The sequence below is a fragment of the Hyperolius riggenbachi genome, chromosome 6 (genome assembly GCF_040937935.1).
Source record: "Hyperolius riggenbachi isolate aHypRig1 chromosome 6, aHypRig1.pri, whole genome shotgun sequence".
NCBI lineage: Eukaryota > Metazoa > Chordata > Amphibia > Anura > Hyperoliidae > Hyperolius > Hyperolius riggenbachi.
Window position 1 is genome coordinate 317,889,838 of NC_090651.1, and position 144,179 is coordinate 318,034,016.

At 46.4% G+C, this 144,179-nt stretch overlaps 2 protein-coding genes across 5 annotated transcripts in view; both read left to right on the forward strand.

The window, feature by feature from the left end:
• The first annotated feature begins 21,400 nt into the window (after positions 1 to 21,400).
• Positions 21,401 to 100,927, forward strand: LOC137522868 (galactoside alpha-(1,2)-fucosyltransferase 2-like). 2 transcript variants are annotated; one of them, XM_068243009.1, is made up of 2 exons: positions 21,401 to 21,475; positions 99,467 to 100,927. In XM_068243009.1, the coding sequence occupies exon 2, from the start codon at positions 99,493 to 99,495 to the stop codon at positions 100,555 to 100,557; it is 1,065 nt and encodes a 354-aa protein (XP_068099110.1). In that variant the 5' UTR covers positions 21,401 to 21,475; positions 99,467 to 99,492; the 3' UTR covers positions 100,558 to 100,927. The 2 variants fall into 2 exon arrangements, with proteins under 2 accessions (XP_068099110.1, XP_068099111.1); XM_068243010.1 differs by lacking the exon at positions 21,401 to 21,475 and adding an exon at positions 71,661 to 71,919.
• Positions 100,928 to 125,726: 24,799 nt separating this feature from the next.
• LOC137521709 (galactoside alpha-(1,2)-fucosyltransferase 2-like) overlaps positions 125,727 to 144,179 on the forward strand; it is a 169,231-nt gene continuing 150,778 nt past the window's right edge. For all 3 annotated transcript variants that reach the window (XM_068241351.1, XM_068241349.1, XM_068241350.1), the window contains exon 1: positions 125,727 to 125,851. The gene's annotated coding sequence lies outside the window, so the exon portion shown is untranslated. The remainder of the gene's footprint in view (positions 125,852 to 144,179) is intronic.

Consider the following 144,179-nt stretch of genomic DNA (forward strand, 5'->3'; position numbering starts at 1 on the left):
TCTGGTGCTGTCATTCTCCCTCGCTGCGGCTGCCTTCTCTGCTGGACTATCGTATTCACTGGGATGGAGGCTGCATGGTGGCTGTCTAGTTTGGGAGGAAATCGGTTGTTCAGTGGTGGGGGTGGTTATGTAATTCTGTCTGGGGAACGGCTTCCGGTTTGGCGGTGTCCAGAGCTTTCTGCTATTGCCAGGTTGGAGATGCAGGGGGAAAGTACTGCTGCTGTGATATCTGGCGCCCTCTTCACAGGGGTACCCCAGCCCCTGAGTGCAAATGTTCCAGCCATTCATCTCACTCTGCATTTTGCCGCTGCTATTCCCTGCATTGTGCACCCACAGAGGAAAGCGGGCTGTTGCCCATAGCTACCAGTAGCTTGGCTGCCCCGGTGTGTGCGGCATGTTGCTGTGCAGCTGCATCTTCTGATTCTATTGCGACATGATGGGGGGCCCAAATCAGTTACTTTGCTTAGGGCCCCATTTAGCCTTAATCCGGCTCTGCATGGCTCCAGCAAAGGTGCAGTAGCTGCTCTCTGCTAGAGAGACCCGATCAGATCCGCTCTACTGCACAGGCGCGAATTACCTGCATCTGCGCAGTAGAACGGACCCTATCAGGCTCGGTTATTTCCACCAGAGCCTGAGCAGAGAGCCACAACTGCGCCTGAGCTGGATCGTGTTAGGTAAATATTTACTTCACGAATGTTCAGGGGCTACCAGCACTTGATCCCTGAGGCTTATGAAAGAGTACAGAGCCCGAGCAGAGAGCCCGCCAGAGCCCGAGCAGAGAGCCACTACTGCGCCTGAGCTGGATCGTGTTAGGTAAATATTTACTTCACGAATGTTCGGGGGCTACCAGCACTTGATGCCAGCACATTCAAAACAGGCGCAGAGAAAAAATGGCGCACGTTGTTCATCTTTTAACGCTATTTAGCGTTAATAACAAATTGTTAAATACTGTTATTAAAGTAAAGCATTGTGTTTGTTTGCTTCCAGCAGTGTTGCAGAAGGCTGTGAGGGTGGAGTGCAGGGAGGGGGACCCGACTTCTAGCCTCCCTCTCTCACCTCGGGGCCCCCTTCCATTCATGTCCTTAGCTACGGAAGATATAGCGACAGTCTCCCCAGCTCCGGCAGACGCTAAAGCTCCAGGTCTACTCTGTCCACTCCTCTGTAATGCCGCTCACACTACTTCCTGATTCAGTGTGAGTGGCACTGCAGAGAGAAGAGACAGCGTGGACCTGGAGCTCTAGTGTCTGCTGAAGAGCGGAGCCTGGGGAGGTGAGTGTTCAGCTTTATCTTCCACTGCGCTGACTGTCAGTGAAAGGAGGGGGCTCCCAAGGTTAGGGACAGAGGATAGGAGATGGCCCCCACTCCCTGCGCCCTTATGCAGCACTTTGCCCCCGGCAGCTTTTCCCCAAGTGACACTAGCCCTTCTCCCACCCCACTACAGGCAGCCGGTCAACTCACGTTCCCAACCCCACCACAGGCAGCCGGCAATTAAAATGACAATTAAAAATAACAGATGTAACAAAACTATAAATAGCCCTGCATGTCTGTGCGCCATAATATTAGGCTTGACAACGGTAAATTACGTTTTAGATGCATTTGAATGGCGCGTCAGAAAATGGGAAAGCCTTATTAGGATCCAGAGTCCTCTCCCCCTCGAGGTAAGATTTCACCAGAGGGGGGTTCTTACAGGTTTTGATTAAAGTAAAAATCACAAAATATATTTGTTGGGGAAAAAAATTACCTATTCCCTGTCTAAATTGAGAGGAACACTTTGATTAGATCTGGTCTCCTTGGTCCATCAGACATCTCTTTCGGTAGGGATATTATGTATTACATAAGCTTGATGTTGATATCATCCTTTTTTGCCTTCACCCTTCAATACTTGAATCACATACATGTATTATAATGTCGATTGTTGTTCAATTTTATGGCAGACCTGTAATAATGTTTTGTAATTTGATGATGCTTTTCAATAAAACATTGTTGAAAAAAAAATATTCATGGCCATAATTCTGGACTCTGTCAGTGTCTCCTCCCCAACACTCACAAAGGGCCTGATGCATAAACCTTCAAAAACAGTATCTGTATTTAAAAATTTCCATCAGGTCAATTAACCTTTTACCTGCCACTTTTTTCTTTTTCATGCTCTGTAGTGCCACTAAAGGCCTGTACCCACCACACGATTTTCCTAATGATTTTCCCAAAGACCGGCAATACTTTGAGCGACAAGTGATCATTTCCACGATCTCGCAACCTGGGTACAGGCGTGCGATCGTGCACACATCATTGAGCGTCATGCGACAATAACGACTGTCACGACGGATCAGGTCTTTAAGATGCAAACGCTTAATTTCCCATTCGCGCCCGTCGTGTGCTGTCATGTGACGTTGCATGTACCCGTTGGATGGAAGATGGATCGTGGCGCGCTCATCACCAGGCAGACATCACTGTATCCATTTTCCTCCATCTAGAAGTGAGTATTAAGCTTTATTTTTTTTTTGCCTCCCCCAGCCTTATTAAAGAGTGGGGCAGGGAACACTTCATATTTACCTGATCCAGATGCAGGACTGGCTCTCTTCTTCTTCTAGAATAGGCTCTTATCTTTCTTCTTTAGGATCGTCTCTCCAATCCTCTTCCACCTCTGAGCGGTGATGTAATGCTGACATCCTCCTTCGGGTCCCGATCACACGACGCGTTATAGTACATAACCAAAAGGTGTGAAACAACTGAAAATATGTCATATTCTAGGTTCTTCAAAGTAGCCACCTTTTGCTTTGATTACTGCTTTGCACGCTTTTGGCATTCTCTTGATGAGCTTCAAGAGGTAGTCACCTGAAATGGTTTTCACTTCACAGATGTGCCCTGTCAGGTTTAATAAGTGGGATTTCTTGCCTTATAAATGGGGTTGGGGCCATCAGTTGCGTTGTGGAGAAGTCAGGTGGATACAAAAGTGATAGTCCTACTGAATAGACTGTTAGCATTTGTATTATGGCAAGAAAAAAGCAGCTAAGTAAAGAAAAACGAGTGGCCATCATTACTTTAAGAAATGAATTTTCCCCTGTGAGCATGCATAACTAAGTCCATCTCTAGCACAGTTAAGCATAGAAATGAGTGGAGCTCATAGAGTTCAGTCAGTAGCTAGAATGAAGGTGAGGGGTTTTTAATTTCCTTCTTTCCATTTAGTTGACTCGTGGACTTTTGGAAAGGTTCCCACTAGAACGTAAATAATAACTAGTACTTTGCATGGTTAGAGTAAGACTCACCAGATTGGGGACACTTTGGCGCAGTTGGTGAGCTTAAAGTGCATTAAAGTGTGCACTGCAGCCCCTATGTATATATATGTATATATATATATATATATATATATATATATATATATATATATATATATATATATATATATATATATATACACACACACACATGTACACACGCACAAGCACCTGGGGCTTCCTTCAGCCCCCTTCAGGCTCATTGATCCCTCGTTGTCCTGCCAGGTCACCTGGATCCGCCACTGGGCTGCCTGGTAATTCATGCCAGTTGAGGCCAATCAGCGCAGTCGCAATCCGGCCGCTTGCGTTTCTGACACCGGGAGCGCTCTGCAGAGGAACCAGGCAGCCTGTGAGGACGGTGAAGGACCAATGAGCCTGAAGGGGGCTGGAGGAAGCCCAGGTATGTTTCTATTTGTTTCTAGATCTCAAGGGCTTAGCAATAGGGGTTGCAGAGGTTGCGACCGCATTGGGGCCCTTGGGCCAGAGGGGCCCCGAAGGGCCCTCCCTCAACTGCAGTATTAGCTCTCTATTAGTCCTGTTCTCATAATAATCACTTCTATAGATACTATGAATAGTAGTAATCATTTACAAACTGCTCCCCATGCCCTTCTTGCATCTCTGACGCTGTAGTTGCCATTGGCAGGTTTTGGTGCGCCATATCAATTGTTATGTATAGTGTGCATGGGAGGCCCCATGTAAAACTTGTATCGGGGCCCATAGCTCCTTAGCTACGCCACTGGCCATAGCAGTGCAGTGCATTACCATAGCAGGTCAGACTAATTGTGCAATGCGTGGTACTCTACTTACATTAGTACTGGTAATATTGCTGTACACTGCTTGCGCACACACATTTACAGGCGGTTTGTGCCTCAAGCCCATACAGAGGTAGCAAAAACAAAGGAGACCACCACTCAACCCCATGTTGTGCTGAAGCGACACAGCCAGTGCTGGGTCATCACAGGCTCACCAGGCCTACACACATGTAAGGAGGAAGCTACACACAATGCCAATGCCTAAAACAAACATCCTTTACTGAATTTTATTGAAGAGCTCTGTTCCTGGAATTCGTATGATGATTCTTTTTTCATAATTCAATAAAGCTTGTTGTTTTAGGCACTGGCATTGTGCAGATCTTCCTCTTTATATACTTAGAAGATGCAAATGTGCAAAATAACGTCTGAGATGCTAACTACGTGACTTTTACATAAAGTTCCTTGAAAAACAAAGGAATGCATCCCACATGTACATTTTGGAACACGTTTAAAAGATTCAATTACACAGGGGCAGGTTATTGCTATACATTTTATTAGGCACAAGTATAGCGCAAAATTAATTGCTAAGTGACTAAGATAATGTCTGTGGAAATACCACTATCAGTATCACTCTTAAAAGGCAGCAGAAGACAACTGGATAATTATATGCCAATTTAGAGGTGTGCCTCACATGTATTAGCAGTAAACTCTCCTAATCTGTGAAGGTAGATGGTATCATCTTCATGCACTTCGCTGAAGCAAATAAATAAATAACTGTGTGGTATTAACCGTTACAGACAATATTTAGGGGTGACATACAGCAAAATGACAATACATGAATACAAGAAAGACCAGACCATACAGCACAGTATGAGTACAAAGTAATGCTTAGTCAGTCACTGGATGGAGCATGGAGATTAGGCAAGTTAGGTTCACTCAGATGCATAGCATGGGTGCACAGTAATGGAGGTGCATGATCAGGTAGGACACAAAAAGAGGAGGACCCTGCCCAAAGGCTTACAATCTAGAGGGAGAGGTAAGGACACGAGAGTTCAGCTGTGGGTTTAGAGCACTTGTGAGGGGTAGTAGACCAGAGTGAAAAGGTGAGTTTTGAGGGCTTTCTTGAAGATGTTGAAGGAGGGAGCTGTCCTAATGGGTGGAGGTAGGGAGTTCCATAGTGTTGGAGCAGCTCTTGAGAAGTCCTGGAGGCATGCATGGGACTGGGTGATGTGGGGGGCGGTTAGGCGAAGTTCATTGGAAGAGCGGAGTGAGCGGCTAGGTGTGTACCTCTGAGTAAGATCGGAAATGTAGGTTGGACAGGTTTTGCTGACAGATTTGTAGGTCAGACACAGTATCTTGAATCTGATTCTGGACTGGATAGGAAGCCAGTGGAGGGATTCAAGGAGGGGATCCGCCGTGGTGGAGCGATGGGAGCATTGGATAATTCTGGCTGCCGCATTCATGATGGACTGCAGTGGGGCTGTTCGGGTCATAGGGAGACCAGACAGCAGGGCATTGCAGTAGTCAAGGCGGGAAATTATGAGGGCATGGATGAGGAGTTTGGTGGTGGCAGAGGTCAGGAAAAGGCGAATATTACAGATGTTATGAAGATGGAAGTTGCAGGACTTTGTGAGGTTTTCGATGTGGGGAGTGAAGGAGAGTATGGAGTCCAGGGCAGGGCCGGGCCGAGGCAGAGCTGGGAGAGGCTCCAGCCTCAGGGTGCAGAGTAGCAGGGGGCGCACAACTCACTGAGCTATCGTTCGCCTATTGTGTTTGAAGCAGAGAGAAATAAGAAGGCAGTGACTGCAAGACAGATAACTAGAGATGAAGGTGTTGGGGGCCTTGGGGCACCTCTTAGTCTAATAGTAAACAGTATGTGACGGCTGGGGCGGGAGGGATGGAGGGGCGCACTTTGGTGTCTCAGCCTTGGGTGCTGGAGGACCTTGTCCCAGGTCTGGTCCAGGGTGACACCCAGACAGCAGGCTTGAGAGGTAGGGCGAATGGTAGTGTGGTTGACAGTGACATGCACATCTGGGAGGTTCATGGATGGCCGGGGTGGCAAGATCATAAATTCTGTTCTGTCTAGATTTAGTTTCAGGAACCTAGCGGACATCCAGGAGGAGATGGCTGATAGGCAGGAGGAGACCTTGTCCATGGTAGTGGTGGATATGCCAGGGGTGTGGAGGTAGATCTGGGTATCATCTGCATACAGATGATAGTTAAAAACGATGGAGGAGATAACCTTGCCAATGGAGGATTTGTATAGGGTGAACAGTAGGGGGCCAAGGACCGAACCCTAGGGGACTCCCACCGAGAGGTGGTTGGGGGTGGACGAGGACTCATTGAAGGCAGTTGTGAAGGAGCAGTTGGAGAGGTAGGATGAAAGCCAGGACAGGGCGAGATCGTGAATGCCCATGGACTGGAGGGACTGGAGGAGTAGGGGATGATCTACTGTGTCAAAAGCTGCTGAAAGGTCAAGGAGGAGGAGAATGGAGTATTTACCTTCAGCTTTAGCTAAGGCAAGGTCATTGACCACTTTGGTGAGAGCAGTTTCGGTTGAGTGGGCAGGCCGAAATCCAGATTGCAGTGGGTCTAGCAGTGAGTTGGCATTGAGGTACTGGGTCAGACGTTTGTGAACCAGACGCTCAAGGAGTTTTGATGCAAAGGGGAGGAGGGAGATAGGACGGTAGTTGGAGGGTAGCGAGGGGTCGAGGGAGGGTTTCTTGAGCAGGGGTAGTACAGTGGCCTGCTTGAAGTCTGAGGGAAAGGTGCCTGTGGATAGGGAGAAGTTGAACAGGGTAGTGAGGACTGGGGCCAATTCCGTGAAGTGAGGCTGGAGTAAATCAGAAGGGATGGGGTCAAGGGGGGGAAATAGTGGTATGGGAAGTCTGCAGTAGGTGGTTGACTTCCTCGTTGGTAGTAGGAGTGAAGGATGTGAGGGGAGGATAGGGTGGAGGAGGAGCTGGTTGGGAGGGGGTGGGAGGTGAAGATTGAAGATTGGATATTTCCTGGCGGATGGAGACAATTTTGTTGGTGAAGTGGGTGGCTAAATCTGTGGCAGAGAGGGAGGAAGCGAAAGGTGAGGGGGTGGGTTTAAGCAGGGAGCTGAAAGTGGAAAAAAAGACGCCCGGGGTTGGAAGTTTGTGCTCCGATGAGCTTGGTAAAGTATTCCTGCTTCGCATGAGCAAGGGCAGTGTGGAACTGCAGCAGGTTGGTCTTGTACTGTAGGAAATCCTGGTTAAGTCTAGTTTTCTTCCATTTCCATTCAGTGGCGCGCGTTTTCCTCTGGAGGTTGCGAGTATGGGTAGTGTGCCAGGGCTGGGGGTTAGGGGGTCAGTTGCGGTGAAATATTGGTGGAGCAGCTTTCTCTAGGGCTGATGAGAAAGTTTGGTGATACTGAGCTGCAGCAAGCAAACATATCCCCCAATCAATTTTACAAAATAAATACTATACCTGGTATTTTTACCACTCTGTTGTGCTGTTTTTTTTTTTTTTTTTCTATAACTCCATGCAAAACACAGTTCATCAGAAAAGCATATTATTTAGTGGGCTTTGTGCAAAATGAAATCACCATTTCTAAAAACAACTTATGACTAAGAAATATAGATATAAAAAAAAGTTTTTAAATATACCCTTACATTAGCAGCTCCTCCCATCTCATCACAGCTCTCTGTGATGCTGTGAATATAATTTCGAGAAATGAAAGCGCTCCAGTGTCCACAATGCAATAGGAGTTATGCAGGGATATATTGCTCTAATGAATGCGCTGCAACATGGCTGGCTGCCAAAATTTAATATGTAAATGAATGATGTCAAGCGCAAATCACAGTATTCTGAATCAGCTTCAGTTCTTATCTTAATATCAGGCCCAGCCCTAGACTTTTTGCCGCCTGAGGCAATCTTCAAAGAAATCGCCCCCCCCCCCAGGCCGTGAGTGTGGGGGGGCCGCCCGAGCTGGAGGGGATAGCGGGCAGGAAGGGGGTATTGGGCCTAGCGGCGGGTAGGGGGGTCGGACCCCCCTCCCTCGCCTGGGTCCCCCGTCCTCCGCTCCCCTCCAGCTTTAAAAAGTTCCGTGCTGGCTGCAGCTATGTGTAAGAGGCAACGGGCGGGGATCACTCACCTCTTCCTCGTTCCAGGCCAGCCTGCGCTCCACTGATGTCACTTCCTGCTACGCCGCAGGAAGTGACGTCAGTGGAGCGCACGCTGGAACGAGGAAGAGGTGAGTGATCCCCGCCCGTTGCCACTTCTGGGGGTGCGTCCCCCCCAGAAGTGCCGCCTGAGGCAAAAGTTTCACCCCGCCTCATGGGCGGGCCGGCCCTGCTTAATATGCAGTCAGTGATTCTTCAATGCAATGGGATGAGTATCCACCAACACCAGGACACCCTTTGGGGAACAAACTCACCAAAGTTAGATAACCACCGTTAGGCTAGTCATTAGCGCTTTGTCACCTCCGTGTCATCAGCGCATACAGTAATTATTACGGGCTCTCCCCCGTTGCCTTCTCGGCTAAGGCTTGCCAATGTCCCAATCAGCGTCTCTCACACGCCTTCACTTGCTCCTTACCGCGCGTTGCTCTGTTTTCCTGGTTTGTCTAAGCCCCGCCCTACTAGCTTCATTACTGTCTCGTGACTCATCAGGAGCACTGAGGCCTAGACAGATCACCAGGATATTTATACGTTACTAAATGCTGCTATTGGATGCAGCTTTCACATCCCTCCTCTCCTGGGGGAGAGCCCGTAATAATTACTCTATGCGCATATAAACTGGAGGATTATGTGAGTGGTTTTAATGAATAAAGTTATATTTTTATAAAACAGTATTATTCTATGAGAGCTTTTGTCTTTTGAGGTGCACTTATACAACACTTAAAGAGGCACAAGGGACTGGGACCCTGATGACACGGAGGATCCCGGTGATAAAACGCTATTGACTAACCTAGCGGTGGTTATCTAACTTTGGTGAGATTGTTCCCCAAAGGGTGCCCTGGTGTTGGTGGATACTCATCCCATTGCATTGATGCTGTGAATATACAGAACAGGAAAGCAGAGCCAGAAGGGGGCAGGCTTGGGCTTGAAAAGACATCAGAGAAGACAGACTCAGCTAGAATGATTCCTGAGCAAAGCCAGACTGAATGTTCAGTCGGGGATTTTAGCAGTGCTGAAACAAGCAGAATGAGCAGTGAAGGATGAAACCGAGAGCAGGCTAAGGCCAGTTACACATCAAAAACGTGCAGGAGAACGGCTCCTGCACGCGTTGCGGCGTGTCGTCGGGAATCTGCAGTGCGACGCTGAGTAGCGGCGGCAGTAGTTAATTAACCCGACGGGGAAACGCCGATTCCCGACGATAAAATGCGCCGGGATGCGTCGTACCGCAACGCATCGAAATGCAGCGTCGGGTGTGAAAGGTAAAATGAAAGTCTATGGACTTTCCTTTTACCTTGGTTAACGCAAAGTATACACTTTGCGTTAAAATGCCGAAAAAGGGCTCTGGTGTGAAAGAGCACTAAGTGTTTTCTCTAATGTTCCCACTGATATATACGGTGAAATACATAAGGGTGCTTCGTCTCTGATTCACTTTAAGACTACTGTGCAGTACAGAATTTAAAGTGAACCTGAAGTGACACGTGACAGGATGAGATACAAATACTGTATACACATATGATACTAGCCCTACTAAGAAATAATGCAAACTCACTTTCTGTTTTGTTGTTATCTATGCAAAAGAGATTCTCTGAGCTTGTGGACAGCTTGTCAAAATCAGACCAATTTTCTGAGGAACAAATAAAAGCTTTAACAGCCAACAAACAGCGAGAGGCAGCTTGAGATAAGGTTTTGCTGCAGGAAAGTTAAAAACGGCCATTAGTTCTGATACTCTTACAGCTTAAAAGGCATAGGGCTTGATTCACAAAGCAGTGCTAACCCAGTTAGAGACTTTAGGCGTGATAACCATTGCACCACGCTGGTGAAAAGCCAGTTTAGGCGTGATAAGTTTAGGCGTGATAAGTTTAGAAAAGTTAAAGTCCCGCACGCAAAGCAGTGCCATTAAACTCTATGCGAAGTGCACCAGACTTTGCTAGCGCAAAACTTTTGATTAGCTGTGCACTGCGGTGCTAACCCAATTGGTGCTATAGTTATCACGCCTAAACTTATCACACCTAAACTTATCATGCCTAAACTGAGTTTAGGCATGATAAAGGGCTTTTCACCAGTGTGCTAACTGTTAGCACCGCTTTGTGAATCAAGCCCATAGTGTGGTTTCTAAACTGCAACTTTGACAGTCTGATGCGGTGTCATAAATAATTGTATATAACTAAAAATAAAATAATGAGACTCTTTTCTTTGCTACTAATGTCTATTATCCATACTACCAGTACACACATAGGTATATATCCAGACAGCCCCTGGCAGCATCTCTGTGCTTCATTTTTTAATATAGGGGCACATGGATACTAAGGCCCGGTTCCCATTAGCGGTAAAAAACGGTCCGTTCCTGGACCGGAAGGGAACGATTGAAAAGGATGCAAATGGATCCAATGTTAACCTATGGATCCAATCATCGTATGGATCGACTGGATCATGCAGAACGGTTCCGTGCTGCATGATCCGGTGAACGGACCGCAAGTTTCCTGCAGCACCAATTTGAAAATTAAACATTTCTTCACACTAGTGAAAAAAGAGACAGTTCTAAGGCGCAAAGTCCATTTTAAGGGTGGGGGTCGGGGGGGGGGGGGGATGTGTGGAAACGGAACAGAAGCAGTTGAATGGCAGTGGAATGAAAACGGATCCAAGTGGTAATCAGATTAGTTTTCATGGATCCATTTGACATTAAATTGCCAGTGTGAACTGGGCCTTAGTTCTTGTTGCTACTTAATTCATTCTCTTTCCCTTTTCTTTCCTACGCACCTTTTTCTCTAGGGGTTAGTTGTAGCACTGTTTGAATGAACATAATTACCGTATACAGAAAAGCAAAAGTACTAATATCAACAACTAGCTAGTTTATTGCCAAGCTCCGAAAAAGGGTGCAAAGTACTTACAATTGATCTACAGAAAACAGAAGAGAAAAGGAGACAGCTAGGAGAAATCTAAAAAAAAAAAAAAAAAAAGCAAAAAATAGTCAACCTTCTACAGTCACTAGGTGGCACCACAGGGGTGCCCATTAGGTAGATCGCGATCTACCGGTAGATCACAAGGACTTCATGGTAGATCTCGACCCCACTACATTTTCCATTCTGTATATACAAATGTGCTCCTAAAATTGTACATAGGATAGGTAGATCCTTTTGACTTGCTAATTTTTAAAGTAGCTCACAAGCCCAAAAAGTGTAGGCATTCCTGAGACATTCCAGCACATCTGAAGTGAAAGGAATACAGCTGAAGCTCAAAAAATTAGAATATCATGTAAAAATCTATTTATTTCAGTTATTCAACTTAAAAGTTCAAACTAATATATGAAAAAGGAACCCTTTGCAGGTGTTTTGGATTAATTGGCTGATTAGAGTCTGTGAACCTAGAATATTGAATCTTTCACAATATTTTAACTTTCTGTGATTTTGATTTTGGGGTTCTCATAAGCTGTAAGCCATAATCATCAACATTATAACTAGGGATGATCGGAAAGTGCAATTCCCGATTCCGCGTAATTCCACGTTCCGACGGAAAAATTTCAGTAATCTCAATTTAAACCTCGTTTTTGATAAATTGTAGGCCATGGGACCTAGTGGCTGTTCCACCAGTCTTTTTTTTTTTCAGCAGCAGGAGTTGTCACGTAGGCTATGGGACCTAGAGGTGGTACCGCGGCAGTCATTATAAGTTTAGTTTGCAGCAGCAGGAGTTGTCGCGTAGGCTATGGGACCTAGAGGTGGTTCCGCGGCAGTCATTATAAGTTTAGTTTGCAGCAGCAGGAGTTGTCGTGTAGGCTATGGGACCTAGAGGTGGTTCCGCGGCAGTCATTATAAGTTTAGTTTGCAGCAGCAGGAGTTGTCGCGTAAGCCATGGGACCTAGAGGTGGTTCCGCGGCGGACATTATAAGTGTGGTTTGCAGCAGCAGCAGTTGTCGCGTAAGCCATGGGACCTAGAGGTGGTTCCGCGGCAGTCATTATAAGTTTGGTTTGGAGCACCAGGAGTTGTCGCGTAGGCTATGGGACCTAGAGGTGGTTCCGCGACGGACAGTATAAGTTTGGTTTGGAGCAGCAGGAGTTGTCGCGTAGGCTATGGGACCTAGAGGTGGTTCCGCGGCGGTCATTATAAGTTTGGTTTGGAGCAGCAGGAGTTGTCACGTAGGCTATGGGACCTAGAGGTGGTTCCGCGGCGGTCATTATAAGTTTGGTTTGGAGCAGCAGGAGTTGTCGCGTAAGCCATGGGACCTAGAGGTGGTTCCGCGGCAGTCATTATAAGTTTGGTTTGCAGCAGCAGGAGTTGTCGCGTAGGCTATGGGACCTAGAGCTGGTTCCGCGGCGGTCATTATAAGTTTGGTTTGGAGCAGCAGGAGTTGTCACGTAGGCTATGGGACCTAGAGGTGGTTCCGCGGCGGTCATTATAAGTTTGGTTTGGAGCAGCAGGAGTTGTCGCGTAAGCCATGGGACCTAGAGGTGGTTCCGCGGCAGTCATTATAAGTTTGGTTTGCAGCAGCAGGAGTTGTCGCGTAGGCTATGGGACCTAGAGCTGGTTCCGCGGCGGTCATTATAAGTTTGGTTTGGAGCAGCAGGAGTTGTCGCGTAAGCCATGGGGCCTAGAGCTGGTTCCGCGGCGGTCATTATAAGTTTGGTTTGGAGAGGCAGGAGTTGTTGCGTAGGCTATGGGACCTAGAGGTGGTTCCACGGCGGTCATTACAATTACAATTGGTGCTGAAATAATTCCATTTTCATGCAGTAATCTTGTTGTTTTCACTTTAAGCTTCTTCTAGGGTCTTCCTTGTGATTGGCGTAAAAAAATCCACATTCCAACGGAATTAGGCATAGCAATTCAGGAATTCCGGCAGAACGGTATAGTAATTGCATTCCGATGCGACGGAACGGAATCGCCAATTTCCGACTGGAATCGCGGAAAACGGAATTCCGCGGAATGCGGTGAGCATCCCTAATTATAACAAATAAAGGCTTGAAATATCTCGCTTTGCATGTAATGAGTCTATTTCATATATTAATTTCACCTTTTAAGTTGAATTACTGAAATAAATGGAATTTTGCATGATTTAATTTTTCAGGTTTCACCTGTATGAAGGCTGCCATATTTATTTTCTTTTAAAGAATACAAGAGGCGGTGATCGAGAATGCGCGCAGCCAGGGCCGCACAGGCACAGTGGCCAGGGACTGGCTCTGTCGGTGGAAATGAAACTTTGTTGCTGTAGGGGACTGGAGGATCAGTTTGTCCCAGCGTGGGCACAGAGTGGCTGCAGAAGGGGGGCGGTAGAAGCCCCCGGTAAGTCAAGCTTGCTTTTTTTTTTTTTTTTTTTTAACAGACTTAAGTTTCCCTCTAAAAGGAAATAAAATATGGCTGCCTCCGTATCCTTCTCACTTCAGGTGTTTTTTAAAGTGAATCTGAAGAGGGAGAAGGATATGGAAGTTGACATATTTACTGTATTTTTGGACTATAATGCTCACTTTTTCTTCCCCAGCAGTGGGTGGGGTGGGGGGGGGGGGTAGTCAGTGCGTCTTATAGTCCAAATATAATTTCAGCCAGGTGTTAGGTGGCGTGTATAGCCATTTACCGCTGGAGCCAGGCTCAGTTTCTAGCAGACGGCCGAGTAGCTGAGCGTTGCTAGCTCTGTTTAGAAGCTCAGAGCGACACACGGATGGAGAGCAACACAGGAGTGACATCCCTGGACAGCCACTTACAGAAGTATTGAGCGGCAGCCCAGAGAAAGTAGAAGCGACGAGCGAGATACCACAGGACTTTACTACAGAACTTATTGGAAAACAACCCGAAGAAGGTACTGTGCTCTGCTGTGTGCATTGATTGGCTGCAGGATTTTTGACCTGCCTACGAAGGCTGCTGTGTTTTGCACTGAGGACAATTGTATGTCCAAGCCAATCTCTACCAACCACGCCACGCAGAAGCACGGCCAGCTAGTCTGCAGTGTCCCAACGGTATCTCAGTGAGAGGGTCCCTCCTTCGGCTGTTGTCGATGTGCTGCTGCTGCACACAACAACCAACAGGCTCAGAGTGAGTAGACCAGCAGCTTTGTATGAACTTCGCTTGCGGGGTCGGATCCGCTTGGGTAATGCATTTCAATGGGCTGGTGCACACCAGAGCGGGAGGCGTTTTGCAGAAACGCATACTCCCGGGCTGCTGCAGATTTTGGATTGTGGATGCGTTTCTGCCTCAATGTTAAGTATAGGAAAAACGCAAACCGCTCTGAAAAACGGCACTTCAGAGCGGTTTGCCAGGCGTTTTTTGTTACAGTAGCTGTTCAGTAACAGCTTTACTGTAACAATATATGAAATCTACTACACCAAAAACGCTTTCCAAAACCGCAAAATGCTAGCTGAAACACTACAAAAAAATAAGAAAAAGCGTTTCAAAATCTGCTAGCATTTTGCGGATCCGCTAGCGTTTTTTGGTGTGCACCAGGCCTTACATAGCAGCTACAATACCACACAGCATGCTTCATGACTCCAGATGCTCTAGACTCAGTCATATTTGGTGTTTCAAACAAGTGGAGAGGTTGATTAGCATTTGACAGCCTGGGAGATTTATTAGCAGATCAGACACTGATCTCAGTAAGTATCCAGACATACCATCTTCAGACTGTGAGTACAGAGATGTGTCCTGCTCAGTGTGCAGGCTTGCAGCTGATCAGCTTGGCAGTGGCACTCTATTTCTCAGGGCTGGATTTATGCAAAGGCCACATAGGTAGGGTGGCCACTTGCATAACCCCAAAAAGGAGGACATCAGACCCTGAAAAGGAGGACATCGTACTGAGCGTGCCAAAAGTGGGTGTGGTCAAGCATAACATGGGCGTGGTCATGGGTGGGGCCAAATATACATGACCTTAGCAGTGGTGTAAATTGTCTGCCGGGGAAGTTTGAGCTCTGCCGTAGTGTAGCCCCCAAAAATAGATGTAATCTGACAGCATTTCACCAAAAATACGCGTAATCTGGTAGAAGTTCCTCCAAAATACAAATAATATGGCAGTGGTTCCCCCAAAATAGACAATGTGGCAGCAGCAGTTCCCCCCAACATACACATAATCTGGAACCAGCTCCCCAAAATACGCGAAACCTGGCAGCGGATCACCCAAAATACACATAACATCCAAAATACATGTAATCTGGCAGCAGTGGTCCCCCAAACATACACAATATGGCAGCAGTTCCCCCAAATACACAAAATCTGGCATCAGCCGTGCCCCTAACATACATAATATGGCAGCAGTTCCCTATAAATACAGATAATCTGACAGCAGTTACCCCAAAATAGGTACCCCCAGCATAGGTAGCCAGGTTTATAGGTGTCCCCAGTATAAGTAGTCATGAGTATAGTTGTCCCCAGAATAGGTAGCCAGGTGTATAATGTCCCCAGAATAGGTAGCCAGGTCTTTGGGTGTCCCCAGAGTAGTTAGCCAGGTCTATAGATGTCTCCGGTACAGATGGCCAGGTTTTTAGGTGTCCCCAGAATAGTTAGGCAGGTCTATAGGTGTCCCCAGTATATGTAGCCAGGTCTTTAGGTTCCCCCAGAATAGTTAGCCAAGTGTATAGGTGTCTCCAGTACAGATAGCCAGGTGTATAGTGTCCCCAGTATATATAGCTAGGTCTATAGGTGTCCCCAGTATATTTAGCCAGGGCTATGGGTGTCCCAAGTATATGTAGCCAGGTCTATAGGTGTCCCCAGAATAGTTAGCCAGGTGCCCCCGGCAGGAGGGGGAGCTCAGTGAAGGGAGAGCGGTAGGTACAGCAGTGTGAAAGGGGGGACATCTCCCCCCCCCCCCCTTTCCTCACCTTTGGGCTCCCCCTTCCTCGCTCTCCCCTCTAGAACTAAAGTTTTGGGGTGGCTGGCAGCGGGTGGGACTTACCTGCCTCCTTCCACGGCGAAGCAGAAGTGATGTCCGGTTTATGAGTCATTTGAGCCTGTTCTTTCCTGTGATCCGACTCATCCACTGAACAGAATCAGTTCAGTGGATGAGACAGGAACTGCAGCTGAACACAGTGCAGCTGCAGTTCCTGTCTCATCCACTGAACTGATTCGGTTCAGTGGATGTGTCGGTTCATTACACTCACAGGAAAGAACAGGATCAAATGACTCATGAACCGGACATCACTACGCAGCGCTTGGAGCGAGGCAAGGTAAGTCCCGGCCACTGCCAGTCACCCCAAAACTTTAGTTCTAGAGGGGAGAGCGAGGAAGGGGGAGCCCAAAGGTGAGGAAAGGGGGGGAGATGTCCCCCCTTTCCCACTGTGCCCATAGTTCCCTATTCACTGCGCTCTCTCCCTCCACACAGCCCAAAAAGGAGGACATCTGGCTGTCCTCCCTTGCCTTGCGCCGGACGGAGGACAAGCAGTCCAAAAACCGGACTGTCCGGCCTAAATCCGGACAGATGGCCATCCTACACATAGGCCATGTCCTATAGCACCACAGGATTACGGAGCAGGTGGGGAGTAGGCTATACTAGGGAAGGGGGGGAAGGGTCACCTGGCTACCTATACTGGAGGTAGGGGTGGTCATTAGGCTAACTTTACAGGGGAGGGTCATCTGGCTTCTTATACTAGAGGGAAGGCGGGGAGGGGTCATCAGGCTATCTAATCTGGAGGATGGGGGGGAAGGGTTATCTGGCTACCTATGCTGGAGGTGTGGGGCAAAGGGTCATCTAGCTGTCTATAATAGCAGGAAGGGTCAATGGGCTACTTATACTGGAGGAAGGGGGAGGGTCACCTGGATACCTAAATTGGAGGAGGGGAGGGACATCTGGTTACCTATACTGAAGGGGGTGGCTGCTGACAGTAGCCTTGGCCGGTAAAGAGTGAAAATCCGGCCCTGCTATCTCTACAGTGTCAGTGGCTTTACACTATGTGCTATTGTGAGTTTGCATGACTTTTTTGCTCGTTGCGACAAGCAAAAGTGGAACTGGTTGCTCTTGAAGTCCAAGGAGTTCTATGAATATAGACAGACTTTATTGTTTCTGCTGCCCTGCTTACTTTCAGCTCAGGCTGCTTGCGCAGGCCCGCTTTTCTTTTTTGTCATGTGCATGGTTGGGCAAGAGGGGTTGAGTGGTTGATTGTAGCAGCACTTTTATTTTTATTATTATTGTTGATGCTCCACAAGACACTCTGCACTATAGACACACCAGGTTTAGTGTATATATATATTTTTTACCCCGGTTTTTGTCCTCTAAACCTAGGTGCGTTTTATAGTTCGGAGCATTTAAAAAGTTCGAAAAATATGGGATTTAATTTTAAGAAAACCAAACTAGTTGCCTGGCAGTCCTGCTGATCCTTTCCCTCTAATACATTTAGCCACAGACCCTGAACAAGCATGCAGATCAGATGTTTCATGTTTAAAAGGAAATAAATATATAATACACCTCTCATTTCAGTTTACTGGAAGTGTGTTGCATGGAGCGTCCCAGAATTACTTTGGCCTCAAATTTTTGAATTGGAGGACAGGCCCACCAAGTGTAGAGTATCCTGCAGCTGCGCAAAATTTCCAGCATATATTGGATTCTGTGTTTAGTTTCCTGGATTTCATGCTCTGAGTTAAACACCACGTTGCTGTTATTTGAATTGAAAACAATTGATAGGTTGAATGACAAGGGAGCCAGACATTCCAAATTGCAGAGATCTGTCTTCTCTCTCGAGCCCAAACTCGGATTCCCATTTTAAATGGATATTATCGAGGAGGAAGAATTCTGACCTTCAAAGTTCCCAGGAAAGAGGTCTTTTAAGGTGCCCATACACGATTCAACCAAAACACTTTTTTTCCCAACAAAAGTGATCAATTGCATAAAAAAAAGCAACAAAAAAAAATTTCGGATCAAGAAAAGTAGATCACGTTTGTCTAATTTTTTGATAAATGTTTGATCAGAGGTTTTTGAAAAATCAGATATAAAAATATAAAAATGAAATATTTTATTCAATCTTTTAAAAAAAAAAAAAACATTCTGAAAAATTGATCATACGTGTATGATAAATTGGTTTGATTTTTCAAAAGATCAAGCGGAATTCAGATTTCTTTGATTGGGTTGGGTGAGCCTCACTATTTACCTATAGGGTACTGCTCCTCTGGTCCCTGGCTTGTGCGCCATCTTCTCCGCCTGACCAGCCGCATCTACCACATTTTGTAGTTCCCGGCAGTGTTCTTTCGTGCATGCCGCAATAAATGCCTGAAGATGTAGTCTTTGGTTGTGAATACAAAGATGTTTTTTTTTACGCACAAGAGGAAAACACTGCTGGGAACTACAATATGCAGCATATCTCTCTCTCGGGTGGAGAAGATGGCGCATCTCATATGGGTCGAGGATCCAGAGGCCTCCCTCTCCCAAGGTGAGTACCTATTTGAGGTACTTTTTTCTCTACAGGTTTCTTTTAAGTTCAAAGTGACAGGGGCTATTTCTCTATACTTGGTGCCAGCGCGTACTGATGAAGTCACGTGGGGCCTGAATTCAGAAGTACAAGGACAACGGCAGTGTGGATGGCAGCAGGTAAAGTATAACTGGATGGACACGGGGAAGGTGGGAGACATAAAACATTAGGGGGGGGACAATGGCTGGGGGTTTCCGTCACGTTCGTCATTATCACACGCCGCTATCCTCATGCACAAGATTGAACCTCTCAGCCGCAGATTCCCAAGCATGTCTGATCGATGTATGCACCAATTTCGGACCAAAATTGGCCGCATTGCCAATAGCACATGTTCTTGGCACCAACAATTTTCAGCCAGTTTGATTACAATTATCAAATCGGCTGGTCGATGGCCACCAAGTCCAGTAATCTATGGGCACCTGAAGGCAAAGTAGAGCTCCAGCAGAGAGCGATTTCATCAGCAAGTCCCCCACTGGCTTCCGGGATTCCGTCTCTGGATACACGCACGCCCCACATGGTTTCTTAGTAAGGGAACGCATGTGACCACATGGGGCATGCGTGTATGCAGAGCCGGAACCCCAGAAGCCAGTGGGGAACAAGCGGAGGCCGCGGAGAGGTAATGTATACATTAACACTGGGCATGAGGGGACAATTACATTAGAAAGGACAGTGTCAGGTTTCGTCTGGCTCGACGATTGTCGGGAAATTGCACGCCATACCACCGGGCGCACGATCGAGAATGTGACCAATTTTCGTCCTGAAATTGGTTGCATTGTCAGTCGGGCATGCACTTGGCGGCACCGATTTTCATGCAATTTGATTATAATAATCGAACTGGATGGTCGATGGCCTGCCAAGTCATCTGGTGTATGGCCACCTTTAGGCTTTCCCATTTTTCCTTCTTACAACACATCACGCCAAATGAGCAGTCCGTGAAAAAAAGGCCTTACTGTTTCTCTGTGAGGACTTTTCTTTTTTCCTCCTAACCTAGCTCTGTGTTAATTTTCCCACCATACTGCCAGAGCTAACTGTCCCTCCCACAGCAAACGTTGCATAGACAACGGGCTTACATCACTGAAAAAACTCTTCAAAGGGAGGGGGGGATTCAATTAGCTTCTTCTCATAGTGTCCCTATCTTATCCGATAGAATAAAAGGAATTTTTCTGTTATTTGCATGCGGAGATAAGCTTGTTACTGTAGCTAAAAAACAAACAAACAAACAAAAAAAAAAAAACATTCCCATAATCCTGCTGGTGCTACAGCAGCCAAATCAGGTAAAAAGTAAAAAAAAAAAATGTTGAGAACATATAGATTTTAGAAAAAAAAGAAAAAAAGGGTATTACATATATTTTGTGGGCACTAAATGATTTTGGCAATTTGTTATTTTTAGACGTTATAACCCCTTTAATACATACCATCCTTTGACAGATTTATTGTAACAAAATGATCAAAGTTATTGTCAGGCTCTGCCTCTACTGGTGACATCTCTGTGAAGGTGCTTCATGAACTTCCTCTCTTCACCAGCAGATGTCAGTATGAACTAATCTTAATTCATATTGTTTCCCTGCCTGCCAGCAGAGGGCTCACTCCTCCAAAACTTGTTCTCCTCTATAGACTATTGTTGGGAGAAGATTTGGATGATCACCTGATGTCTCTGCACAAGGATAAAAGCCAAGTCTGAACACTACTCCAGTGCTAGCTCATCGTATCTGTGACCTGGCTCTCCTAGCCTGAGTTCTGGCCCTTGTAGCTTGTGTCCTGTTTATCCTGTGTTCTTGCTATTCCGTGTATGACCTTTAGCCTTGCTCTCGACGATTCTTTGCCTAAGCGACTACATTGTATGGTTTGATATCCTGATTCATGTTCTGCCTGTATGACTGCCGTTAGCTTGTTCCTTGTGTACTGAGAATTATCTCCTGTATATATTTGTTAATATCTACTGGGTATATTTAACCAGGTTACGGGGTCTGTGTGCACACAATGGTATATATGCACTGGGTTGCTCTGCATTACTCCTTATGCAGAGAGATCTATTTGTATATACTCTGGATGGCATGTGTATGTCAATCTTAATACATTGCCTGCAGAGTTGTTTTCTTGTCCAGGTGCGTAACAATAGACCCTGCAAGGGATGCATCTGTGGGGGGCCCAGAAGCCACAGGGGGCCCCGTTTTGAGAGACTGACAACAAAGGGCAAGGAGAAATAAAACTTTCTGCTCTCTGCACAATTACATAGTTACATAGTTATTTAGGTTGAAAAAAGACATCCATCCATCGAATTCAACCAGAGAAAAAAGTACAAAGTACTCAACCAGAGAACAAATTGTTCAGCCACGGATAATGAATCAGACAAAGATTTGTAGACAGTCCCTATTCAGTGGGGGCCCCATCCAAAGTTTCTCAGGGGGCCCAAGTGATTTCTAGTTACGCCTCTGATCTTGACTGAATATCATTGCATTTATTGCTGTGCATGAGCCTATCATTGTCATTGCCATGCATGAGATTAATGTACATTGCTGGTCACATTTCTTTATGTTCTTAGTTAATAAACTCCGTCTCTCATTATTCATTTACTCCTTGTCTCAGTACTTTAGTCATTTCCTGAACAGTGACATTTCCATTTGGTTGCAGCATTCATGCATTGCTCATAAAGTGTGTTATGCTGGATTTGCAATGCATGATTTGTATGCAACCCTTATATTACCTTTGAGTGGGTGTTGGGACTCACCAATGTATGTCAGGCATTTCTGAGACAATGTCCTCTGGCCAGCCAAGAGTGTTTGCACCTAATGTGCTATAAAAACCTTAGTAGCGGATATATGCCAGGGGGTGGCAGTGACAGACATGATAAACTACTATCTAAAAGTCCAAAGTGCACAGATCTTTTCCATGGTACAGGTTATCCGGGAGATCGGTCTTCCCTGCTCTTTTCAATATCTGTAAGTAACTTAAAATATGTGATTATTTATTATCTTCTTGTCCTGTCTCATAGCTATGCTTTGAGACTTTGTGCTCCTTCTGAAGTCTGAACAATGTGTAGAGACGACTGTGGTTTGAGTTACTTCTGCATTTAATCTGCTGCAGGTGGGGTGTGGATATGGGAAAGGCTCTTTAGTAATACAGCCAAGCTAATAGGTAACATGGGACAGGCTTCAGGACTAGCTATATATTAATACAGCAATGCAGTTATAGATAGACATGGTTTGAAGTCGTTAGTGTTAAGAGTTGTTTGAAGGGTACTTTTCTTTATACTCCAGCAGCTATGGAATATAAAGATGGGTGTTGGCCGGGAATACACTTAAAGAGAACCTTAACTGAGAGGGATATGGATGTTTCCTGGTAAACAATACCAGTTGGCTGGCATTGCTGGTTATCTCTTTTGCTGCAGTAGTGGCTGAATCACACACCTGAAACAAGCATGCAGCTAATCCAGTCTGACTTCAGTCAGAGCACCTGATCTGTATGCTTGTTCAGGGGCTGTGGCTAAAAGTATTAGAGACACAGGATCAGCAGGAGAGTCAGGCAACTGGTATTGTTTTAAATGGAAAAATCCATATCCTTCTCAGTTTAGGTTCCCTTTAAGATGCAGGAGTGGAAGACAATGTTGTTGATGGTGATGTCTTCATTTCAAGCATCTGCTACACACTGTACTGTAGAGTACATAAGTCTCCCTCATATTACAGGGAACTGCCGGGGCCACATTTGTGGGGTGAGCAACAGGGAGGCAAAGGGAGGAAAAGGCAGGTTTGGATGACAAGAGGAAGCTGGCAGAGGCAGCTGATGTCTCCTCTGGGTCTTCGTTAGGGATGGAAGAATCTAAACAGTTCCGAGTTATGAATTTCGCATCAAAATTTTAATGTTTTGAGCTAGAACTCTGGGTTCTGTACTGCGTTTTGAATTAAAGTCAATAGTGCCAACCTTCGCAGTTAAAGTCAATATACCGGGCAGGGCCCATAGAGGTCGGACCTACCATTTACCTGAAATAAAAGCCGTGACACCCAATTGGAGTTTAAAGGCCACAGCTTTAATACAGATTTAAGATAATACAATCTAGAAAAACAATTAAATCAATCATGCATTAAGCAATAATAATAAGAATAACTTGCGTAAACCGCGCTCTGACAGGTCCCGTGACAATGCCTTTCCTCTTTGTGAATGTCACAGTACCAACCACCGGCTTGCGCTAAAACCTTGTGCCACTGACCCGCGCCAGTGACACCCATTAAACTTTGCGCCACTGAACCTTGCCAGTGACGCCCATGGTGCCATTAACCAGTCGATGACCCACCCTAGAGCCACCTAGTTTAATGACCCAGAAACCATTGTGCCTCCATGGCACCCATATATCATAACCAGCACTATGCACTCTTAGCATAAATGCCTTACTCCGTTCGCCAAGCGCGGTGTGTACTTCTGGTTTCGATGTCGTCCAGGCCGGCATTGTCACGGACCCGCCTCTTGCTGTGACGAATCTGTTAGGATACAACAAGGGTAGCATAGTTAGGGTATGTTCCCAACACCCATGTGGCCACTTGCGGGATTCTGACAAGCGGTGCACAGGGAGGGTGGGTGGGAGAGTTTCCTGTATCCTATTTGGGCAGAAAGAGAGAGCAGCTCTCCTGCTCTTTTCCTATAATGCCTGGGGGAAGGTACCCCTTCGGGCGCTCCACCTTTAATTCACACCTGAGCCGAATTGTGCCTGTTCAGTCCATCCCAGGGCCCGCCCAGTCATGCCCCTTTCGTTCCAGCTGTGCCTGAACTCTCGGGTTACTTGACCGGGCAGGGCCCATAGAGGTCGGACCTACCATTTACCTGAAATAAAAGCCGTGACACCCAATTGGAGTTTAAAGGCCACAGCTTTAATACAGATTTAAGATAATACAATCTAGAAAAACAATTAAATCAATCATGCATTAAGCAATAATAATAAGAATAACTTGCGTAAACCGCGCTCTGACAGGTCCCGTGACAATGCCTTTCCTCTTTGTGAATGTCACAGTACCAACCACCGGCTTGCGCTAAAACCTTGTGCCACTGACCCGCGCCAGTGACACCCATTAAACTTTGCGCCACTGAACCTTGCCAGTGACGCCCATGGTGCCATTAACCAGTCGATGACCCACCCTAGAGCCACCTAGTTTAATGACCCAGAAACCATTGTGCCTCCATGGCACCCATATATCATAACCAGCACTATGCACTCTTAGCATAAATGCCTTACTCCGTTCGCCAAGCGCGGTGTGTACTTCTGGTTTCGATGTCGTCCAGGCCGGCATTGTCACGGACCCGCCATGGCATTCGGGCTTGCCGCTTCAAGGACGAATGCCCGCCCTCAAACAGAGCGCGGCTTCTAGGGCTTCTCCTAACCCAGACAGAAAAATCTCATTACCCAGAACGCTCAGGTGAACCCTATCGTTTTGAAAATGCCCCTCCTGACTCTCTAGCAATTTGTGACGGACGGCTATGCCCCCCTTTTGTGCTATACATTTCAAAATAGCTCTGTTGATTCTTCGCCTGGAACGGTTTAAGATTCTTTCCGGGGGAGGTGGGCGCCAGTTAGATCTCGGGATCATTACGGATCATATAATGGTTGCCCGCGGGAGCTCCTGACTAACTTGTCTAAAAAGTTCTTTTGTATCCAGCATCAGGAGATGCATTGGCTTCGTCCCTACTTTGTTTCCCCCTATGTGTCTTATGACTATATCTGGCTACTCCCTAACCCTGGCTAGATATGTCAGATTTTTGGCCTAGCCCTTCCACCTTTGCCCCTGGGAACCTAAACCAGTGTACCTCCAAGTCCCCTCTTACCTGCCCCGGCCACTGACCCCATCCCATGATCCGAGACGGGGACAAAGCCACGGGTGTATGTTACTTACCTAGAAGGTAAAGAGACTATATCTACCCCAAACGAGCATGTATTAACGCTACCACTACGTTTTTTTTTTTTGTTTTTTTTTTTATTTATTTTTATATATATGTATATACATATGCACACATACCTGCAGCTAGTGCTCTGCCAGGTGTTTGGGGCTGTTGTCGCCCTGCCCTTTCGGCTAAATGGCATTATTCCCTTCTTTGTACACCTTTACTTGCGGCTACTGTTCCGCCAAGCATGGGAGTAGGACTGTCCAATGGGCATCGGAGTCTCCCTCCCAACGCCCTTTCCTGTGGCTAGTGGTCCGCCAGGTTCAGCTGCGTATAGAACGTCGACAAACTTGCGATGTGCCTCGGCCCTAGCCCTCCACTTGCAGCTAGTGCTCTGCCAGGTGTGGGCGGACATAGTGCGGCAACCGAATTTGTGACGCGACGCGGCCCCAACCCCACATTTTTCAGCAGCTACCGCTCTGCCAGGTGTGGATGGACGTAAGTTTGGTTTTTCTTACCGCTACATGGTTTGATGCATATAACCAACTATATCGGCCCTTCGTGTAACGTTTAAATGACCCTGAGTCGGTAAATACTTCATATGCGTAAAGTAATATCCCCTTTACATAGAGAGGTTGTTGTAATTGTGCCCATTGATGCAATGGTCATTTTGTAGCATGTAACACATTTATACTGCACTGAGACATTACCGTGAGCCCAATGCCCGGTTTTGTTTTTAATATTGAAAATTCTAAATAAGATGGGCCATCATGGCTCCGTTGCCTTAGTTTCTGAAATATTTTCTGAGGGAAGGTCACTGATCAATATGGGAGGGGGAAAAAAAAGGGGTGGGGCAAAATACAGGGGGAGGGGGGCTTATGAAGATCCCAAATCAGTGATTAATGTTTATACTGTATTTACTGTATACCCTGGGTATATAATTTACCAAATTTATAATTTAGTAATGAGTGTATATAAGACATATATTCTATGATGCAATCCTCATTGCATTTTTTTTTTTTTTTTTTCTTTTTTTTTTTTTTTTTTTTTTTTTTTTTGGCAATCCAATATAATCTATACCCTGCAATGACCAGCAGTTATACTAGATGTGTCATGTGATGCAGTCCTCTTATGGATAATTTTGCTCATTTTAAGTGTAGGTTTAACTGCAAGCTGGAGGGTGCCTTACTAGGACCGTACCACGAAGGTAAACTTTACACCCGTATGCATACACACCCACAGTACATACACGTATAAACCTACATATGAGGACATACACCCACAAAAGCCCCTGTACCTTTAACTAAATTCCATATATATATATCTCTACCCAAACACATGTACATCCACACGCATATGTCTACCCAAATACCCACATACGTATACCCTTACGCATACCTCGGCACTGCGCAATCTGCTGGTGCTTCACCAACCCAACAAACAAGCAAGTAACAAGTAAATACCTACCTACCTACCCCCACACATACACCATATGTGTGTGTGTGAGTATATACCTACCCCACTATACATGCGTGCATTAAATTATTATTATATCTTATTATAACCAACATCCATAATCAGCGATTAATGTTTATACTATATTTAACATATAATCTGGGTATATTGGTAATGTAGCAATATCTTATGTAGTAAGGAGTGTATATAAGACATATATTCTATGATGCGATGCTCATTGCATTTGTTGCCAATCCTATATAATTTATACCATGCAATATCCAGTGGTTATAATGGATGTAGCATATGATGCAGTATCCTTAGGGGTAATTCTGCTCCTCCTAAGTGTAAGTTTACGTGCATGCTGCGGAATGACTGAAACCCCCCGCCTTACAAGGGCTGTAACATGAAGGTATAGAAATTACACTTTGTACAGAACATATAAGGTACCCTACAATACCATCGAGTACGGAAGTAGGGCATGCACAGTGCAATATACACACAATATATATATCTCTACACACATACACATACACACAAACATATACTGTATGTGTACACATATGTATATACACACATATACACATATACATACATATATATATATCTATATATATATATATATACATATACACACATACCATACTATATACACACACACACATGTACATACACATATACCAATACCTACATACATACATATACGCATACAAATACGTATTATATGTACATGCATTACATACATACCTCCATACACATACGTCTACACAACGCAACCGTGTGTATACAGTTAAGCATACATACCACAGTGATGTATAAATAAATAAATACCTACATCCACACCCCACACATGTACATATATACATGCCTGCACTCACCTACACGTGCATATGCACCCTGGAACATGCATACACATACATTACATACATGTATCATTCCTTATTGAGGTCTGGTAGTTGTCCTCCAGCCTACTATATCCTAGCACTTATGGTAAAACAATAGCAATAGCAAGTTTAATTAACAGCTCCTCTCATTCCTGCACAGCTCCCTTTGGCAGGACTACTCCTCTGCATACAGGCTCTATGCAGATAGCTTATATCACTGCTGTGGAGAAACTTAAAGCAGCAGTTTTATGTCTTTGGCTGAATTTTAATACAAGCTACTACTTATCAAAGGTACTCTCACTCCCAAGTATCATAATATCTGTCAGCTATTTCCCCCCACTGAGTTAAATTATCCTAGTCAGATTTATTTGGCAGCCTGCTTCAGGGTCAGGCTGGAATCTAGTCAGCTTTGTGCTCTGGGGTGACAGACTTTATTACTCTTCCAGCTATAGAAGTGGTCATTGCTCCAGGACAATATAGTCTGCCATGAGTTTGTTTGGCTTTGATCAAAGGGATGTGCTAATTCTCTTCACTGAGTCCCACCTAAACAGCATTGATCTCTGATCTGCTCTTCTATTGTGATATCACCATTGTAGACCAATTACTTGAAACAGTTGTGTAGGAGTTGACCAAATGTGAAATACTACCAGGGTGGGTAAATATGAAAACTTGCAGAGTATTGAAAAACCTGCTTATAAGCTATCCCCCTTCACTATTACAGGCTGTACAACTGGAGGAATGCTACTTATATCATACTTTTGTACTAAGCCCTCACCAGAAGGGGGGGGGGAGGGGGGGTCACCACACTAACTAACAAAGGACTTCTGATGCAGAAACTGCTCTTCTCAAAAAAGGGGGTGGGGCTGCACTAAGACCCCACCCTGTGCTAACAAAGGATTTCTGATGCTGAACTGCTCTTCTGGCTGGAGCAAGGACAATGGTGATATGCAGGCCATTAGATAAAACGCATCAATTTTTTACAGCGTTCAGTATGCATGAGGCCTAAACCTTTGTATGTAATCTTTCCTGTACTACAGATAAGGTAGCCATACACTGTACCAATATTTTTCAATTACACACTTCAGCAGTCCATAACATTTGATCAATTGTAAATTGAATTGGGTTTAAGTATGGATCACAATTACTATCACAAGTACAAAGAAAGGCAGACTGTGCAGTGCATGGCCTGCTCCACTAGCTAGCTCAGTAGGAATGTGCAGGCCAGATTGGAACCTGCAGCTTCCTGTAAGTAACTATTCTTCTTGGTTTATTACTCGCCATATATTCCGTAGCGTCGCGATTCGCAGAGTAAATATCAAATATGCGTATGCCTTCATGCTGCAAAGGAATAACATGAAACTTACCTATCCTGCAGTTAGGTTGTTTGTTAATAAAGGATGTTGTCCTGGTTTCTTACATATTCTAAAGAATAGCTAACCAATTACTTACCTAGGACACTGTTTCCATTTGTATTGATGGCTGTTCTATATGAAAGCTATTACTTTACTAGCCTTTGCTGGGCTTTGCTTTATCTTGTCTCCTCAGCCTATATTTATGAACCTTGGCATATTATAAACCCCTGTGAGCCACTCCATCCCTGTGTCTCTTCTGTACTGGAAAGCTTCTGCCTTTCCCTATTTCTGGCTAATGACTGCTTTAATGTTATTGTAAGGCGAAGTAGGTTCATTAGACAGTAATTAGCAACACTCTGCTTAAAAACTTTTTCTGTATCCCAAACAAATGCTAACCATGGTTCTGTGTAAAGCAACTGATTACTTCACCTACCATGCGGCTTTGTTCTGACATGGTACAGGGTAAAAAGCTAGCTAAATGATAGACTACGTACAGTAGAATCTCCTTGTAGTAAACTCCGTTATGGAAAGCACCAGCATATAGAGAAATCAATCCTCAGGACCTGATCATGCGGCCGGAGGAATATACAATGCATAGCTGATTTTGGTACAGCAACTCCAGATATGGTAGCCGATTGGGAAGGATCTTTGAAGTTTAACACAAAGGGATTCTACTGTAGTAAGAAAAATAACAAACAAACACTTACCAGCCCTTGATCCTGCGAGAATGGAGACAAGTCCCCTCTGAGAGTTTCCTGTATCCTATTTGGGCAGAAAGAGAGAGCAGCTCTCCTGCTCTTTTCCTATAATGCCTGGGGGAAGGTACCCCTTCGGGCGCTCCACCTTTAATTCACACCTGAGCCGAATTGTGCCTGTTCAGTCCATCCCAGGGCCCGCCCAGTCATGCCCCTTTCGTTCCAGCTGTGCCTGAACTCTCGGGTTACTATATAGTGTGTGTGTGTGTGTGTGTGTGTGTGTGTGTGTGTGTGTATACATATACACACACATACACACACACACACACACACACACACACTTTTTTTTCTAGAACATTGCATAATTCTGTCATATTTGCAATTACAAGCCACCCTCTGTATTTGAAACTATAACACAAGCAGAGCTAATGACCCTTTCAACTTCTCTGCAGTAAAAATCTTATCTAAATCATGACTGTTTCTTTGATATATAAGTGCTCCAGAAAACAGAAACCCAAGTTTGGTCTGAGAGCTCAGAGAAGCTCTTTTGAATACATAACGACTAAATATATGTAAAGAAAGAACAGAGAGCCCAATATAGTGTAGTATGTCCAGTAAAATGATCAAATGAAAAGAGTATAGATTAATACTCACAAACCAGGGTTACCTCCAGGCAACAGGGCCGGAGCTACCATAGGAAAAAATGGACAATTGCCCCAGAGCCTGTAGGGGCCCCCAAGCTGTCGCTCTCCCATCTTAACTGTTTCTCCCCAGGGATTCTGCAGAGTCTTTGGCAGAGTAGTGTCTCATCTGTGCTGGCGGGCAGTTGAGACACTACGCTGACATAGACTCTGCAGGGGCCCCAGGGAGCACAGTTAAGTTGGGAGGTGATTGGGGGAGGGTCAGCAGCTAGCTCAGGGGCCCAGGAGGGAAATTTGGCTGCAACAAAGGGCCCCTAATGACGCTTTTTGGTTGGGGGGGGGGTGTCTGTTGGGGGCCCCCAGGCTAATTTTGGCCTAGGGCCCAATTGTTACTTGAACCGGCCCTGCCAGGCAACCACTGTATAAGCAGGTGAGGAGATTGTCCTGTCCTCACTCAGGATTAAGAAGTAACTCTCTGTAGACGTGAAAACAAAGGGGGACCCCCCTCCACCAAGGGTGGGTATTAAACGTATTGTAAAAGAGAAAAGAGGCGCCAACAGGATGATTGACTGATTTTATCCTGTTGGTGCCTCTGTTCTCTTTTACAATACATAACAACTAAAGTTTCTTAACTCTTCCTGTACTGGAAACAATGAGACTCGAATCTGTGCTGCTAATGTTCTATTTCTTAGCTGTACTACACATACAAATCATTATCTCATAACTTTATTTTCACTTTAGATTCCCTGTAATGGCAAAGCCCCTACATATGCTAAATGTGTTTCGTTCAATAGTAGGGACATGTCAATTTATTTTTCTAAAAACATCTTATAGTTTTGAGAAATTTGATTTAAAAATTTCTTAGGAAAAATGTTATTAAAACTCGATAAAATGACATTTTGCAGTCCAGCACTGAATTCTCGAAAGACAGTATCTGACCGTTATCTTGACGATAATGGTCAGATACTGTCTTTTTGTGTGCGATGGGACCAGGACTGGATTTCCCATAAGGCACATGCCTACAGGCGTCTTATTGGTCAGAGGCGGGTCCTCATTGGCTCCCTATGTAGAAACGGCAGCGCAGAATATCCCCCTATGTAAAAACGGCAGCGCCCCATGTCAATAACCCTGGAAAATGTAACTTGATCGCCGGCAGGTCGGGAGCGCATTGTTAGCAGCGAAATCGATCGATCAACAGGAAATCATTGTAGTGTATGGGTGCCTTTAGTATAAAAAATTTAAATTTATTATTTACATTTCCAACACACACTGTTTGAGGGGCGCATTAGCACAAAAAAATGTATTATCTTCATTGCTGCTATTTAGTACACATTTTCAGCACACACTGGTTGGGCACACATCTGCGCCAAAGAAATGTAATTATTTATTTACATTGTCAAATAAATGTTATTTATTTACATTGTTGCTGTGCACTTAGGCTGCTTTCACAATGGGACGTTAAAGTCCCACGTTCCAGCAGCCTGTAATGCAGCCCAACTCACAGTAATGAAAAATCAATGCGCTGTTCAGAGTGCCCACGTTGCGTTACATTGTAACGCTACATGTTGAATGAAAGTGCAGCATGCTGTGCATTATACTGGGCTTTAGCTGCGTTAGACTGCTTGCACATGCTCAGTGACTAGCCACATGGCTAATTAATATTCATTGTGGTGATGTAACCTGGACTCTTAGTGTTGTCCGGATCATGAATGAATCATTCATTTGATCTGGATCTTTTTTGTGAGTGAATCATCCGGATCATCACAATGAAAGATTTGGTTCACAGTGGATGTCTGTCTGGAAGAAACAAGAACATACAGAATGTACAGTGCAGGGAAAGTAGTGTCCTGCTATTTCACCCCAGTCTGCTTCCCTAGTAAATTAATTTGGTTCCAAGATCCGTATCTTTTCAATGATCCGATTCGAATCATCCGAATCCTTGAAAAGATCCGGACTTCCCATCACTATCCGGGAGCGGCTGTTCTATCAGTATAGATAGAACGAAAACAGCGCACCAAGAGCCTCATAACGCGGCTCAATCTGACGTCCAACTTCAACACCACCATACGTTGCGTTAGGGGCATGTTATGCGACTTTAACGTCTCCTACAAACGCAACGTCTTGGTGTGAAAGAGGCCTAAGGGTACTCCATAAAGGTGGCCACTGTGGCCACACACCATACAATCTTTAAAATTTCTTTTTAATTCAAGAATGACAATCCATTTTTCTGATTGTAACATTTAAAAACGTGATCAATTAAATTTTTCGGATCATAAGACGCTCTGTACTGTAAGATGCACATAGGTTGGAGAGCAAAGACCAGGAAAAAAAAAATATACTAAACTAGTGATGATCGTAATCAGCCAATTACGATTACGCAAAATTTTGTGTAACTTTTCACAATTACTCCTATTTGTCATTACAAATTGTTAATTCAATTGATTTTGTTTAAAGTGACTCCGAGCTCATCTAAAAAATAAAAGTTGTACTCACCTGGGGCTTTCTCCAGCCCAGTGCTGGTCGAGAGGTCCCACGCCGGCGTCCTGGCTCCTCTCCTTCTCCCCGCTCCGGAATGGCTGACAGGCCGCATATGACGCGGATTACGTCACACGCCGGCCGCCTCGCGTCATCACAGCGGCCAGCGTGAAAGTACTGCGCATGCGCGCTTTAATCGCGCATGCGCAGTACTTTCACGCCGGCCGCCGTGATGACGCGAGGTGGCCGGCGTGTGACGTAATCCGCGTCATATGTGGAAGAAGCAGCCCGACACTAGGGAGAGTGTCGCCCGGGCTGCGGCCTGTCAGCCATTCCGGAGCGGGGAGAAGGAGAGGAGCCAGGATGCCGGCGTGGGACCTCCCGACCAGCACTGGGATGGAGAAAGCCCCTGGTGAGTACAACTTTTATTTTTTAGATGAGCTCGGAGTCCCTTTAAGCGTATTGTATAAGCATTGATTTTGTAATTTATGCGTAATTTCATGCTGACTTTGGCGGTGAATAGCAAAGCCTTCATACATGCTATTGCTACCAAAGTTGCTACATATGTGTAATGGATTGCGGAGATGCCGCCACGCGGTCTGGCAGCGGGGCGGCTGTCTCCGCGTTCAGACCGGCGGTTTCCACACAGCAGCATGCTTCTAGTGTACACAGATGGAGAGCTACGCGCGCGCTCGTACTAGAAAGCAAGCCCTTTATGCCAGTAGGAAAGCGATCAGCTGATCAGGTCGATCAGCTGATCCCAGCGCGGTTACTGATTGGCTGAGTGGCGCAGGGAGGTGCGGAGGATCGCTGCAGTATATATAGATCTCGCTGGTCAGTCTCTGGTTGTCTGCCATTGCGAATACTTACGTGTGAGCACTCAGACCTCAGTCAGATCCCACAGTGTGTTAGAACCAGGTGGACCTGGGAATTCACACTTAGCCAGATTACTGCTGTTTTATACTTTAGACCAGTTCCGGGGTGTTGAGACCAAGGACCTCACACCCAAGCTTAGGATCACTGTGTCATTGCTGTGTTATACTTTAGACCAGTTCCGGGGTGTTGAGACCAAGGACCTCACACCCAAGCTTAGGATTACTGTGTCATTGCTGAGTTATTCTCTAGACTAGTTCCTGGGTGTCGAGATCAGACTAGGACTGTGCTTTATATCTGTTATGACTATTTGCTCTGTCGACATCTCTCTTGCTTTCTGATTCGGTACCTCCGCATATCTGCCTACCTGTTGCCAAACCCTGCCTGTACCCGGTTACCGAATCAGCCTTCTGTCTCTGTACCTTATCTGCTAGTGTGTTGCCGACCTGGCCTGCCCGACCCTCCAGGCTGTCACTCATCCCTTGAGTGCTCAGTCTATCGGTACTAGCTGTTACACTATGCCACCAAGTGTCAGTTAGCTGTTAGGACTCCTGCTCCTCAGAGAGTCCGGCCTGCTAGCAGCCAGTGGCCTCTACACCTCTGGAGTCCCCTGGCTGCAGTACAGGCTGTTATCTGATCACCAAGTATCACTGGTTGCCAGGTTCTCTCTATTCCCTCTCTCAAGGAGATAGTCCCTGCACAGCCGAGGGCCACCTGCCCCTCAGGTGGTTCCTGGCCGAGCTGCCTGTGTCTCTCGCCTCACGGTAGATAGCCTACAGTTACAAACACTTACACTTCATTAGGTGTCCAGAGGTTAGTCATACTTGTATTATTAGTGACTAGCAGACCTGCGGCGTAGCATACGCCGCATACGAGGGTAGAGGGCAGGAAGGGGGTATTGGGCACAGCGGTGGGGAGGGGGGTTGGATCCCCCTCAACTGGGTCCCCCATGTGTGCTCTACCTCCAGCTTAAGCTCAGCAGGAACCCGCCCCCCCTCCTCAGCTGGGTCCCCCATGTGCACTCCCCCTCCAGCTTAAGCTCAGCAGGACCCCCCCCCCCCCTCACCTTGGTCCCCCATGTGCACTCCCCCTCCTGCTTGAGCACAGTAGCAGCCGCCACTATTAGTAAGAGGCAGCGGGCGGGGATGACTCACCTCTTCCGTGTTCCATCGTGCGTTCCACTGTCGTCACTTCCTGCAAGGCCACACACTGTATTAGTGTAATTTGCCTTTTTAAAACAGAAGGAAATCTGCAATAATTCAGGTATAAGTGAACATCTGTGGTTACCCACAATGCACTGCTACTAAATATGAAAATTACCCCTTTTCCCCCTTGGTAAGCCAAGCAAGCATCCAGAGCCGCTGGTGTATAGCAAGCATATAGCTTTAAATTTTACACAGTCATATCAAACCCACATGTGACAGCCTTGATAAGTGCATAGATTAGCCTTGCTACCCCACCCAACTAAAAAACCCCCACCTCTTAGTACTAGAATAAAGACAGGACTGCTTCTTAGAGAATGGATTTTATTAAGGCCAAAGCAGCCCCTCAATTCCTAATACAATAAATCTGTGTAGTAATATAACAAGTAACAAGAACTGTAAACCTGCTAGGGTAAGAGCTCCGGGGTATTTTCAAACATAATCCACAACCTTCTCTGCAATGCAGCCTGCAATCTGCCGGCCCCCGCCGCATGGACCGGCTCAGGGACAGCTGCATGCACAATCCTTAAATTTCTCTGAGTAGACACCCTTCGCAACCTACAAACCCGAAGTGGGAGATTTTACTTACCCCCATCATTAATTGTGCCCAATTTCCGGAGCCCTACACCCCGCCAACCCCCACAGGCGTGAAACCTTACGCCTGTGAGGCCCCCAAGTACAATGCCCTCTGTATGCCATCCGACAAGGCTAATGCCCATAAATCTATCCCTATTTCCGTGAGGTGAACCCCATCCCTAACCAAAAAGGACTCTGTGTCGGTCTCCAGGTCTAAGTGTCGTACCGCCACCCCCCGTTCCTAGTAACAAAGCGGGAAACCTCCCTGTTCAATTTCCTTCTGGCCCTATTCACCCGGTCTACCGATCTTGCCAACCTCCAGGTATTCCTAGCAATCACCTCTGACCATACAATAATCGTAGCCGGAAATTCCGATCGGATCGCCATAAAGTCTGCTTTAATGTCCTTTATGATCTGCCTCGTGGTCCGAGCGGCCAAATCATTTCCCCCCGCATGGAGGACTAGGACATCAGGGGCACGATCCCAATCCACGAACCGACGGAATTCCGGCAGCACTCCAGACCACATCATTCCCGGCACACCAATCCATCTTATGTCAGCCTGTGACCGAGGAAATCCCAGCTGTCGACCCTCCGCTCTGACCCGTGCCCTTCTGGCACCTCGGGCCACGTATGAGTGACCCAAGATCCACACCAGACGCGGAGCCTCATCTGTAAAACAAAAACAAAAAGCGAAAAACACCCACACCCAAACACCACCACAATACTTGTCACAGTTAAGGATTGACCCACACTCAAACCAGGTGTGGTCGTACATATGAGAGAAATCTTGCCGATTCCCACCGCCCAATCCTCTTTATGGTTCTGTCATCTAAGCCCCAACGCACCGCTTCTGTAGCGGCCCCAATTCGGAAAGAATGGGAAGCGTATTCCAACGGCGGGGCCCCCACCCGCCCGAGGCCTTTCCGGAGAATTGCCACGAATTGAAATTTGGTCAACGGGGCCCCGTTCAAGTGGCAAAGAAACGACCCTCCGCCCGCAGGGCGCGCCTGGGAAAACCTGCCCAGGACCTCCACTGGACACAAAGGGGAACCCTGTATGCGCTGCAGCTAGGGATGAGCGTAATGACCTAATTACGAATTTCCGAAATTTCGCGAAATTACTACAATTACGATTTTAGCAGTAATCGAAATTTCGTAATTTTCGCCAATTACGCAAATTTTCGTAATTACGATTACGAAATTTAGTATTTTAAAGTTTGCAAAGGTTTCTATCCCTCTAGATGCCTAAAATGAATAACCAACACCCTCCTCCTCCTCCTTCTCCTCCTTCTCCTCCTCCTCCTCCTCCTCCTCCTCCTCCTCCTCCTCCTCCTCCTCCTCCTCCTCCTCCTCCTCCTCCTTCTCCTCCTTCTCTCTCTCTCTCCTCCTTCTCCTCCTTCTCTCTCTCTCTCTCTCTCTCTCTCTCTCTCTCTCTCTCTCTCTCTCTCTCTCTCTCTCTCTCTCTCTCATTTGTAGTATTTCAAAACCATACTCACATTCATGACATGTCCAGGGATCAAACCCAGGCCAACCACATGGAAGACAGCTATGCTCACCACCATACCACCAAACACACACTAAATAGACTGCTAACCTAAATCTTACTTGTAGACAGTCATATGAGACACATGCTGGGTGCAGGGCTTTGTGATTGGACCATGCGATAGAGTGAGGTGCAAAAATGAAATCATGCCTAGCAGAGGATGGTTTCACAGTGCTAAATGCTAGGCTGGCTGTGGTGCAATTGGTTAGTGTGTCTGGCTGGTAACAGCAAGGTTACAGGTTCAATTCCATCCAGGCATGTCTTTTCCTTTTGCGTTCAACAGTTGTCCAAACAGAGCCAACAGAGCCCCAGATAGCCATGTAGAGTTAGGTCACAGCTAGCCTGGCTGTGGTGCAATTGGTTAGTGTGTCTGGCTGGTAACAGCAAGGTTACAGGTTCGATTCCATCCAGGCATGTCTTTTCCTTTTGCGTTCAACAGTTGTCCAAACAGAGCCAACAGAGCCCCAGATAGCCATGTAGAGTTAGGTCACAGCTAGCCTGGCTGTGGTGCAATTGGTTAGTGTGTCTGGCTGGTAACAGCAAGGTTACAGGTTCGATTCCATCCAGGCATGTCTTTTCCTTTTGCGTTCAACAGTTGTCCAAACAGAGCCAACAGAGCCCCAGATAGCCATGTAGAGTTAGGTCACAGCTAGCCTGGCTGTGGTGCAATTGGTTAGTGTGTCTGGCTGGTAACAGCAAGGTTACAGGTTTGATTCCATCCAGGCATGTCTTTTCCTTTTGCGTGCGCGCGCTGCGCCATTGAACCCCATGGGGTATTTTGCGTGCGTAAAACTTTACGCATGCAAAACTTTGTGCTCGGTGTTTGGACAACTGTTGAACTCAAAAGGAAAAGACATGCCTGGATGGAATCGAACCTGTAACCTTGCTGTTACCAGCCAGACACACTAACCAATTGCACCACAGCCAGGCTAGCTGTGACCTAACTCTACATGGCTATCTGGGGCTCTGTTGGCTCTGTTTGGACAACTGTTGAACGCAAAAGGAAAAGACATGCCTGGATGGAATCAAACCTGTAACCTTGCTGTTACCAGCCAGACGCACTAACCAATTGCACCACAGCCAGCCTAGCATTTAGCATTGTGAAACCATCCTCTGCTAGGCATGATTTCATTTTTGCACCTCACTCTATCGCATGGTCCATGGTCCAATCACAAAGCCCTGCACCCAGCATGTGTCTCATATGACTGTCTACAAGTAAGATTTAGGTTAGCAGTCTATTTAGTGTGTGTTTGGTGGTATGGTGGTGAGCATAGCTGTCTTCCATGTGGTTGGCCTGGGTTTGATCCCTGGACATGTCATGAATGTGAGTATGGTTTTGAAATACTACAAATGAGAGAGAGAGAGAGAGAGAGAGAGAGAGAGAGGGAGGGAGGGAGGTGCTATTCATTTTAGGCATCTAGAGGGATAGAAACCCTTACAAACCTGAAAAAGTAAAATTTCGGTTGGAGACACGAAATTCGTCATTACGGGAGTGAAATTTCGATTACGAAATTGTAAATTACGATTTGAAAATTAATTACGAAATTACGAATTTGGGTCGTAATGTTAAATTTCGCATTCGTAATAAAAGCAGTTCGAAATTTCGAAAATTTCGGCTCATCTCTAGCTGCAGCGCAATAACCCGGCCCTTACCGGACTGGTCCGTTTTGGATCTGCGCAGAAAGATCTCCACCGATCCACCTGACAACACGACCTCCCCTTCCCTAATACCCGACGCTGTCTGCTTGTTGGGGCTCACTAGCTCACTCACCCGAAACGCCCCAAAAAAAGCTAGGACAAAAGCCGCCGTAAACAGCAAAACTTCAAAACTCGAACTGCAAATCTCCGGTAATACCGATACGAGGGATGACAGAAGCTCGAACGTAATCGGGCGTCGCCCATCCCTCTTCACTGTTTTAGCTTTAAAACCTCGCAACGCTAATTTTACCCGAAAATCCTTTGTAATATCTACTTCGCCTCGCAGCTTGAATAAAAAGGCCAAAGCAGACACCTTTTTGGACATAGCCGAGGGTGACACCCCCGCCACGCCATTTTGCACAAGAAAGTGAAAAAACTGACCCAACCTATCCGACGTTGAGCTTCCCATTTCGGCAGACAGCGTATCCCATTGGTCCCAGACGGACGAATATGATGACCAAGTTCCGTCAGACATAGAATGAGCCATCCATCCTTCTATTTTCCGAACGGGACTTCCCACAAATCCTGGGGGCAAGGAATTCCGGATAGTGCTGCACTAGGGACGAGGCCTCTGAATCTTTGCCACTGAAAGCGAGAAAGCGCATCTGCTACGTCATTCTCAGTTCCAGGCAGATGCACTGCATATAAGAACATGTTAAGTCGCAGGCAGGTCAGCACCAAGTGTCGCAGCAGCCGAATGACCGGAGGGGAAGATGCGGAGACTTTGTTGATTGCCGTTACGACCCCCAAATTGTCACAATTGAATTTGATCTTTTTGTTAGATAACCGGGCACCCCAAATTTGTACTGACACCACTATAGGGAACAGCTCTAGGAGCAACACATTTTTTGTGAAGCCAGCACGTCTCCAGTCCTCCGGCCATTCTGCTGCACTCCACTCTCCTGCGAAAAATGCCCCATAGCTATGGGCGCCTGACGCATCGGTGAACAGCTCCAGATCAATGTTCTGAACGCTCTCCTCCAACCACACCGAGCGCCCATTGAATTCAGCGAGGAAAACCTGCCACATTCTCAAATCCGCTTTGTGTTCACTGTTCAAACGCACATGATGGTTAGGCGAGGAGATCCCTGCGGTTGCCATTGCCAATTTTCTACAGAGGATTCTCCCCATGGGGATAATCCTGCACGCGAAATTTAGTTTGCCTAATAGTGACTGGAACGTGCGCAGGGTGACCTTCCTTTGCATCAACGCCTCACCTATGACCTTCTGCAAGTCCACAATCTTATCCTCTGGTAAGCGGCATTCCATTGCCGTTGAATCTATGGTGATACCCAGAAATTTGATCACCGTCTAGGGCCCTTCTGTTTTGTCCTCGGCTAGGGGGATCCCAAAGCTAGCACAAGTCTGACGCATGGTCGCCAAAAGGTAAGCACACGTGGGAGAGTCGCTCTTGCCCATGAATAAGAAGTCGTCCAGGTAGTGTATAACCGAACCTACCCCGGACTCCTCCTTAACCACCCACTCCAGAAAGGAGCTAAATTTCTTGAAATACGAGCAAGATATAGAGCAACCCATTGGTAAGCAGCAATCGATATAATAGCTGCCTTCCCAGAAGCAACCCAAAAGATGGAAACTTTCCCTGTGAACCGGGAGCAACCGAAAGGCCGATTCAACGTCGGTTTTTGCCAGCAAGGTGCCGCGCCCCAAACGCCTAACCCACCGCACCGCCACAACGAAAGATGTGTAGGCTACTGTCACATCCCCTGGATCGATTCCATCATTAACTGATCTTCCCCTGGGATGTGACAGATGGTGAATAAGGCGAAAAGCGCCAGGCTCCTTTTTGGGGACAATGCCTAACGGGGAAACAATCAAATTGTCCAAAGGAGGGGACGCAAAAGGCCCCGCCATCCGGCCCAGCCCGACCTCTTTTTGTAATTCAGCTGTCACTAATTCCGTAAAGCCTGCCACTGATTTTAGATTTCGGAAAGGAGGAAAAGAGCTAGACGCTCCTGAACTGGGAATCCGGAAACCTTCCGAAAAACCTTGGCGTAAGAATTCAGCCGCGTTGGTATCCGGGTATCTATTTAGGTGCCGTTCCATCTTTCTGAGAATCACTGGGGTCCCCCCTCTTACCGGAAGACTCGCCGACCCTATTTTTACTCTGTTTGTGGCACCGGGAACCTGGATGCCCGCCCCCGCAATTTCCACATTCATGTTTAAAGCGGCATGAACTCCCGAATTTGCATGTGTTGTCATTGTATTTCCAACACACCCCTGGACGTTTGCTGGCCAGCTGCCCTGAACTGCTGGAGCTGCTGGCCCCCCCTTGAAAGGACTGCAATCCTTTGCTCGCGGGGATCATAAGCTTCATCCAAAGGATGACGTCCTTATGATCCCAGCGAATCTCGGGGCGAACCGCCTTACGTTGGCGGAACTCTTCGTCATAACGAAGCCATGCGTTGCCTCCGTATGACCTAAACGCTTCCCCAATGCTGTCCTGGTACCCAAACAGCGCTGCGCAACACTCGGGTTGTTTATCCCCGATCACACTAGCCAATATGGCGAAAGCTTGTGACCAGTTTGGGTGGGTTCGTGGGATGAGCCTGTAATGCCTGCGCTCCTCCTCCTCCTTCTTGCTTTCGTCCGGCTTTCCTTTATCCAAGTTAAATTTGGAAAGCTGCAGCAAAGAAAAAATTTCGATGTATTCCCCTCTCCAAATTTTTTCTTTCACTTCCTTTTTGAGATGCGTACCTAAGGGGGCCTCAAGACACAGGTAAAGCTCGCTCTTCGCTGAGTCTGACAACCTCACCGAATCAACCTCTGTGCCTGTCGCAGCAATGGGCCCACTATGTGACGGCGTGGCCGACGCCACCGAAGCTGCTACCACTGTCGCCGGAACCGCGGCAAGGATCGGTATGGAATGTGGACCTGGGGGTCTCGCTAGCGGGGCCGGTGTAATCCACGCGGACGTGGGAGGGGCAACGCTGGGCCCGCCACCCGCCTGCAAAGCCTCCCGAATCCCCAACAATAGTGTGTTGACAAAGGACAGGGCCGGGGACATGGCACTGTCCCTTGTCAGTGGTGCCGCTACCACTCTGACTTGGTCGGTTGGTACCAGGCCCCTTGTACCCCCCACATCATGCACAATAGGAAAAGCTGGAATTAAATTGCTCTCACCTGGCTGCACCGGACGCCCGTCCCGACCAGCCGATTCCCTGGGTTGATCCGTAGCCTCCTCCTCCTCCAATTGTAAAGACTCCTCTTCGTTTGGCGATGCGTTTCCGGGCCCACTGGCGGGGTTGGCGGTGACCGACCCCCTGTGGCCGCTGGACGACCTGCTGCTGGCTGGGGACTGTTGGCTCCGCGCTCCCGAGTTGCGCGAGCTGTTGCTTCCCGCGTTGCTTGAACTGCGGCCCGGCTGCTGGCCCGCGTTGCGCTTCTGAGGCGGTTTCCCTCTGCTGTTTTTCGCCTTGGCTTGCTGGACGGGGCGTTTGGCCTGAGCCTGGGATGACCCAGCCGTGACCCCAAGGTCAGCCCCCCGCCTGGAAGAGTGATGAGGCCCCTGCTGCGTATCTTTTCTCCTGGGCTGGGCTGCTTTTTTGGGGCCTGCTGGTGCGGGCTGTTGCGGATCCCCCAGCCCCGCGCCGCGGTGTTCACTGCCCACCTGCTCTCTGGACGTGCCTGGCTGTTCTGAGTCCCCTGCGCCTCCTGTTGCCACTTCGCTGGGCCGGCCCTTACTCTGTTTGGCCACCCGTTTGGAGGATGGAGCTGGCGGCGTGGATATGGGGCTGCCTGCGCGCCTGCTCTGCCGCGGGGACGCAGCGGGGCTCAGCCTGTCTGGCGGGCGGGTGACCCGCGCACTAGTACGTGGCGCCGGTCCCGATCCCATGGCTGACATTTGTATGGCCACCCACTGCGGGCCCCGGGATTCTGCCTCACTCCTCACCCTCTGCAGGAGCTCCTCTATGTCCGCCATGACGCGCTTTCTTCTTCCGAGCAGAGGAGCGGAGAAAAACGCGTCCTACTGCCTCGGTGTCCCCAGCGCGTCTGCCTCCGCTGACGTCACTTCCTCCTATCCTTCCGCCGCTCCTTCCCCACTACACCGCGCTCTACGCGCGGCAATCCGTAAGGGGCTAACCCCTCCCCTCTACTACTATTAACCCCTCGCCTGACAATCTAGCCCTATCATGGGGCCCTCCACTCCACCTGCTGCGCTGCTCGCTATGGGCCTACTGGTTCTGACTTTTGTTCCTCATCAGTACATGGCAAGGATTGATATGGCTGTATGAGCTAGTGGTGCTCAGCAGAGCTTGAATATTCGAGTAGCTCGAATATTCGAGCTCTTTTTCAGCTATTCGAGCTCGGTATTCGAGCTCCGAATAGCTGGAGCTATTCGAATGGGCTATCCGAGTACACTCGAATAGCCCATTCACTATTCGAGCTATTCGAGCAACCTGGCGCTATTCGAGCTCGGTACCGAGCTCGAATAGCGTCATAGCCCAGATTGATGTCCTTAGAGCCAATCAGAGGGCTCCCAGGCCCTCTGACGGCAGCCAATCACAGAGGGGGACCCTGGCCAGCCCCTACCCTATAAATAGCGGCCGCCATGTTCCGTTTCTCCATGCTTGCCTGAGACTTGTACAGAGAGAGAGTTGCTCCTTTGTGCTTTGGCTTAGCAAGTGCTCTATTGTGATCATTTACCTAGCGTTTTTGCTCACCTACACCTGCCATATACACCTATATTGTTGTTAGTTAGATAGACATTGTATTTTAGTTAGTAGCTTGTGTGTTACATTAGAGACAGGCAGCTGCTGCAAGCTTACAGGTTTAGGCCTCAGGGGGGCCTTGCCTCTGTGGGCAGCTGTCCTCTGTTTATTTCTCTCATCTATACCAGTATTTCTGCTGTCCTTTACTAATAGTATTGTAGTTATACTGTACTAGGAGTAGGACACTCACTGACTGTCACTGTTTATAGGCTACTAGCTAGCTCCTGCGTGTGTGCACTCACTCACTGTCTGTGTGTACACACACTCTATTTCCTTCTGATTACTGATAGATTATTGTTATTTAGTTGTACTTACTTACTACTTACTCTTACTGTACCCGTAGGGACACTCACTGTCACTGTTCATATAGGCTACTAGCTCCTGCGTGTGCGCACTGCACTCACTGTCTGAGTGTACACACACAACACACACTCTATTTCCTTCTGATCGCTGATTGATTATCGTAATTAGTTAGTTGTACTTACTGTTACTACTTACTCTTAGGGCCCTTTTCCACTTGCAATCGCTAGCGTTCACGCTGAACGCTAGCGATTGCTGAATCGCAATTACCGGCGATTCCCCGACGTTCGCCGCCGCGATTTTGCTATGCTATGCACTGCATAGCAAAATCGCGGCAATTATCGCTCCGCCGCGCGTTCGCGTTCCCGACAAAAGCGAATCGCGGTAGTGGAAATGACCTACCGCGATTCCTATGTTAAAAAGCAAACCATAGCGATTGTAAAATCGCTAGCGGTTTGCGGTTTTGCGATTCAGCCAGCGCAAACGCGCTGGTGGAAAAGGGCCCTTACTGTACTAGGAGTCTAGGACACTCAGTCACTGTCCATAGGCTACTAGCTCCTGCGTGCGTGCACTCACTGTCTGAGTGTACACACACCCACACTCCATTTCCTTCTGATCGCTGATTGATTATCGTAATTAGTTAGTTCTACTTACTGTTACTACTTACTCTTACTGTACTAGGAGTCTAGGACACTCAGTCACTGTGTTCATAGGCTACTAGCTCCTGCGTGCGTGCACTCACTGTCTGAGTGTACACACACCCACACTCCATTTCCTTCTGATCGCTGATTGATTATCGTAATTAGTTAGTTGTACTTACTGTTAATACTTACTCTTACTGTACTAGGAGTCTAGGACACTCAGTCACTGTCCATAGGCTACTAGCTCCTGCGTGCGGTCACTCACTGTCTGAGTGTACACACACCACCCACACTCTATTTCCTTCTGATCGCTGATTGATTATTGTAATTAGTTAGTTCTACTTACTGTTACTACTTACTCTTACTGTACTAGGAGTCTAGGACACTCAGTCACTGTCCATAGGCTACTAGCTCCTGCGTGCGGTCACTCACTGTCTGAGTGTACACACACCACCCACACTCTATTTCCTTCTGATTGCTGATTGATTATTGTAATTAGTTAGTTCTACTTACTGTTACTACTTACTCTTACTGTACTAGGAGTCTAGGACACTCAGTCACTGTGTTCATAGGCTTCTAGCTCCTGCGTGCGTGCACTCACTGTCTGAGTGTACACACACCCACACTCCATTTCCTTCTGATCGCTGATTGATTATTGTAATTAGTTAGTTCTACTTACTGTTACTACTTACTCTTACTGTACTAGGAGTCTAGGACACTCAGTCACTGTGTTCATAGGCTACTAGCTCCTGCGTGCGTGCACTCACTGTCTGAGTGTACACACACCCACACTCCATTTCCTTCTGATCGCTGATTGATTATTGTAATTAGTTAGTTCTACTTACTGTTACTACTTACTCTTACTGTACTAGGAGTCTAGGACACTCAGTCACTGTGTTCATAGGCTACTAGCTCCTGCGTGCGTGCACTCACTGTCTGAGTGTACACACACAACACACACTCTATTTCCTTCTGATCGCTGATTGATTATCGTAATTAGTTAGTTCTACTTACTGTTACTACTTACTCTTACTGTACTAGGAGTCTAGGACACTCAGTCACTGTCCATAGGCTACTAGCTCCTGCGTGCGTGCACTCACTGTCTGAGTGTACACACACAACACACACTCTATTTCCTTCTGATCGCTGATTGATTATCGTAATTAGTTAGTTCTACTTACTGTTACTACTTACTCTTACTGTACTAGGAGTCTAGGACACTCAGTCACTGTCCATAGGCTACTAGCTCCTGCGTGCGTGCACTCACTGTCTGAGTGTACACACACTAAATTTACTTGTGATTACTACTGATTATTGTAACTGCTAGTTGTACTTCCTGACTGTTACTACTTACTTACTGTACTAGGGGACACTCACTCAGTCACCTCACCAACCAACCCACTCCATTAAAGTACCCCACTTTTCAGCCGCCCTTTTAAAAAACTTTTCTCTATACGCCCAAAACATTGAAGATGTCTGGAAGTGGCAGCCAGCGCGGTTTGGGCAAGGGGAAGGGCAGCAAGGGAATCAGGAGGAGAGGGAGCAGCATTGTGGCAAGCCGCGGCCGCGCCACCATGCACAGTTCCGCAGCAGCAGCAGCAGCGTCAGTGGCTAACATTCCTCCCATAGCCACTGGCCGTGGACGCCTTGGGCGCCGCCCAGCAGGAGCATCTGCAACTCACGCTGCAGAGACACAGCAGCAGCAGCGTGTAGCACCTGCTCCCATTTTCCTCCAGCCGGGTCGGAAACGTCCCATTGCGGAAAAGGATGCAGACACTGTGGTGCAACTCATGACGGAGGATGAGCAGCCCGCCATCAGCTCTGCATCCGAGGCCTCCACCCTCACCACCACCACCACCACCACCCCTGTTCGCAGCAGCCGCCCAGCAGGGTCTGGGGAGGAGGCCAGTTCACCGTCACTCGCCGACCTGTCATTCAGCAGTCTTTTGACCCCAGGCATCATGAGTAAATTGTCTGCTGTTGTTGGCGATCTTGAGGAGGAGATGCTGATGGGCACTTTGGGGGATGAGGGATTGGACAGCAAGACTGTGGCGACAGTCAAGCAGCCCATCCATGCATCAGGAGAGGAGTTTGGGGGGTCCGCATCCCAGCAGGACATGTTTCAGGAGGGGGAGGATGATGATGACCCGGTGACAGACAGAGACTGGGTGCCACCACCTCCAGGGGATGTCGTCCTCAGCAGCTCTGAGGAGGAGGAGGAGGATGCTCTTGTGGGCCTTGCAAGGAGGCGCATCATTGCAAGCATTGGCAGCAGCAGTAGGCAGGTCCCACAGCCTGCTGGTGTCTCAGGCTCAGCAGCAGCAGCAGCAGCATCTGCCAGTACCACCACCAGCCGCACCCAAGACCCCCAAGCCCCCCCCCCCCAACCACCACAGGGAGACAGGCAGCAGCGCTTCCATGCCGTAGGGGGATGTTTAAGTCACCAATCTGGCGATATTTCACCATGCCCACTGTGTACAGCAAGTACGCCACTTGCAACCACTGTCAGCGAAAGTTGAGCAGAGGTGCAGACCCCTTAAAGTTCTGCACCAGCTCGCTCATCAACCACCTTGCGGCTAAACATTTCCACCAGCATGAGGAGTTCCAGAGGCTGAAGGCATCTGGTGCTGGCAGTGGCACCACACCCATCACTGCACAGCCTTCAGCAGCAGCAGCAGCAACAGCAGCCACCCGCCCTCCTGCTCCTCCAGCAGCACCAGCAGGAGTGCGGAAACGCACTGCTCCTCCCCCCTCTGCAACTCCTGCCGCCGACACTGAGGCCTGTTCTGGCAGCCAGTCCTCAGTGGCCTCCTCTGCTGTGTCTGCTGATTCCCGTGTCAGCAAAAGGCCACGCCAGAGCCTTTTGAGCGAGTCCTTCCAGGGGGTGGTTAGGGCTCTGCCTCCCAGCAGCCGTCGCGTGCGGCAGCTGAACGGCTTGCTGGCACGGGCCATGTGCTCCCAACTCCTGCCGTACACGCTCGTGCAGGAGGGGAGCGACATTCGTGCGCTGCTTGCTTGCGCAGCCCCAGACTGGCAGCTCCCCAGCAGACACTTCTTTGCCCGCAAGGCCATTCCTGCACTGCACCGCTTTGTGATGGCTAATGTGGAGCGAGGGCTGGAGCACGCGGTTGGTGAAAGGGTCCACGTCACCATGGACTCCTGGAGCAGCCGCTTCGGGACAGGCCGCTACCTGTCCTTCACTGTCCACTTGGTCAGCTTGGTGGAAGGGGGTGAGGATGGGAGAGCAGCAGCGGGCACAGCAGCAGCAGCAACACAGTGGGTGGTGCCACCCCGCAGGGTCAGGGGAACTGCAGCAGGTTCCTCCGATCCTCTGCCATCCTCCGGCACACCTGGCCAAACCCCCCGCCTCAGCAGCAGCGTGAAGGCCCGCCACTGCCAAGCGCTGCTGCACTTGGTCAGCCTTGGGAAGACCAAGCTGACGGCAACCCATGTGTTGGCCAAACTCCAGGAGCAGGAGAGGATTTGGCTGACCCCCAGAGGCCTCAGAGTCGGAGAGGTGGTGGCCGACAATGGGGCCAATCTGGTTTCCGCAATAGACAGGGGAAACCTGACCCACATCCCCTGTCTTGCCCACGTGCTGAACCTGGTGGTGCAGAAGTTCCTGCGCACCTACCAGGGGATGGGCGAACTGCTGGAAACGGCAAGGAATGTTGTGCGTCACTTCCGGCGCTCGGCTGCAGCCTGTGCGAGCCTGGAAGACGTGCAAAAGGAGCTGGATCTGCCACGCCATCGGCTGATCCTTGACGTTCCGACTCGCTGGAACTCCACCCTGGCGATGTTGGAGCGTCTGGTTGAACAGAGGCACGCTGTCAAACAGTACCTTGCCCTGGCCACTGTTTCCGCAGCTCAGAGAAGGGACAAGACCAGCAACATCCCGTCCATCGTCCCCGATGATGACTGGAGGCACATGCAGCAGGTGTGCTTTGTGCTGGCTCCCTTCCTGCAGGCCACAAACATGGTGAGCAGGGACCATGCTATGGTCTACGAGTGGGTGCCCCTGGTTTCTCTGCTGAACAGGGCCCTCGATGCTTTGCTGGAACAGGGAGCGGCAGCCTTGGACCAGCAGGAGCGGCAACCAGCTGCGCAGTCCACCTCTGAGGGGGAGGAGGAGGAGGACTTGGTGGAGGTCCCTGACCTGGCTGCTGATGAGGGGGATCAGCACAGCGCAGCTGAGTTGGTGCGGGGGTGGAGAGAGGATGAGGCGGCAGAGGAGGAGGATGAGGACAGCACTGACGTCGATGTGCCAGCAGACGTGGCCCGCCTCTTCCCAATGGCAGCGCACATGCTGACGTGCCTGCGCAGGGACCCCAGGGTGATCCAGATGAAGCAGAGGGAGGAGATCTGGATCAGCATGATGTTGGACCCACGCCTCAAGGGGAAGTTGAGCCAGTTCCTGCCGCCTGCAGGAGGAGACCCAGCGCAACAAATAAGGAGCTTGCAGCAGGCCCTTGTTGAGCGCTTGGAGGAAGCCTTCCCCCAGCCTTCCACCCCCACTGTCCAGCAGCCAGCACAGAGGCAGCAGCAGGTGCCTGCATCCAGCAGCAGCAAGCGCCCCACAGACCTGCTGTCTCTCAGCCACGAGCTCTACAGGACTGTAGAGGCTCCGGCAGCAGTGACTAGAGAGGAGATGCATGCAGCAGCATCCTCCTCCGGTCACAGCCAGCGCCTGACCCGCATGGTGGCTGACTACATGGGGTCGTACAGCGGGCTTGACAGCGATGCCCCTGTTGATCCCATGGAGTATTGGGTCAAGCGCATGGAGATCTGGAGCGAGCTGGCGCAGTACGCCCTGGAAGTGCTGTCCTGCCCCCCTTCCAGCGTGCTGTCCGAGCGCTGCTTCAGTGCAGCTGGTGGCGTGGTCACCGAGAAACGCTCACGTCTGTCTCACAAGTCTGTGGACAGACTGACGTTTCTCAAGATGAACCAGGCGTGGGTGGAAGGCGAGTTCCTGGCCCCTGTTGTCGGCGAGAGGGGGACATGAACTGGCTGCCGGAACCATCGTTAATGTGCCTTACCACCCTTTACCACCTCCTGGCTCCTGCTCACTAAGCCAGCCTGGTTCACTTTGACTATTACGTCGCCTGCAGCCACACATTTTACACCTACAGTGGGCTGCTGTGTACTGCCCTTCTGCTGTCTGTCTGTGTTTCCCACTGCAAGGGTACACAGAATTACCTTCTTCTGCTGCCACTCTGCCACCAGCTATTACGTCAAACAATAGCTATATTGGTTGTAAAACCAAAAACCAAAAAACCATTAAAAAAAAAAAAAAAGGTTTAATTTTTCTGAGGTGCCCGGGTTGAAAACTGTGTTGTCCCAGTTGTGTATTGGACACAATGTGGGCTGCACGACCGCTGTCTGGGACCTCCTGTTGTGTTTATTTACAGCCCTGGTATCACCGCTAGGTACCAGGGCTATTATGTCACGCTGCCTACCTGCTGCCACACTCACACTGCTCCTCCATACCTCCTCCTGCTGCTGCTGCTGCTGTCTGTCTGTGTTTCCCACTGCCAGGGTACACAGATGATTTACCTTCTGCTGCCACTCTGCCACCAGCTATTACGTCAAACAATAGCTGCTCGCCTACTCCTCCATTCCTCCTCCTGCTGCTGCTGTCTGTCTGTGTTTCCCACTGCCAGGGTACACAGAATTACCTTCTTCTGCTGCCACTCTGCCACCAGCTATTACGTCAAACAATAGCTATATTGGTTGTAAAACCAAAAACCAAAAAACCATTAAAAAAAAAAAAAAGGTTTAATTTTTCTGAGGTGCCCGGGTTGAAAACTGTGTTGTCCCAGTTGTGTATTGGACACAATGTGGGCTGCACGACCGCTGTCTGGGACCTCCTGTTGTGTTTATTTACAGCCCTGGTATCACCGCTAGGTACCAGGGCTATTATGTCACGCTGCCTACCTGCTGCCACACTCACACTGCTCCTCCATACCTCCTCCTGCTGCTGCTGCTGCTGTCTGTCTGTGTTTCCCACTGCCAGGGTACACTACACAGATGATTTACCTTCTGCTGCCACTCTGCCACCAGCTATTACGTCAAACAATAGCTGCTCACATTACTCCTCCATTCCTCCTGCTGCTGTTGCTGTCTGTCTGTGTTTCCCACTGCCAGGGTACACAGAATTACCTTCTGCTGCCACTCTGCCACCAGCTATTACGTCAAACAATAGCTATATTGGTTGCAAAACCAAAACCAAACAAACCATTAAAAAAAAAAAAAAAGGTTTAATTTTTCTGAGGTGCCCGGGTTGAAAACTGTGTTGTCCCAGTTGTGTATTGGACACAATGTGGGCTGCACGACCGCTGTCTGGGACCTCCTGTTGTGTTTATTTACAGCCCTGGTATCACCGCTAGGTACCAGGGCTATTATGTCACGGCGAGCTGCCTGCCTCATTGACTGCCTGCTGCCACACACTCATCCTCCTCCTCCTGCTGCTGAATTTACCTCCTGCTGTCTTTGTGTTTCCACTGCCAGGGAGCACATACAATGGCGCTTCCAACATGCGTGCGCCCACCAGCTATTTGTTACGCTCAAAAATAGCTGCATTTCTTTAAAAAAAAATTGAAAAGAGAAATACGTAAAGATGATGAAGAAGAAGATGAAGAAGAAGAAGATGAAGAAGATGAAGAAGAAGAAGATGAAGAAGAAGAAGATGAAGAAGATGAAGAAGAAGAAGATGAAGAAGAAGAAGAAGATGAAGAAGATGAAGAAGAAGATGAAGAAGAAGAAGATGAAGAAGAAGAAGAAGAAGATGAAGAAGAAGAAGATGAAGAAGAAGAAGAAGAAGAAGAAGAAGAAGAAGAAGAAGAAGAAGAAGAAGAAGAAGAAGAAGAAGAAGAAGAAGAAGAAGAAGAAGATGATGAAGAAGAAGAAGATGATGAAGAAGAAGAAGAAGATGAAGAAGAAGAAGATGAAGAAGAAGAAGAAGAAGATGAAGAAGAAGAAGATGAAGAAGAAGAAGATGAAGAAGAAGAAGAAGATGAAGAAGAAGAAGAAGATGAAGAAGAAGAAGAAGATGAAGAAGAAGAAGATGAAGAAGATGAAGAAGAAGAAGAAGAAGAAGAAGATGAAGAAGATGAAGAAGATGAAGAAGATGAAGATGAAGATGAAGAAGAAGAAGAAGATGAAGAAGAAGAAGAAGATGAAGAAGAAGATGAAGAAGAAGATGATGAAGAAGAAGAAGATGAAGAAGAAGATGATGAAGAAGAAGATGAAGAAGAAGATGATGAAGAAGAAGAAGATGAAGAAGAAGATGAAGAAGAAGATGATGAAGAAGAAGAAGAAGAAGAAGATGAAGAAGATGAAGAAGAAGAAGAAGAAGATGATGAAGATGATGAAGAAGAAGAAGAAGATGATGATGAAGAAGAAGAAGAAGAAGAAGAAGAAGAAGATGATGAAGAAGAAGAAGAAGAAGAAGAAGATGATGAAGAAGAAGAAGAAGAAGAAGATGAAGAAGAAGAAGAAGAAGAAGAAGAAGATATAGAAGAAGAAGATCTAGAAGAAGAAGAAGAACGATAAAGAAGAAGAAGAACAAGTATATACAGTAACACTACTGAACAAAATTTAGGACACAACTTCTCTTTCCACATTTTTTTTTAAAGGAACATCCCCACATAATCACTTGCTGTTGTTACTTGGAAAAAAAGATGTTTCTTGCATCATTCACCCTCAAAACAAGTGTTGGAAGCTATTTAAGGCCAATTCGAATAGTCAGCTCGAATAGTGAGCTCGAATACCGACTCGAATAGTGAGCTCGAAGTCCGAGGTCGAATCGAATAGTAAAAATTATTCGACTCGAATATTCGACTGACCTCGAATAATTTACTATTCGAATTCGACCAAACTCGAATTTTAAAAAGGGGTATTTGAGCATCACTAGTATGAGCAAGGGCGTAGGGCCCGTGGTCGCAGCGGTCGCCTTGGCGACCGGGCCCGGCTCCTGAGGCGGGGAGGGGCCCGGGGGGCCCATCTCCGTTTGGAGGGCCATGCGGCCCGTGCACGCTGGTAGGGGGGAGCCGCAGCCGCGGGGAGGGCAGCCCGACCTCTCCCTCCCTTCCTCTCCCCGGGGCCCCCCCCTCAGATGCAGAGTGAGCGGCTCACGGAAGCGCTGTAGGCAGAACTCACCTCCCTGCGTTCCACTCGCCGCTGATCTCCTCTCTGGCTGGCTCTGCATAGATGCTGTTACACACGCAGCTTCCGGCTAAACAGGAAGCTGCGTGTGTAAGCATCTATGCAGAGCCAGCCAGAGAGGAGATCAGCGGCGATTGGAACCAGGGACGGAGGTGAGTTCTGCCTACAGCGCTTCCATGAGCCGCTCACTCTGCATCTGAGGGGGGGCCCCCGGGGCGAGGAAGGGAGGGAGAGGTCGGGCTGCCCTCCCCGCGGCTGCGGCCCCCCCCCCCCCTCCATTATGGGGACGGGGCATCTACCTACCTGCCCTATCCTGGGGGGCAGCTACCTAATCTAACCTATACTGGGGGGCACCTACCTAATCTATCCTGGGGGGCAGCTACCTAATCTATCCTGGGGGGCAGCTACCTAATCTAACCTAATCCTGGGGGGCAGCTACCTAATCTATCCTGGGGGGCAGCTACCTAATCTATCCTGGGGGGCAGCTACCTAATCTAACCTATACTGGGGGGCACCTACCTAATCTATCCTGGGGGGCAGCTACCTAATCTATCCTGGGGGGCAGCTACCTAATCTAACCTATACTGGGGGGCAGCTACCTAATCTATCCTGGGGGCAGCTACCTAATCTATCCTGGGGGGCAGCTACCTAATCTATCCTGGGGGGCAGCTACCTAATCTAACCTAATCCTGGGGGGCAGCTACCTAATCTATCTTGGGGGGAAGCTACCTAATCTATCCTGGGGGGCAGCTACCTAATCTAACCTAATCCTGGGGGGCAGCTACCTAATCTATCCTGGGGGGCAGCTACCTAATCTATCCTGGGGGGCAGCTACCTAATCTATCCTGGGGGGCAGCTACCTAATCTAACCTATACTGGGGGGCACCTACCTAATCTATCCTGGGGGGCAGCTACCTAATCTATCCTGGGGGGCAGCTACCTAATCTATCCTGGGGGGCAGCTACCTAATCTAACCTATACTGGGGGGCAGCTACCTAATCTATCCTGGGGGCAGCTACCTAATCTATCCTGGGGGGCAGCTACCTAATCTATCCTGGGGGGCAGCTACCTAATCTAACCTAATCCTGGGGGGCAGCTACCTAATCTATCCTGGGGGGAAGCTACCTAATCTATCCTGGGGGGCAGCTACCTAATCTAACCTAATCCTGGGGGGCAGCTACCTAATCTATCCTGGGGGGCAGCTACCTAATCTATCCTGGGGGGCAGCTACCTAATCTATCCTGGGGGGCAGCTACCTAATCTAACCTATACTGGGGGGCACCTACCTAATCTATCCTGGGGGGCAGCTACCTAATCTATCCTGGGGGGCAGCTACCTAATCTATCCTGGGGGGCAGCTACCTAATCTAACCTATACTGGGGGGCAGCTACCTAATCTATCCTGGGGGCAGCTACCTAATCTATCCTGGGGGCAGCTACCTAATCTAACCTAATCCTGGGGGGCAGCTACCTAATCTATCCTGGGGGGCAGCTACCTAATCTAACCTATACTGGGGGGCACCTACCTAATCTAACCTATACTGGGGGGCACCGACCTAATCTAATTTATACTGGGGGCACCTACCTATCTAACCTATACTGGGGGCACTTACTTATCTAACCTGTATTGGGGGCACCTAGCTAGCCTATACAGGTGGCAACTAAACTGGCTACCTATATTGGAGGCACCTACCTAACTAACCTATACTGGGGGCACCTACCTATCTAACCTACGCTGGGGGCAACTATTCTGGCTACCTATATTAGAGGCACCCACCTAGCTAACCTGTACTGGGGGCACCTATCTATCTAACTTATACCGGCGGCGCCTGCCTATCTCACCTATACCGGGGGCAACTATACTGGCTTACCTATGCCTGACTACCTATACTGGGGGTACCTATAGCTGGCTATAGGGATTTTGATATGTGCGTGCATCCGTCGGGTGTTGCCGGGGGAGGCGGGGCTGTTGTTGCCGGGGGGGCCCCACATCCAGATTCTGCATCGGGGCCCAGAGGTTTGTAGCTACGCCACTGTGTATGAGATAGGGCTTGGACCAGCACAACAGAGTAACCAAGCAGCTCAGGGTGACCCAAACCACTCGTAATGTATAGGGTGGTAAAAGGGACCAAAAAGACCTCCTACTAAAAAAGCAAAGCTTGGTGTAATTTGCCTTCCTAAAACAGAAATAAATATGCAATTATTCAGCTATAAGTGAACATTTGTGGTTACCCACAATGCACTGCTACTAAATATGCAAATAATTCCTTTTTCCCCTTAGTAAGCCAAGCAAGCATCCAGAGCCACTGGATGCTTGCTTGGCTTACTAAGCATATAGCTTTAAATTTTACACAGTCATATCAAACCCACATGTGACAGCCTGGTTCTGTCTTTTGTTCCTCATCAGTACATGGCAAGGATTGATATGGCTGTATGAGATAGTGCTTGGACCAGCACAACAGAGTAACCAAGCAGCTCAGGGTGACCCAAACTACTCGTAATGTATAGGGGGATAAAAGAGACCAAAAAGACCTCCTACTAAAAAAAGCAAAGCTTGGTGTAATTTGCCTTCCTAAAACAGAAAGAAATATGCAATTATTCAGCTATAAGTGAACATTTGTGATTACCCACAATGCACCGCTACTAAATATGCAAATTATTCCTTTTCACCCTTAGTAAGCCAAGCAAGCCTATAGCTTTGTTATGATCGCTTCTGCAGCGTTTACTGCTGACTGCACTGGTATTGCAAACCAAGCAGTTCTAATGTCATTACATGCATTTGCTTGCATAGTTTGGTTTGCACTTAAACTAGTTGCTGATTCCATCTGCAGTCGCTCTGAAGTTTATGACAGTTTAATATGCTTTTGTGTAAACAAACATTGTCTGCTGCAGTGGAGGGGCGGTCCCTTTCCTGCAGGCTGCATATCATTGTCTGCCTTTTCCTGCTATCAGCCTGTGATTAATTACCATTCACTTGTGTGGGAATCTGCAGGTCTGCTCCCATTGGATGACCTCAGTATAAAGAACTGCTTCCTGCAATGCCTCATGGGCTATCATAGTTTCAGACTCTATCTGTTACTCTGCTCGTGCCCCACCTCGTTCCTGGTCCGTGTGGACTGCGCTGACTCCTGCGAAGGGGTCAGCGAGTCCTCCTAGTTCTGCTCTTGTTCTAGAAGTTGCTACTTGCTTGTCTTGTGTCATATATTGGTTCATCGCCAATATATACGCATACTTGCGCATTTTGTTATTTTCCTTGTATTCGTGTTACGTTAATATATCAGTGTCGCTGATATATACGTACACGAACTGTTTATTTCCTGTGTTCAGCTAGTCAGTTTTCCAGCACGTTTTGGTAGTTTGCGCGTATCGTGAACACCCGTGCTGAGCTAGTTATCCTGTTCCTGGTCCTGTTTGTGGATTGCGTTCATCTCTGCGAAGAGATAACGAATCCTTCTGAATCCTGTTCCTGGTCCTGTTTGTGGATTGCGTTCATCTCTGCGAAGAGATAGCGAATCCTTCTGAGTCCTGTTCCCTGTATTACTTCAGTCTTAGTCAGAGTTCCTGCTTATGTCATATATCGGTTCATTGCCTATATATACATATGTTAGTCAGACGTTACGAATAGTTTCATTGATAGCTGTAATTGTAATACGCTAGGAAAACATACTTATTGTATATTTATCTGTGTTACGTTCATCTATCTCGATCCTGCTATTTCCTGTCTCTCCTGTCCTGTCTTTGTGAGGCACGCCATCGCCGCAACGCATTGGCTGCCTCATTCCAGTCTGTCTGGTTTTGGACGCTTGCTGTCGCTAAGTAATCGCTAGCTAGCAAGCGTTCATTCTGTCTACCTGTCCTGATCTCCTCAGTCCTGGTTTATGCGCTCAGCGCTACCTTGCGCTGAGACGTTATTACGAAAGTGTTTGTGGCTGTTCAGATCTGCACCGGCTCTGTGCACCACAATCTCCTATTGGAGTCAGTCCTCTCCTCCACTAAACTGGGGATATCCTGATCCCTTGTGCTGGTGTGTGTACCTCCTTCACGTCAGCTTATGTGTTGTATGCTGACTGTGGAGATTACACCCCCAAGCTTAACATGATGATAGCCCCATTACCAATCCCCATTGTGGGGGGGGTTCCCAGCAAAAATGACACTGTTTGTTATGGTTCCTGTTCCTTTAAGAAATTTGAGAAGCTCAATTCTGAAACAGAAAATGAGTTTTTTTCTGAATGTGCCAGGTTCCTGGCCAATCCTGAGCTCCAGGCTACTCCTGTTTCAACGTGGGCCCCCCAGCTAGTTTATGTTTTATTTAAGGGAAGATTGTTTCAGTGGGCCTACGATGTCTTGGATCATACCAATTTAAAAGAAAGACCACTGGAATTTCTAGCGTTTGTGATCCATAACTGGCTGCGCAAAACCGATTTGCCTAGCCCTTTTGATAAGCTCCTGGCAGCTTGTCAATCAGCTGCTCCTTCTACTGCCTACAAAAATAATCAGCAAGCAGATAATTGTTCTGATAACTTTTCTTCTGCTAAGGCAGCAGGGTCTAAAGCCAAACGTAAACGCTCCAAAAGAAAAGCGTTACAATCAGCGGAGTCGTTGCCCTTGGCGACTGCGCATCAGATCTGTAACGAGACTCCACCATTAGCAGATAATGAAATTCAGTCACCATTCAGGGGAGTCAAATGGACCTATGAAACTACTAATGAACTTTCATTGCTAGCCAGGGAAAATAAAGGTTCTTGTTTAAATGAATTATCTGAATATGATTATGAAGATATATTACAGAGTATTGAACAGATCAATTTATTCGTGCAGCAAGGGAAATTTGCATACACTACAGTTCAATACTTGCTACAGGTATTGGAGATCCTTAGGAATAAGAAATCGGCCAGTCACCTGCTAAATAACCCAATGTATGTTTCTGCCACTAACACATTTGCAAACTATGATCAGCCGGAATGCTCAGCTGTTAAATATGCATGGGATCCTCCATTTGAGAAAGGAGAGATGGAAGCTCTGGTCTATGAATGGAAGAAAGATGCAAGTTCATTTTGTCAGTTTTACAGTGCAAAAAGTGAATTAGTATTGAATGCATGCATTAAGTCTGCTTATAACCTAATAAAAACTGGTGTGTGTGGGTATGACTTTGTGGCTCCATTGATCGATGTGTGGAGAATGATTCTGGACGATTTTTATGCAATTCAATCAGTTGATACCAGGGAAGACACACTGTCAAGTGGAGATTGTTCCACTTCCTCAGTTCCTGAGGACTCGCCTGCTTCAGCACCTTTGGCTGATTCAGCGAGTGATTCTGAGCTCCTTTTGTGTGAAATTGAAGTTCCTGTAATTCCACCCTGTACCATGGATAACTCAGTGTTACTTCCCAGTAAGACAGAAATTACTAATACTTCCTTAATCTTGCCCTGCACAAATTTCTCAGCAGAGGACCCAGAAGTCCTGCTGACTTTCGAGTCCAGCCTAGCCAGTACTCATGACTCTTTGTTTAGTGAAACAGACACCAGAAAAATCTTGCCTGTCTCTGCAAACACTTCTGCAGAAATTACCTGTGTTAATAAAGTTCAACTCCTGTCTGATCCAGCAGATGCCAATAGATGCACTATATCAGTTTCCGAGTCCCAGCAATCCTGTCTAGTAAACTCAGAACCCCAGCATCTGAATTTTCCAATTTTACAAATGAATGGTGATTCAGATGCGCAAACATTGTGTCTTGATCTTCCTGTTTCTACACCTCGCTCTAGTTTCGTGAATAGCTCAGAGCATCTGCTATGTGAACCTGAAATCGCAGAATTATTACCTTGTTCAGAAAATTTTCCAATAAATTTGCCCTGTACCATGAATTGTGCAGTAGATCTCTCCAATGAAACTCAGGTCACAGAATCATTATGCTGTCCAGCAGGTGCTTCCATGGTTTTGCCCTGCAATATGGACTGTTCAGTGATCCTGTCCAGTGAAGCTGTGGTCGCAGAGTCTTATGCTTCACCCAGTACTTTGGATACTTTAAACCCTTTAGCAGAGGAGGCTGAAGCACTGCTTACCTCAGTTGGTGTTGCAGTAATATTCACTTGTCTAGCAGCTGTTTTGGAATTACAGTCTGCTCTAATAAAACTTGATGAATTTCTGCCCAGCGAAGCAGAAGCCATTGAAATATTGTCCTCGTCAGCAAGTGTGTTAGATACCTTGCCCTGTACACAGTCTGATTTAACCAATGTTGTTGAGTCCCTCTCCAGTGTTGTAACAGCCGAGGAACTCCAGCCCTGTCCTCTGAATGTTTCAAAAGTCTTGCCCTGTAACATGGATAATTCTGACTCGCTGGAAAAAATAATAGAAATCTCAGAATTTCAGTCCGGGTTAATGAGTGTTTCTGAAACCCAGCCCTGTATCCTGGAAAATTCTGGTTCTCTGGCCGGTGTGGCAGAAGTTCCAGAGCCCCCTTCCTGTCTAGTGAGTTACTCAGTTTTGCCTAGTTCAGTGGGGATTGCTGCAATATTGACTTGTTTTGCAGCCCTTCATGAGCTCCAGTCCAGTGTATTTGATGAGTCTCTGTCTAGTCCAGAAGAAGCTATGGGAACCCTGTCTAGTTCAGTGCATACATCAGAAGATTTGCCCTGTCTTGTAAATGCCCCTGAACATGATTTGTTAATAACCCTGCTGGAATCAGCGACATCTAAGTCTGATCCTGCAGTTTTTAGTGAGAATCCAGTAACTATGAAGTCTAGTCATGATGAATTTTTTTTGCCCAGTTCTGGTTTCGGTCCTGTCTTGACTGACTTTGAGGTTCGCAGTTCCTTGACATGCCCAGAGGTTTCTCTTGTGCCGGTGTGCCCAGATGTGCTTCGTATGCCAGACTGCCCAGATTTGTCTGTGTTAGCGTGCTCACGTGCTTCCCTAGTGGAGACATGTTCTGATGTTGCCGGTTGGCCTGCATGCCCGGAGATGGTTCTGGTCCCTAAAAGCCCTGATCTTGATGTTTGTCCTTGTGACCCTGACTCTGGAGTTGCCCTGGGTTCCATAGGGGTTCTTGATAGTTCTCCATGTGAGCCTAAGGGGCGTTCTGACCTGTGGGGATCTCTTTGGAGCTTCCAAGTGTTCTGGGAGATCTCTGAGGAAACTTGTCCTGGTACCTTGGACTGGTTCAACGGTGGGTTTTGTGTTGGTAGGGACAGTTCCGGTGGGCATTGCAAAGGCTTTGGCGTTTTTGGACAGTCCTTGGAAGGCGGTGGGTATCGCGCAGAGAGTTTCTTGGGGTTGTTTTCTGGAAGTCGTGGTTCTGATGGGTGTCACACTGAGGCTTGTAGTGCTGACGGGCATGGTTCGGTAGGTTCTGGTTCCAATTGGTCTAGTTTTGGTGAGACTGATTCAGGAATTTGGTTTTGTCGGACGGATCCGACCTTCATGAATTTTCAGTCAGATCAGTTTGCTGGATTTCCCACTTCTGATTTTTTGGTTTGGGTGGTTCAGGAGAAATATGTCAGTTTTCATAGGCGTCCAGAAGCCGCGTTTAAGGGAGGGGGTACTGTTATGATCGCTTCTGCAGCGTTTACTGCTGACTGCACTGGTATTGCAAACCAAGCAGTTCTAATGTCATTACATGCATTTGCTTGCATAGTTTGGTTTGCACTTAAACTAGTTGCTGATTCCATCTGCAGTCGCTCTGAAGTTTATGACAGTTTAATATGCTTTTGTGTAAACAAACATTGTCTGCTGCAGTGGAGGGGCGGTCCCTTTCCTGCAGGCTGCATATCATTGTCTGCCTTTTCCTGCTATCAGCCTGTGATTAATTACCATTCACTTGTGTGGGAATCTGCAGGTCTGCTCCCATTGGATGACCTCAGTATAAAGAACTGCTTCCTGCAATGCCTCATGGGCTATCATAGTTTCAGACTCTATCTGTTACTCTGCTCGTGCCCCACCTCGTTCCTGGTCCGTGTGGACTGCGCTGACTCCTGCGAAGGGGTCAGCGAGTCCTCCTAGTTCTGCTCTTGTTCTAGAAGTTGCTACTTGCTTGTCTTGTGTCATATATTGGTTCATCGCCAATATATACGCATACTTGCGCATTTTGTTATTTTCCTTGTATTCGTGTTACGTTAATATATCAGTGTCGCTGATATATACGTACACGAACTGTTTATTTCCTGTGTTCAGCTAGTCAGTTTTCCAGCACGTTTTGGTAGTTTGCGCGTATCGTGAACACCCGTGCTGAGCTAGTTATCCTGTTCCTGGTCCTGTTTGTGGATTGCGTTCATCTCTGCGAAGAGATAACGAATCCTTCTGAATCCTGTTCCTGGTCCTGTTTGTGGATTGCGTTCATCTCTGCGAAGAGATAGCGAATCCTTCTGAGTCCTGTTCCCTGTATTACTTCAGTCTTAGTCAGAGTTCCTGCTTATGTCATATATCGGTTCATTGCCTATATATACATATGTTAGTCAGACGTTACGAATAGTTTCATTGATAGCTGTAATTGTAATACGCTAGGAAAACATACTTATTGTATATTTATCTGTGTTACGTTCATCTATCTCGATCCTGCTATTTCCTGTCTCTCCTGTCCTGTCTTTGTGAGGCACGCCATCGCCGCAACGCATTGGCTGCCTCATTCCAGTCTGTCTGGTTTTGGACGCTTGCTGTCGCTAAGTAATCGCTAGCTAGCAAGCGTTCATTCTGTCTACCTGTCCTGATCTCCTCAGTCCTGGTTTATGCGCTCAGCGCTACCTTGCGCTGAGACGTTATTACGAAAGTGTTTGTGGCTGTTCAGATCTGCACCGGCTCTGTGCACCACAATCTCCTATTGGAGTCAGTCCTCTCCTCCACTAAACTGGGGATATCCTGATCCCTTGTGCTGGTGTGTGTACCTCCTTCACGTCAGCTTATGTGTTGTATGCTGACTGTGGAGATTACACCCCCAAGCTTAACAAGCTTTAAGTTTTACACAGTCATATCAAACCCACATGTGACAGCCTATTTCAGACCTTTGGTTCTCATCACTACATAGGGTATCATTCATAAAGCATTTCCGCATTCGGAAATGCTTAAAACAGCGGACTTTCCCGCACACGTAGCAAAATCTGCATTCATAAAGGTTCCTTCCGCATCAAAAGCTGACATTACCGAGCAGAGCGATAAATCACCGCCTTGTGCGGTGATTGTTGTAAAAAATGTAGCAAAATGTTAATTCATAAAGATCACCGCAAGCGGTGTGAGGTCGGGAAGTACCGCTCCCTCTGATGTGGCGATAACAATGTTAAGTGAATGGAGACACAGCTCCCAGGCAGCTGCAGTAGAGCGGAACACGGAGAAATGTATCAACTCGGCAGCTTCCGTGTCTCCGCAAGCCTACCGCCAGCCTAGTTCGGGTAATCTCCACACTGCTACCGCACCTGGATACTTTTTTATGAATCAGCAGCCAGAAGTCTAAAACACCGTCAGTGGTGTTTTCCCACACTGATTCTCCATACCGACAGCACTTTCATGAATGATAGCCATAGCAGGGATTGATATGGCTGTATGATATAGGGCTTGGACCAGTACAACAGAGTAACCAAGCAGCTCAGGGTGACCCAAACTACTAAGAATGTATAGGGGGATAAAAGAGACCAAAAACCCCTCCTACTAAAAAAAGCAAAGCTTGGTGTAATTTTCCTTCTTAAAACAGAAGCAAATCTGCAATAATTCCGCTATAAGTGAACATTTGTGGTTACCCACAATGCACTGCTACTGAATATGCAAATTATCCCTCTTTGCCCTTGATTTGATATGACACTACTTCTTCTTCTTGCTTGGACCAGCCCCTTCTTCTTGCTTGGACCGCCCCTGAGGGCAGGGTGCTACTTCTTCTTCTTGTTTGAAGGTTGAGGCACTTACTCTATTATATATATAGATTCTGCAGATCATTCATAATCAAGTATACATCTGTATTATTGATGATTCTGCAGATCATCAATAATCAGATATACTCTCTGTGTGCTGACACCAATCGTTACAATATGTTACGGAGAATAGTGGGTACAAGTCAAAACAAGTTTTCAAAAAGACCATGTAGTTTTTGAGAAAATCGATTTTAAAAATGCAAAACAAAATGTTTTTTTAAGCTGAAAAATGATAGTTTAAAATAAAAAAAAAACAAAAAAACATTTTTCTTTGTATATTTAGAATCGATCAAAAACTACATGGTATTTTTGAAAGACTCTTTTGTGACTTGTACCCACTATTCTCCTTGCCATATGTAGCAATATCGGTAGCAATAACATGTATGGGGGTTTTGCCATTCACCGCCAAAATCGGCACAAAATTACCCATAAGTTACACGTAAATTCATGGGTAAATACAAATGCTTACAATTGCATACAAAATGAATTACTCTTTTCCCTAAAATTACGCATTATGATTACGATGCCTCGATGCATAAATGCGAATTACGCATAGGCATAATTTCTGATCATCACTATACTAAACCTGTGTGTCCATGTTCCAGGAGCAACTTGTAGATGTTCTTGCCCAATTATTGTGTCCCCCATGTGTCCTCCTTTGTCCCCTTCTGTTCCTCATGTGTCTCCTTCTGCACCCCTATGTCCACCTTTGCTTCCCCTCTGTGTCCCCTTCTGTCTCCCTTTGTCCTCATTTGCTTCCTGTGCATCTCCTTCTGTCCCCATGTGTCCGCATTTACTGGCTGTGTGTCCCATTCTGTTCCCGTGTCCTCCACTGGCTCCCTTGTGCATAACAATAACTAGTGGCAGCACAGTTCACCTAATCCATAATCCAGCAGCCTGGAGAGGTCTGTGATCTCCGCTGGAGCCATGGATGAGGTGAGCCATGAAGCAGCTACTTATACTTATGCACAGTGAGCGCAGGACATATTGGGGGGGAGGGCCAGAGGATGACACAGGGGGACAATACAGGTAGTCCCCGACATTGCAGTGGGTCGGCAGTTCGCATCAGTGGGCTTTGGTATGTCAGGGACTCCCTGTATTTTGCATAAAAGATGCAGGGACTTTTTCACCCCATTATTGGGGGAGAAAAAGTGCGTCTTATATGCCAAAAAATACGGTACCGAACACCTGTGTTTTAAATTTTCCCAGAATTATGAAAAAAAAATGATTGCAAATGTTTGCGTCTATACATTAAGAAATCAACAATCTACACTACACCATTCTATTTTCATAAAAATTGATTTAAACTATTGCCGACCGCATCACGCCGATGGGTGTGGCCGTGGGAGCAGCCCCAGGACCGCCTAATGCCGATCAGCGTAAAGATCGCGCGCGCATCTCTGCTTCATAGGCTCCGCTCCGCCTTCAGTTTCCCAGTAGTGTTGGGCGAACACCTGGATGTTCGGGTTCGGGTCCGTTCTGCTGAACATGGGCCAGATGTTCGGCATGTTCGGCCCGAACCCCGAACTCAATGGAAGTCAATGGGACCCCCGAACATGCCGCTTTTGGGGGCCCTATGGGGTCGCAGGCATAAGGGAGGAGCATGCCCCGATCGCGGGGGGGGGGGGGGTCGGAAATTCCCCCCACCCCTTCCGCTAGTGCTCCCCCCTCTGCCCGCTTCCCCATAAAAAAAGTTTGCGGAAAGTTAATAGTACCTGGTGGCTGGCTGGCTAGCTGGCAGTGGTGAGATGAGTGAGGAGGAGTCCGACTAGGAGACGCGTTGAGGCCGGGCAGCAGGCGGTTCAGCGGTAGTACCCTTGTGGTACTTCCGCCCTTTCTCTGACCTCACGTCCTCTACGTGATGACGCATACGAGGGTACGCGTGACGCTTACCCTCGTATGCGTCATCACGTAGAGGACGTGAGGTCAGAGAAAGGGCGAAAGTACCACAAGGGTACTACCGCTGAACCGCCCGCTGCCCGGCGTCAACGTGTCTCCTAGTCACTGCCAGCCAGCCAGCCACCAGGTACTATTACTTTTCCGCAAACTTTTTTTATGGGGAAGCGGGCAGAGGGGGGAGCGCTAGCGGAGGGGGTGGGGGGAATTTCCGACCCCCCCCCCCCGCGATCGGGGCATGCTCCCCCCCATGCCTGCGACCCCACAGGAGGGCCGTATTCGGGCGAACAGGGCCCTGTTCGGCCGAACAGGGGCCCTTTTCGGGGGGCATTGAGTAGTTCGGGCGAACCCGAACTAAAAGGCTGAACACCATCAGAACAGAACAGGGTGATGTTCTGCAGAACCCGAACAGTGCGAACACTGTTCGCCCAACACTATTTCGCAGCCGCTCGGAGACTGCTAAACGCCGAAACCACGTCTAATTACCACGTACATTGCTGCGATCTAAGGCAGTGCTGTACAGAGGACAGCCATGTGACACGACTGTCCCCTGCAGAGGCTCAGGGGTGATCGGCTGTCATAGGCTGAAGCCTATGACAGCTGATCACGGGGATTAAACACTGGGGGGCCGCGATCAGACCCCACCAGCAGAAAGCTCTGTTGGTGGGGAGAAAAGGGAGGGGGGAAATCACTTATGTGCTGTGTGTGCAGCCCTGCAGCTTGGCCTTAAAACTGCAGTGGCCTATTTTTCAAAAAATGGCTTGGTCTTTAGGGGGAGTTTAACACTGTGGTCCTCAAAAGTTAAAAAAAATCCATAATTCCCAATAGACTTACAGCATATAGAAAAAAAAAGGGAAATTAAAATTTCTCAAACAAAATATAAAAATCTTTCGATTTTTCTGTACAACTGATCCCAGTAACTTCTGGAGTCGGTGCTTAAAGCTCATGCGCGGCCCCTCCACTTTCCTATTGCCGTTAGTGTTCTGCACCTCTGCAGTACTACTGGGCAGGTGCAGAACTCTCCTTGCCACAAGTGTGCAACAGGGGAGCACACGTAGCCGCACTGCACATGCACCGACTGGCCGCAACTGGCCAAAGTTACCAGGAGCCCTTATGGAAGATCCCGAAGGCGGAGGACGGCGCCAAGGGAGCGATGAGGCCAAAGGGAGCTGGAGGAAGCCCCAGGTATGTAGGAATTTTTTTTTTTTTGCTTCATCTTAAGTACACTTTAAAGCATGCAGCCTTGTTATGTGGGAAGGATTGGGATTTATCTGTGACTTCTCAATAAAAAGAGTTTATTTGCATAAACAGTTTGCTTTGCAGCAGCAGGAACCAGCACAGCAAGGACAGGAGCAAACACCCGCCCAACAAATAGTGTTGCAAATGTGACTGCACATCCTGATGAGTCTCCCATGATGTTTGACAAAGAGCCTGAAGATCTGGTACTGTAGATCTGCAATGCACAGTGCAGGTGTACTGGGTTGGTTTCTAGTAGTGGATAAGTCAGGGGCATTGCTAGGACCTTGAAGGATTCAGGGCACCCTAGGACACATACATGAAAAAAAGGCGCCTGCAAAAAAGGAGGCAGGGGATTGACGCTGGTAAAATATCGCTAAAATTAGCAATAATCTACTACTGGATTTTGATAGTAAAATATCGGTACATATTACTGATATTTTACTATGGCTAAACTTAACCCTACTCTCACACAGAACCCTTCCCTGGTGGTGCTAACCCTAAGACCTCCCCTGGTGGTGCCTAACCCTAAAACCCCCTCCTAGAGCTAACCCCCTCTCTTCCACAAAAAGGCAGCGATATGCAGCTATAAAGGTAAATTTTGGTGCCCGGAGACATCCGATTAGTGGTAAAAGGGGGCAATACTCCAGCGGACCCTACTTGCAGAAAATAAATTTGGCTGGCGGATAATAAAAATTGCGGAATTGACTAGCAGGCACCTTCAGGTGCCAAAATTTACCTTCATAGCTGCATATTGTGGCTATTCTATAAGCCACGATTTGTGGCAAAAAAGGTAAAATTCTGCAGCCGCCATTAACCCAAATTTCCATTTCATGCAGTAAGATGCGGCTTTTCCTATAGGCGTCTATCGCGGCGCTGTTTTTTTTCCGAAAGGGCTCCTGTGCTCATTTTTTCCTCCTTTTGCCCTGGGACACCTTAGAGAAAGGAGGAGGCACAGCGCCTGCTATGCAAATTGCCCCCTCTATGCTAAAATTTACCTTCTTAGCAGCATATCGGGCCTATTCTAAGAGCCAGGATTTGCGGCAAAGAAGGTAAAATTAGCACCCTGAAGTGCCTGCTAACGGCTGTCGCCGTGTGCCCAAATTTCCCTTTCATGTTGCAAGATGCGGCTTGTATCATCGGTGTCTATGGTGGCACTGGTTTTTTTCAAAAGGGCTCCTGTGCCCTTTTTTCTGTTTCACCCTGGAGCACCTAGGAGAAGAGAGGAGGCGCACTGCAACGAAAAATTATTGTGACCATGTCTGGAAGTGGAAGTCCAACTAGAATGGTGTAACTCAAAGGCCAAAGCAAAGTTGGGCAAAGAAACCCTAAGGGCCCTTTCGCACTGGCACGGTGCTGTTCGGCAAATTGCCTAATGAAACCCTATGGGGAAGTTCATCCTTCCCACGTTGCGGTACGCTGCACTGGAAGTGCCTCATCTAATGCTAGCGCAGAACTACATTACCATGTAGGACCCGCAGCGTTCCTACGTCGGCCCAGAAATGCTTCCACATACCCGAAGCAGGAAGTGACCACAAGCGCGCATCACTTCCTGCTTGATTGGTGGCCGTATATTTCAGTACTATTGGGACTGAGTCATGAAAAAAAGACTCTCAGCATAAAGTAGATATTAGAAAGATCCACACTTGAGCAGGCCACCACGCTCAAAGTAACATCAGGTTTATGTATAGGAGGATCTGTTTGAGTGATGAAACCACAAGGCAATTCTTGAGTTCAAAAATTCAAAATCACACTTTATTGTATCAAAAAGATCATCAAAAAGTAGGGATGGGACGAATCCACAATTTCTTCGAATCCGAATCCGGATCCGAATCTAAAAAGGTTCTTGAATATCTCGACCTTTCGAATCCCGACTCTAACGAATCCTGCACATAAAAATTGTGCGATCCGTGGTATAGTTGCCCGCAGTATAGATACCCAGGCATAGGTAGCGAGGTAAAGGTGCCTTCAGTATAGCTAGCTAGGTATGGGTGCCTTCAATATTGGTAGCTTTCAGTATAGGTAGTAAGGTATAGGGGCCTGCAGTATAGGTAGCAAGGTATATGGGCCTTCAGTATAGGTAGCAGGGTTTATGGGCCTTCAGTATAGGTAGCAGGGTATATGGGCCTTCAGTATAGGTGTCAGGGAATATGGGCCTTTAGTATAGGTAGCAGGGTATATGGGCCTTCAGTATAGGTAGCAGGGTATATAGGCCTTCAGTATAGGTAGCAGGGTATATGGGCCTTCAGTATAGGTAGCAGGGTATATGGGCCTTTAGTATAGGTAGCAGCGTATATGTGCCTTCAGTATAGGTAGGTAGCAGGGTATAGAGGCCTTCAGTATTGGTAGCAAGGTACATGTGCCTTCAGTATCGGTAGCAAGGTATAGGGGCCTTCAGTATAGGTAGCACAGTACATGTGCTTTCAGTATTGGTAGGTAACTAGGTATAGGGGCCTTCAGTATAGGTAGCAGGGTATATGTGCCTTCAGTATAGGTAGCAGGGTATATGTGCCTTAAGTATAGGTAGGTAGCTAGGTATAGGGGCCTTCAGTATAGGTAGTAAGTAGTGTTGGGCGAACAGTGTTCGCCACTGTTCGGGTTCTGCAGAACATCACCCTGTTCGGGTGATGTTCGAGTTCGGCCGAACACCTGTTGGTGTTCGGCCAAACCGTTCGGCCACATGGCCGAACTAAGAGCGCATGGCCGAACGTTCCCCGAACGTTCGGCTAGCGCTGTGATTGACCGAACGGGTCATGTGGTTCGGACCCGAACGCGCTCTGATTGGCCGAACTGTCACGTGGTTCGGGTAAATAAATACCTGAACCACGTCATATCTCCGCCATTTGTCTGTGGGTTTAGCTTTGGGTAGGCAGGCAGGGTAGTTCGCGCTCCAGCCACGCTAGCCAGGGTTCCCTCCTAGTCATTGTGTCGCTGCTGGGAATAGTAGTACACCGCTCGCTCAGCCACACTATATAGCATTGTGTTTACTGCCACTCTGTGTACCTCGCTCAGCCACACTATATAGCATTCTGTTTACTGCCACTCTGTGTCTGCTGGAAATAGTAGTACACCGCTCGCTCAGCCACACTATATAGCATTGTGTTTACTGCCACTCTGTGTACCTCGCTCAGCCACACTATATAGCATTCTGTTTACTGCCACTCTGTGTCTGCTGGGAATAGTAGTACACCGCTCGCTCAGCCACACTATATAGCATTGTGTTTACTGCCACTCTGTGTACCTCGCTCAGCCACACTATATAGCATTCTGTTTACTGCCACTCTGTGTCTGCTGGGAACAGTAGTACACCGCTCGCTCAGCCACACTATATAGCATTCTGTTTACTGCCACTCTGTGTACCCCGCTCAGCCACACTATATAGCATTCTGTTTACTGCCACTCTGTGTCTGCTGGGAATAGTAGTACACCGCTCGCTCAGCCACACTATATAGCATTCTGTTTACTGCCACTCTGTGTACCTCGCTCAGCCACACTATATAGCATTGTGTTTACTGCCACTCTGTGTCTGCTGGGAATAGTAGTACACCGCTCGCTCAGCCACACTATATAGCATTCTTTTTACTGCCACTCTGTGTACCTCGCTCAGCCACACTATATAGCATTGTGTTTACTGCCACTCTGTGTCTGCTGGGAACAGTACTACACCGCTCGCTCAGCCACACTATATAGCATTGTGTTTACTGCCACTTTGTGTCTGCTGGGAATAGTAGTACACCGCTCGCTCAGCCACACTATATAGCATTGTGTTTACTGCCACTCTGTGTACCTCGCTCAGCCACACTATATAGCATTGTGTTTACTGCCACTCTGTGTCTGCTGGGAACAGTACTACACCGCTCGCTCAGCCACACTATATAGCATTCTGTTTACTGCCACTCTGTGTACCTCGCTCAGCCACACTATATAGCATTGTGTTTACTGCCACTCTGTGTCTGCTGGGAACAGTAGTACACCGCTCGCTCAGCCACACTATATAGCATTGTGTTTACTGCCACTCTGTGTACACCGCTCACCCAGCACACTATATAGAATTGTGTTTACTGCCACTCTGTGTCTGCTGGGAACAGTAGTACACCGCTCACCCGCCACTGTATAGCATTGTGCTCTGTGTCGCTTCTGGGAAAAGTGGTACACCGCTCACCCACCGCTGTATAGCATTTCTGTACTGCCACTGTACTGCTGCCAGTCAGCGTGTACTTTAAGGATAAGTGAAATGAGGAAGAAATCCGGTGAAAGAGGGAGGGGCAAGGGAAGAGGTGTTTCCCCTGACGGTTCACGTACAGGCCACAGGGGAGCACCCAAGAAAACCCACTCAATACCGCCCATGTTGTCCAGGACAACAACCCTCACAAATCCAAAAGAACAGGACCAGATAATTACTTGGATGACCTCTCAAGCGTCCAGCAGTGGGTTAAGCAGCACCAGCACATCACGCACGAGGTCCGAGTCCTCAGCCAGTTACAAGGAGCCAGTGGGCACAAAGCTGACACAACCGGCAGTGACACCACGCACACAACTGCCAGATAACCAGTCCGATCAATTACCTCAGGACACAATGGGGTATTCGCAGGAGCTATTCCCAGCCCAACAAACTTCCACCTTTGAAAGGTCAATGGAGGAACAGCCAGAAATGTTGTGCCCGGATTCACAACTATTAACTGTGGGAAATGCACCGCGCACTGAAATGCAAGGCGAGTCCGAGGACTTTGAAACCCAAATCCCAGAGCAAGTTGGGCAGGAGGGGTTGCAATTGCAGGAGGTCGGCCGACAAGATCTGGAAGACGACGTTGGAGTGAGCTGCGCAGAGGTTGTTCTGGGGAGCTCTACTCCACGGCAGCGGCCCCCCACAATGACATATGACGAGTTTGAGGAGATGGAAGAGGAGGGTATGGACAATGTGGACATAGACCCAGATTTTGTTTGTGAACGAGAACATCGCCGTTGTAGCAGCAGCACAGATGAGTCTGTTGAAGAACCCACTGCTGCACGAGTTCGCCTTGTGCCACAAGGTAGGCGGCGCGCAATTTCAGGCACCACAAGCGTGGAAGTTCAAGTGAGAGGCAAAAGAGGCGCAAACAGAAATCGCCAGCAAGGCAGGTGCTCCAAAGTCTGGGCTTTCTTTGAAGACTGCACTGAGGATGGTACTATGGCGATTTGCAAGGTGTGCAAGACCCGCCTGAGCAGGGGGAAAAGTATTAACAACCTCTCCACCACCAGCATGAGCTGCCACATGCTATCCAAACATCCCACTCTGTGGGCAAACGCGGCAGGACAGGGTACCAGCAACACTGCCTCCCTTGGGGTCACCAGACTCACCACCAGACCCGCCTCAGCAGCAGCAGTAGCCCAGCCATTGTGTGGTTCACAACATTCACAAACATCAGACGCTGACACTGTCACTTTCCGGAGTAGTGCTCTTGAGGTCTCCCAGTGTTCATCAAACACAACAACCAACAGCCCTTCAGTGTGCAGCCCTACGATTCAGTTGTCTGTCTCGGAGATGTTTGATCGCAAGAGGAAATTGCCAGCAAATGACCCCCGGGCCGTGGCAGTAACAGCCAGCATAGCCAAGCTTCTGGCCTGCGAAATGCTGCCATATCGAGTGGTGGAGACAAACAGCTTCAAGGGCATGATGTCAGTGGCCATCCTACGTTACGTGGTTCCCAGCCGCTACCACTTTGCGCGCTCTGCAGTGCCTGAGTTGCATGAGGACGTGGTCAGCAAAGTAACCCGAAGCTTGAAGAATGCCGTTGCCTGCAAGGTTCACCTCACCACTGACACCTGGACGAGTGCGTTTGGCCAGGGTCGATACATCTCCCTTACCGCGCACTGGGTGAACCTTGTGGAGCCTGGCAGCGATTCCTCACCTGCAGAGCCGGGCCGACACATAGGCTGGCGAGGCTACGGCCTCTGGGCGCCTGTCAATCAATAAATCATGAGCGCATTTCGGATGGACGGAGGCTTCCTTAGTGCTGCTGCCCGCCCTGCAATTTACCGGCCGCGGCGAGAATTTGTCTATGTATACAGTGTACACTCTCTCTCTCTCTGAGAGAGTGTACAGTTGCCATGGCTACAACGCTGCCTGCTTAGTGGCATGCAATTTGCCACTAAGCCAGCGTGCAGCTAGCTCACTCCTAAGCCCATGCCATGCTTACTGTGGCTGTCTGACGCTTAGTGTCTCTCCCGTGAGTCCCGCCCACGGCCCGCCCCTTCACTTGATGTGTGGTGTGGTCAGTGGGGCACGGAGGTCTCTGGCTGGCTGTCTGCTTTAACTTGATGTGTCCGACTCCGCCCCCCTTCCTCAGTCATCACGTCACGACGGTCACATGACAGTGACAACACACTAACGTCCCTCGCAGGCGTCTTCTTCTCTGGCTGGGCTGGCTGCGTAGTGGGGAATGGACTGCATCTGCTGCAGCCATAATAATCAAGTAAGTGCATGACACACTGACACCACTTCCCTGGCTGTGTTGTCTTGGTGCATTTTGCCTATGTTGGTATTATTTTTAAACTGTCTGCATGTATTAATATTTTTAGTTAGTACTCCTAAACCACGTACAAGCAATTGGGGCATCCTTCTTAGTTATACTGGGCAGCAGGAATTTGATATGATGTGAGACTAGTCAGAGTGCAATGAAGAGACAGTCAGCTTCAGTGACACATAGCTACCGTAGTGACTGAGTGAGGAATAGTATCCTGATAGTGATTCATGACTGACTGCCTGGTTAGTTTGCTATTGCTAAGAGATCTTCCTGCTGCGAGCCAGCAGCATAGTGTCTGTCACCTGTGTATATAGGTAGGGTTGCCACCCGGCCGGTATCTCTCCGGCCCAGCCGTAAAATTGATTAAAAAGCCGCTGCCGGAAAAATGTTTTTACCGGCAATGTATCCAGCCGGTAATTTGGACTGTTCCACAAGAGCAGAGGGGGAGACGCCTGATCTGTTACAATAATACTTCTAAGGCTACAGGCTGTTCTCCCCCTCAGGCTCCCTCCCCCATGGTGCTGTTCCTGTTGATACGTCTAGCGTGCTGCGTGCTCTACGTGAGGTCACTGTGTGGAGACTGAGCAAGCCTGTCAGGAGGGAGTGCTGAGCAGCCTGCGCGGACTGAGAGCGGAGGAGTTCTCTGTCTGTGTAAGCAAAAGTGATGGCAGAGGCAGCCGAGGAGGGGAGCCTGACTCTCTCCATCCCCCCTCCCTCTCCTGGGTTCCCTCCTCTTACGGTGTCCTCCCTGTGTCTGCATTCAGCCTGGTAAGCGGCTCACACTCCTTTATCTCCTGTCCTGACTTTCTTCTTCTTCCCTCTGCCTGGCTATTCATTCCCTCTCTCCTCTCCTCAGCATGGCAGATTTATTGCTGATGCTGCCTGTGTGTAAATTTACACCCTTTCCCTGCTGGTTACTTGTTTTATTTGCTGCAGGACAGCCCCTTGTTTTCCTGTATGGCTATGTGTAGTTTTTTTGTTTTTTTTTTTGGTACTACGTCCTTCTGGTTCATTGCTGCTAATGGCATTTAGGACACCTGTAATATCATTAAAAAAAATAATAATAATAACTTACCTGGGGCTTCTACCAGCCCCCTGCAATCACCGTGTGCCCGCATCGGGACAAAATGATCCTCGGGTCCCCCACCGCGGCTCACTTTAGTTTTTCCGGTCAGGCGCGGCCACTGCGCTTGTGCGTTCCTGGCTGCACACGACCTCACTCACACTCAGGTCCCCAGGAGTGTCCTGCACAGCTGCAGTACAAGGTTTTCTCATACTGTGGTGGATGCTCTCGGCTATGTGAGCGGGAGTCAGGAAGCCCGTGGCCAAGGCCGCACAAGCACAGTGGCGGCGCCTGACCGGAAAAACAAAAGTGAGCCGCGTCGGGGGACCAGAGGATCGTTTTGTCCCTGTGCAGGCACACGGCGATTGCAGGGGGCTGTTTAGAAGCCCCAGGTAGGTAAATTTTTTTAATGATATTACAGTGTTCTTTAACAATTACCATATTTACCACATCTACATTCTATATTTTCAGGGGACATTAGCCTTAATGTCGATCTTTGTACGCTGGCCAATACAACAAGCACCATCTTCTCCGGCAGCTTCTGCTCACTTTGTAATTCTTGGCAGTCATGCACATGTGTGCCGCAATGCATGCTGGGAGATGTAGTCCATGGATGCAAGTAGAGTGTTGTACTCGCATCCAGGGACCTCATCTCCCAGCATGCATTGTGGCATGCATGTAACTATGCCAGGAATCATAAAAGCTGATAGAACCTGGTGATCAGGTGGAGAAGATGGCACATGTTGTATGGGCTGTAGGTAAGTAATGGTGCTCTACCCAGCGGCACACATCATTATGAACCTCCCTTATGTTGTATCCACACCATACAATTTTTTGGCAGATTTACTTGCCAGATCGATTATTTCCGGCTTGTCCGATCTTAAGATCGATTGATTTTCTGAGCATTTACTTCTATGGAAATCGATCAGAAAATCACTCAGAAAATCAATCGGCACTTTCTATTGTATGGTCACAGCCACTTTCCAGTGTGTGGGCATGCATATTTTTTTGCTACGTGTGCATAGGTATCTACATAGCACTGTCACTTAAAAGTTTCTAGAGCTACCCCTGCATATTCATGTCACTGACTGTCCTCATAATCTAATCCTACCATAGTCATAGACTAATGTCCTGCCATATTATTATTATGTATTTATATAGCACTGACATCTTCTGCAGCACATTACATAGTACATAGTCCTGTCACTGACTGTCCCCAGAGGGGCTCACAATCTAATCCTACCATAGTCATATGTCTAATGTCCTACCATATTATTATTATGTATTTATATAGCACTGACATCTTCTGCAGCACATTACAGAGTACATAGTCATGTCACTGACTGTCCTCAGAGGAGCTCACAATCTAATCCTACCACAGTCATAGCCTAATGTCCTACCATATTATTATTATTATGTATTTATATAGCACTGACATCTTCTGCAGCACTTTACAGAGTACAGGTCATGTCACTGGCAGTCCTCAGAGGAGCTCACAATCTAATCCTACCATAGTCATAGTCTAATGTCCTACCATATTATTATTATGTATGTATATAGCACTGACATCTTCTGCAGCACATTACAGAGTACATAGTCATGTCACTGACTGTCCTCAGAGGAGCTCACACTCTAATCCTACCATAGTCGTAGTCTGTCTAATAGTCTGTCTAATAATATGTCTACCATATTATTATCATGTACTGTATTTATATAGCACTGCCATCTTTTGCAGCACTTTACAGAGTACGTAATCATGTCACTGACTGTCCCCAGAGAAGCTCTAATCCTGCCATAGTCATAGTCTAATGTCCTACCTACCATATTATTATAATGTATTTATATAGCACTGACATCTTCTGCAGCACATTACATAGTACATAGCCATGTCACTGACTGTCCTCAGAGGAGCTCACACTCTAATCCTTCCATAATCATAGTCCAATGTCCTACCATGTTATTATGTATTTATATAGCACTGACATCTTCTGTAGCACTTTATGCTGGGCATGCATGGTCAGTTTGTTCCTTATCAATTGAGCCACTGATGGCTCGATTGATAATATCCGACGTGTTCGATCACTGCGGGGATCGATTCCGCGCTCGACACCCGCGGGCGGACAATAGCGGCGAATCGAGCGGAAGATAAGAAGCGCCGGCGGGGATGAGCGGGAATCGATCCGGGTGCACGCGGGGACGCGGCGGGAGTCGATCTGGCGGCTAATCGGCCGCCGGATCGACCCGTGTATGCCCAGCATTACAGAGTACATAGTCATGTCACTGACTGTCCTCAGAGGAGCTCACACTCTAACCCTACCATAGTCATAGTCTAATGTCCTACCATATTATTATTATTATGTATTTATATAGCACTGACATCTACTGCAGCACTTTACAGAGTACATAGTCATGTCACTGACTGTCCTCAGAGGAGCTCACACTCTAATCCTACCATAGTCATAGTCTAATGTCCTACCATATTATTATTATATAGTTATATAGCACTGACATCTTCTGCAGCACTTTACAGAGTACATAGTCATGTCACTGACTGTGCTCAGAGGAGCTCACACTCTTATCCTACCATAGTCATAGGCTAATGTCCTACCATATTATTATTATGTATTTATATAGCACTGACATCTTCTGCAGCACTGTACAGAGTACATAGTCATGTCACTGACTGTCCTCAGAGGAGCTCACACGCTAATCCTACCCCACCCTTTTCTTGCCACCAACAGAGCTTTCTGTTGGTAACATCTGATTGCTACTGAGATTTATTTTTTTTAGTTTTATTTATTTTTTTTAATAAAATCACGTATTTTATTTAAATAATTCTCCCACCCTCCCTACCCCTGAAGAGCCAATCAGAGCTGATCACCTCTCATAGGCATTAGCCTATGAGAGGGATCTTCTTGTGGCACGCTCGAGGGGACAGCTCAGTGACAGAGCTGTCCCCCATACAGCGCTGCAGTAGATTGCAGGGCTGTACATGTAAATAAACTATTTTTTAATGTATAACAGCCTGCCGCCTACGATCGTCCCTCCCCTGGTAATCTGGACAATCACGGCCAGCCATTTGCTTCTGCACATACGCGACCCGGACGCTACTGCACAGGTGCGGAATGCTCCCCGCTGCGGGAGCACTACAGGGGTAGACGCATGACACAGAAGAGCGCGGCCAGCCAGATATTACTGGGGGAGCATATCAAGTGAATGGAGCGGCTGGTGAGGGAACCCAGGCACCTCACAGGGCTGGAGGAAGTTCCCCAGCTAAGTATAAATACACCTATTAAAGGGAACCTTAACTGAGAGGGATATGGATGTTTCCTTTTAAACAATACCAGTTGCTTGGCAGTCCTGCTGATCTCTTTGGCTGCAGTAGTGTCTGAATTACACATCTGAAACAAGCATGCAGCTAATCCAGTCTGACTTCAGTTAGAGCACCTGATCTGCTGCATGCTTGTTCAGGGGCTGAGGCTGAAAGTATTATAGACACAGAATCAGCAGGAGAGTCCGGCAACTGGTATTATTTTAAAAGGAAAAAGCCATATCATTCTCAGTTTAGGTTCCCTTTAATGCTGCCTCTAAGAGACCCAGAGCGAGCCTAATGCTAGGTACATACTATACAATTTTCTGACTTTTTTACTGTCAGATTAACTATTTCCGATCTGATTTCCGATAGATTTTCCATAGAAGTGAACAGAAAATCGATCAGAAATCAGATTGAAACTGTTGGAAATAGTCAGAAAATTGTATAGTGTGTACTTAGCATTAAAGGTCAACAGACCTGAGAGAGGGATAAGGAGGCTGCCATATTGATTTCCTTTTAAACAAAGCCAGTTGCCTGGCTCTCCAGCTGAGCTTTCTGGCATTAGTATGTCTGCATCAAACACACGAAAAAATCAGGCAGCTAATCTTGTCAGTCTTTTAGTCAGAAAAATCTGATCTGCATGCTTGTTCAGGGGCTATGGCTAGAGGCAGAGAATCAGCAGGACAGCCAGGAAATTTGCATTTGTAAATAAATTATGGCAGCCTCCATATCCCTCTCAGGTCAGTTGTCCTTTAAAAAGTCCGTGACAAACCACTCCCACTTTTAGACCACACCCCTCAGGCCACACCCACAAGCCGGTATTTTTTTACCCTAAAGGTGGCAACCCTATATATAGGTGCAGAATGATGAGTTTGTGGATATAGTATATATCATTCATTCTACACCTTTAAACACAGGTGGCCAGAATTATGCTGCATGCCTTAAAGTAGTTATCAGGCAAATATGTTAAAAAAAGCTTTACTCACCTGGGGCTTTTTCCAGCCCCCAGCAGCCGACTGTTCTACGCGGTCACCTCCGCTCTCCCGGTCTCTGTGCTTGGTGCGGAAGCCAACCCTGAGGCCATCCGCACTGTGCATGCGTGAACCGCCGCTGTTAATCAAGCCCACATTGTATGCGGCTTACTGCGCAGGCACAGTAGTTTGTATTACTTGTTTACAGTTATTTATATAAATTCATTTTCCTGTGTAAAAATACTGTATTTGTGCATAATTTATTGTTACATTCAACGGGGGGGGGGGGGGGGGCGCACTTGGGCAGCCCAGCCTCTGTTGGTGGTGGACCTTGTCCCGGCTCTGCTCACCTGCTACGGCGCGGGTGTTGCCCACGCCGCAAACAGCTGCACCGCCATCCCTCCCACTGGATAACAACAGCAGCACCTACCTCTCTGACTCCTTCTCCTCCAACGCATCTCAAAGCTGTACCTCATCCGGAAACGCTAACCCAGCACCAGCAGCAGTAGGATCGTGGAAGCAGTGCAGCACAGCTGTTGGCATGCGTCAGCAAGCGTTGCTGAAGCTGATCTGCCTTGGGGATAAGCAGCACACAGGGGAGGAAATTTGGAGGGGAATAAAGGAACAGACGGATTTGTGGCTGGCACCGCTGGACCTGAAACCGGGCATGGTTGTGTGTGATAATGGGAGTAATCTCATTCGCGCTTTAAGGTTGGCTAAGCTGACACACATCCCTTGCCTGGCGCACATGATGAACCTAGTAGTTCAGCGGTTCCTGAGGACATACCCAGGCGTGGCCGATCTTCTGTTGAAGGTGCGACGAGTGGCCAAACATTGTAGAAATTCTAGTACTGCTTCGGGGGCATTCGCCAAGATGCAGGAGCGCTTCAATCTCCCCCACCATCGCTTGCTGTGTGATGTCCCTACGCGCTGGAATTCTACGCTGCACATGCTAGCCCGCTTTTGCGAGCAGAAGAGTGCAGTGGTCCAGTACATGACGGCGCAGTACCGAGGCGCATCCGGACAGCTGCCGAGCTTCTGTGGATCCGATTGGGCCAACATGTTGGACCTCTGCCAAGTCCTCCAAAATTTTGAGCAGTCCACGTTGCTTGTGAGCAGTGACAACTCTTCAGTCAGCATTACCATACCACTGCTGTGTTTACTGAAGAGGTCAATGTTAAAAATCAAGGAAACAGCTGTCATGATGCAACTGGGGGAATCTGAAGGAGAAAACGATCAGCGTGATGGTACCAACATCAGGCCATCCGCCTCAGGAAACGCTGGCCCCAGCAGCTATGACGAAGAAGAGGAGGAGGAACAGCTGGAGTTGGAGCAGGAATTTCCTGCCACCACTGACGAGGGCCAGAGCCAGTGGCGTAGCAATAGGGGGTGCAGAGGTAGCCACCGCATCGGGGCCCTTGGGCCAGAGGGGCCCCGAAGGGTCCACCCTCTATCACAGTATTAGATCTCTATTGGTCCTCTGCTTGTAATAATCGCTTCTATAGATGCTTTGAATAGTAGTAATCCTTAACACACTGTTCCCAATCCCTTTCTTGCAACCCTGGCACGGTGGTTGTTCTTGGCAGGTTTTGGTGCGCCATATCAATTGTTATGTATAGAGTGCTTTGGGGGCCCCATGTAAAACTTGCACCGGGGCCCATAGCTCCTTAGCTACGCCACTGGCCAGAGCGGTGCACGTTGGACTTCCACAATTCAGCGCGAATGGTCAGCAGAAGCAGACCAGGAAGAAGGTGACGACTATGATGCATCACAACAACTATCACAACGCTCACAAGAGGATGATGAGGATTCTGGCAGGACTCTGGCACACATGGCTCAATTCATGCTAGACTGCATTGAACGCGACCCACGCATTGTGCGCATTCTGGACAACACCAATTACTGGGTTTATACACTTCTGGATCCACGGTACAAACACAATGTTCCAAAACTACTTGAAGAAAGAGTCAGACAGGTCAAAATGGAAGAATACCAGCAGGCCCTTGTGGAGACTTTAGAGAGGAGATTGACATCCTCCCCCTCCTCTAGCCAGTTGTACGCCGACAGACTGACTTCCGCAAACCCAGGACGACCAGGAGGGCAGCAAACAACACAAGCCGCAGCTAGTGCCCAAAAGGGAATGGTATCGGCAGTGTCCTTGGAGTGGGAAAATTTTATGACACCCATGCAGCAGCAGCCCACAGAACAGCAAGCGTGCAGATCCACCTCCAACACCGATCGCCTGGAGAAGATGGTCAAGGACTACATGTCAGATGGCGTAGCTGTGTTGAACAATCCATCTGCACCCTTCAACTATTGGGTATCGAAGCTAGACACCTGGCACGAACTGGCAATGTACGCAATAGAGGTGCTGGCTTGCCTGGCAGCCAGCGTTATGTCGGAACGCTGTTTCAGTGCTGCCGGAGGCATCGTCACAGATCGGCGTATCCGCCTCTCCACAGAAAATGCAGACCGTCTGACTCAAATTAAAATGAATCAATCCTGGATTGGAAACGACTATGCAACACTCCCGGACCCCAACCAAGTAACATGAACAATGACCATCTGTGATGGGTTAGCGTTTCCAGTCCCTGTTTATGGAACCTCTTATCTTTATTACATTTATGACTGCATGGCGGTACAAAGCATGCTATCCGCACGCTTCTTGTCCTCATGCAAGGCCTGGGTTGTTGTGTCTCAAAAAGCGTGGCCTTCTCCTCCTGCGCCTCCTCCTGTTCCATCACATGTGCTGCTGCTGGTGCTGGGTTAGCGTTACCGGTCCCTTTTCCTGGAACTTCTTCTCTGTATTACATTTATGACTGCATGGCGACAAAAAGCATGTTACCTGTGCAAAGAAACATAACATTTTCCACATTTAAAAGACAGTTTTTCCTTTGAAACTTTACAATCAATTTTCTCAAAAACTATAAGCTCTTTTTCAAATATTTTTTTTTCCTCTTGTACCCACTCCCAAGGTGCACATACCCTGCAAATTTGGGGTATGTAGCATGTGAGGAAGCTTTACAAAGCACGAAAGTTCGGGTCCCCATTGACTTCCATTATGTTTGTAGCGGCCTGTAGGTAGGTAGGGATAGTGTTAGGTAGGTAGGTAGATAGAACCCGCCTCCCCCGCCAACCCCCCCACGGCCCCCTCCGTCCCCCGTGCCTCCTCCGCTCACCCCTGCATAATAATCTACTCATCTTTCCCGTGGAGCGCAGAGCGGCAGACCTCTTCGTTACTTCCTTGTTCCCTCTAGTGGCCGGACCGGCTCTTACTGATGACGTCATTGTAAGAGCCGGTCACTAGGGGGAACCAGGAAGTCGGCGAGAGGTCTGCCGCTCTGCGCTCCGCTATGGATAGGTGAGTGGATGGTAACTATGCGGGCAGGGGGGGCGAGCGGAGGAGGCGCGGGGGGGTCGGAGGAGGCCGAGTGCGAGCGGCAGATGCGCGGCGATGCGGCGTCGGGATTCGGCGGATTTGTATAGTGGAAAATGGCGTCGGGATTCGAATCCACGAATCTCGAATATTTCCTAATATTCGAGGGATTCGTAGGATTCGTCGTCCCACCCCTATCAAAAAGTAAAAACTTTTGTATTTGTCAATAAAAATTCTTCATAACATGAATGTAGAAGATTATTCCGTTTTGACAGGTAGTAGACTCGATATGCTTTGTTTGATGAAACAGTAAATTTCAGGCAACAACACTAGTTCGTTTCGGGTTCATAACCCTTCATCAGACCTTTACAAAGCAACAAATATATCTTTAAGGTACAACATACATAGTCTATGAGTCTAGACAAATGTTGGGGCATCTGTTCCAACCAGACACAACCCGGCACCTTACTGATGGCTGGCAAGTAGATCATCAGCTGCAAACACAGTTGCCAGCCATCAGTAAGGTGCCGGGTTGTGTCTGGTTGGAACAGATGCCCTCAACCCGAAACGGACTAGTGTCATTGCCTGAAACGTACTGTTTCATCAAACAAAGCATATTGTGTCTACTATCTGTCAAAACATAATAATCTTCTACATTCATTTATAAGGAATTTTTATTAACAAATACAAAAGTTTTTACTTGTTGATAATCTTTTTGATACAATAAAGTGTGATTTTGATTTTTTGAACTCAAGAATTGCCTTGTGGTTTCATCACTTAAACAGATCCTCCTATACATAAACCTGGCTGGTGGCCAGACAGGAAACACCGTGTACTAACGTGGTATTCCCTAAAGGCCTGTTTTTGGCGGTGCGATACGGTATGGCGGGCGCACCCCATCGCGACGCTACCACCGCTTTACAGTGTGGAACCAGCCTAAAGGTAATTAGACTTCTTCAATCCCCCAAAACATACACATAATAAGGTAGTATTTCCCCCATGATGTTAAGGAACGGGAAATTCGCGTCATGGATGTGCAGCTGATAAATTTGCATAAACTGCATGATGCTATCATGTCAATGTGGACCAAATGAGGTATGCCATGAAACAATAATGCAGTTCTGAAGGCAAACAGGGATCCAACTCAGTACTGTATTAGCAAGAAGATATACCTAAAAGTGGCCAGCAAAATATATTAGTTTACTTGTCATTGTGTTTCTTTTGGTCCATGCATTAGCATCCGATTTAGTAATCATGAGGCCAGATCATGAGGCCAAAATGCCAAGTGCTGCAACAATAACCCCCAAATATTAATGTGTGATAGTGTATGCGCTCCCCCTAAGCAATCAATCTGCCCAAACCAAGGGACACAAGGTCTTTCACTATACAAAATTGCAGATACTTGTGCCAATACGGTGATACAAAATTGTTCTCCAAAAGTCACTGGATCACAACAACATGAGGGTATCACCTCCCCTACAATAAAATAGATGGCACTTAGTTGCAGCGCAAATTGCAGGACAGATCTTTATTGTAAGTAGTGGTGCTCAGCAGAGCTCGAATATTCGAGTAGCTCGAATATTCGAGCTCTTTTTCAGCTATTCGAGCTCGGTATTCGAGCTCCGAATAGCTGGAGCTATTCGAATGGGCTATCCGAGTACACTCGAATAGCCCATTCACTATTCGAGCTATTCGAGCAACCCGGCGCTATTCGAGCTCGGTACCGAGCTCGAATAGCGTCATAGCCCAGATTGATGTCCTTAGAGCCAATTAGAGGGCTCCCAGGCCCTCTGACGGCAGCCAATCACAGAGGGGGACCCTGGCCAGCCCCTACCCTATAAATAGCGGCCGCCATGTTCCGTTTCTCCATGCTTGCCTGAGACTTGTACAGAGAGAGAGTTGCTCCTTTGTGCTTTGGCTTAGCAAGTGCTCTATTGTGATCATTTACCTAGCGTTTTTGCTCACCTACACCTGCCATATACACCTATATTGTTGTTAGTTAGATAGACATTGTATTTTAGTTAGTAGCTTGTGTGTTACATTAGAGACAGGCAGCTGCTGCAAGCTTACAGGTTTAGGCCTCAGGGGGGCCTTGCCTCTGTGGGCAGCTGTCCTCTGTTTATTTCTCTCATCTATACCAGTATTTCTGCTGTCCTTTACTAATAGTATTGTAGTTATACTGTACTAGGAGTAGGACACTCACTGACTGTCACTGTTTATAGGCTACTAGCTAGCTCCTGCGTGTGTGCACTCACTCACTGTCTGTGTGTACACACACTCTATTTCCTTCTGATTACTGATAGATTATTGTTATTTAGTTGTACTTACTTACTACTTACTCTTACTGTACCCGTAGGGACACTCACTGTCACTGTTCATATAGGCTACTAGCTCCTGCGTGTGCGCACTGCACTCACTGTCTGAGTGTACACACACAACACACACTCTATTTCCTTCTGATCGCTGATTGATTATCGTAATTAGTTAGTTGTACTTACTGTTACTACTTACTCTTACTGTACTAGGAGTCTAGGACACTCAGTCACTGTGTTCATAGGCTACTAGCTCCTGCGTGCGTGCACTCACTGTCTGAGTGTACACACACCCACACTCCATTTCCTTCTGATCGCTGATTGATTATTGTAATTAGTTAGTTCTACTTACTGTTACTACTTACTCTTACTGTACTAGGAGTCTAGGACACTCAGTCACTGTGTTCATAGGCTACTAGCTCCTGCGTGCGTGCACTCACTGTCTGAGTGTACACACACAACACACACTCTATTTCCTTCTGATCGCTGATTGATTATCGTAATTAGTTAGTTCTACTTACTGTTACTACTTACTCTTACTGTACTAGGAGTCTAGGACACTCAGTCACTGTCCATAGGCTACTAGCTCCTGCGTGCGTGCGTGCACTCACTGTCTGAGTGTACACACACTAAATTTACTTGTGATTACTACTGATTATTGTAACTGCTAGTTGTACTTCCTGACTGTTACTACTTACTTACTGTACTAGGGGACACTCACTCAGTCACGATCTGGTCAATTATGGAGAAAAGAAAAGAAAAAAAAAAAAAAAGAAAAAAACCGCAGGGGTACCAGGAGCCCTTATGGTGTATTACCTTCAGATAAGGGAATAAAAATTAAGAGTAAATATACTCACAAGTGTAGGTTGCTTAGAGGCAACCACTTGTACAGGCTTGTGGGGAAGTCCCGTCCCCACTCGGTCTTTATAGTGATCGGTCGCTGCTCCTTAGAAAAAGGCTTCACTTCTCGTCGGTCGTGAAGGACCCCACGCGTGGGGTAATACAGGATTGTTTTTCGAAGGGGGTAGGAGGCGCCCGTATAGTGTGTTGAGTGTTCCCTTTATACAAGGAGACTCCACTTGATAAATGGTTAAGAGGGTTTATTTAGCACAATAGACAACGCGTTTCGCGGTCCAAGCCGCTTCTTCAGGTCGATTACAGGTGCTTATGAGAGAGCCCGGAGAGCCAGAGCGCCAAGCCCCCTTCGAAAAACTCACTCAGTCACCTCACCAACCAACCCACTCCATTAAAGTACCCCACTTTTCAGCCGCCCTTTTAAAAAACTTTTCTCTATACGCCCAAAACATTGAAGATGTCTGGAAGTGGCAGCCAGCGCGGTTTGGGCAAGGGGAAGGGCAGCAAGGGAATCAGGAGGAGAGGGAGCAGCATTGTGGCAAGCCGCGGCCGCGGGCGCGCCACCATGCACAGTTCCGCAGCAGCAGCAGCAGCGTCAGTGGCTAACATTCCTCCCATAGCCACTGGCCGTGGACGCCTTGGGCGCCGCCCAGCAGGAGCATCTGCAACTCACGCTGCAGAGACACAGCAGCAGCAGCGTGTAGCACCTGCTCCCATTTTCCTCCAGCCGGGTCGGAAACGTCCCATTGAGGAAAAGGATGCAGACACTGTGGTGCAACTCATGACGGAGGATGAGCAGCCCGCCATCAGCTCTGCATCCGAGGCCTCCACCCTCACCACCACCACCACCCCTGTTCGCAGCAGCCGCCCAGCAGGGTCTGGGGAGGAGGCCAGTTCACCGTCACTCGCCGACCTGTCATTCAGCAGTCTTTTGACCCCAGGCATCATGAGTAAATTGTCTGCTGTTGTTGGCGATCTTGAGGAGGAGATGCTGATGGGCACTTTGGGGGATGAGGGATTGGACAGCAAGACTGTGGCGACAGTCAAGCAGCCCATCCATGCATCAGGAGAGGAGTTTGGGGGGTCCTCATCCCAGCAGGACATGTTTCAGGAGGGGGAGGATGATGATGACCCGGTGACAGACAGAGACTGGGTGCCACCACCTCCAGGGGATGTCGTCCTCAGCAGCTCTGAGGAGGAGGAGGAGGATGCTCTTGTGGGCCTTGCAAGGAGGCGCATCATTGCAAGCATTGGCAGCAGCAGTAGGCAGGTCCCACAGCCTGCTGGTGTCTCAGGCTCAGCAGCAGCAGCAGCAGCATCTGCCAGTACCACCACCAGCCGCACCCAAGCCCCCCAAGCCCCCCCCCCCCCCAACCACCACAGGGAGACAGGCAGCAGCGCTTCCATGCCGTAGGGGGATGTTTAAGTCACCAATCTGGCGATATTTCACCATGCCCACTGTGTACAGCAAGTACGCCACTTGCAACCACTGTCAGCGGAAGTTGAGCAGAGGTGCAGACCCCTTAAAGTTCTGCACCAGCTCGCTCATCAACCACCTTGCGGCTAAACATTTCCACCAGCATGAGGAGTTCCAGAGGCTGAAGGCATCTGGTGCTGGCAGTGGCACCACACCCATCACTGCACAGCCTTCAGCAGCAGCAGCAGCAACAGCAGCCACCCGCCCTCCTGCTCCTCCAGCAGCACCAGCAGGAGTGCGGAAACGCACTGCTCCTCCCCCCTCTGCAACTCCTGCCGCCGACACTGAGGCCTGTTCTGGCAGCCAGTCCTCAGTGGCCTCCTCTGCTGTGTCTGCTGATTCCCGTGTCAGCAAAAGGCCACGCCAGAGCCTTTTGAGCGAGTCCTTCCAGGGGGTGGTTAGGGCTCTGCCTCCCAGCAGCCGTCGCGTGCGGCAGCTGAACGGCTTGCTGGCACGGGCCATGTGCTCCCAACTCCTGCCGTACACGCTCGTGCAGGAGGGGAGCAACATTCGTGCGCTGCTTGCTTGCGCAGCCCCAGACTGGCAGCTCCCCAGCAGACACTTCTTTGCCCGCAAGGCCATTCCTGCACTGCACCGCTTTGTGATGGCCAATGTGGAGCGAGGGCTGGAGCACGCGGTTGGTGAAAGGGTCCACGTCACCATGGACTCCTGGAGCAGCCGCTTCGGGACAGGCCGCTACCTGTCCTTCACTGTCCACTGGGTCAGCTTGGTGGAAGGGGGTGAGGATGGGAGAGCAGCAGCGGGCACAGCAGCAGCAGCAACACAGTGGGTGGTGCCACCCCGCAGGGTCAGGGGAACTGCAGCAGGTTCCTCCGATCCTCTGCCATCCTCCGGCACACCTGGCCAAACCCCCCGCCTCAGCAGCAGCGTGAAGGCCCGCCACTGCCAAGCGCTGCTGCACTTGGTCAGCCTTGGGAAGACCAAGCTGACGGCAACCCATGTGTTGGCCAAACTCCAGGAGCAGGAGAGGATTTGGCTGACCCCCAGAGGCCTCAGAGTCGGAGAGGTGGTGGCCGACAATGGGGCCAATCTGGTTGCCGCAATAGACAGGGGAAACCTGACCCACATCCCCTGTCTTGCCCACGTGCTGAACCTGGTGGTGCAGAAGTTCCTGCGCACCTACCAGGGGATGGGCGAACTGCTGGAAACGGCAAGGAATGTTGTGCGTCACTTCCGGCGCTCGGCTGCAGCCTGTGCGAGCCTGGAAGACGTGCAAAAGGAGCTGGATCTGCCACGCCATCGGCTGATCCTTGACGTTCCGACTCGCTGGAACTCCACCCTGGCGATGTTGGAGCGTCTGGTTGAACAGAGGCACGCTGTCAAACAGTACCTTGCCCTGGCCACTGTTTCCGCAGCTCAGAGAAGGGACAAGACCAGCAACATCCCGTCCATCGTCCCCGATGATGACTGGAGGCACATGCAGCAGGTGTGCTTTGTGCTGGCTCCCTTCCTGCAGGCCACAAACATGGTGAGCAGGGACCATGCTATGGTCTGCGAGTGGGTGCCCCTGGTTTCTCTGCTGAACAGGGCCCTCGATGCTTTGCTGGAACAGGGAGCGGCAGCCTTGGACCAGCAGGAGCGGCAACCAGCTGCGCAGTCCACCTCTGAGGGGGAGGAGGAGGAGGACTTGGTGGAGGTCCCTGACCTGGCTGCTGATGAGGGGGATCAGCACAGCGCAGCTGAGTTGGTGCGGGGGTGGAGAGAGGATGAGGCGGCAGAGGAGGAGGATGAGGACAGCACTGACGTCGATGTGCCAGCAGACGTGGCCCGCCTCTTCCCAATGGCAGCGCACATGCTGACGTGCCTGCGCAGGGACCCCAGGGTGATCCAGATGAAGCAGAGGGAGGAGATCTGGATCAGCATGATGTTGGACCCACGCCTCAAGGGGAAGTTGAGCCAGTTCCTGCCGCCTGCAGGAGGAGACCCAGCGCAACAAATAAGGAGCTTGCAGCAGGCCCTTGTTGAGCGCTTGGAGGAAGCCTTCCCCCAGCCTTCCACCCCCACTGTCCAGCAGCCAGCACAGAGGCAGCAGCAGGTGCCTGCATCCAGCAGCAGCAAGCGCCCCACAGACCTGCTGTCTCTCAGCCACGAGCTCTACAGGACTGTAGAGGCTCCGGCAGCAGTGACTAGAGAGGAGATGCATGCAGCAGCATCCTCCTCCGGTCACAGCCAGCGCCTGACCCGCATGGTGGCTGACTACATGGGGTCGTACAGCGGGCTTGACAGCGATGCCCCTGTTGATCCCATGGAGTATTGGGTCAAGCGCATGGAGATCTGGAGCGAGCTGGCGCAGTACGCCCTGGAAGTGCTGTCCTGCCCCCCTTCCAGCGTGCTGTCCGAGCGCTGCTTCAGTGCAGCTGGTGGCGTGGTCACCGAGAAACGCTCACGTCTGTCTCACAAGTCTGTGGACAGACTGACGTTTCTCAAGATGAACCAGGCGTGGGTGGAAGGCGAGTTCCTGGCCCCTGTTGTCGGCGAGAGGGGGACATGAACTGGCTGCCGGAACCATCGTTAATGTGCCTTACCACCCTTTACCACCTCCTGGCTCCTGCTCACTAAGCCAGCCTGGTTCACTTTGACTATTACGTCGCCTGCAGTCACACATTTTACACCTACAGTGGGCTGCTGTGTACTGCCCTTCTGCTGTCTGTCTGTGTTTCCCACTGCAAGGGTACACAGAATTACCTTCTTCTGCTGCCACTCTGCCACCAGCTATTACGTCAAACAATAGCTATATTGGTTGTAAAACCAAAAACCAAAAAACCATTAAAAAAAAAAAAAAAGGTTTAATTTTTCTGAGGTGCCCGGGTTGAAAACTGTGTTGTCCCAGTTGTGTATTGGACACAATGTGGGCTGCACGACCGCTGTCTGGGACCTCCTGTTGTGTTTATTTACAGCCCTGGTATCACCGCTAGGTACCAGGGCTATTATGTCACGCTGCCTACCTGCTGCCACACTCACACTGCTCCTCCATACCTCCTCCTGCTGCTGCTGTCTGTCTGTGTTTCCCACTGCCAGGGTACACAGATGATTTACCTTCTGCTGCCACTCTGCCACCAGCTATTACGTCAAACAATAGCTGCTCGCCTACTCCTCCATTCCTCCTCCTGCTGCTGCTGTCTGTCTGTGTTTCCCACTGCCAGGGTACACAGAATTACCTTCTTCTGCTGCCACTCTGCCACCAGCTATTACGTCAAACAATAGCTATATTGGTTGTAAAACCAAAAACCAAAAAACCATTAAAAAAAAAAAAAAGGTTTAATTTTTCTGAGGTGCCCGGGTTGAAAACTGTGTTGTCCCAGTTGTGTATTGGACACAATGTGGGCTGCACGACCGCTGTCTGGGACCTCCTGTTGTGTTTATTTACAGCCCTGGTATCACCGCTAGGTACCAGGGCTATTATGTCACGCTGCCTACCTGCTGCCACACTCACACTGCTCCTCCATACCTCCTCCTGCTGCTGCTGTCTGTCTGTGTTTCCCACTGCCAGGGTACACTACACAGATGATTTACCTTCTGCTGCCACTCTGCCACCAGCTATTACGTCAAACAATAGCTGCTCACATTACTCCTCCATTCCTCCTGCTGCTGTTGCTGTCTGTCTGTGTTTCCCACTGCCAGGGTACACAGAATTACCTTCTGCTGCCACTCTGCCACCAGCTATTACGTCAAACAATAGCTATATTGGTTGCAAAACCAAAACCAAACAAACCATTAAAAAAAAAAAAAAAGGTTTAATTTTTCTGAGGTGCCCGGGTTGAAAACTGTGTTGTCCCAGTTGTGTATTGGACACAATGTGGGCTGCACGACCGCTGTCTGGGACCTCCTGTTGTGTTTATTTACAGCCCTGGTATCACCGCTAGGTACCAGGGCTATTATGTCACGGCGAGCTGCCTGCCTCATTGACTGCCTGCTGCCACACACTCATCCTCCTCCTCCTGCTGCTGAATTTACCTCCTGCTGTCTTTGTGTTTCCACTGCCAGGGAGCACATACAATGGCGCTTCCAACATGCGTGCGCCCACCAGCTATTTGTTACGCTCAAAAATAGCTCAAAGAAGATGAAGAAGAAGAAGATGAAGAAGAAGAAGATGAAGAAGATGAAGATGAAGAAGATGAAGAAGAAGAAGAAGAAGAAGAAGAAGATGAAGAAGATGAAGAAGAAGAAGAAGATGATGAAGAAGATGAAGATGAAGAAGAAGATGAAGAAGAAGAAGATGAAGAAGAAGAAGAAGAAGAAGAAGAAGAAGAAGATGAAGAAGAAGAAGAAGAAGAAGATGAAGAAGAAGAAGATGAAGAAGATGAAGAAGAAGAAGAAGATGATGAAGAAGATGAAGATGAAGAAGAAGATGAAGAAGATGAAGAAGAAGAAGAAGAAGAAGAAGAAGAAGAAGATGAAGAAGAAGAAGAAGAAGAAGAAGATGAAGAAGAAGAAGAAGAAGAAGAAGAAGAAGAAGAAGAAGAAGATGAAGAAGAAGAAGAAGATGAAGAAGAAGAAGAAGAAGATGAAGAAGATGAAGAAGAAGAAGATGAAGAAGATGAAGAAGATGAAGAAGATGAAGAAGATGAAGAAGATGAAGAAGAAGAAGATGAAGAAGAAGAAGATGAAGAAGATGAAGAAGATGAAGAAGATGAAGAAGATGAAGAAGAAGATGAAGAAGAAGAAGAAGAAGAAGAAGAAGAAGAAGAAGAAGAAGAAGAAGAAGAAGAAGAAGAAGAAGAAGAAGAAGAAGAAGAAGAAGAAGAAGAAGAAGAAGAAGAAGAAGAAGAAGAAGAAGAAGAAGAAGAAGAAGAAGAAGAAGAAGAAGAAGAAGAAGAAGAAGAAGAAGAAGAAGAAGAAGAAGAAGATGAAGAAGAAGAAGAAGAAGATGATGAAGAAGAAGAAGAAGAAGATGAAGAAGAAGATGATGAAGAAGAAGAAGAAGAAGAAGAAGATGAAGAAGAAGAAGAAGAAGAAGAAGATATAGAAGAAGAAGATCTAGAAGAAGAAGAAGAACGATAAAGAAGAAGAAGAACAAGTATATACAGTAACACTACTGAACAAAATTTAGGACACAACTTCTCTTTCCACATTTTTTTTTAAAGGAACATCCCCACATAATCACTTGCTGTTGTTACTTGGAAAAAAAGATGTTTCTTGCATCATTCACCCTCAAAACAAGTGTTGGAAGCTATTTAAGGCCAATTCGAATAGTCAGCTCGAATAGTGAGCTCGAATACCGACTCGAATAGTGAGCTCGAAGTCCGAGGTCGAATCGAATAGTAAAAATTATTCGACTCGAATATTCGACTGACCTCGAATAATTTACTATTCGAATTCGACCAAACTCGAATTTTAAAAAGGGGTATTTGAGCATCACTAATTGTAAGCAAGCCCCTGATGAGTCATCTCTGAGCTTGTGCTTGACAGTGGAGAAGATGCTGGGATACACAAGGGCTTCCAAACTTTTATATGTGCATAATACTTATGGAAATGTGGGTGCACTACGATTGTTTTTAAAGTTTTAATAAAGCAATAATATTCTATGTAGAGCTTTTTGAAGGAGTGATTTGTGGCAGTCTTGAGGGTCTGGGCTAGAGCTTGTCTATGCCGGTGGAGAAAGCTGGGTTGACACTGATTCAAGGGCTGGTGCACACCAGAGCGGTTCTGGAGAGTTTTTAAATACGCTAGCTGTTTGAAAATTGCTTGGGTAATGTATTTCAATGGGCTGGTGCACACCAGAGTGGTTTGTTTTTTCCACAAACGCAAACTCGGGCTGCAGCATTTTTTAGATTTCTGAGGTGTTTCTGCCTCAATGTTAAAGTATAGGAAAGTGGAAAACTGCTCTGAAAAAACGCTAGATCAGAGCGGTTTTCCAGGCATTTTTGTTACAGAAGCTGTTCTGTAACAGCTTTACTGTAACAATATATGAAATCTGCTACACAAAAACATTCCAAAAAAACACTAGGCATGTTTAGAAAACCCTCTCTAAACATGCCTAAAATTGCTCTGAAAATCTGCTTCAAAAACCTCTAGCGTTAGCAGATCTGCTAGAGGTTTTAGGTGTGCACTGGCCCCAAGTGTGGTTTAAAGTGAGGAGAGCTGGTCTGTGGGCGTGCATCAAAAAAGGGCGCCTGGAAAAAGGGCGTGGGATATAGCCGAAATTATAAGTTGTAATGTAAAACAATATTTTTTGTTTATAGCTTACAAATGAAAATGTAGTGCTGAATAGGTTGAATAAACGGAAATGAAACGTCAAAATACCGTCTATAACAACAACCGAATTTGGAAATGAAATGTCAAATAGTGTCTATAACAAAAAATTATATTTACACTTGTATTAAAGCATAGTAATACAATGTTAGATTTTACTAGGTAGGTATTTTACTGCAATTATACCTAACTGTAGGCTCACACAGATCTCTCCCTATCCATATCCCTAACCCCTAGACCCCCTCTTTGTTTAAATATACATAATTGAATTGTATATATTACAAATATTGTACTTTAACTATACCCAACACTACTCTCACACAGAACCCTCCCTGTATCTCTCCCTAACCCCTAGACCCCCCTGTTGGTGCCTAACCCTAACCACCCTCCTGGTGGTATATATTGTACTGTAACTATACCTAACCCTACTCTCACACGGAACCCTCCCTGACCCTGTACCTATCCCTAACCCCTAGACCCCTCTGGTGGTGCCTAACCCTCACCACCCCCCTGGTGGTGTATATTGTACTGTAACTATACCTAACCCTACTCTCACACAGAACCCTCCCTGTACCTATCCCTAACCCCTAGACCCCTCTGGTGGTGCCTAACCCTAACCACACCCCTGGTGGTGCCTAATCCTAAAACCCCCCTGGTGGTGCCTAACCCTAACCACCCCCTGGTGGTGCCTAACCCTAAGACCCCCCTGGTGGTGCCTAACCCTAAGACCCACCTGGTGGTGCCTAACCCTAACCATCCCCCTGGTGGTGCCTAACCCTAACCATCCCCACTGTACCCTTACACACATATAAACAATAATATATTTAATCTTTAAACACACCTCTATAAATAACATGAATAGAATAATTTATGTATTTGTAATAGAATAAATAGCCTTAAAATCATGCACATTAATAGTATTATAAATAGAAAAAGTATATATATATATATATATATATATATATATATATATATATATATATATATATATATATATATATATATATATATATATATTAGAATAGATAGCCATACAATCATGTATGCATTAAAATCTTCAAATAACGGTAATATTAAATGCGATATATTAGTAAGTTAATAAATCTGAAAACTATAATCAACGCATTATAAGTGTAAAAAACAAAGTTAATACCAAAAGCAATGTATTTCTAATAGAATAAGGTTGAAAACGATATTTAAGCATTATACGTATGAAAACTAATTTTAAATGATAAAATAAGTGTAAACGAAAATTTACTTGTTACAGTCCTGAAAGCGAAATTTAAAAAACGGAAAAGTAAGTAAAAGCTCCTATAAGCGAAATTTAAAAAATGAAAATAAAGCACAAAGTCAAAACGAACTTGTAAACGATATTTGTAATAAACCTTATTCTGTAAACGAAAACTTTTGTTAACACGATCCCTGCAACCACTATTTCTCGGGCGCCCAATAGCTGATATTTTGCATTGCAGTCTATGGCAGCGCCCATTTGGCCATAGCCATATGCGCCCTTTTTTTACTGCTTCCCTACCTGTGGTTGGTCAATGACCAAATCTGGCGAGTCTGTACCCTATATGCATGATGGTGCAGGCACATAGATAGGTAGGTGTTCCCAGTATAGGCTGGATAGGTAGGAGCCCTCAGTATAGGTTAGATAGGTAGGTGCCCCCAGTATAGGTTAGATAGGTAGGTGCCCCCAGTACAAGCTAGATAGGTAGGCACCTCCAGTATAGGCTAGATAGGTAGGTGCCCCCAGTATAGGCTAGGTAGGTAGGTGCCCCCAGTATAGGCTAGGTAGGTAGGTGCCCCCAGTATAGGCTAGGTAGGTAGGAGCCCCCAGTATAGGTTAGATAGATAGGTGCCCGCGGTAAAGGTTAGATGGATAGGTGCCTGCAATATATATTAGATAGGTAGGTGCCCCCCCCCCCCCCATGAAGGGGGGAGTGAGTGACAGGGGGGGGGGCGTCCCGACTTCTCCCTTCCCCTCCCCGGGGAACCCTCCATGCTCCCCCTCCACTGCAGAGTTAGCGCAGCAGGATGTATTGTATAGTGCAACTCACCTCTCTGTCGTTTCAGTCGCCAACCACTTGCGGCTGGTCTCTTCTGCATAGCCGATTATACACACTTTACTTCCTGATTAACAGGCAGTAGAACATGTATAAGCGGCTGTAACGATCGGTGTAACACAGAGAGGATCTGATTACCGGTGATCTGCAGTATCACCGAGAATACAGATATATACCCTATTATTGATGATCTGCAGTATCACAGATAATCAGATATATCTCTAACCTCTGGACACCTGAGTAAATATGAGTGTTTGGTGCAACAGTAATACTTTGAGGAGAGCCCCCGTATAGAGGGTGCAAGGCAGTAAGAGATACTGCCCAAAGAGCAGGCTCCTTCCGATGGCCTGAGGCTCCCCAAGGGGAGGAGTCAGGCTGAGAGTGGGAAGGACCAGAGTGTGAGTGACACCAATGGTGGAGTGTCACTGACAGATCTGTGAACTATCTCTAAACATTAGAGATAGTTCTTGAGGTCGGACAAGCCAGGTCGGCAACAGACAGACAGATCAGATACAGAGGGAAGAGACTGATACAGAATCTTAAGGCAAGCAAGGTTTGGCAACGGAGTATCAGATATAGCGAAGTACCAAATCAGAGATCAGAAGAGAGGTCAGGAAAGCAGAAGGTCATAACAAATAATCAACAATTGTCTAGTCTAAAGGTGTGAGCTCCTTGATCATCAACACCCCGGAACTAGTCTGAAGTAATAACAGGATGGTAAAGCTAATTCCTAGTCTTGGGTGTGAGCTCCGTAGTCATTAACACCCTGGAACTAGTCTAAAGAATAACACAGATAATATACAGTATTCCTAATCTAGGGTGTGAGGTCCGTGATCATCAACACCCTGGAACTGGTCTAGAGAATAACACAAATTCTGACAAAAAGGTCTGAGTGCTTCCACGTAGTGATCGCAACGGCAGACAACCAGAGAATGACCAGCACCCAGTATATATAGCAAGGCACTCTCCAGCGCCTCCCCTAAGTGCTGGACCACTGGGAAGTGGTGGAATTGTCAGCTGACCGGCTTGGTCAGCTGACTCCCTTCTGGCTGTCATAAAAGCTCTGCCTCTCAGCGCGCGCGCGCGTCCTTCTAAACCTGTGTGGACTATCAGTCCCAGCCACACCAGACTTGTGCAGTAAACCATCCGCTGTGCTGAGCGCGGAACCAGCCGCACCGCTATCAGAGCATGCGGCGGCTCCTCCGCGTTCAGCCATACTGTCAGATGTAGGCCTATGCGTGCAAACTGCTGTGTCGAACGCGGAATCCGCCGCCTTGTTCTCAGGACATGCGGCAGTTTCTCCGCGTTCAGTCATGCCAGCAGATGCAGACCCATGTGCGCAACCTGCCGCGTTGGACGCAGAATCAGCCGCCTTGCTCTGAACACCCGCGGCGGCTTTTCCGCGTTTTCTCACAGCGGCTATGCAGAAGAAACCAACAGCAAGTGATCGGCGATTGGAACGGCAGGGAGGTGAGTTGCTCTATACAACACACAAATCCTGTTGCTCTCAATGTGACTGTGGGTAATTGTGTCTCTTTCCACCACATATGAACAGTCTAGATTGCGCTCACCGACTCTGTTGGCTGATTGAATGACAGATCAGCATAATGAGCATTTTGTATCAATCCCACAGCATGGTCATGGTTCCCTCTGAGCGCCCAGTCCTTCACTCCATCCACAGATTCGGCAGATATAGATGAAAATAATACATATGGTATATAGCGTAATTCCGCCAGCAAACTTATCCACTATCACCCAGATTAGTGATGTGCCATATCAATCACAAGCCCCGTTTCCATAGGCGTGCAGTCCGTGTGACCGTCCTGAGCGCTGAGGGAGGGGGGGCACCGTGATGGAGGAGCAAGCGATGGCTGCGGGGAGGGCGGCCCGACTTCTTCCTCCTTCCTCCCTCCCTCTCCCCGGGGCCGCCCTCCGTGCTCCCCCCTCCGCTGCAGATTTAGTGCAGCAGGGAGCTTTGTATACAAGGGAGTGTGTATAAGCGGCAGATTAACAGGAAGTAGAGCGTGTATAAGCGGCTGATTAACAGGAAGTAGAGCGTGTATAAGCAGCTATGCAAAAGAGACCAGCGGCTAATGTTCGGCGATTGGAACCACAGGGAGGTGAAAACACATAAATAAAAAGTACATTTCTCCCAAAGTAAAGTGTGCTATAAATTACTTTTCTTTTATGTTGCTGTCACATACAGCAGGTATAAGAAATCTGACAGAACCAACAGGTTTTGGACTAGTCCATCTCCTCATGGGGAATTCTCAGGGTTTTCTTTATTTTCAAAAGCACTTCCTGAACGGCAGTTGCTCGGTCCAACTGCAGGAATAGTAAAGAATAAATTGTAAAGAATAAATTAAATACTGAGAATACCTTAGAAGAAGATAGACTAGTCAAAAACCTGTCCGTTCCGTCAGATTTCTAGTAACTACTGTAAGTGACAGCAACATAGGAGAAAAGTAATTTTTAGTTCATTTTACTCGGGAAGAAACATACTTCTTATTTGTATGTATTTACATGTATTTCAAATTTTTTCGTGATAATGGTCCTTTAACTGCTTGCCGACCGCTTCATGCCGCAGCCCCAGGACCGCTCCACGCCGATTGGCGTGAACGGCCTTCTATGCGGGTAGCAGGAGATTGCGTGCGCTTATGCGTGCGCATATCCGCCTTCAGTCTCCTAGTGGAGCCAGCAGTCTCCCAGGAGCGCCGTCTAATTACCCCGTACAGCCGTGTGACACGGCTGTCCCCTCCATAGGCTGGGCGATCACGCTGATTGGCTGGCGGGGGGAGGGAGGGGACAATAAAAATATTTATTTAATATTTATTTAAAAAAAAATAATAAAATAAATATTTATAAAAAAAAAAAAAAAATAAACAACTGGGGAGCGATCAGACCCTACCAACACAGAGCTCTGTTGGTGGGGAGAAGGGGGGGGGGGGGACATCACTTGTGTGCCGAGTTGTGCGGCCCTGCAGCGAGGCCTTAAAGCTGCAGTGGCCATTTTAGTAAAAAATGTCCTGTCACTAGGGGGGTTTAACACTGCGGTCCTCAAGAGGTTAACCACTTCCAGACAAGCAGACGCATTAAAAGGTCCTGTTAACAGTTCCAGGACATTTTAAAGAGAACCCGAGATGGGTTTGAAGAATATTATCTGCATACAGAGGCTGGATCTGCCTATACAGCCCAGCCTCTGTTGCTATCCCAAACCCCCCTAAGGTCCCCCTGCACTCTGCAATCCCTCATAAATCACAGCCACGCTGCTGACAAACAGCTTGTCAGAGCTGGCTGTGTTTATCTCTATAGTGTCAGTCTGCTGCTCTCCCCGCCTCCTGCAGAACTCCAGTCCCCGCCTGCATCCCTTCCCTCCCTGCTGATTGGAGGGAAGGGACGGGGGCAGGGACCGGAGCTATGCAGGAGGCGGGGGAGCAGCTGAGACTGACACTACAGATGTAAACACAGCCTCACAGCATGGCTGTGATTTATGAGGGATTGCAGAGTGCAGGGGGACCTTAGGGGGGTTTGGGATAGCAACAGAGGCTGGGCTGTATAGGCAGATCCAGCCTCTGTATGCAGATAACATTCTTTAAGCACACCTCGGGTTCTCTTTAATGCATCGCTCACACCCATTGCCGCTGTGCACGCATGCGTGCCTCCCCTGCCCCAGTTAAATGTCGGGACACCAGATCCGTGTTGTGGAAGAGGAGCAAGCGCTTTTCTACCCAATCGCAATGCCTGGAATTAATGGACATGACGCCGATCATGGGCCATGTCCATTCATAAAACAGGAAGCCGTCAGAGGCTAGTAAAATGTAAAAATAAAAAAGTGAACACTTTCTGTGAACCAGGATAGTGTTCGCAGTGCCATCTGGTGGACAAAAAGTTAAGTTACACGTACACACACATATATACACACACATACATTTATAATTAAATATTAATACAGTTAATCCCTTCCACTTCCAAAGCCCCTCTTCCCCCCCCCCCCCCCCCAAAAAAAAAAAAAAAAAAACACACTTGTAAAAAAAAATCTGTTTAAAAAAAATACAAAAATAGTTGCCTTAGGGACTTAGCTTTTTAAATCTATATTTTTTTAGGGTATATTACTATTACTTTACTAGATAGGGGCTTGTAATTGTGGACAGGGCCAAAAAAAAAAAAAAAAAAAAAAAAGACAGAAAAATTATACCTATTATTCTAAATAATATATTGTCGCCATATATTGTGATAGGGACAAAATTTAAACAGTTTAATAATTGGGACAAATGAGCAAATAAAATGTGTGGGTTTTAGCCACAGGAGAACGTTTTATTGTAAAACTATAATGGCCGAAAACTGAGAAATAATGAATTTTTCAGGTTTTTTCTTATTTTCCCCCTTAAAATGCATTTAGAATAAAACAATTCTTAGCAAAAATGTACTACCCACAATAAGCCCGATTGGTGGCAAAAAAAGCAAGGTATAGATCATTTTGTTGCGATAAGTAGTAATAAAGTTATTGGCGAATAAACGGGAGGAGCACTGCCAGGGGAAAATTGCTCTTGTCCGTTAGGGTAAAAAAAACCCTAGGGGGTGAAGTGGTTAAAGGAACACGATCACAAAAAAAAAATAGTACAATTTAAAACATATGTGTACACATACTTATAAAAAATACACTCCTACCTCACTAAAATGTGCTATAAATTACCTTCCCTTCTATGTTGCAGTCTCTTACAGTAGGCAGTAAAAATCTAACAGATCTGATAGGTTTTGGACTCATCTATTACCTTATGGGAGATTCTCAGTATCTCATTTAATCTTTTCAAAAGCATGCCCTGGAAAGGATATATATATATATATATATATATATATATATATATATATATATATATATATATATATATATATATATATATATATATATATATATATATATATATATATATATATATATATATATATATATATATATATATATATATATATATATATATATATATATATATTAGTCAGTCAACCTGCCTACTCATTTGCACACTATTCTGCCATTTGGACTGAGTAACTGACATTCAGTAAGCATTTCTGAAACAAATAATAATACAGAGATCCCCCATGAAAAGATGGATTTGCTTACTTGCTTACTGTAAGTGACAACAACATAAGTGAAGAGAAATTTATAGTGCGTTTTACGCTGGGAGAAATGTATTTCTTGTAAACATGTACCAGTATTTTACATTTTACAAATGTTTTCACTATAGTGGTACTTTAATCAGTACATGACTGCTGTATCGTGTATTTATGCCCCCCCACCTGCACAATGCTTCACGACCGGGGGCGTAAATACATGTGCCCATGTTTACCTCACCACTCTGGATCGCCGCACTGCTGTCATTCGTTTCCGTCGCAATTCCACCAATAAGGTGATCAGGGACTGGGAACAGCTTGTTCCCATCCTGATCACAGTGCCCGTAATGAATTAAAAACCGGCATCACGCTGACGTCGGCACTTCATTCATGTAAACACATAAATACCTACTTCCGAGTACTGTTTACGATACTCGGAAGTTAAGTGTGGTGCCGTCTTGTGGCTGAAAAATAAAATGCACTCAAACACACACACATAATCCTTCTAACACACTTTTTATATATAAATAAATAATTGTTTATTAAATTGTAACCCTTTTATTAAATGATAACCCCTTAAACCTCTACCCTACAATTACCAAAATAAATCACACAGTTTAAAAAAAAAAACTAACTGGTTACCTTATGGACTTTTTAATATGTATGTCATGATGGTATATTACTTTTAATTTTGCAAATAAAGGCTTGTAATTAGTATTATAGTATTAACAATCACTAAATGAAAAAAATACACCATTATTTCCAGATAAAATGTTATCGCCATATATTGTATTAGGGACACAATTTAACGAGAAACTGTAACCAAGAATTGAACTTCATCCCAATCAGTAGCCGATACCCCCTTTACAAGGGGAAATATTTTTCTTTTCACACAACGGATCATCAGGGGGCTCTGTATGACTGACATTGTGGTGAAACCCCTCCCACAGTGTGATATTAGGACCATGGTTCTGACATCACACTGTTGGAAGCCTTGTTGCATTGTTTCCAACTGCCAAAAAAGCAAGCAGCATCTCCTTCTACTGACATCACCTGCCAGCAGTAAAATGTCACCATGTGATAAATGTCAGAATGTAAATCAGAGAAAAAGATTTTACAATGGACAAACACTGACTAAATCATTTATACATAATTATTGTAAAAATGAAACACTTTTTTATTACATTATTTTCACTGGAGTTCCTCTTTAAAAACGGGACAAATGGGCAAATAAAATGTGTGGGTTTTATCCACAGCAGCAAGTTTTATTTTAAAACTATAATGGTCGAAAACTGAGAAATAATGATTTCTTCATTTTTTTTTTTAATTTTATTCCCCTTAAGATACATATAAAATAATTCTTAGCAAAAAGTACCACCCAAAGAAAGCCTAATTTGGGGCAAAGAAAACAATATATAGATCATTTCTGTTTGATTAGTAACAATAAAACAATTAAGTTATAAAGTGTTTTTATCATGTGAATTAGAGATGAAGATAAAAGTTTTTGTTCACTTGGTAGAGTTCCACTTTGATGCTTTTTTTTCCCTCTTCCTCGTTCAGGGGGCTGAATTGAATTTTCACAGAACATGAACAGTATAGGCTGGAAGATCTCCAAAATTGTAATACTGATCATAGCTGTTATTGGTATATCCTTCTGGTATAATGTGACTATGATGAAGACAAGGGAAGAAACACCCTCTTGCACATGGGTCAACGAAGTACAACCCTTTGACTACAATGTCTTTAAACACGAGATGATATCAACCAATGCCAGCGCTGATTTACCCAGTGGTGTGTGGACTGTGGAGCCATTAGGACGTTTTGGAAATCTCATGGGTCAGTACGCAACACTCTATGCATTTGCAAAATTGCACAAGCATCAGGCCTACATTCTGCCCAAAATGCATGATGAGCTCTCAGAACTATTCAAGATAAAACTGCCTATTATTAAGCTGAAAGTTTCTAGACGTATTCGGTGGAAGACCTATTTCATTAAGCATAACTGGATGTCTGATGACTATTATAACATGTCCGGAGAGTTTGTTAAGATAACGGGCTATCCCTATTCCTGGACCTTCTATCACCATATCAGAGAAGAGATTCTTCGGGAATTTACCTTCCATGACTTTATTAAAGAAGAATCCTATGCCTATCTTGCCAAGATCCAAGGAGACAAAGCTAACGCCACCTTCGTTGGAGTCCATGTCCGTAGAGGAGACTATGTAAGTATCATGAACAGGAACAAGAAAATTGTGGTCGCAAGCAAGGAGTACCTACAAAAAGCCATGGACTATTTTAGAAGGAAATATGAAAACCCATTGTTTGTGGTGACCAGCAACGGGATGGGTTGGTGTAAAGAGAACATTAACAACTCGTTGGGGGACATTCACTTTGCTGGGGATGGCAAGGAAGGATCACCAGCTCGTGACTTTGCCCTGTTGGCACATTGTAACCACACGATTATGACCATTGGGACGTTTGGCTTGTTTGCAGCCTATTTGGCTGGAGGGGAAACTATCTATCTAACAAACTACACATTGCCTAGCTACACCTTTGTTACAGCTTTTAAGTATGAGACAATTTTTCTTCCTGAGTGGATCGGAATCCCAGCTGATCTTTCTCCACTGTCTACAACCAGTAGCCAACTGTGATGTGCTAAAGAGCTCCTGTTACCACAGAACATATTGGAATATTACTCAGGATACCAACTTTACATTATTTTGGTTTCAGCATCAAAAACACTTCTTATAACTATATATTGCTGTATGTTGGTGTGTAGCCCCACCCTCCCAGTGATGTTTAGCCTAAGCTATGATGTCACACATCCTTTTGCCCCAGAGCACTCTAGGCAATCAACTGATGTTACTGCTCACTACACAGTGGTGGGAAATAAAAATCCCAAACTGATGCACCTTGCCTGCAATAAAGATGCCGGCACCATTGATAAATTTAAGAATGTAAATCTGGGACTGGTATAAATTAACAATGGTAAAATATTGACTAAAGTTATATTCAGTAAAGTTCCTCTTTAAAGGGATTCAGAGCTGAAAAAATAAAAATAATTTTATACATACCTGGGGCTTCCTCCAGCCCCATCCGCCTAAATCGCTCCGACGCCGCCGTCCTCCGCTGCCCGCAGCTTTGGGAACCAGGTCTCATCACTTACGTAAGCGCGGCCAGTCTATGCAGGAGAAGCGCACCCTCTACGTAAGCCGCAGGAGAGTTACGCAAACAGCGCACTTCTCTTACGTTAGACTGGCTCTGACTGACGGAAGTGCGGGGACCCGGTACCGGAGCTGCAGACATCGGAGGACGGCGGCATGGGAGCGATCCAGGAGGATGGGGCTGGAGGAAGCTCCAAGTATGTATAAAATCTTTTTTATTTTTCAGCTCTGGTACACTTTAAAGCAAACCTTAAAGGACTTACGAGGCCAAAATCGTAAAAAAACGTCAAGTACCTGGAAGATGTTTAAATGCACGGAGGACGCCGTCCACGCCCTCCGTGCAGTTCCGCCGGGTCCCCTTCCTGAAAGCGCCCCCCGTGCCGATGGCGACCTTACAGGCCGGATCAGGCTCTACAGTGCGTGGTTCGGAGGGGTTGGCCCTAGAGCTGCGCAGCCGCACTCAGGGCAATGCGGACTGCGCAGCCGCGGCCAGCTCCGGCGGCCATATTAGGAGCGGCATGAGAGCCCGTCCCGGCCTGTGGGGTCGCGATCGGCACGGGGGGCACTTTCAGGAAGGGGACCCGGCGGAACTGCACGGAGGGCGCGGAGGGCGTTCTCTGTGCATTTAAACATCTTCCAGGTACTTGACTTTTTTTACGATTTTGGCCTCGTAAGTCCTTTAAAGTAAACCTGAGGTTAAAATAAATTGATGAGATAAACAATTGAATTTATGCTCCTACTGCTCAAAATGACTTTTTTTTTTTTTTAGCTATCCCGTGGTTTTATTTTATATTTAAACATTTACATTCTTGATTAAATGTTTTGTTGCCTCTGCTCAGTGTCAGCCTAATATGTGTCCCAGAGTTAGAAAAAGGTCTTTAGTTCATGTATTTTATCTCCATGCCTTCAGAAGTATTCTGCCAAGAAAAATTTTATGGCGTTACTTTGCTTCTCAGTGAGGTTTACTAAATTCCCGACAAGCTCCTGTCAAGACAGAAGCTTTCACTTTCATGCATAGAAATTAATTCTTTCAGGCAACAAAATAAAACAAGTATACCAGCCTGGTTATTAACAGAGATGGTCCGAACATGAAACTTTGGGTTCACAAACAGCGAACGTGAACTGTTCGCAAACAGGCGAACCCAGCAACCGACATAGACTTCAAAGGGCAGGCAAATTTTAAAACCTACAAAAACTGTTTCTGGTCACAAAAGTGATGGAAAAGTTTCAAGGGGTCTAACACCTGGACTGTGTGTGTGGCATGCAGTAGGGGGATCCATGGCAAAAGTCCCACCAAAAATTACGGAGTTGACACAGTCGTGTTTTAATCGCTAAAGGGCAGAAATCATATTACATTCCTACAAATAATGCACTGGAGTGGTACTCTGTGCCTGCAACTTAATGTGCCCACAATAGCAGTAGTGTGCACAGCTCTGGGTGTCAGTGGGCTGTGGAGTGTCACACACAGAGAAATGCAATAGTACTATAAGAATACAGTGAAAAATAACGCACTGGAATGGTGCTCTAGTCCTGCAACGTAATATGGCAACAGATAGCAGAAGTGTGCACAGCTACGGGTGTCAGTGGGCTGTGGAGTGTCACACACAAAATAAATAAATTAATTAATAAATAAAACACAGGAGACCAATGTACTAGCTCTCAAAATGGCTATTTGGGGTGCTTTCAGCAAGAAGTCAGTGAGGAACAAGAACACAGGCCTAGCTAATGCTTTCCCTACCTATCTGCAGCAAGTCTGACACTGCTTTCCCTATCACTGCAGCCAGAGAATAAATCCAATATGGCCACTGCAACTGCTTTTTAATAGAGGGTGGGGGGTCCAGGAGGGGGTGCTAGCTAATTGGCTGCCAGGTGTCTGCTGACTGTTAGGAAAGGGATCAAAGTTTACCTCAATGATGATGTATAGGGGGCGGTTCGAACATGCCAAATAGAGGAGAACAGCGGAAATTCGCCGGGAACTGTCCGCCAGCGAACTGTTCGGGCCATTTCTAGTTATTAATATGTTTTGCAGTGTACATACACATGCTTATCTCATCATGTCACCTTGTGTTATTGGGTACAGATTAAGTGACATGATGAGATAAACGTAGGTACATTTAGTACTAATGCTACTAAGAAATTGTCCTTTCTGTTTTCTAGTAATGCGAGTGTTAAGTAACTTGAGTTGGTATCTATGCACATAAAAATGGTGAAATAGCTAGTGGTATTCAATCCAGTTTCCGAAAAAGTACATAGAAAGGATAACTGATAAGGTTTTGGTTTTAGTGCTTAAAAGTTCAAGGGGTCATTACTTCTGTTTGTTTTGTTGCTCAACAAAGCATGCTTTACATGAGACTGTTACTGCTGCTATTAAGTATGCAGTCTTGAAAATGAAGCTGCTAAACTAAAAATTAAAATAATAATACGTAACTAATGTTATTTTTTATCAATAGTACTACACACAGATAATTATCTCATACATTTTTTCATTTCATATTTGCTTTAAGGGAAATTCTGTGTTACTTATTATGAACAACAGAAACATTTTGTGGTGAGTTAAAGGAAGCATGTAACGCAAGGAATATAGATGCTGCTTTCCTTTTATATTAAAACTACAGACACCACAAATTCTGTGTTTAAATGTTGTTATGAAGCTAAAAAGTCACATTTTTATTTCCCTGTGGTAACAGGATTACGTCTACAGGAAACTCTTTACTCTGATGCATTCCGGAGGTAAAATCCACATTCATTTTAAAGAGACACTGAAGCGAAAAAAAAAATGATGATATTATGATTTGTATGTGTAGTACAGATAAGAAAAAAAACATTAAGATCAGATACATCAGTCTAATTGTTTCCAGTACAGGAAGAGTTGAGAAACTCCAGTTGTTATCTCTATACAAAAAAGCTATTAAGCTCTCCGACTAACTTAGTCGTGGAGAGGGCTGTTATCTGACTTTTATTATCTCAACTGTAATTGAACTGTTTACTTTTCCTCTGCTAGAGGAGAGTTCATTACTTCACAGACTGCTCTGAAAGACTCATTTTGAATGCTGAGTGTTGTGTAATCTGCACATATTATAGAGTGATGCAATGTTAGAAAAAAACACTATATACCTGAAAATAAAAATATGAGAATATTTTCTTTGCTGCTAATCTTCTAGTAATTATTCATAGTACACAACCAATTCATTATATCATATATTTTTTTTTTGCTTCAGTGTCTCTTTAAGCACAGTGTACTCGCATATAAGCTGGTCCACGTATAACCCTCTTTTCCCTACAAAAAATAGGAATGTAACGATTGTATAACGTATTGGTGTAGCAACACAGACGTCTGATTATTGTGTGATCTGCAGTATCACTGATAATGCAAGTATAGAAAGCAGAGATATAGTGACAATAGTGTTTGGTGCAACAGTAGAGGGTAGATCTCACCAGAGGGGCTGGAGAGAACTACCAGAGGAAATGGCAGATAGTTTGACAAAACCTCACCAGTGGAGCTGGTGGGTACTATCTGCAACCAATCTGTGCTAGGCCCCACCAGAGGAGCTGGAGGGTACTAGCCAAGATAGAAGCTGGATAGCTAGGAGCCCACACCAGAGGGGCTGGTGAGCGCTATCAGCAACAGTAACTAAATAGTAGCTAGACCCCACCAGAGGAGCTGGTGGGTACTACCAACAATAGTAACTAGATAGTTTAGTTAGACCTCACCAGAGGGGCTGGTGGGTACTATCAGAGCACCTCTCCAGTGACAAGGGCTCACTGGAGAGTAGAAGGGTCAGACAGGCAAGGTTCAGCAACAGACAGGCAGGTACAGTACAAAATCAGAAGGCAAGAGAATAGTAATGATTCAGGCAAAGGTTCGGCAACTTAGATCAGATGGGCAGAAGTACAGAAACGTAGAGCAGAATCAGAGTCAGAGATAAGCCAGAGTCGTACACAGAATATCAATAATACAATAAGGCAATAATCCTAGTCTTGTGTGAAATCCCTGGTTTCTGTAACGATCGGTGTCAGCACGCAGAGAGAATCTGATTATTGGTTATCTGCAGTATCACCAAGAATACAGGTATATACCCGATTATTGATGATCTGCAGAATCACCGATAATACAGATATATTACTAACCTCTGGACACCTATGTATATAAGAGTGTTTGGTGTAACAGTAATACTTTGAGAAACACACCTGATGAGCAGGTGATCTTAGGCAGTATAGGCAATACTGCTTTAGAGTACAGGAACCTTCCAGCAGCCTGAGACTCTCCAAGGGGTGGAGTCAGGCTGGAGGTAGGAAGGACCAGAGGGTGAGTGACACCAGAAGGTGGATATCACTATCTGATCCGGAGACTATCTCTTAAGGGGAGAGATAGCTCTCAAGGTCGGGCAAGCCAGGTCGGCAACACACGGACAGACAAAGTACAAAGACAGAAAGCTGATTCGGTATCCAAGGCAAGCAGGGTTTGGCAACGGAATATCAGACATGCAAGGTACCGAATCAGTGATCAGAGGATTAGTCAGGAAAGCAATAAGTCATAACAGATATCAAACAACGCCTAGTCTGGGTGTGAGGTCCGTGGTCTCTACACCCTGGAACTAGTCTGATGTATAACAAGTTCCCTAATCTGGGTGTGAGGTCCGTGGTCTCTATACCCTGGAACTAGTCTGATGTATAACAGAATGATAACACAAGTTCCCTAGTCTGGGTGTGAGGTCCGTGGTCTCTACACCCTGGAACTAGTCTGAAGTATAACAGAATGATAACACAAGTTCCCTCGTCTGGGTATGAGGTCCGTGGTCTCTACACCCTGGAACTAGTCTAACATAACATAATACAAGTTAACTGGCTCAGTGTGAATTCCCAGGTCCTCCTGGTTGAAACAAACTGTTGGATCTGACTAAGGTCTGAGTGCTTCCACGTAGTGTTCGCAACGGCAGACAACTTGTGACTGGGCAGCAGTAACTATATATGGAGTAGTGCTCTCTGGCGCCACCCCTAAGTGATCAACCAATAGTTACCAGCTCTGGGGTCAGCTGATCAGCTTGGTCAGCTGATCCCCCCTTGCCCATCATAAAAGTTCTGCCTCTCAGCGCGCGCACGCTTATTCCTAAGCCTGTGTGAACTAACAGACTCAGTCACACCAGACACACGCTGCTGCGTGCAAACCGCCGTGCTGGATGCGGAACCAGCCGCCTTGCTGTCAATATATGCGGCGGCTTTTCCGCGTTCTGCCATGTTACCAGACGCACGCTTCCGCGTGCAAACCGGCGCATTGGACGCGGAATCAGCCGCCTTGCTATCAGCACACGCGGCGGCTTTTCCGCGTTCTCTCACAGTTTCCTCCCAGATCAAAACACACCGGAACTAGTCTAAGGTCTGAGCGCTAACACTGACGTATTCGCAACAGCAGACAGTTTGCAAGTGAGCGGAGAACGCTTATGAAGCAGCGAGGAGAGCACACAGCCACGCCCCTGCCAATCAGCCAATCCAGGCGCCGTGAGTCTCTCTTGACGTCAGCCGACCGGCAGGTCAGCTGACGCGCCTTCTTCCAGCATAAAGGTCCTGTCTCCGCGCGCGCTCGCGTGAGACAGCGACCCTATGAGCAACTGACAGTCCCGTCCCTGGCGTGCTTGACGCCAGCGGAACGGATGAGGCCTCAGTACCGAGAACAAAGGCGGCTGCAGAGGTATCCTGCGTACCCGGAGCCGCCATCATAGGGGATGTTACAAGGAAAAAGTGATTGGCTCACGTATAAGCCCCATCCATAGTATAGCCCCTTCAACAATAGATAGATGTGCCCCCAGTACAAGTAATTCCCTCTCCCCATAGCCAGATGCTCCCCAAGTGGCTCAAGACACCACTAGATATGAGACACAACGATTGCCAGAATCCCTGATCATTGCACCACTGACATGATGCTTGCATGCTCCACTCCACAAGCCAGGGAACACAGTTAGAGATGGCCCGACTGGATCGCCGGCGAACGGTTCCCGGTGAACCGCAAACTTTTCCGGATGTACGATTCGCCCCCATAGGGCATCATGAGGGTCAACTTTGGCCCTCTACATCACAGTCAGCAGGCACATTGTAGCCAATCAGGCTACACTCCCTCCTGGAGCCCTACCCCCCCTTATAAAAGGCAGGCAGCGTCAGGCATTGGAATCACTCGTGTGCCTGCAGTAATTAGAGAAGGGAGAGCTGCTGTGCAGAGACCTATAGGAAAAAGCTTAGTTAGGCTCTTGTAGGCTTCTTAGCTTGCTCCTTGTTGATTGTTATTGCTAAAAAAAAAGCACCCCTCAACAGCTCTTTTGAGAGCTAACCTTGTTCTTGTGATCTCTTTTTGTGTGTGTGTGTGTGTGTGTGTGTGTGTGGCCCACTTGCATTATATACAGCCCTGTCAGTCAGTCGCAGCTGGCCTTTGGCCCCTTGGTGGTATAATTATTACTACTGTGCCAGGTGCACATTGCAATACCCATCACTGGCACTGCATATACCTTACCTACTACCTGTTGTTCACTTCAGTGCACCCACCTTCCTACGTGAGCGCATGCAGTGTCACTGTGCCTGTACGGTACCTGTGTGTGTGTGACAGGTGCACATTGTAATACCCATCACTGCCTGATTCCCTGGCCATTACTCGTGGTCACGCACAATGGCAGACTTGCCCTCCATAACAGATTCTCGTTACAGGTACTGAACAGCAAGCAGAAAATGTAAAAAAAAAATAGATGTAAGCTTTAACAATGGTAGAGAAAGAACCATCGAAAGTGGATAAGGCAGTCAGACATTACCTAATATCACTGAAGAGCAATCTCACCATGGTGCACACCAGTCCAGCACGGCCGTCACAACACAAACAGCTGTTTGCAGTGCGTTACACAGTGATTTTGGTGTGTCAGTGTGAAGCAGTACTCTAATTACCCTCCCTGATGGATGTATACACATGCAAGATGTTTTAAAGCACTTTAGGCCTGCAATTTAGCATTCAATTTGATTTCTGCTCTTAAAATGCTGCTTTGCGTCAAATCCAGATTTTTCCCAGGGACTTTTGGAGTCCGTCCCACTCTTCCATGCAAAAACTCAGATGTTAGACCCCTTGAAACATCTTTTCCATCACATTTGTGGCCAGCATAAGTGTTTCTAGTTTCGCGGACCGAAAATCGGAGGTTCGGGCCATCTCTAGACACAGGTAGTCTTGAGCAGCGCACTCTGCACACCAAGTTGCAGGGGATGTGGGGCACGGTCACAGCAGGGAGCCAGCTGACAAGGGAAGGATCACTATTGTACGATCCTTATGCTCTTCTCCCAGTAACAAAACCTGCTCCACCATCCGTTCTGCTCCACTGACTCGCACATAAGCCGAGGAGGTAACTTTTCAGCTCATTTTTTGTGCTGAACAATTAAGCTTATATGCGAGTATATAAGGTATTTAGTGCTGAATAGTTCAGCACTGCCCTGCATATCTTATTGCCCAGAGCTGGTGTTATTTTATATTGTGTAAGGTACAGAATCTACAGCCTACAGATGCGTGAGGTTTATTTACAAAACTCACAAACTGTCTCACCTTTTTGGTTTTTCAGTTTATCTTCTGTATATAAACTCTTTTCTAGGCAGCTAATAGGGTGGTGGTTGGGGGAACCTGTTAACTTTTAAGTGTGGTTTGGAAATATGGGAGGAACAGGAGTGTCTATGCAAAGATGAGGAGAGCATACAAACTCCATGCAGACATGATCCTGGCCCCGATTTTAAACTGGGATCTACTGCTTCAAGGCCAGAGTGCTCTCCACTACAAATTAGGTATTTCATGAAAAAAGTTTTGTAAATCAACCGCAAAGTCTTCCAGATCCTTTACAAACATATTGTCAGGTAATTCAACTATAGGGACGGTCAATGAGATGCAAAAAATTCTGAGTTGGTGCAGGGATATGCAAATTTGGTATGCCATTTCACACACCTTGAAAATGGACCAATCATATTCCACCTTGGCTCGACTCGATTGAATTTGCATCTCATTGACCATTCCTGAACAACTGTTGTATTTGGTTTAGGCCCCGTTCAGACTTATGTGCGTTCCTAGCCGTTTTTACCGAACGCATACGGGCAGACTTTGCGCATAGAAAGGGCTACTAATGTTTTCTAATAGCCGCGTTCACATGTATGCGCATGAGACGCATACGTTTCTCATCTGCATTGCTGCACGCAGTTCTGTGCGTCACGCACAGAAACGGACGCAATTAAAGTCTATAGATGTACTATTCCGTTTTTAGCGTACATTTCTCTCTGCGTTTCCCATAATACTTTTCTGTTTCCTGTGTGATGTGTGTGTGCAAAACGCAATAGAAAACGCTTTTGAACGCAAGAAAAACACATACAAACACATGCGTTTTTCAACTTGCGTGTCTTTGAATTTCTATGCGTTCTATAAACGCTGACAGTATGAACAGGGCCTCAACCATTCATTTGACAGGAGTTGGACTTAGGTAAGCTAAGTGAGCTTCCTGGCTTTAGTACAGATGCAAAGTTTCCCGATAAATGTTAAAAGCATAGCTCCCAAATGTCCCTATTTTGGTAGCTCCAAAATAGAGACGGTTTCGTTTTTTAGAAAGAAAATGTGTTCCACTTTCTTCTTTGTCTATCTTTCAAAACTGATGTACAGATCTATATCAATATATTTGTTCACCTGTGACTGAAAAATGAGCTTTACCTAGCATCACCAATTGTGCTATCTTAGTTTAATTGCCTCCGGACCCGCTGTCTCTGGCCCCTAAACGAGAACCTGAGATGAATCGAAATGAAAAATCCATACATACCTGGGCTTTCTCCAGGCCTCGTAGACCTGATCTGTCCCTCAATGTCCTCCTCTGTTGCCTCATTCCTCCGCTATGGCTCCTGGTAACTTTGGGAGTCGGTGCTCATAGCGCATGTGCGGCCCGTCGCACTCCCATCACCAGGAGCATTCTGTGCCAGCGCAGTACTACTACTGGCCCCGACTAGCCAAAGTTGCCAGAAGGAATGTGAAGGATCCAGGAGGCGGAGGAGGATGGTGAGGGTGCTATCAGGCCGAAGGGGGATCGAGGAAGCCGCAGGTATGTATGAATTTTTCATTTTAATTCATCTCAGGTACACTTAAAGGACCGGTGACTTTTCTTGTAAAAAACCTAGGAGTGATCGCTGTGATTGGTTCACAGTGATCATGGGTTGTAGTGTCGTGGTATTGGTGCAAACGAAGGGAGCAACATGTGCGAGTGAACGCAGAAGTTCAAATCTATGCCCTGGCAGGGATACGCAGACATAAACAGGGCGTAGATTTCAACAACGCTTGCCCAGAAGTGGTTAAAGCCTAAAGGGGCCTCCAGTCAATACACACAGCAGTAATGTGCAGTAGGCTGGCTGTATCTCAGTTTAAAAGGGAGTGGGGGAGGTCCACATCCACATAGATTTCAGGCCAGCTTTTGTTACTGGCCTAGAACTATGAAGTGGTAAAGAGGAACTATGCCAATAGCAACCACTAGATGGTGATCAAACAAAGGATATTCTTTCTTTCCTCAGCCTTGGAACTTTTTATAAATATAATTACTTAGCTATGATCCAAAAAAAATCAAATTAGAACTGCAAAGCTTATCCAAATGTTATCTCTCTTGGACAGGAAGACTTATTTACGGTACTTAAGATGGTCACACTGCCAAAATAATGTACCTATTTTGCACAATACATTTTCCTTTACCTAAAAAATTCTTCCTAGAAATGTAACTATGCTTGGTGAAATTTGCCTTCTTAACCCATTCAGGTTCCGTCGTTTTCATGTGAGAAATGTTCACTTCCCATTCATTAGCCTATAACTTTATCACTACTTATCACAATGCACTGATCTATATCTTGTTTTTTCCGCCACCAATTAGGCTTTCTTTGGGGGGTACATTTTGCTAAGAGCCACTTTACTGTAAATGCATTTTAACAGGAAGAATAAGAAAAAACGGAAAAAATTTAATTATTTCTCAGTTTTCACCCATTATAGTTTTAAAATAATACATGCCTCCATAATTAAAACTCACGTATTGTATTTGCACATATGTCCCGGTTATTACACCGTTAAAATTATGTCCCTATCACAATGTATGGCGACAATATTTTATTTGGAAATAAAGGTGCATTTTTTTCCATTTTGCATCTATCACTATTTACAAGTTTAAAATAAAAAAAATATATAGAAATATTTCATCTTTACATTGATATTTTAAAAGTTTAGACCCTTAGGTAAATATTTACATTTTTTTTGTTTGTTTTTTTTTTTTTATTGTAATGGTTTTTTTTTTTTTATAGTAAACATTTTATTTGGGTAGTTTTGGGAGGGTGGGAGGTAAACAATAGATTTATAATGTAAATGTGTGTTAATTTTAATTTTATTTTTTTTACAGGTGTAGTATTACTTTTTGGCAACAAGATGGCGGCCATGAGTTTGTTTACATGACGTCACTCTAAGCGTAACATACGCTTACAGTGACGCATCGGGAAGGGAACGGCCAGAAAAGGCGCAGCTTCCGAGAGAAGGTGTCGCTTTTTCAGCGGGGGAGAGGAATCAATGATCGGGCACCATAGTCCGATACATTGATTCCCTGGCTACCGAATCCGCGGCCGGGAGTGCGCGTGCAGCGGGGGATCACTTCCTGATTGAGGCAGGGCTAACTGCCGCAGCCCTGCCCCACGCGCGTCTGTCAGCGCGTATCTCCGCCTCTCCCCCGCCCCTCTCAGTCTTCCTTCGCTGAGAGGGGCGGGGGAGAGGCGGCGATGCGCCGCTGATAGACGCGACTAGAGACAGGGCTGCAGCCGTCAGCAAAATCTACGACCAATTGGGTCGTTGATTTTGCGGGGGGGTTGGGGGTGAAGGGACCCCCGTTTAGCCGCGGGATAGCGGCGTTTTAGCAGGGGCACGCGTGCCCCTGCTAACTATGAGCTCTGAAGCGAGAATTATTCTCGCTTCAGTGTCTCTTTAAGGAGAACCCGAGGTGGTTTCTAATCATCCTTGTAGCACACAGAGGCTGGGTTTGCATATAATGCCCAGCCTCTGTTGCTATACTGCTCCCCCCTAGGCCCCCCCGTGCTCTGCTGTGACCTCATAAACCACACAGCCGCGCTATCGAAACATAGCGTGTCGCAGCCATCTGTTTACCTTTGCCAGTGTCAGTCTCATATCTCCCCCGCCTCCTCCATACCACCGCCCCCCGCCCACGTCCCTTCCCTCCAATCAGCGGGGAGGGAGCAGTATAGCAACAGAGGCTGGGCATTATATGCAGACCCAGCCTCTGTGTGCTAATAGGATTATTAGAAACAACCTCGGGTTCTCTTTAAAACAGAATGAAACTTGCAATAATTCAGCTATAAGTGAACATTTGCGGTTACCCACAATGTACCACTACTGAATATGCAAATTATATATTTTCGCCTCTGTAAGCCAGGCAAGGATCCAGAACTGCTGGTGTATAGCAAGGCTATAGCTTTAAACATTACATAGCCACATAAACCCCACATGTATTGTATTGGTCCAAGCACTATCCCATACAGACATGTCAATCCCTGCCATGTACTTATGAGAACTAAAAGTCCAAAACAGGCTGTTTACATGTTGGGTTGATGTGGCTGTGTGATATATAAAGCTATAGGCTTGCTAAAAAACAGCGGTTCTAGATGCTTGCCTGGCTTATAGGGGTGAAACGAGATAATTTGCATATTCAGTAGTGGTGCATTGTGGGTAACCACAAATGTTCACTTATAGCTGAATTATTGCAAGTTTACTTCTGTTTTAAGAAGGCAAATTTCACCAAACTTGCTTATTAGTAGGAGGGCTTTTCAGTCTCCTTTATCCCCCTATACATTTCTAGTGGTTTGGGTCACCCCGACCTGCTTGGTTACTCTGTTTTAACTAACTATGTAATTATTAATGCCTGTGTAGAGTATTAGCAAAGGAAGCAAGAAGATGTTTTAATCTGTAGTACAGACAGCTAGAAACTGAGCATGCAGCTAGAAACTGAGTAACAAAAGTTTCTAACTGACGATGGGTTAATATTTCTTCTAATATGCAGATCTTGATAGACCCAGCAAGGAGCTGCAGGTTAGCCTACCAGCTGCCAGATAACTTGATAAGAAGGTCATGGTTTTAATTGGATCAAATTCTTGTTCTTTTGGGGACAGTGGAAATTTGCCCACTGGGAGCATTTTTTTTCACCAACTCTGACACAGACTTAAGGGTACGTACAGACATACGATAACGATCGTTCGTTCTGAACGACGAACGATGTTAAAGGAGGTATCGGCCGATGATCGTTTGAAGAAAGGCTACTTTGAACATCGTTCGTGTACGAACGATCTTGGAACGAGCGTTGCGTGCGCAACATGATGTATAAACTGATTTCAAACACAAGTGTCAAAAAGAACTGTTTGAGCATGTGCAAAGCTTTGAGAACGAACGATCAACGACCGATCGTTGTACAGACATTACTTTTTGAACGATGGTCATTGGAAAAGATCTGGCAGAATGGATCGTTCTTTACCAACGACATATCTCGTTGGTCGGTCGTTATAATGATCGTTCGTGCACTTTTTACGAACGATCGTCGGGCAATGCCGTTGGTAACGATCGTTTTAAACGACTATAGTCGCATGTCTGTACGCACCCTTAAAGGGAGCCCAAGGTGTTGAGGGATAAGAAGACTGCCGTATTTATTTCCTTTTAAACAATACCAGTTGCCTGGCAGTCCTCCTGATCCAGTGTCTCTAACTCTTTTAGCCATAGACCCAGAATAAGCATTCAGCAGATCAGGTACTCTGACTCTGCTGGCTCAGGTTTTACTTGATTAGCCATATGCTTGTTCCAGGGTTTTGATTCAAACACTACTTATGCCAGTAGATCAACAGGGCTGCCGGGCAACTGGCATTGTTTACAAGGAAATAATTATGGCAGCCTCCATATCCCTCTCACCTCGAGTTTCCTTTAGGTTCCCCACATACCCATCACCTCTTATGCCCTTATTTCCCATCACCTCTATCCAACTCCTTCACACATACCCTCATCCCGCCACCTGTCCCTCACCTACTTCCCACCTTTATACAATCACCTCTTCCTTTCCCACACTCATAACACTCCCCTTACCCTCATTCACTGTCTCGCCTTGCTCCTTTGCCAGTGGTGTAGCTAAGAAGCTATGGGCCCCGGTACAAATTTTACATTGGGGCCCTCCAAGCACTATATACCGGGGCAAAACGATAGGAATGCAACCACTGCACCCGCGGGGGGCCCGGGGGTCCATATAGGGCCAGCTCAGGGCTGTTTTTGGGGGGCCGGAGGGGTCGCAACATGAGGGGAGAGCATTGGACATCAGCAGAGAGGGGGGACAGTCCCCCCCTCACCTTGGGCTCTCTCCTCTGCACCCCCCTCCAGCATATATCACTGGCAGCAGGTGGCGGGCAGCAGGCAGGAACACATACCTTGCTGCGTACCGCCGACGGAGGTACCTCTAAGTATCTGATTTAAGTCTGTTTAAACAGGAAGTAGCGTGAAGCATTTAGAGATTGGAGACCTCCGCGGTGGATGGAGGTATTTGTCCTGTCCGCTGCCTGTGATATATGCTGGAGGGGAGCGCCCCGAGGGGAGAGCCTGAGGTGAGGAAGGGGGTCCGATCCAAATTTTTGCAGAGGGGCCCGGTGATTTCTAGTTACGCCCCTGACTATGTACATAACAACTGATATGGCAAACCAAAACCAATCAAGGACAACCACAGTATCAGAGGTAACAGTAAAAAAGGGCGCAGGAGGCTAGTGGACAAATCGGGCGCCGCCATTCACTCCCATAATAAATATCGTTTAATGGGCGCCCGATAGGAAAAAAGGGCGCCGGAGAAAAATAACGTTTTAAAAGCGGCGCCCGGAGACTTAATGTTTTATTACTGCTCATGATTACACATTATTTAATGATTTATACATTTTTAAATATTATTTTTAAACGAAAAACAGTACAATATTTTTTTCAAACATTATTTTTAAACGAAAAACAGTACAAATTTATTTATTTTTTTTTACATTATTTTTAAACGAAAAAAACCGCACAATATGTTTTTGAAACTTTATTAATGCTTATCACAAGGGGGTCTTAGGTTTAGGCACCAACAGGGGGGTCTTAGGTTTAGGCACCAACAGGGGGGTCTTAGGTTTAGGCACCAACAGGGGGGTCTTAGGTTTAGGCATCAACAGGGGGGTCTAGGGGTTAGAGATAGGTACAGGGAGGGTTACTTAGTAATTTTTTTTTTAAACGTTATTATACGTTTCACTATTTAAACAAAAGATTAACGTTTTTACAATTGCCGATTTAATGCACACTATTTAATGATTTATAACTTTATAAAACATTAATTTTAAACGAAATACAGTACAATACATTTTTAAACGTTATCCATGCTTATCGTTTAAAACCCCGCGCCCTTTTTTCCCAGCGCCCCTTTTTAACGTACGCATCAGAGGTGCAAGAAGAAGATGGGAAACAGTGTGTTAATGATTACTACTATTCAAAGCACCTATAGAAGTGAATATTATCAGCACAAGACCCTGTGGCCCAACCAAGGTTCCCCCGATGTGGTCACAACCTCTGCACCCCCTATTGCTACGCCACTGGCACTGCCCTTTGCTTCTTCTTCCTTCTGTTTCCCTTCCTTCTCCTCCTGTTCCCTTTTCTCTCACTTCTGTACTCTCTTTTTTCTCCCTTCTGATCCTTTTCCCCTCCTTCCACCCAGGGCCGGCCCGCTCATGTGGCAGGGTGAAACATTTGCCTCAGGCAGCAAACTTCTAGGGGCGGCACCCGCCCGTCCGTGGGTGCGGGGGGGGGGGGGGGGGGGGTCGGCCGCCGAGCCGGAGGGGTAGCGGGCAGGACGGGGGTATTGGGCCTAGCGGTGGGGAGGGGGGGTTGGACCCCCCCCCTCGTCTGGGTCCCCTCCAGCTGTAATAGGAAGCAGCCGATGCTGAATCGTAAGAGGCACGGGCGGGGAGGACTTATCCGCGTTCCAGCATGCGCTCCACTGAAGTCACTTCCTGCATCGCCGTCCACTTACATTTCAGTGCTTTTCTCACACTGAGTTCCGTTTTCTTTGTGTTCTTCCCTTTTTTTATTATCTTCTTGTTCACTGCAGTGCCTAATGGGTGATTTGGTTACTTTCTCCCTCAGGCCAGAAACCCACTGGGATCGATTTTCTGAGCGATTTGAAAGTTCTTGCTAATGTAATGCTATGGGTGTGATCCCACTTAAGCGATGTGATTATATAAAAATCCCCCATAGCGCTGCATTAGCAAGAGCTTTTTCAAGTCACTAGCAATTAGAAAAGGCTGCTAGTGGGTTTCTGGCCTCATTCATCTTAGGCCCAGTGCACACTGAGCGGTTTTATGTGCGATCCGCCGGCCGCATCCGCATGTAAATACGCTTGGCTAATATATTTCAATGGAATGGTGCACACCGGCGGTTTGAGGTTTGTAGCAAACCGCAAACGTGCCTCCTGCAGCACGTTTGCGGCTTGCAGAAGCGTTTCTGCCTCAATGTAAAGTATAGGAAAACCACAAACCGCTCTGAAAAACGATAGATCAGAGCGGTTTTCCAGGCGTTTTTGTTACAGAAGCTGTTCAGTAACAGCTTTTACTGTAACTATGTGTAATCTGCTACACAAAAACGCAGCCAAAACCGCTAGATATGTTTAGAAAACCTCTCTAAACATACCTAAAAATCGCTCGTATTGCGGATCTGCTAGCGGTTTTGGTGTGCACTGGGCCTAACTTCTGAGAAAGTTGGCTTTTGGTCAACGAATACATTAGAATATTTCAGCTGGCTACTTGTTTTACTTATCTCACAATGGATTTACAGAATTAAGTAGCCTGTTACCCACATAACAACAATAAGTGGCCTGGTGCTGCCCCCATAACAGAATTAAAGGACAACTGAAATGAGAGGGATATGGAGGCTGCCATATTTATTTCCTTTAAGGGCCCGTTTCCACTATCGCGAATCTGCATGCGTTTCCTGCATGCAGATTCACACAGCCAATACAAGTGAATGGGCCTGTTTCCACTTGTCAGTTTTCCTGAGCGTTTTTCTGTGCAGGATTTTTCTGCACGGCAGAGCCCTCAGAATTCGCCTGTGTGTGGAATGCATGCGAATCGCCGCTAATGTATTTAATAGGGAAATCGCCTGCGGCTTTGGTATGCGAATTTTCATGCGGATTCGCATGGAAATCAATGGAAAAGCACACCGGCACTGCCATGGTTAAATTCGCATACGGCGTCATCCATGCGAATTCGTGTGCAAATTCGCATGAAAATTCGCATACAACCGCATGCGAAATTCGCATCCGCATGCGAATTTTTACCGCGGCGATTCACACCGCACAAGTGGAAATGGGCCCTTAAGGAATTTCAGTTGCCTGGAAGCCCTGCTGATCCTCTGCCCCTAATACTTTTAGCCACAGACCCTGAACAAGCATGCAGCAGATCAGGTGTTTCTCACATTTTTGTCAGATCTGAGAAAATTAGCTGCATGCATGTTTCTGGTGTGATTCAGGCACTACTGTCACCAAATAGACCAGCAGGACAGCCAGGCAACTGATGTTGTTTAAAAGGAAACAGATATAGCAGCCTCCATATTCTTCTCACTTCAGGTTCCCTTTAAAGTGACCTGCTGCACCCATACAAGTATAAAGTGGCCAGTGCTCCCATAAAGAATTAAGCCGCCTGGTGCCCCCATGAGAAAATATAGAGGCCTTGTGCTCCCTTAACAGAGTAAGGCCTAGAACCCACTATAAGTCGCAAATGGCAATCGCTAGCGTTTAATGAGCAGTTTGTAAGCGATTTCATGAGCGATAACTGGCAATTTTGGTAGCTTTTTAAAAAAAATCTCAGCTTTTTGCCAGCGGTTGTGTTGCGATTAGCGTTTTTAATTCTGATTGGTCCTTTCAATTAATTTTTTTACAGTGTGCAGTAATGCAAAAACGCTAGCAAATCGCTCTGTGTAGGTTTTGATGAGCGATTACCCCAGCATTTATATATTGTGCATTGCAGAAATGCTAACACTAATCGCTAAAAGCTAAAAATGATGCATGTCCTGCATTGGCGATTTTGGTAATCGCAATCGCTCCAGTGGATTTTTGCCTATTCATTAACATTAGCCGAGCATTTAGGGAAAATCGCTAGTGTTTAGAATCGCTCACAAAATCGCTCTAGTGGGTTTGAGCCCTCAGGCTAGGAACGCAAGTGCAAGTCGCAAGTGGCAATCGCTGGGGTTTTTTCAATTAGAGTTTTGTAAGCGATTTTGGTAGCGATTTTAAAAAGTGTAAGCGTTTGGCCAGTGATTGTGATTAGAGATTTCAATTCTGATTGGTCGTTTCAAGTTATTATTATTCTTTTTTTTTTTTTACAGTTTGCAGTAATTCAAAATCACACACAAATTGCTATGTGTAACGATTCATTAACGATTTGCCAGCGCCTCAATACTTTACATTGAAGTACAAATGCTCCCAAAATGCTGCATGTCCTGCAAAGATTTGTATCTGATGGGGAGTTCAGCGTAACCCCCTTGGCATTATGATTCTTTACGGATCTTAGGGTCTAAAAGCACTGCTATTTTTTGCATGCTTTTAGATCCTGAAACCTTGAAAAAAAAAGAATCATGCTGCTAGAGTTCTGCAGCAGCCCAGCACTCACTCACCTCCCTGGGATCCAGCGCTGCAGTTTTCCCTCCGCCCTCCAGGGTGGTGCTGTAACCCTAAAGTGAGATATACTGTAGTGCAGGGGTCTCAAACTCAATTTACCTGGGGGGCCGCAGGAGGCAAAGTCAGGATGAGGCTGGGCCGCATAAGGAATTTCACAATTGCGGCGCATCGCTGCCTCTGCCCGCCCCTCTCACTCTTCCTTCACAGAGAGGGGCGAGGAGAGGCGGCTAGATCCGTGCGGCGATTGACGTCAGGAGGGGCAGAGCTGAAGCTGAAAGCTCTGCCCCTTCCAGGAAATGCCGGCGGATTGCCCCCCGGGCAATTTGGGGGCTCTGCAGCCCTCGTTTAGCGGCGGGGATGTGGCAGATTACTTGGGAGCACTGAATCGAACTATAAGGAAGCTTTTGCCGGTGAGGGCCACAAAATATTGTATCGAGGGCCGCAAATTGCCCACGGGCCGCAAGTTTGAGACCCCTGCTGTAGTGAGTGAGATAGCGATCTCACCAGGGGGGAAGCTGAGCCTCGGAGGAGAGGAAGAAGAATGGTGGCTGACATCTGGATCCCCCGGGAGGTGAGTAAAAACACCCGCATTGCTCTGCATAGACCTCCCAGCGGCTACCATAAGTTCAGCTGATTTACATAAAACGCATATCAAAAAAAGCATGAAAACATATATGCGAACCCCAAACGCATTAAAACGTATGCAAAACGCAAGAAAAACACATGTGCGGGGGAAAAAATGCAAATGCACAGAAAACGCACGGAAAACGCACTAAAAATGCACAAACGCATATGCATCAAAACGCTATGTTTCCCACACTGCCAAATGTTCACCCAGCCTAAAGCTAAGTACAATAATAACTCCAATCACTAACCAATTTTACCACCTTCATGTAGTATGAGGGCCATCAGATGTTGAATACTGTCTTTGAAAAATCTTTGAAAAGACTTGGAAAAATGAAAGATCAAAGATAATCTGCAAATAATCTTTGTAAAAAAGTTCACAAAAAAACTCGAAAGATGCAGACGAAAGATATTTATCTCTCAGCCTTTCAGATTCATCCCAATGGATCTGATCTGCAAACGATTGTTCATAAAACAAGGTCTGTATGAGCTCCCAAGATATAGACTATGAACGCATTTTGCAGGAACTGATCTTTTGCATGTGTAAAGCATCTGTAAACCTAGTACCCACCTGGCGATTTTCCTGATGATTTTCCCGATGATCGGCAATCTTTACGAATGAACGTCGCTCAGCGTCGTGCTGATGACGAAAGACCAACATGGTGGATCATATCTTTAGGGTCCAAAACACCACACAAAGTACCGTGATCGCTGGAAGTCTCGCTCGCGCCGCTGTGTACAACGCGTGACCTCATGCTTAACCCGCCGACAGGAAGCCATCAAGGGGACGTCGCAGGAGCCATCGGGCGGTGAGTACGCAGCTTTAGAAAGATCAGTCTTTCAAACCTCCCTGACAAACCTATGAGGGCTGGAACCCACTAGAGCGTTTTTTTTTTTTTTTTTTAGCCCTTAGGGAGCGCTTTAAATCGCTAGCGATTTCCCTAAACGCTCTGCCAATGTAAATAAATGCAACAAATTCCACAGTAGTGACTGCGATTACCAAAATCACAATTGCAGGACATGCAGCATTGTGGGAGCGTTTGTGCTTCAATGTAAAGTATATAAGCACTGGCAAATCGCTCATCGCAATTTGTGCACGATTTTAAATTATTGAAAAAAAAATAATAATAATAATTTGAAACAACTAAACAAAATTAAAATTACTAATCGCAAATCGCTGGCAAAAAGCCTACACTTTTTAAAAATCGCTACCAAAATCGACGGAAACCTCTCATGAAAGCGCGTACAAAATGCTAATTAAAAATGCAAGCAATGACGATAGGGCTTTGCGATTTGTAGTGGGTTCCAGGCTTGAGACAGGTTTAGGCTAAGTACACACTTTCAATTATAATTGGCCAATCACTGGTCAAATTTGCCACCTCCATGTAGTAGGCGGGTCAACAGATTTTGAATATTAAAGCACACAAGATAAAAGTCTTTGAAAAATGGAAGATCAAAGATAGTCTGCAGATAATCTTTGTAAAAAAGTTCACAAAAGACTGCCACAAATAGCAACAAAATATATTTGTCTCTCAGGCTAGGTGCACAGTGGTCAGTTGCATAACAAGCCTTATAATAACTGTGAATTGCAATGGAGGCCATAGACTTTAAAACAAATCCTGCCTGCAGCGGGTTACAATAACGTGATCCGTTACTGTGAACAGGCCCGTAGAATTGTATGGGCAGTGAGCTGACATGCAGAATTTTTCTGCAACGCAACTGACCACTATGAACATGGCCTCAGTTTTTCAGATCCATCCCGGTGGATCTGATCTGCAGATGATTGTTCAGTAAACAAGGTGTGCGTTAGGCCTAGTTCACAGTGATCAGTTAGGCCTCTTTTCCATGAACTGTTTATAGACAGTGAAATGCCTCTCACACTCTCAAAACTGCTCACTGCTGCCTGGCAACTGCTCACTGCTGCCTGGCAACTGCTCACTGCTGCCTGGCAACTGCTCACTGCTGCCTGGCAACTGCTCACTGCTGCCTGGCAACTGCTCACTGCTGCCTGGCAACTGCTCACTGCTGCCTGGCAACTGCTTGCTGAGCACAGAGCTCAACAGTTCGTGGACAAGAGGCCTTATGTTGCAGAATAATCCTGCATGTCAGCTTGCTGCCCATACAGTTCTATGGACCTGTTCACAGTTCTACATTGTAACTCAACAGGTCATGTTATTCTAACTCACTGCATGCAGGTTTTGTATTAAAAAGTCTATGTCCAGTCTCCATTGCAGTTTACCGTGCGTTATGCAACTGACAACTGTAAGATCTGCAAATATTTCTTATTTTTTGTGTGTACACACATGCATGAAAAAGAAGGAAGTAAATAGACTATGAAAGCATTTTGCAGGAACTGATCTTTTGCATGTGTACAGCATATTTAGAAAGATCAGTCAAACCTCCCGGACAAATCGGGATTATCACAGTTATGCAAATTCTTCAGAGTTGATGCACATTTATATGCAAATGTATCCAGCAGCTTGAAAATGTACCAATACATTTAAACCTGTGTTTAAATTGATTGGTCCATTTTCACACTGCATATATTTGCATAAAAATGTGCATAATTTTAGAAGAATATGCATCTCATTGATCCTTCCTACTGACAAACCTATGAAACAGATGAATTCCTCAGTTTGCAAAGATTTGTATCTGATGGGTATACTCAGCTTAATATAATATACTGTGTAGGTATGGCTCTCATACTAAATGGAAGGTGGTAAAATTGGCCTAAAGGCTCATACACACATCAGACCATAGTCTTTGGAAAATGAAAGATCACAGACCAATCTTACCACCCTTCCTGTAGTATAAGAGCCATACTCTACACAGTCTTTTCTATGGAGCTGAACTCCACATCAGAAAAAAATCTTTGCAAGATGCTGCACACACAGATGTTGTACAGACACAAAAGATCAGTATCTGCAAAAGATCTGTTCCTGCCAAAGATCCGTTCCTGCAAATTGCAATGATAGTCTATGTGATCTGCAGATCATCATACACACATGATTTAACAGACATTCATCTGCAGATCAGATCCACCAGGATGGATTTTCAGATCTGCGGATAATTGCTTGATCTGCAGATGAATGTCAGTTAAATCATGTGTGTATGATGATCTGCAGATCTCATAGACTATCATTGCAATTTGCAGGAACGGATCTTTGGCAGGAACAGATGTTTTGCAGATACTGATCTTTTGTGTCTGTACAGCATCTGTGTGTGCAGCATCTTGCAAAGATTTATTTCTGATGGGGAGTGCAGCTCCATAGAATAGACTGTGTAGGTATGGCTCTCCTACTACATGAATGGTGGTAAGATTGGTCTGTGATCTTTCATTTTCCAAAGACTATAGTCTGATGTGTGTATGCACCTTTAGATCTTTCACTTTCCAAAGACTTTTATCTTATGTGTGTACCTAGCATGAGAATTATTAGCAAGCTCATTGACCACAAGAGATGGTCAATGATATGCAAATAAGTCCACCTGACATGTAATTGAATTGCAAATTCCACAATAAAAATCCACAGGAAGTGATTTTAATTGGCCCAGTTCCAAGCTGCTTACAATTTGCATGAGACCTGCATGCAAGTTGGAATTATTTGTATCCCATTGACCATTTGCATAGATTATAGGGAACTTGGAGCTGTACTTATCCGTTAGCCGGGCGCATTCTCTAGGTGGTGACAAAACTCCACCAGAGTTACATCTTTCCCTACTATCCATGGCGGCCATGAGGGGGAATAGTAATTAGCGCCACCTGCGCCCGGCTAACGGATAAGTACCCTTGGAGCATTTAAAGTGAACCTGAGGTGAGAGTGATACGGAGGCTGCCATATTTATTTCGGTACTTATCCGTTAGCCGGGCGCATCCGGCAGGTGGCGCTAATTACTATTCCCCCTCCAGGCCGACATGGATAGTAGGGAAAGATGTAACTCTGGTGGAGTTTTATTGCATCTCACTCAGTGTAATGAATCTTTTGGTGAGAAGACCACAGTGTTGAGGACAGCAACTCTTGCGACTTATCACTGTCTGACCCTGAGGTTGAAACAGGGACCAGCGGTTAACAAGGCGCTTGCAAAACTGTTGGCGTGGCCAGATAGATTGAGAAGCACTCCCATGAGCAAAAGCTGAAGAGTATCGGGTTCTCATATAGGCTTGAGGTCAGCAAGGATTGGGTAGTCAGACAGGCATGGTTTTGACAACAAGACAGGTACTCAGAAATAGCTTAAAGCTGGCCATACACTAGGCCGATTCCTGCCAGATCGACAGCAGATTTTATCACTAGGATCGAATCTGCTGTCACATCTTTCCCGCAACACGTCGAATTCTGATCCATTTCGTCCGATCCCGTCGATCGCTCCGTGCGGAAAATTACCATCGATTGCCCGCGGGTAGGGAGCGCGTCTCTAGCGGCGTTCGACGCAATAGAGCCCACATACATTACCTGCTCCGCCGGCACGACTGCCCCCGGTCACTGCGTTGGTCTGCCCGGCTTCTTCTAGCCCGGCAGGAAGTTTAAACAGTAGAGGGCGCTCTACTGTTTAAACTTCCTGCCGGGCAGGAAGAAGTAAAGCATGCCGGACCTGGAGACCAGAGCAGTGGTGACCGGGGGCAATCGTGCCGGCGGAGCAGGTAATGTATGCGGGGGGCACCACCACCACCGATTGTGAACGGTTTCAGGCTGAAATCGGTTCACAATCTGTTTGCAGTAAAGTAAGCCATACAATCCCTCTCTGATCAGATTCGATCAGAGAGGGATCTATCTGTTGGTCGAATATGATGGCAAATCGACCAGTGTATGGCTACCTTTAGTTGGCAATGGATTGGGAAGTCAGACAAGCTAGGTTCAGCATCAGAGATCAATCAGGAATCAGGCAGACACTAATGGTGTGTACACACTTGAAAGATTAATGAAAGATCTTAGACTAATTTTACCACCTTTCATGTAGTATGAGAGCACACTCTACACAGTCTATTCTATTGAGCTGAACTCCCCATTATATAAAATATTTGCAAGATTATGCACACAAAGATGCTGTACACATGCAAAAGATCAGTTCCTGCAAAATGCATTCATAGTCTATAAAATCTGCAGATCTCATACACACCTTGTTTAACAGGCATTCATCTGCATATCTGACAATCATCTGCAGATCTGAAAATCCATCCTGGTGGATCTGATCGGCAGATGAATGTCTGTTAAACAAGGTGTGTATGAGATCTGCAGATATCATAGACTATGAATGCATTTTGCAGGAACAGATCTTTTGCAGACACTGATCTTTTGAATGTGTACAGCATCTTTTTATCTGATGGGGAGTTCAGCTCCATGGAATAGACTGTGTAGGTGTGGCTCTCATACTACATGGAAGGTGGTAAAATTGGTCTAAGATCTTTCATTAATCTTGTATGTGTGTGTACACACCATGAGTTAACACGTGAGCATACACTCACAGAACTTGCTGCAATACTACAGCACTGGAGAGTGGCACTCTCCAGACTTAAATAGTCCATTTGGGCACCTATTTGCATAACGTATTATGTACGCACGTGCAAGTGAGCAAACAGGCCCATGAGTTGTACAGAACAGATGCCCATTATGCCCGCGCAAACATCTACACCAATGCCATACGGGGCATGAGTTTATGCCACGCATCAGTGCCCACCAAACCCCTTTCCTGGGCACCTGGGGGGATACACCTGGACGCCTGGTGCCCAGCGAGGAAAGGCACCTGAAATAAGTTGCGAGGAAAGGTACCTGAAATAAGTTGCGAGGAAAGGTACCTGAAATAAGTTGTTTTCTTCCTTACCAAATGCGGAAAGGCTTTGTGAATTGAGCCCATGGGCCTCATTCACAATGTACGCTGAAAAACTGATGTTTTACTGATCAGGTGTTCCATAGCAGTGCAATGTGAAAAATCTTTCAGTTAAAATGCATATGATGTGAACTGACCCATAGCGAAACAAAGACACTACCTTTACCTGGACTGCAACTCATCTAGTGTGAAAGCATCCATAGTGATTGCTAATTTGTGTCATGTGATACATAAATACATACAATTGTAGGAAGGGGGCAGTATAAACTTTTCGGGGGGGGGGGGGGGAGCAGCATGGGTTTGCAACTACGCCACTGATTAGAGAACAAAAATGTGGATGTGACAGAATCGAACACAACAGCCTATCTGCAGGAAGTTACACAAACACTCTCTGCTTCCCGAAACTGTTTTTCATGTCAGCTTTCATGCAAGTCAGTTGGTTTCAGCTTGCAAGTGGTTCATTTTCAGGCAGAAAACGGATATAGGTGGAGTGCTTGCCACAACTTCTGTAACATAAAGATAATGATGTTAGAGCATCTTACATGGTCCACTGAACTGAGAGCACCTGATAAACTGCAGCAGTGACACTGACAACCACCACAAAGGTAAGGCAATGGCTTCCTGCTTTAAAACTGATCAAAAACTGATCCCAAACCGATGAAAACTATGTGTGAACCTAGACTAGCAGCTATAGCAGAATATTAAAGCTAATCCAGCAGAACTACAAAAAAAGTCCAGCTAACAGACATCTAGCAGAAGTTACTTTCACTTTTGAGTACTCGTGCTGCTATTGCTCTCAAAGCAATTCAAGACTATTTGATGTCAAGCTAAGCTGTTGTCTGGTGAAAACGGCAATGTACTGACTACATGCCAGAATCTAAAGCTATGTACACACATACGATTGTTCATTGTGAACGACAAACTAACTTTAAGGCCCCGTTTCCACTATCGCGAATCCGCATGCGTCTTGCGTATGCGGATTTGCATAGACAATATAAGTGAATGGGCCTGTTTCCACTTATGCGTCTGCGGGAGCGTTTTATTGTGCAGAGAAAATCTGCACGGAACACCCTGCAGAATTCGCCTGCATGTGGAATGCAGGCGAATCGCACACAATGTATTTAATAGGGAAATCGCATGCGTTTTCCCCATGCGTTTTTTGCCGCGAATTCGCATAGGTACCAATGTAAATTCACACAGGCAGTGACATGGTTAAAATCGCATATACCCTCACCTATGCGAATTCGCATGCGAATTCGCGGCAAAAAACGCATGCAGAATCGCATCTGCATGCGATTTCATCAGCGGTGGAATCCAGGCGATTCCGCACCGCAATAGTGGAAACGAGCCCTTAATTGACAAAAGAATGACCTAAGTAAAGTTAGTTTTTAAAGGTGTGTAACGATCTGATCGTTAGAACGAACGTTACATCACGTAAAGCAACTATTGCACTTGCGCATCAAAGTGAAAAGTTCCATGGAGAAATATCGAAATGTGCATGTCGAGCCTAGTACGAACGACCATTTTGCAAATGATCGTCGTTGGAAAAAATCTGCCAAGCTAGATCGTTTGTTAACAATCTAGCTTGTCCGCTTGTCCGTCGTTAGACTTAATGGTCGTTGGCTGCTTTTTTCTTTTTTTTTTTTTTTTTTTTTTTAAACGATTGTCGTTTGAAATGAACGGGGAACAATCGTTTTAAACTACTATAGTTGCATGTGTGTACTATATAAATATGTGTGTATAAAAATGTGTGTACTAAATAGAGTGAATATTTATTTTACAATTGGTTTTACAATTAATTAAAGGATGCTTTTTTTTTTTTTTTTTCTCTCTCTGTATGGCCTGGTGCACACCAAAACCCGCTAGCAGATCCGCAAAATGCTAGCAGATTTTGAAAAGCTTTTTCTGTAGCGGTTTAGTTAGCATTTTGCGGTTTTGGGAAGCGGTTTTGGTGTAGTAGATTTCATATATTGTTACAGTAAAGCTGTTACTGAACAGCTTCTGTAACAAAAATGCCTGCAAAACCGCTCTGAACTGCCGTTTTTCAGAGCGGTTTGCGTTTTTCCTATACTTAACATTGGAGGCAGAAACGCATCCACAATCCAAAAAATGCCTCACCCCGGGAGTATGCGTTTCAGCAAAACGCCTCCCGCTCTGGTGTGACCCACCCCATTGAAATACATTGACCAAGCGTATCCGCAGCCGCAAGCGGCTGCAAAAACGCCAAAAACCCGCTCGGTGTGCACCACCAGCCCTATAAGGGGCAGAATTATCATGGACTGAACCAGAACTTTGCACGGGACTAGTCAGATTTGGAGAGCTAATGATTGTTACTCAACAGCATGATTATCAATCAGCTGTCAGTGAATCGATTGCTTTCAAGGATAACTGTAGTGAGAGGGATATGGAGGATGCAATATTTATTTATTTTTAAGCAATACCAGTTGCCTGGCTGTCCTTCCGCCTCTAATACTTCTAGCCATACTAATCCGGCTGCCTCTAATACTTTTAGCCATAGTCCCTGAACAAGCCTATGCAGATCAGGTGTTTTTGACATTGGGCTCTATTAACAATGAGTTACCGCATGAGGTAATTTAGGTAGTGATAAATACCGACTAAAATATCTCCATTTTGAAATTCACAATTTTTTTTTCTCCCTAAATTACCTCTTGCGGTAAAAGTGTGGTAATTACCTCCAAAACTTCTGTCCTGCACAAAAGTTGAGGCCCCACTTTAAATGTGACAGGCTTTCCTGGGTCGTCTGTGTAATGGGTGGCAAGCATATGGGCTGCCCTACAGTGGTAAAAAAAAACTTTTTTTCCGTACATATTACTGACAGTTTTATCACCTGTTTTACTATCAAACATTTATCACACTTTGGGCTCTATTCATAAAATAGTGCGGTAAAAAAAATCTTGGAGGGAAAACACTGCATCGGTATTTGACTTTTGTGTGCTAATTCATAAAAATGTTTACACTTGCGATAAAAGGCCGAGGAATTCCCGCACTAAACTAGAGGTGCAATGCAAGAAAAACGTGTGTGGAGGGGGGGGGGGGGGGGGGGTGCAAACGCACAGAAAGCACACAAGCATATGCAGCAAACAGCTACCTTTACCGCACTGCCTAGTATGTTCCTACCCTGAATCTTTCAAATCTTAATTTAAAAAATGCGGCAAAAACAAAGTTCATGTGATGCCCAACTAGTTTACATAGAAAAAAAATTACATTTTGAATTCAACAGTCATCTCTACTTTAGATGAAGCTGGACAGGTGTATCACTGCTTTGGAAGTAACATGCAGCCTCTGTCTGGGAGCACAACAGGCAGGGCCAGATTTAGGCCAATGCCACCTAGGCCATGGCCTAGGGCACCACAGGAGCAGGGGGACCAAAGCAGCAGGATAAACTGGTGCAGCATTTGCAAGCTTGCAAATGCTGCAATGAACGGGATCAAGCTAGCGCATGACTGCGGTACTCTGCTGCTAGCCACCTGTGCAGCAGCCACCTTGCTCTCTGTGCACGTTTGCATTGTGGCCGGCAGCTATGGACTTGGGCAGCATTGGAGACGGAAAGGAAGAGGAAGCTTCTGCACTGGAGATGAGCGGAGAAATGAGTGACACTGATGACTGCTGTGTTGTGAAGGCGAGCTGCCTACCTATACTGAAAGGGGGGTGGGAAAAGGAAGGATTAAGGGAGTCATCTGGCTACCTATACTGGAGGGAAGGGGGGGAGATAGGTCATCTGGCTACCTATACTAAAGGAGGGTGGCTGGTGACAGTGGCCTAGGGCGGTAAAGAGTGCAAATCCGGCCCTGACAACAGGCAGTGCACCATGCGTTTTCTGCGTTTTGCGGTTTTTTTTTTTATGCATTTTTGGTGTGTTTTGCATTTTATATTTTCCCTAAGGGCCATTTCACACCTGATCATGGTGTTTGGTAATGGATCAATGCATAAGTTTTAACGCTTGTGTTTACATGCATCTTCATATGTGTTAGTATGCAATTTAGCGTCTGTGTATGTCTTTTCAATGTGTTGTGTAGTGCTTTTTAATGCATTACATTGGAGGGGACTGTCAAATGCATTAAAATGGCATATTTGGTTGAAAATGAAAGATGGTGATTTCTCCTTGAAAAGTATTTAAGGGCTGGTAACAGTTGAAGTCCTTTTGGGTTTTGTAGAGCGGAGAGACTTTGCAGCTTTGCTATTTAAAGAGTTTAATTTACATTCATTTATTTTACATTACATTCCTCCATTGAAAGAAAGTGATGCACAGGAAGCTGTGTTTTAAAAATGCTAGCTGCGCTCTCCCTCCCTGTGCTTTTACGTTGACATTCATTGTAACGCAAGCATCACATAATAAAATGTTCTGGGGTAGATCGAGAGGCAACACACAAACGCATTGATAGATCTGAAAGTATATATATTATATATATATATATATATATATATATATATATATATATATATATATATATATATATATATATATATATATATATATATATATATATATATATATATATAATGTGTGTACACACGCACACCTCTATACACACATGCGCACACACCTCTACACGCGCACACACCTCTACACGCACACCTACAGGTGTGTGTATGTATATGTGTATGTACGTATGTATGTATATGTTCATCAATGCATTCCTCTATGACTCCATTGAGGAAACATTATGTGAGGTTTTTCATGCATTTTTGAAAATCATGCAGCAAGTTGTGGGTTTTCAAAAACTCACAATGTAAAACGCACAGATATGCGTTTTTTTTTACATGTCCACAGACATTCATTAGATGCAAAAATGCTAGGGTTTCTGTCTAGTGTGTTCCTAGGCCAGCTGTTCAGCAAGTAGACCAATACTGAAAGACCAATAGTCTCTGACAGATGTTTGCTGACACTCTCTTAACGGCTAGTTCACAGTGCATCAGATGCGTTGCAGTATTACGGCTAGTTCACACTCGGCGCTTGAGTGTCGCTAGCCCGCGATCACATTCGACTCCGCGATCGCAATTTTAATATCTCATGATTCTGCCGCAATTTGCACTTGTGATTCCCGTTCATTACAATGAGAATCGCAGAACAATCGCCCCCAAAACTCTGCATGGAGCGCGTTTGTGATTAATCTAAATCGCAAATGTGCAGTGTAAATTTATCCATAGGGATACATTGTAGCAGCGCTTTGCTGATCGCTGACGATCAGAAAAGCGCTGAAGAATCGCCCGAGTGTGAACCAGCCCCATCTCCCCAGATTGTGACCTTCTACTGTAATTATACAGGTACTGGGTGACGGCTTTCTCCTGTTGTAGCAGATGAGAGAACATAAGGAGGGTCGAATTCCAGCGAGTCGGGCTATAACAAATAAGGCGTCTCACCAGCAAGTTGTTTCACCGCTTAATGTCCGCAAAGCGTGCCATGGCTGTGTAAGACTGCCTGAAATGCCCACACAACGTCCTGGCCTGTTTCAGGATGTCCTCTAAGCCTGGGTACTTTGACACAAATCTTTGACTAGATTCAGGCACAGGTGCCATGCAGGGTACATGTGTCAGCTTTTCCAAATTCAAAGCAGAAAGGAGATTCCTGCCGTTGTCACACATCACGTTGCCGATCTCCAGCTGGTGCGGGGTCAGCCACTGATCCACCTGTTTGTTAAAGTGAACCTCCGGACTAAAAATCGACTCAGCAGCACTGAAAAGGCTTTGTGTTTCTTTAACAGTTTCACAGCATCAGAACTTTGTTTCTCTTATACAAGCTTCATTTTTTAGCTGCACAGAAGAAAACTGCCCAAGCATTTTCCCCTGATGCTGTGCAAAGCATGATGGGATTTCTGATGTTGTTGTTGTTCTCCTCGTTCTGCTGTTTTGGTGAATTTTTTTTTTTTTTTTTTTTTTTCCATTTTGAATTTGACATTTGAAGCCTAGCGTGTGCAGCTGGCAGGGGTAATCAGGACACGAGACAGTTGGAACTGTCTCCTGCTCCTTGTCACCTCCTTTCAACCAAAAAGATGGCTGCCCTCATGACAAAGATGGCAGCCCCCATGAATCCCAAACATTTGCCTGTTCTTTTAAAACAGGGTGGGTAAGAAATTATATTACCTATCTATTCTAATTAACATGACTAATGTAACTTGATGACAGTATGTTTGTTTAGGCTGAAGTTCCCCTTTAAGAGCAGCCAGGAGAGCTGCTCCAGTGTGACTCTCCGCTTTGAGGCAAGACCTGTCTAATATGGCGTGACACCATTGTACCTGGCATGCAGCATAGGCCCTGGGGAGCTGGGGCTGTGTAGCTGGAGGGGAGATCGCAGCACCAGTAGAGTTGAACTGACACTCAGCCGAGGAGGAGGACGACGACAGCGAAGAGGATGTAGCAGGAGGGAGAGGAGGTGGCAGCAGGCCTGCCTGCAAGCCGTGGAGGTGTCACAAGTTGGTCCGCTGCACAGCCACGTACTCCCTGCTTGCCATCGGTCACCAGGTAAGGTTGACCCAATGGGCTTTGTAAGTAATGTACCTGCCTTGACCATGCTTGGCAGACCAGGCATCCGTGGTCCGGTATGGACCCTTGACCCAACGCTGTGCCAGAGATGACGACACTTGCCTCTCAACTCCTGTTTAGCCGGAAGCAGCGTGTGTATCAGCATCTATGACGAGAGGAGATCAGCGGCAAGGGGAATGCAGGAAGGTGAGTAGTTATGCACAGAGCTTCCTGCTGCGTAATTACTCTGCGTCTGAGGGGGGAGCACGGAGGGCGGCCCGGGGAGAGGGAGGGAGAGGTCGGGCTGCCCTCCCCGTGGCTCCGGCTCCCCCCTCCATTATGGGGGGTGGACCTACCTAACCTATACTATGGGAAGCTGCCTATCTACCCTATACTGGGGGGCACCTACCTATCTAACTTATGCTGGGGGGCAGCTACCTAATCTAACCTATAATGGGGGGCACCTACCTAATCTAACCTATACTGGGGGGCAGCTACCTATCTAACCTATACTGGGGGCACCTACCTATCTAACCTATACTGTAGGGCACCTACCTATCAAACCTATACTGGGGCACTTACTTATCTAACCTGTATTGGGGGCACCTACCTAGCTAGCCTATACAGGTGGCAACTATACTGGCTACCTATATTGCAGGCACCTACCTAACTATCCTATACTGGGGGCATCTACCTATCTAACCTATACTGGAGGCACCTACCTGGCTAACCTATACCGGGGGCAACTATACTGGCTCACCTATGCCTGGCTACCTATACTGGGGGCCTATAGCTGGCTACCTATACTGGATTACCTATTCTTGGCTACCTATACTGGGGGGACCTATACTGAGTGCAACTAGACCTGGCTAACCTATACTGCGGGCGCCCATACCTTGCTCGGGGGGGGGGGGCGCAATTTTTATACCCTCGCCCTGGGTGCGTTTTAGCCTAGAAACTGCACTGTCTCACACTCAGATGTTAATTAACAAACTAGGAGTCTTTTCAGAGCCAAGGAAGCTAATCCCAGCAGGAGGCAGACTTGGCGGAACCATTCAGCCAGAATAAGAAGTGAATGTTGTATATGATCTTTAGCATGTTTTAGGAATGCCATTCATAGGAGAGATGTGAAAGTTATCTCATTCTGCTGGTCCGGATCTTGTGAGTATTTTAATAGTAAATTGGGGCCACTGGCATAACCAGCACTCGAGGTATTCCACTGTTTTGTAACCCGGCATGCAAACATGCCCAAGTTTGGTATCATATGAACTGGCATATTCTGAGGAATATGAATCTGTAATGGTCATGGGTGTGCGGAAACCGGAAGCTTGGGCTGGACCTGAGACTCCACCCAAAGATGTACATTGTTCAAAAGTGTCTGCGAGGGACTCCTCCCTCAGTCCTCCAAATTCCACCTTCACGAGAGCACGCTGCTATCCAGGGGACCATGTGGTTAGCGGCCATCTTGTCTAAACTGAACAAAGGAACTTTGCTCTTGAACTGAAACCAGGAACTTTACAAGTTTTCCCAGAAAGGACATATTTCCACAAACTATTTTCTCCCTTTTTCCCAGAAAGGACATATTTCCACAAACTATTTTCTCCCTTTTTTTTTTATTTTTTTTATTTTTCATACTGGCTATTAATGTTTCCATAATTGTTGATTTTAATAATTTTCTGTATACATTATTTATTTGCATTTCAATAAATCGTCAGTTGTTTGTCCAGCTACCCTATTATTCAGCCACACACAGAAACTGAACCCGGGTCTCTGAAGAGACGCTACTATTGTCGCTAGCTAGACAGAATAGAGTGTGTTTAACTGTTTTTTATTTGCAGGTCTAGGCTCAGTCAGTCAGTGGGTGCCTCTGTCCCATGGTAACAGAGGTGGTGGCAGTTATACCCTGAAATAGTGTGTAATTTGTAATTACCGTAACTCACAGGCTCCCTTCTAGTCAGTCTGCTGCCAAAATTGCAGTGGTTTCTGTGCACTGATCGCGACCACAGCTTGCATGGTCTGTGTGCTGAAACCGATTGGAAGGCAATTTGCGGCCCGGCCACTAGGGGCCCTGTGACAGTAGGTATATGCAGTGATGGGTATTACAATGTGCACCTGGCACACACATAGGTAGTCACTGAATGCGCTGGGCCTGGCTGGCAGTGGCATACACAGTAGGAATTACCAAGGCTGTCTATGCAACACAAGTGTCAGTGGGCCACACACACAAAAAAAATAAAATCACAAGAACAAGATTAGCTCTCAAAAGAGTTGTTGAGGAGTGCTCCCCCCTTTTTTTTTTTTTTTTTTTGCAATAAGAATCAGCAAGGAACAAGCTAAGAAGCCTACAAGAGCCTAAGCTTTCCCTATGAGAGTCTGCAGCAGCTTTCCCTTCTCTAATGCAGGCACACGAGTGAGTGAAAAGCCAGACTCTGCCTGCCTTTTATAAGGGGGGGGGGGGGAGTGGCTCCAGGAGGGAGTGTAGCCTGATTGGCTACAATCTTCCTGCTGACTGTGAGATGTAGAGGGTCAAAATTAACCCTCATGATGCACTATGGGGGCAAACCGAACTTCCAAAAAAGTTTGCGGTTCTCCGTGATCGTGAACTATTCGGGTCATCTCTAACCAGAATATGATTGGGATTGATTCTCAAAAATATTCAGAAGGAAGTCTAGTGAAAATTTGAAAAATTGTTCTGCTTGCTGTTCAGTACCTGCAATGAGAATCTTTTATGGAGGGCAAGTCTGCCATTGCGAGCGACCAGGGGTAATGGCCGGGGAATCCTGGTTCGATTCCGGTCCGGAGTGGGAGCCTAAGAAACGGCTACCACCACACATCCAAGGAAGGCATCAGGCATGGTATGCAAGTCCTGAGGTAGTGACAAAAAATAACAATACAGGAGGACTTTCGAGGCCCTGCTGTATTTGACACAGATAGACTTTACTACCTTTAACGTGAATATGTTATGGAGGGCAAGTCTGCCATCCATTCAAGTGAATGGTATGCACTGACTGCCAAGTATAATATACAATGTGCAGTCAAAGATGCAGTGAAAGGTATACAGTGAAACAGCTGTTTGTGTAGTGATGTCCGTGCTGGACTGGTACCATGACGAGAGTGCAAGTGATGGCGGCTTTCCATGACGAGAGTGCAGCTGATGGTCACCGGACTGAGGTAGCTGAATGACAGAACAGTGACTGTCCAGCTGATCAAATTTGGTCTATCCACAATGAAGCAACGACCTTCTTATCTTGGGAGTGCCACCCCCCCCCCCCCCCCCCCGAGACACTCATATAGCCGGCGGTCATTGCTTCATTGTGATACGCAAGCCCCTTCACCGCGGCAAGGTAATGATCACGAAGGGGAATGTGCGCATGTACATGCCTTTTGTTTTGTTGTTGCAGCCGCAGTGCAGCCAGAAAAATTAGGCAGGCATGTAGACGCCCTAGAAAAATTATTATTATAGCGGCCGCTGCTGGCAGGACCCTGGACCCTTTTGGTGGTTGCGGAGAAGGCAGTCAATCGGCCTGCGGGCAGAGATGCTGTGTGGGGAGCGACTTAGTCTTGGGCAGGCAGCCAGTCACACGGCGTGCAGGCAGAGATGCTGTGTATGGGGACTGACTTAGTCTTCGGGCGGGCAGTAGCCCTCCGGGATCCATGCCTCATTCTTTTTGATAAAGGTGAGGTACTGAACACTTTTGTGACTTAGGCGACTTCTCATCTCAGTGACAATGCCTCCAGCTGCACTGAAGGTCCTTTCTTGAGGAGGGCAAGACAGAAGTTGGATGGCAAATTGGGACAGCTCTGGCTACAGGTCAAGCCTGCGCACCCAGTAGTCAATCACTGCTTATACTGTCGATGGTTCGTTCTCTACCATTGGAGGGAGTGTAGCCTGCTGACTGATGTAGAGGATCAAAGCTGTCAATCATGATGCACTATGGGGGCAAACCGAACCTCCGGGAAAGTTTGCGGTTCTCCACGATCGCGAATCCCGGAAGTTCGCCGGCGAACCGTTCGGGCCATCTCTAAAAAGTATATATGTAAATACATTAACTGTCATTTACCGCATTTAAATGTATAATATTTTCCTTTTGAACCTTTAAAATCGATTATCTCAAAAACAATAAGGTCTTTTTGGAAGAAAAAAAAGTCCCTTGTTCCCACTAACCACTTAATGACATGCTGACTTATATAAACGTCCTGTTAGAGCCTCTTTAATGGCTCGAGGACATTTTTATAAGTCAGACAGTGCTGCTGCTGTGCACGCTCCCACGTATGCACGTGCATCCCCGTGCACGTGAAAAAAATAAATAAAATAAAAATACATCTTTATTTCCAAACGATATATTGTCACCATACTTTGTACTAGGGACATAATTAAAATCTTGTGATAACCAGGACAAATGGGCAGATAAAATGTGTGGGTTTTATGTACAGTAGCAGTGTTTATATTAAAACCATAGGGGATGAAATTGGAGAAATAGTGGTTTTTTTTTTCATTTTTTTCCTTGTATTTCCCTTTAAAATGCATAGAAAATAAAGTAATTACTGAAAATAAATATCAACCCCAAAAAGCCCAATTTGTGTTGAAAAAAAAAAAACAAGATCTAGATCATTTCATTGTGATTAGTAGGGATTAAGCTATTGGCAAATGAAAGGGATAAGCACTGAAAGGTGAAAATCGCTCTTGTCCGTTAGGGTAAAAACCGCCTTGGGGTGAAGTGGTTAATATATCCTACAAATTTGGTATTTATATCATGTAAGGGGCCTTTGCTATTAACCGCTAAAGTCGGTGGCTTTTCAGCTTATAATCGCGGCTATTTTTTTTCTGATCACGGGCTGAATACACGAAATAACGGCCGCATCTGTGATTAAATTCTGTGATCGAATCCCAATTACGGATTCGGATCACGATGTCTGATAGTGAAAAAATGCTGTGATCACAGATTGTATCCGAGCCTCACTACCTAGCACTGTCGGTGAGTGAGTCTTTCACAGGGTGCAAAGGTGAAGGTGTGGGAAGCACTGATCCATTAGATTGCATGTCGCGTATCTGGAGAATGTTGCTGATCTTGATTTAATCATAACACTGAACCTGAACACTGGAGAACACAACTAATGCACAAGAACTTATGATATTTGCCCCAAGGGGAGGACTTTTTATGATTCACTGGTTTTTTATGTTTTATTTTATTAGCTCCTTTTTTTTTTTTTTTTTTTTTTTTATATATGTCTTCGTCCTCTTTTATACTATATCCTGAAAAACTGATGCATTTTAACTTTCCATAGCAGTGCATTGTGAAAAAACTTTCAGTTAAAACGTGTATAGTGGGAACTATGGACCTTTTATATGAAAATCAGTTGCCCTTTCAGTTATAACTGAAAGCAACTGATTAAAGAGAACCTGAACTGAAAATGAAAAGTCAAAATAACCATACACAGGTCATACTTACCTCCTGTGTAGCCTACTCCTCAATCTTTCTCCTCTCCTGCGTCACATTTCTCCACTGTGATCAAGGGAATTCTCCGTCCTCAATTTTAAAAATGGTCATTACTCCAGAACAGGTTCCTGGTCAGCACACTGTTAAAGTACTGCTGACCTGGTAGGTATTTACTTTTAATTTATTACTGATGTTGTGTGTGACTTTCCCAGGACCATCTTTCCCCCTCCAGCACCCCCCTGTGGCCCGTTCTAACAGCATATATTATAGGGGAGAAAGTGACAGTTCTTCCTCCACGCTGTGCGTACATAACTCTGCCCCCTGCCTCTTTAGTTCCATATGTGTTACACTGCACACAGCGCGCAGGGGAGCTGCGCTGTGTGTGTGCTCATGTTGAGGTCAGAAGAATATTCGACAATTAACACATATGTGCAGTAGAGATGTCGCGAACTGTTCGCCGGCGAACGGTTCCAGGCGAACTTCGGGGTTTCGCCCGGAAGTTCGATTCGCCCCCTAAAGCTCTATTGAGTATAACTTTGACTCTCTATATCACAGCCAGCAGACACAATATTGCCATACACACTGCTCTCAATGCTGGAGCCCCCCCCCCCCCTTCCTTCCTTCTCCTCCTCCTCCTCCAAGTAAGGTCCTTATACTGCCTACACTAATTAGTTAAGGGACAGCTGCTACACACTCTGCTAGGGAGATTTTAATTAACATGTTTGTGGGTTCCTTCCTCCACCCTCCTCCCTCCATCTGCCAGGGAATTCCAGTATTTCAAAAACCAGCTTATATACCATGATAGGGATTTGAACCCAGGCCTCAGTGTATGGTAGGCAACTAACATATCCATTGTACCACCAACACTACTAGCTGAAAGTAGCTGAAAGTAGCCTAGTATGTACCATTTATGCTTAATGCAAGAGAAAAATTAGACAAGAGAAATAACCTTTATATCACACTCTTCTCCTGGCAGACTCAAAGCACCAGAGCTGCAGCCACTAGGGCACACTCTATAGGCAGTAGCACAGATATGTAGCCAGACATGGCCATGTATTTTGTGTTCAACAGTTGTCAAGAGAAAAATTAGACAAGATCTCTCTCTCTCTCACCAACACTACATGCTGAAGCCAGCCTAGCATGTACCATTTATGCTCAAAAATACAATTCCGCGGAAAGCGGTGACCATCCCTACTAGAGAGAGAGAGAGAGAGATATGAATCTACCTGGCTATCTGCGGTTCTCTTTGGACAACTGTTGAACACAAAAGACAAGGCCATGCCTGGCTACAGATCTGTAAGCAGTGGCTGCATGGTGTAATGGTGAATGGCTCTGCCTCTGACACAGGAGACCAGAGTTTGAATCTCGTCTCTGTCTGTTCAGTAAGCCAGCACCTATTCAGTAGGAGACCTTAGGCAAGTCTTCCTAACACTGCTATCTTGTCTAATTTTTCTCTTGACAACTGTTGAACACAAAATACAAGGCCATGTCTGGCTACATATCTGTGCTACTGCCTATATAGAATGTGCCCTAGTGGCTGCAGCTCTGGTGCTTTGAGTCTGCCAGGAGAAAAGTGTGATATAAATGTTATTTGTCTTGTCTAATTTTTCTCTTGCATTAAGCATAAATGGTACATGCTAGGCTACTTTCAGCTACTTTCAGCTAGTAGTGTTGGTGGTACAATGGATATGTTAGTTGCCTACCATACACTGAGGCCTGGGTTCAAATCCCTATCATAGTATATAAGCTGGTTTTTGAAATACTGGAATTCCCTGGCAGATGAGGAAGGAATAGGTAGAAGGGAGGAGGGTGGAGGACTAAAATAGGGGTCTGTGTGAAACCTAGATGTTAGCCTGGGACGTTTGATGTGTATTTCACTCAATCATGTGTGCCTCCAGGTATTAGAGCCTTTGAAACATGTTTTCCATCATTTTTCTAGGTGTCAGAATTTTTTCTTTTTTACAAAGTTCGCCTCCCCATTGAAGTGTATTGTGGTTCCCTTTTGCGGAGGTTTGCGAACCGAAAATCGGAGGTTCGCGACATCTCTAGTGTGCAGTGTAACACATATGGAACTAAAACTGCAGGTGGAGGGGGCGGAGTTATGTACACACAGCGGGGAGGAAGAACTGTCACTTCCTCCCCGGTAATATCCAACGTTTTGCCTCAGTCAAAGACTTTGACTGAGCAGAACGGGGGTCAGAGTGGGCACAGGAGGGGGGAGGCTGGTGCTGTGTGCTGGTCGCAGCACCAGCAATAAAACCACATTAAAAGTTTCTAAGAGGAGTGGAAAAGAGGGTAAGTAGTACTTTAAACTGTAATATCCCCCACATGAGCCATAGGGAAACATAGACATTACCTTGCACATTTAGTTGTAACTAACAGCTGCTGATACGTAACAGACAGCAACTGGTATATTTCAGTTCTGACAAAATCTTGTCCGAACTGGAAGGGATCACACTAAGAAGAAAATGGTGAGCTTCTGAGAGGAACTGAGGTGAGGTTAGTATGTAATATTCATTTGCAGCTACATCATGTGTTTATTTTAAATAATTACTCCCTTCAGGTTCCCTTTAAGTGTAAAAGGACCCATGGGGCTCATTCACACTACAGAATGCATGCACAAATGTTTTTGTACATGCGTTCCCATTGCACGGAATGCACGTTGTGGTGCGTTAAAGCACAGGCGTCGGCAGCAGCATGACAATAGAACCCACTGGGAGAAAGTGTGCGTCGTGCGATAAAATGTTCTCATGCGCATTACATTGCAACACATGGGAAAGCGCAGTGTTCTATAAATGGTAACATGAAAGTCTTCTGGACTTTCATGTTATCATGTGGATTGCATGCTATGTGCAGTGCGTCAAAACTGACAGCGCAGCACATAGTGTGAATTTCGCCCTTTAAGTGACACTGAAGCCTTAAAAAAAAAAAACCTTATAATATAATGAATTGTATGTGTAGTATGGATAATTGATAGCACATTAGTAGCAAAGAAAAGTTGCATATTTCTTCAGTTTATTTTTGGAAGGAAAAAAAAAAGTGTAGGTTGTATTGCATAAGCTTGCAATCAAGCCATCACTAATGTACTAACTGTAGCCTTTTACAACCAAACACAGAAATATGTTGTTGTTGTAATTTGATCTCTCCCCTGTGTCACATAACTGCCATGGCAGAGAAGGCAGATAAAGCAGGAAGTAGAAACAGTGCATATTTATCGCAGGATTTGTATAAGCTGTAACAAATGTTTTGTATATGCTGTTGTGTATCTTTCAAAACAGAGAGATAGGCCTGGTGCACACCAGAGGAGTTTTTCTGAGCGTTTTGAGTTTTTAAATCTGCTGCTAATGTTATCCTATGTGTCTGTGCACACTGGAGCAATGAGGTTTTGTAAAAAACCCCATAGCATTACATTGGGAAGAGCTTTTAGAGGTTTCAAAAGCTCTTCCCAATGTAATGCTATGGGGCTTTTTACAAAACCTCATTGCTCCAGTGTGCACAGACACATAGGATAACATTAGCAGCAGATTTAAAAACTCAAAACGCTCAGAAAAACTCCTCTGGTGTGCACCAGGCCGAAGTTCTGAGTTCAGGTCCACTTTAAGATGAAATGGGTCCCTAGGCAAGAAAGCAGTTTTTTGCCCACCCTTTATGGTCACCTGGCTTTGTTTGTTTGTTTTGTAGTATACTCTCTCCAGGCTCTAGGCAACTGCCTAGGCTTGCCTTGTGGATGATCTGCCTCTGACCACACAGACTTTTTTTAGAATTTTTTTTTTTTTTTTTTTACATATCCATTTTGCTGGATTAGTTATGACCTCCCCACTAGAGAAGCTCAGAGACCTCTAGAGATGTCTTCAGGCCCAAGTTACTTCTGCAACTTTGCTACTTGCTGTTTTTTTATTTTTTATTTTCTGGCTTTCAGTTCTGCTTTGATTTGATATACAAAAGAGTTAAGTTTTCAGTTTTGCATATTCCATTTCCCACACATGCTTATCACAGGATGTTTGAGAAGTGCTTACACTGTGACCGGTCACAGTGTGTCTCCACCACAGCCAGTAACATCCTGCAGTCCTGCTGAATCGGCGGCAGAAAACAGGAGGAAAACCAATGCCAATATAGGAAGAACAGGGACATCTGTAATACAGACAGCCATCTAAGTTCACTGAGCACTTTATTGGGAACATTCTATTAGGAAGTTGACTTTTCGACAGTCATTTTTGCATGGAAAATGGCATTTTACATTTTTGAGAATTTCTGTAAAAATACATATTATTTTTATAGCAAAAACGTGAAAAATGGTTTAAATAATCTTTAACTTTAGCGCTGACTGAGGCCACATACACACATCAGACCATAGTCTTTTGAAAATGAAAGATCACAGACCAATCTTACCCCCCTCCATGTAGTATGAGAGCCATACTCTACACAGTCTATTCTATGGAGCTGAACTCCACATCAGAAAAAAATCTTTGCAAGATGCTGCACACACAGATGCTGTACAGACACAAAAGATCAGTATCTGCAAAAGATCTGTTCCTGCCAAAAATCCATTCCTGCAAATTGCAATGATAGTCTATGAGATCTGCAGATCATCATACACACATGATTTAACTGACATTCATCTGCAGATAAAGCAATCTGCAGATCTGAAAATCCATCCTGGTGGATCTGATCTGTAGATGAATGTTTGTTAAACAAGGTGTGTATGAGGATCTGCAGATATCATAGACTATGAATGCATTTTGCAGGAACAGATCTTTTGGGGCTCGTTTCCACTGTTGCGACGCGATTTCGGCCGCATTCCGACGCTTGTAAAAACGCATGCGGATGCGTTTCCGCATGCGTTTTTACCCGCGATTTCGCGTGCGATTTCGCATGGCAGGGTGCCATGCGAAATTAACCATGACACTGCCAGGGCAAAATAACATTGAAAAGGTGCGAAATCGCCCGCGAATTCGCGGGTAAAAACGCATGTAAAAACGCATGCGTTTTTACTATTAAATACATTAGCGGCGATTCGCCCGCATTCCTGAGGCACGCGAATCTGCACGACCCTGTCGTGCAGATTTTCCCCGCACAGAAAAACGCCGCCGCCGCCGCACACGTGGAAACAACCCCATACAGTAACATTAAGTATGCGAATCCGCATGCAGTGCCCGCATGCGGATTCGCTACAGTGGAAACGAGCCCTTGCAGGAACAGATCTTTTGCAGGAACAGATCTTTTGCAGGAACAGATCTTTTGCAGGAACAGATCTTTTGCAGGAACAGATCTTTTGCAGGAACAGATCTTTTGCAGGAACAGATCTTTTGCAGGAACAGATCTTTTGCAGGAACAGATCTTTTGCAGGAACTGATCTTTTGCAGGAACTGATCTTTTGAATGTCTACAGCATCTTTGTGTGCAGCATCTTGCAAAGATTTCTGTCTGATGGGGAGTTCAGCTCCATAGAATAGACTGTGTAGGTATGGCTCTCATACTACATGGAAGGGGGTGAAATTGGTCTGTGATTTTTCATTTTCCAAAGACCATGGTCGGATGTGTGTATGAGCCTTAACCTCCTTGGCGGTATGAAAAATACCGCCAGGAGGGAGCGCAGCAGTTTTTTTTTTAAAAAAATTTTTTTAATCATGTAGCGAGCCGAGGGCTCGCTACATGATAGCCGCTGCTGAGCGGCATCCCCCCGCCCGCTTCGATCGCCTTCGGCGATCTCCGATCAGGAAATCCCGTTCATAGAACGGGATTTCCCGGAGGGCTTCCCCCGTCGCCATGGCGACGGGGCGGGATGACGTCACTGACGTCGGGACGTCATTGGGAGTCCCGGGCCACCCCTCGGCGCTGCCTGGCACTGATTGGCCAGGCAGCGCTGGGGTCTGGGGGGGGGGGGGGGCGCGCCGCAGCAGATAGCGGCGATCGGGCAGGGGCCGGCGGCGATCAGAGTGCTGGCGCAGCTAGCAAAGTGCTAGCTGCGTCCAGCAAAAAAAAAATTATGAAAATCGGCCCAGCAGGGCCTGAGCGGCACCCTCCGGCGGCTTACCCCGTGTCACACACGGGGTTACCGCCAAGGAGGTTAAGTGCTCCACCACCACACCAATAATTTAAAGACCTGCTTACCAGACCAATAAAGACCTTAATTACAGGGTCTATCAGGGCACAAAAGGACCAGCAGCTGGTTACTCTCCTGCTGGACACCCACTTCAGAAAAGTGTATCCACAGTGGTCCCAAATTATTATATCAAATAGAATGAATTCCCCTGTAAATGTATCCATCTGCAGTCGTTTAAGGTAAAATTAAATTTACAACATAAACTCACATGAGGGTCCTTGTGACAGGGACCCGAATAGATGTACAGCGTATCAAAATACAGGGCACCATCCAACCATCACACTACCACACCTGACCAGTTTCACTGTTAACTACGTTCGCCTTTTGGACATGGCTTCTACGCTGCTGTGCACTCCCGCACGCGATCGCGGTCCCGTGCCACCGCCCGTTAGCCTAGAGATCAATGAATGGGAACACAGTTCCCATTCATTGATCTATGTCCCCATTAGAAAGACCAATGGCTTCTCTCAGAAGCTGCGTTTTCTAAAGAAAAAAAAAGTTTCCCGTCCTCCCTCCACTTCCCTAAATACAATTTATTACATTTAAAATTAACGGTTTATCTCCCACATTCCAAAAAAATACCCAATTTTTTTTTAATTAAAAAAAAAACTTACAATAAAAAAACATAAATAGTTACGTAAGTGTCTGAACTTTTTTAATATGCATGTGAATAGGGTATATTACAATTTATTTTTCTAAATTATAAGCTTGTAAATAGTGATGGACGCAAAACTGAAAAAATGCACCTTTATTTCCTAATAAAATATTGGTGCCATACATTGTGATAGGGCCATAATTTAAATGGTGTAATAACTGGGACAAATGGGCAAATACGTGGGTTTTAATTATGGTAGCATGTATTATTTTAAAGCTATAATGGCCGAAAACTAAAATGATTTTTTTTCCCCTTAAT

Excerpts from the sequence above, each read along its gene's own strand:
- LOC137522868 (XM_068243009.1), top strand. The coding sequence starts at position 99,493 with ATGAACAGTATAGGCTGGAAGATCTCCAAAATTGTAATACTGATCATA.